This window comes from Staurois parvus, unplaced genomic scaffold, assembly GCF_062004578.1.
Source record: "Staurois parvus isolate SC_StPar_1 unplaced genomic scaffold, SC_StPar_1.0 ptg000048l, whole genome shotgun sequence".
Lineage (NCBI taxonomy): Eukaryota > Metazoa > Chordata > Amphibia > Anura > Ranidae > Staurois > Staurois parvus.
In genome coordinates, this window is record NW_028317844.1 from 324,135 (window position 1) to 468,313 (window position 144,179).

General features: G+C 43.8%; 1 protein-coding gene and 2 long non-coding RNA genes across 5 annotated transcripts; 1 reads left to right on the forward strand and 2 right to left on the reverse strand.

The window, feature by feature from the left end:
- Positions 1-25,176: 25,176 nt before the first annotated feature.
- Positions 25,177-32,680, forward strand: LOC149470278 (uncharacterized). Its single transcript, XR_016309176.1, has 2 exons — positions 25,177-25,366; positions 32,028-32,680. It is a non-coding gene; the product is annotated as an uncharacterized LOC149470278 (long non-coding RNA).
- A 7,321-nt stretch (positions 32,681-40,001) lies between these two features.
- LOC149470279 (tubulin epsilon chain-like) lies at positions 40,002-80,953 on the reverse strand. Of its 3 annotated transcripts, none has more exons than XM_089664468.1 (11): positions 80,833-80,953; positions 72,852-72,925; positions 70,725-70,777; positions 64,749-64,806; positions 58,044-58,165; positions 55,643-55,830; positions 52,685-52,854; positions 48,574-48,714; positions 44,924-45,064; positions 42,162-42,336; positions 40,002-42,033 (listed from the first exon to the last, which is right to left on the reverse strand). In XM_089664468.1, exons 2-11 carry the CDS (start codon positions 72,866-72,868, stop codon positions 41,875-41,877), a joined length of 1,224 nt encoding a protein of 407 aa, XP_089520594.1. In that variant the 5' UTR covers positions 72,869-72,925; positions 80,833-80,953; the 3' UTR covers positions 40,002-41,874. The 3 variants fall into 3 exon arrangements, with proteins under 3 accessions (XP_089520594.1, XP_089520596.1, XP_089520595.1); XM_089664470.1 differs by lacking the exon at positions 80,833-80,953 and adding an exon at positions 60,076-60,191 and having other exon boundaries at positions 72,852-72,878; XM_089664469.1 differs by lacking the exon at positions 80,833-80,953 and having other exon boundaries at positions 72,852-73,055.
- Positions 80,954-88,184: 7,231 nt separating this feature from the next.
- LOC149470280 (uncharacterized) lies at positions 88,185-109,490 on the reverse strand. Its single transcript, XR_016308852.1, has 3 exons — positions 109,338-109,490; positions 94,538-94,826; positions 88,185-88,691 (listed from the first exon to the last, which is right to left on the reverse strand). It is a non-coding gene; the product is annotated as an uncharacterized LOC149470280 (long non-coding RNA).
- Positions 109,491-144,179: the final 34,689 nt, after the last annotated feature.

Below are 144,179 nucleotides of genomic sequence, written 5' to 3' on the forward strand. Positions count from 1 at the left end.
AGGGCGCCTCTGATTGCATATAAACGCAGGTGATGATGACGAATATTTTTTATTATTAATATTCTAGTGTAAATCCCACCCTGCTATCTGGTCTGTGTGCGCAGTCACAACTGTGATGAAGGGGAGGAAGATAAGACCCCTCTATTACGAAGGAAGGATAGTTGGGGCAACCAGGGGCAGAGAGGGCTGGTTTTTTTTCTCTCACGTGACATAATCTGTGTGTCAATGTGTCAGAAAAGAGGCAGTATTGTGTGTTGTTTCCAGACATCGCCTCTCACCCATACCTGACCACTGACACCTACCTACCCCCAACCACTGATACCCCAGACTGACACCCATCACCCCAAACCACTGACACCTACCTACCCCCAACCACTGATACCCCAGACTGACACCCATCACCCCCAACCACTGACACCCCAGACTGACACCTACCTATCCCCAACCACTGATACCCCAGACTGACACCCATCCCCCCAACCACTGACACCTACCTACACCCAACCACTGATACCCCAGACTGACACCCATCACCCCCAACCACTGACACCCCAGACAGAAACCCATCTACACCCAACCACTGACACCCCAGTCTGACACCTAAATACTCCCAACCACTGACACCTACCCCCAACGTCTGACTCCCACCTACCCCCCACCACTGATACCCCAGACTTACACCCATCACCCCCAACCTACCACCCCAGGACAAACAGCAATAAACACTATACAAAGGAGCGTTCACTAGGTAACTGGTGTCGCTCGCGCTCTCCTCCTCCTGCCTGGGATTTACCTTTACACTCTTCACAATGCCTCTATGTGCGATGGGAGGGCGCCTCTGATTGCATATAAACGCAGGTGATGATGACGAATATTTTTTATTATTAATATTCTAGTGTAAATCCCACCCTGCTATCTGGTCTGTGTGCGCAGTCACAACTGTGATGAAGGGGAGGAAGATAAGACCCCTCTATTACGAAGGAAGGATAGTTGGGGCAACCAGGGGCAGAGAGGGCTGGTTTTTTTTCTCTCACGTGACATAATCTGTGTGTCAATGTGTCAGAAAAGAGGCAGTATTGTGTGTTGTTTCCAGACATCGCCTCTCACCCATACCCGACCACTGACACCTACCTACCCCCAACCATTGACACCCCAGACTGACACCCATCACCCCCAACCACTGACACCCCAGACTGACACCTACCTACCCCCAACCACTGATACCCCAGACTGACACCCATCACCCCCAACCACTGACACCTACCTACCCCCAACCACTGATACCCCAGACTGACACCCATCACCCCCAACCACTGACACCCCAGACAGAAACCCATCTACAACTAACCACTGACACCCCAGTCTGACACCTAAATACTCCCAACCACTGACACCTACCCCCAACATCTGACTCCCACCTACCCCCCACCACTGATACCCCAGACTTACACCCATCACCCCCAACCTACCACCCCAGGACAAACAGCAATAAACACTATACAAAGGAGCGTTCACTAGGTAACTGGTGTCGCTCGCGCTCTCCTCCTCCTGCCTGGGATTTACCTTTACACTCTTCACAATGCCTCTATGTGCGATGGGAGGGCGCCTCTGATTGCATATAAACGCAGGTGATGATGACGAATATTTTTTATTATTAATATTCTAGTGTAAATCCCACCCTGCTATCTGGTCTGTGTGCGCAGTCACAACTGTGATGAAGGGGAGGAAGATAAGACCCCTCTATTACGAAGGAAGGATAGTTGGGGCAACCAGGGGCAGAGAGGGCTGGTTTTTTTTCTCTCACGTGACATAATCTGTGTGTCAATGTGTCAGAAAAGAGGCAGTATTGTGTGTTGTTTCCAGACATCGCCTCTCACCCATACCCGACCACTGACACCTACCTATCCCCAACCATTGACACCCCAGACTGACACCCATCACCCCCAACCACTGACACCCCAGACTGACACCTACCTATCCCTAACCACTGATACCCCAGACTGACACCCATCACCCCCAACCACTGACACCTACCTACCCCCAACCACTGATACCCCAGACTTACACCCATCACCCCCAACCACTGACACCCCAGACAGAAACCCATCTACACCCAACCACAGACACCCTAGTCTGACACCTAAATACTCCCAACCACTGACACCTACCCCCAATGTCTGACTCCCACCTACCCCCCACCACTGATACCCCAGACTTACACCCATCACCCCCAACCTACCACCCCAGGACAAAGAGCAATAAACACTATACAAAGGAGCGTTCACTAGGTAACTGGTGTCGCTCGCGCTCTCCTCCTCCTGCCTGGGATTTACCTTTACACTCTTCACAATGCCTCTATGTGCGATGGGAGGGCGCCTCTGATTGCATATAAACGCAGGTGATGATGACGAATATTTTTTATTATTAATATTCTAGTGTAAATCCCACCCTGCTATCTGGTCTGTGTGCGCAGTCACAACTGTGATGAAGGGGAGGAAGATAAGACCCCTCTATTACGAAGGAAGGATAGTTGGGGCAACCAGGGGCAGAGAGGGCTGGTTTTTTTTCTCTCACGTGACATAATCTGTGTGTCAATGTGTCAGAAAAGAGGCAGTATTGTGTGTTGTTTCCAGACATCGCCTCTCACCCATACCCGACCACTGACACCTACCTATCCCCAACCATTGACACCCCAGACTGACACCCATCACCCCCAACCACTGACACCCCAGATTGACACCTACCTATCCCCAACCACTGATACCCCAGACTGACACCCATCCCCCCAACCACTGACACCTACCTACACCCAACCACTGATACCCCATACTGACACCCATCACCCCCAACCACTGACACCCCAGACAGAAACCCATCTACACCCAACCACTGACACCCCAGTCTGACACCTAAATACTCCCAACCACTGACTTCTACCCCCAACATCTGACTCCCACCTACCCACAACCACTGACACGCCAGACTGAAACCCATCTACACCCAAACCACTGACTTTCCAAACTGACACCCACCTACCCCAAACCACTGAAACCCCAGCCTAACACCCAAATACTCCCAACCACTGACACCTACCCCCAACGTCTGACTCCCACCTACCACCCACCACTGATACCCCAGACTACCACCCATCACCCCCAACCTACCACCCCAGGACAAAGAGCAATAAACACTATACAAAGGAGCGTTCACTAGGTAACTGGTGTCGCTCGCGCTCTCCTCCTCCTGCCTGGGATTTACCTTTACACTCTTCACAATGCCTCTATGTGCGATGGGAGGGCGCCTCTGATTGCATATAAACGCAGGTGATGATGACGAATATTTTTTATTAATATTCTAGTGTAAATCCCACCCTGCTATCTGGTCTGTGTGCGCAGTCACAACTGTGATGAAGGGGAGGAAGATAAGACCCCTCTATTACGAAGGAAGGATAGTTGGGGCAACCAGGGGCAGAGAGGGCTGGTTTTTTTTCTCTCACGTGACATAATCTGTGTGTCAATGTGTCAGAAAAGAGGCAGTATTGTGTGTTGTTTCCAGCCATCGCCTCTCACCCATACCCGACCACTGACACCTACCTACCCCCAACCACTGACACCCCAGACTGACACCCATCACCCCCAACCACTGACACCCCAGACTGACACCTACCTACCCCCAACCACTGATACCCCAGACTGACACCCATCACCCCCAACCACTGACACCCCAGACTGACACCTACCTACCCCCAACCACTGATACCCCAGACTGACACCCATCACCCCCAACCACTGACACCTACCTACCCCCAACCACTGATACCCCAGACTGACACCCATCACCCCCAACCACTGACACCCCAGACTGACACCTACCTACCCCCAACCACTGATACCCCAGACTGACACCCATCACCCCCAACCACTGACACCTACCTACCCCCAACCACTGATACCCCAGACTGACACCCATCACCCCCAACCACTGACACCTACCTACCCCCAACCACTGATACCCCAGACTGACACCCATCACCCCCAACCACTGACACCCCAGACAGAAACCCATCTACACCCAACCACTGACACCCCAGTCTGACACCTAAATACTCCCAACCACTGACACCTACCCCCAACGTCTGACTCCCACCTACCCCTCACCACTGATACCCCAGACTTACACCCATCACCTCCAACCTACCACCCCAGGACAAACAGCAATAAACACTATACAAAGGAGCGTTCACTAGGTAACTGGTGTCGCTCGCGCTCTCCTCCTCCTGCCTGGGATTTACCTTTACACTCTTCACAATGCCTCTATGTGCGATGGGAGGGCGCCTCTGATTGCATATAAACGCAGGTGATGATGACGAATATTTTTTATTATTAATATTCTAGTGTAAATCCCACCCTGCTATCTGGTCTGTGTGCGCAGTCACAACTGTGATGAAGGGGAGGAAGATAAGACCCCTCTATTACGAAGGAAGGATAGTTGGGGCAACCAGGTGCAGAGAGGGCTGGTTTTTTTTCTCTCACGTGACATAATCTGTGTGTCAATGTGTCAGAAAAGAGGCAGTATTGTGTGTTGTTTCCAGACATCGCCTCTCACCCATACCCGACCACTGACACCTACCTACCCCCAACCATTGACACCCCAGACTGACACCCATCACCCCCAACCACTGACACCCCAGACTGACACCTACCTATCCCTAACCACTGATACCCCAGACTGACACCCATCACCCCCAACCACTGACACCTACCTACACCCAACCACTGATACCCCAGACTGACACCCATCACCCCCAACCACTGACACCCCAGACAGAAACCCATCTACACCCAACCACTGACACCCCAGTCTGACACCTAAATACTCCCAACCACTGACATCTACCCCCAACATCTTACTCCCACCTACCCCCAACCACTGACACCCCAGACTGAAACCCATCTACACCCCAACCACTGACACTCCAAACTGACACCCACCTACCCCAAACCACTGAAACCCCAGCCTAACACCCAAATACTCCCAACCACTGACACCTACCCCCAACGTCTGACTCCCACCTACCACCCACCACTGATACCCCAGACTAACACCCATCACCCCCAACCTACCACCCCAGGACAAACAGCAATAAACACTATACAAAGGAGCGTTCACTAGGTAACTGGTGTCGCTCGCGCTCTCCTCCTCCTGCCTGGGATTTACCTTTACACTCTTCACAATGCCTCTATGTGCGATGGGAGGGCGCCTCTGATTGCATATAAACGCAGGTGATGATGACGAATATTTTTTATTAATATTCTAGTGTAAATCCCACCCTGCTATCTGGTCTGTGTGCGCAGTCACAACTGTGATGAAGGGGAGGAAGATAAGACCCCTCTATTACGAAGGAAGGATAGTTGGGGCAACCAGGGGCAGAGAGGGCTGGTTTTTTTTCTCTCACGTGACATAATCTGTGTGTCAATGTGTCAGAAAAGAGGCAGTATTGTGTGTTGTTTCCAGACATCGCCTCTCACCCATACCCGACCACTGACACCTACCTATCCCCAACCATTGACACCCCAGACTGACACCCATCACCCCCAACCACTGACACCCCAGATTGACACCTACCTATCCCCAACCACTGATACCCCAGACTGACACCCATCCCCCCAACCACTGACACCTACCTACACCCAACCACTGATACCCCATACTGACACCCATCACCCCCAACCACTGACACCCCAGACAGAAACCCATCTACACCCAACCACTGACACCCCAGTCTGACACCTAAATACTCCCAACCACTGACTTCTACCCCCAACATCTGACTCCCACCTACCCACAACCACTGACACGCCAGACTGAAACCCATCTACACCCAAACCACTGACTTTCCAAACTGACACCCACCTACCCCAAACCACTGAAACCCCAGCCTAACACCCAAATACTCCCAACCACTGACACCTACCCCCAACGTCTGACTCCCACCTACCACCCACCACTGATACCCCAGACTACCACCCATCACCCCCAACCTACCACCCCAGGACAAAGAGCAATAAACACTATACAAAGGAGCGTTCACTAGGTAACTGGTGTCGCTCGCGCTCTCCTCCTCCTGCCTGGGATTTACCTTTACACTCTTCACAATGCCTCTATGTGCGATGGGAGGGCGCCTCTGATTGCATATAAACGCAGGTGATGATGACGAATATTTTTTATTAATATTCTAGTGTAAATCCCACCCTGCTATCTGGTCTGTGTGCGCAGTCACAACTGTGATGAAGGGGAGGAAGATAAGACCCCTCTATTACGAAGGAAGGATAGTTGGGGCAACCAGGGGCAGAGAGGGCTGGTTTTTTTTCTCTCACGTGACATAATCTGTGTGTCAATGTGTCAGAAAAGAGGCAGTATTGTGTGTTGTTTCCAGCCATCGCCTCTCACCCATACCCGACCACTGACACCTACCTACCCCCAACCACTGACACCCCAGACTGACACCCATCACACCCAACCACTGACACCCCAGACTGACACCTACCTATCCCTAACCACTGATACCCCAGACTGACACCCATCACCCCCAACCACTGACACCTACCTACACCCAACCACTGATACCCCAGACTGACACCCATCACCCCCAACCACTGACACCTACCCCCAACGTCTGACTCCCACCTACCACCCACCACTGATACCCCAGACTACCACCCATCACCCCCAACCTACCACCCCAGGACAAAGAGCAATAAACACTATACAAAGGAGCGTTCACTAGGTAACTGGTGTCGCTCGCGCTCTCCTCCTCCTGCCTGGGATTTACCTTTACACTCTTCACAATGCCTCTATGTGCGATGGGAGGGCGCCTCTGATTGCATATAAACGCAGGTGATGATGACGAATATTTTTTATTAATATTCTAGTGTAAATCCCACCCTGCTATCTGGTCTGTGTGCGCAGTCACAACTGTGATGAAGGGGAGGAAGATAAGACCCCTCTATTACGAAGGAAGGATAGTTGGGGCAACCAGGGGCAGAGAGGGCTGGTTTTTTTTCTCTCACGTGACATAATCTGTGTGTCAATGTGTCAGAAAAGAGGCAGTATTGTGTGTTGTTTCCAGCCATCGCCTCTCACCCATACCCGACCACTGACACCTACCTACCCCCAACCATTGACACCCCAGACTGACACCCATCACCCCCAACCACTGACACCCCAGACTGACACCTACCTATCCCTAACCACTGATACCCCAGACTGACACCCATCACCCCCAACCACTGACACCTACCTACACCCAACCACTGATACCCCAGACTGACACCCATCACCCCCAACCACTGACACCCCAGACAGAAACCCATCTACACCCAACCACTGACACCCCAGTCTGACACCTAAATACTCCCAACCACTGACATCTACCCCCAACATCTTACTCCCACCTACCCCCAACCACTGACACCCCAGACTGAAACCCATCTACACCCCAACCACTGACACTCCAAACTGACACCCACCTACCCCAAACCACTGAAACCCCAGCCTAACACCCAAATACTCCCAACCACTGACACCTACCCCCAACGTCTGACTCCCACCTACCACCCACCACTGATACCCCAGACTAACACCCATCACCCCCAACCTACCACCCCAGGACAAACAGCAATAAACACTATACAAAGGAGCGTTCACTAGGTAACTGGTGTCGCTCGCGCTCTCCTCCTCCTGCCTGGGATTTACCTTTACACTCTTCACAATGCCTCTATGTGCGATGGGAGGGCGCCTCTGATTGCATATAAACGCAGGTGATGATGACGAATATTTTTTATTAATATTCTAGTGTAAATCCCACCCTGCTATCTGGTCTGTGTGCGCAGTCACAACTGTGATGAAGGGGAGGAAGATAAGACCCCTCTATTACGAAGGAAGGATAGTTGGGGCAACCAGGGGCAGAGAGGGCTGGTTTTTTTTCTCTCACGTGACATAATCTGTGTGTCAATGTGTCAGAAAAGAGGCAGTATTGTGTGTTGTTTCCAGCCATCGCCTCTCACCCATACCCGACCTGTGACACCTACCTATCCCCAACCATTGACACCCCAGACTGACACCTACCCCCAACCACTAATACCCAAGACTGACACCTACCTACCCCCAACCACTGATACCCCAGACTGAAACCCATCACCCCCAACCACTGACACCTACCTACCCCCAACCACTGATACCCCAGACTGACACCCATCACCCCCAATCACTGACACCTACCTACCCCCAACCACTGATACCCCAGACTTACACCCATCACCCCCAACCACTGACACCCCAGACAGAAACCCATCTACACCCAACCACAGACACCCCAGTCTGACACCTAAATACTCCCAACCACTGACATCTACCCCCAACATCTGACTCCCACCTACCCCCAACCACTGACACCCCAGACTGACACCTACCTACCCCCAACCACTGATACCCCAGACTGACACCCATCACCCCCAACCACTGACACCTACCTACCCCCAACCACTGATACCCCAGACTGACACCCTTCACCCCCAACCACTGACACCCCAGACAGAAACCCATCTACACCCAACCACTGACACCCCAGTCTGACACCTAAATACTCCCAACCACTGACACCTACCCCCAACATCTGACTCCCACCTACCCCCCACCACTGATACCCCAGACTTACACCCATCACCCCCAACCTACCACCCCAGGACAAAGAGCAATAAACACTATACAAAGGAGCGTTCACTAGGTAACTGGTGTCGCTCGCGCTCTCCTCCTCCTGCCTGGGATTTACCTTTACACTCTTCACAATGCCTCTATGTGCGATGGGAGGGCGCCTCTGATTGCATATAAACGCAGGTGATGATGACGAATATTTTTTATTATTAATATTCTAGTGTAAATCCCACCCTGCTATCTGGTCTGTGTGCGCAGTCACAACTGTGATGAACGGGAGGAAGATAAGACCCCTCTATTACGAAGGAAGGATAGTTGGGGCAACCAGGGGCAGAGAGGGCTGGTTTTTTTTCTCTCACGTGACATAATCTGTGTGTCAATGTGTCAGAAAAGAGGCAGTATTGTGTGTTGTTTCCAGACATCGCCTCTCACCCATACCCGACCACTGACACCTACCTACCCCCAACCATTGACACCCCAGACTGACACCCATCACCCCCAACCACTGACACCCCAGACTGACACCTACCTATCCCCAACCACTGATACCCCAGACTGACACCCATCACCCCCAACCACTGACACCTACCTACCCCCAACCACTGATACCCCAGACTGACACCCATCACCCCAAACCACTGACACCCCAGACAGAAACCCATCTACACCCAACCACTGACACCCCAGTCTGACACCTAAATACTCCCAACCACTGACATCTACCCCCAACATCTGACTCCCACCTACCCCCAACCACTGACACCCCAGACTGAAATCCATCTACACCCAAACCTCTGACACTCCAAACTGACACCCACCTACCCCAAACCACTGAAACCCCAGCCTAACACCCAAATACTCCCAACCACTGACACCTACCCCCAACGTCTGACTCCCACCTACCACCCACCACTGATACCCCAGACTAACACCCATCACCCCCAACCTACCACCCCAGGACAAACAGCAATAAACACTATACAAAGGAGCGTTCACTAGGTAACTGGTGTCGCTCGCGCTCTCCTCCTCCTGCCTGGGATTTACACTCTTCACAATGCCTCTATGTGCGATGGGAGGGCGCCTCTGATTGCATATAAACGCAGGTGATGATGACGAATATTTTTTATTATTAATATTCTAGTGTAAATCCCACCCTGCTATCTGGTCTGTGTGCGCAGTCACAACTGTGATGAAGGGGAGGAAGACAAGACCCCTCTATTACGAAGGAAGGATAGTTGGGGCAACCAGGGGCAGAGAGGGCTGGTTTTTTTCTCTCACGTGACATAATCTGTGTGTCAATGTGTCAGAAAAGAGGCAGTATTGTGTGTTGTTTCCAGCCATCGCCTCTCACCCATACCCGAACACTGACACCTACCTACGCCCAACCACTGACACCCCAGACTGACACCCATCACCCCCAACCACTGACACCCCAGACTGACACCTACCTATCCCCAACCACTGATACCCCAGACTGACACCCATCACCCCCAACCACTGACACCTACCTACCCCCAACCACTGATACCCCAGACTGACACCCATCACCCCCAACCACTGACACCCCAGACAGAAACCCATCTACACCCAACCACTGACACCCCAGTCTGACACCTAAATACTCCCAACCACTGACATCTACCCCCAACATCTGACTCCCACCTACCCCCAACCACTGACACCCCAGACTGAAACCCATCTACACCCAAACCACTGACACTCCAAACTGACACCCACCTACCCCAAACCACTGAAACCCCAGCCTAACACCCAAATACTCCCAACCACTGACACCTACCCCCAACGTCTGACTCCCACCTACCACCCACCACTGATACCCCAGACTAACACCCATCACCCCCAACCTACCACCGCAGGACAAAGAGCAATAAACACTATACAAAGGAGCGTTCACTAGGTAACTGGTGTCGCTCGCGCTCTCCTCCTCCTGCCTGGGATTTACCTTTACACTCTTCACAATGCCTCTATGTGCGATGGGAGGGCGCCTCTGATTGCATATAAACGCAGGTGATGATGACGAATATTTTTTAATAATATTCTAGTGTAAATCCCACCCTGCTATCTGGTCTGTGTGCGCAGTCACAACTGTGATGAAGGGGAGGAAGATAAGACCCCTCTATTACGAAGGAAGGATAGTTGGGGCAACCAGGGGCAGAGAGGGCTGGTTTTTTTTCTCTCACGTGACATAATCTGTGTGTCAATGTGTCAGAAAAGAGGCAGTATTGTGTGTTGTTTCCAGACATCGCCTCTCACCCATACCTGACCACTGACACCTACCTACCCCCAACCACTGATACCCCAGACTGACACCCATCACCCCAAACCACTGACACCTACCTACCCCCAACCACTGATACCCCAGACTGACACCCATCACCCCCAACCACTGACACCCCAGACTGACACCTACCTATCCCCAACCACTGATACCCCAGACTGACACCCATCCCCCCAACCACTGACACCTACCTACACCCAACCACTGATACCCCAGACTGACACCCATCACCCCCAACCACTGACACCCCAGACAGAAACCCATCTACACCCAACCACTGACACCCCAGTCTGACACCTAAATACTCCCAACCACTGACACCTACCCCCAACGTCTGACTCCCACCTACCCCCCACCACTGATACCCCAGACTTACACCCATCACCCCCAACCTACCACCCCAGGACAAACAGCAATAAACACTATACAAAGGAGCGTTCACTAGGTAACTGGTGTCGCTCGCGCTCTCCTCCTCCTGCCTGGGATTTACCTTTACACTCTTCACAATGCCTCTTTGTGCGATGGGAGGGCGCCTCTGATTGCATATAAACGCAGGTGATGATGACGAATATTTTTTATTATTAATATTCTAGTGTAAATCCCACTCTGCTATCTGGTCTGTGTGCGCAGTCACAACTGTGATGAAGGGGAGGAAGATAAGACCCCTCTATTACGAAGGAAGGATAGTTGGGGCAACCAGGGGCAGAGAGGGCTGGTTTTTTTTCTCTCACGTGACATAATCTGTGTGTCAATGTGTCAGAAAAGAGGCAGTATTGTGTGTTGTTTCCAGCCATCGCCTCTCACCCATGCCCGACCACTGACACCTACCTACCCCCAACCACTGACACCCCAGACTGACACCCATCACCCCCAACCACTGACACCCCAGACTGACACCTACCTATCCCTAACCACTGATACCCCAGACTGACACCCATCACCCCCAACCACTGACACCTACCTACACCCAACCACTGATACCCCAGACTGACACCCATCACCCCCAACCACTGACACCCCAGACAGAAACCCATCTACACCCAACCACTGACACCCCAGTCTGACACCTAAATACTCCCAACCACTGACACCTACCCCCAACGTCTGACTCCCACCTACCCCCCACCACTGATACCCCAGACTTACACCCATCACCCCCAACCTACCACCCCAGGACAAAGAGCAATAAACACTATACAAAGGAGCGTTCACTAGGTAACTGGTGTCGCTCGCGCTCTCCTCCTCCTGCCTGGGATTTACCTTTACACTCTTCACAATGCCTCTATGTGCGATGGGAGGGCGCCTCTGATTGCATATAAACGCAGGTGATAATGACGAATATTTTTTATTATTAATATTCTAGTGTAAATCCCACCCTGCTATCTGGTCTGTGTGCGCAGTCACAACTGTGATGAAGGGGAGGAAGATAAGACCCCTCTGTTACGAAGGAAGGATAGTTGGGGCAACCAGGGGCAGAGAGGGCTGGTTTTTTTTCTCTCACGTGACATAATCTGTGTGTCAATGTGTCAGAAAAGAGGCAGTATTGTGTGTTGTTTCCAGCCATCGCCTCTCACCCATACCCGACCACTGACACCTACCTACCCCCAACCACTGACACCCCAGACTGACACCCATCACCCCCAACCACTGACACCCCAGACTGACACCTACCTATCCCTAACCACTGATACCCCAGACTGACACCCATCACCCCCAACCACTGACACCCCAGACAGAAACCCATCTACACCCAACCACTGACACCCCAGTCTGACACCTAAATACTCCCAACCACTGACATCTACCCCCAACATCTGACTCCCACCTACCCCCAACCACTGACACCCCAGACTGAAACCCATCTACACCCAAACCACTGACACTCCAAACTGACACCCACCTACCCCAAACCACTGAAACCCCAGCCTAACACCCAAATACTCCCAACCACTGACACCTACCCCCAACGTCTGACTCCCACCTACCACCCACCACTGATACCCCAGACTAACACCCATCACCCCCAACCTACCACCCCAGGACAAACAGCAATAAACACTATACAAAGGAGCGTTCACTAGGTAACTGGTGTCGCTCGCGCTCTCCTCCTCCTGCCTGGGATTTACCTTTACACTCTTCACAATGCCTCTATGTGCGATGGGAGGGCGCCTCTGATTGCATATAAACGCAGGTGATGATGACGAATATTTTTTATTATTAATATTCTAGTGTAAATCCCACCCTGCTATCTGGTCTGTGTGCGCAGTCACAACTGTGATGAAGGGGAGGAAGATAAGACCCCTCTATTACGAAGGAAGGATAGTTGGGGCAACCAGGGGCAGAGAGGGCTGGTTTTTTTTTCTCTCACGTGACATAATCTGTGTGTCAATGTGTCAGAAAAGAGGCAGTATTGTGTGTTGTTTCCAGCCATCGCCTCTCACCCATACCCGACCACTGACACCTACCTATCCCCAACCATTGACACCCCAGACTGACACCCATCACCCCCAACCACTGACACCCCAGACTGACACCTACCTACCCCCAACCACTGATACCCCAGACTGACACCCATCACCCCCAACCACTGACACCTACCTACCCCCAACCACTGATACCCCAGACTGACACCCATCACCCCCAACCACTGACACCCCAGACAGAAACCCATCTACACCCAACCACTGACACCCCAGTCTGACACCTAAATACTCCCAACCACTGACACCTACCCCCAACGTCTGACTCCCAACTACCCCCCACCACTGATACCCCAGACTTACACCCATCACCCCCAACCTACCACCCCAGGACAAAGAGCAATAAACACTATACAAAGGAGCGTTCACTAGGTAACTGGTGTCGCTCGCGCTCTCCTCCTCCTGCCTGGGATTTACCTTTACACTCTTCACAATGCCTCTATGTGCGATGGGAGGGCGCCTCTGATTGCATATAAACGCAGGTGATGATGACGAATATTTTTTATTATTAATATTCTAGTGTAAATCCCACCCTGCTATCTGCTCTGTGTGCGCAGTCACAACTGTGATGAAGGGGAGGAAGATAAGACCCCTCTATTACGAAGGAAGGATAGTTGGGGCAACCAGGGGCAGAGAGGGCTGGTTTTTTTTCTCTCACGTGACATAATCTGTGTGTCAATGTGTCAGAAAAGAGGCAGTATTGTGTGTTGTTTCCAGCCATCGCCTCTCACCCATACCCGACCACTGACACCTACCTACCCCCAACCACTGATACCCCAGACTGACACCCATCACCCCCAACCACTGACACCCCAGACTGACACCTACCCCCAACCACTAATACCCAAGACTGACACCCATCACCCCCAACCACTAATACCCAAGACTGACACCCATCACCCCCAACCACTGACACCCCAGAGTGACACGCAAATACTCCCCACCACTGACACCTACCCCCAACGTCTGACTCCCACCTACCCCCCACCACTGATACCCCAGACTGACACCCATCACCCCAAACCACGGACACCAACCTACCACCCCAGGACAAAGAGCAATAAACACTTTACAAAGGAGCGTTCACGAGGTAACTGGTGTCGCTCGCGCTCTCCTCCTCCTGCCTGGGATTTACTCTCTTCACAATGCCTCTATGTGCGATGGGAGGGCGCCTCTGATTGCATATAAACGCAGGTGATGATGACGATGATTTTTATTATTAATATTCTAGTGTAAATCCCACCCTGCTATCTGGTCTGTGTGCGCAGTCACAACTGTGATGAAGGGGAGGAAGATAAGACCCCTCTATTACGAAGGAAGGATAGTTGGGGCAACCAGGGGCAGAGAGGGCTGGTTTTTTTTCTCTCACGTGACATAATCTGTGTGTCAATGTGTCAGAAAAGAGGCAGTATTGTGTGTTGTTTCCAGACATCGCCTCTCACCCATACCCGACCACTGACACCTACCTACCCCCAACCACTGACACCCCAGACTGACACCCATCACCCCCAACCACTGACACCCCAGACTGACACCTACCTACCCCAAACCACTGATACCACAGACTGACACCCATCACCCCCAACCACTGACACCTACCTACCCCCAACCACTGATACCCCAGACTGACACCCATCACCCCCAACCACTGACACCCCAGACAGAAACCCATCTACACCCAACCACTGACACCCCAGTCTGACACCTAAATACTACCAACCACTGACATCTACCCCCAACATCTGACTCCCACCTACCCCCAACCACTGACACCCCAGACTGAAACCCATCTACACCCAAACCACTGACTCTCCAAACTGACACCCACCTACCCCAAACCACTGAAACCCCAGCCTAACACCCAAATACTCCCAACCACTGACACCTACCCCCAACGTCTGACTCCCACCTACCCCCCACCACTGATACCCCAGACTAACACCCATCACCCCCAACCTACCACCCCAGGACAAACAGCAATAAACACTATACAAAGGAGCGTTCACTAGGTAACTGGTGTCGCTCGCGCTCTCCTCCTCCTGCCTGGGATTTACACTCTTCACAATGCCTCTATGTGCGATGGGAGGGCGCCTCTGATTGCATATAAACGCAGGTGATGATGACGATGATTTTTATTATTAATATTCTAGTGTAAATCCCACCCTGCTATCTGGTCTGTGTGCGCAGTCACAACTGTGATGAAGGGGAGGAAGATAAGACCCCTCTATTACGAAGGAAGGATAGTTGGGGCAACCAGGGGCAGAGAGGGCTGGTTTTTTTTCTCTCACGTGACATAATCTGTGTGTCAATGTGTCAGAAAAGAGGCAGTATTGTGTGTTGTTTCCAGCCATCGCCTCTCACCCATACCCGACCACTGACACCTACCTACCCCCAACCACTGACACCCCAGACTGACACCCATCACCCCCAACCACTGACACCCCAGACTGACACCTACCCCCAACCACTAATACCCAAGACTGACACCCATCACCCCCAACCACTAATACCCAAGACTGACACCCATCACCCCCAACCACTGACACCCCAGAGTGACACGCAAATACTCCCCACCACTGACACCTACCCCCAACGTCTGACTCCCACCTACCCCCCACCACTGATACCCCAGACTGACACCCATCACCCCAAACCACTGACACCAACCTACCACCCCAGGACAAAGAGCAATAAACACTTTACAAAGGAGCGTTCACTAGGTAACTGGTGTCGCTCGCGCTCTCCTCCTCCTGCCTGGGATTTACAATCTTCACAATGCCTCTATGTGCGATGGGAGGGCGCCTCTGATTGCATATAAACGCAGGTGATGATGACGAATATTTTTTATTATTAATATTCTAGTGTAAATCCCACCCTGCTATCTGGTCTGTGTGCGCAGTCACAACTGTGATGAAGGGGAGGAAGATAAGACCCCTCTATTACGAAGGACAGATAGTTGGGGCAACCAGGGGAAGAGAGGGCTGGTTTTTTTTCTCTCACGTGACATAATCTGTGTGTCAATGTGTCAGAAAAGAGGCAGAATTGTGTGTTGTTTCCAGACATCGCCTCTCACCCATACCCGACCACTGACACCTACCTACCCCCAACCACTGACACCCCAGACTGACACCTACCTACCCTCAACCACTGATACCCCAGACTGACACCCATCACCCCCAACCACTGACACCCCAGACTGACACCTACCTATCCCCAACCATTGACACCCCAGACTGACACCTACCCCCAACCACTAATACCCCAGACTGACACCCATCACCCCCGACCACTGACACCTACCTACCCCCAACCACTGACACCCCAGACTGACACCCATCACCCCCAACCACTGACACCCCAGACTGACACCTACCTACCCCCAACCACTGATACCCCAGACTGACACCCATCACCCCCAACCACTGACACCTACCTACCCCCAACCACTGATACCCCAGACTGACACCCATCACCCCCAACCACTGACACCCCAGACAGAAACCCATCTACACCCAACCACTGACACCCCAGTCTGACACCTAAATACTCCCAACCACTGACATCTACCCCCAACATCTGACTCCCACCTACCCCCAACCACTGACACCCCAGACTGAAACCCATCTACACCCAAACCACTGACACTCCAAACTGACACCCACCTACCCCAAACCACTGAAACCCCAGCCTAACACCCAAATACTCCCAACCACTGACACCTACCCCCAACGTCTGACTCCCACCTACCACCCACCACTGATACCCCAGACTTACACCCATCACCCCCAACCTACCACCCCAGGACAAACAGCAATAAACACTATACAAAGGAGCGTTCACTTGGTAACTGGTGTCGCTCGCGCTCTCCTCCTCCTGCCTGGGATTTACCTTTACACTCTTCACAATGCCTCTATGTGCGATGGGAGGGCGCCTCTGATTGCATATAAACGCAGGTGATGATGACGAATATTTTTTATTATTAATATTCTAGTGTAAATCCCACCCTGCTATCTGGTCTGTGTGCGCAGTCACAACTGTGATGAAGGGGAGGAAGATAAGACCCCTCTATTACGAAGGAAGGATAGTTGGGGCAACCAGGGACAGAGAGGGCTGGTTTTTTTTCTCTCACGTGACATAATCTGTGTGTCAATGTGTCAGAAAAGAGGCAGTATTGTGTGTTGTTTCCAGACATCGCCTCTCACCCATACCCGACCACTGACACCTACCTATCCCCAACCATTGACACCCCAGACTGACACCCATCACCCCCAACCACTGACACCCCAGACTGATACCTACCTATCCCCAACCACTGATACCCCAGACTGACTCCCATCACCCCCAACCACTGACACCTACCTACCCCCAACCACTGACACCCCAGACTGACACCTACCCCCAACCACTAATACCCAAGACTGACACCCATCACCCCTAATCACTAATACCCAAGACTGACACCCATCACCCCCAACCACTGACACCCCAGACTGACACGCAAATACTCCTCACCACTGACCCCCAACGTCTGACTCCCACCTACCCCCCACTACTGATACCCCAGACTTACACCCATCACCCCCAACCTACCACCCCAGGACAAACAGCAATAAACACTTTACAAAGGAGCGTTCACTAGGTAACTGGTGTCGCTCGCGCTCTCCTCCTCCTGCCTGGGATTTACCTTTACACTCTTCACAATGCCTCTATGTGCGATGGGAGGGCGCCTCTGATTGCATATAAACGCAGGTGATGATGACGAATATTTTTTATTATTAATATTCTAGTGTAAATCCCACCCTGCTATCTGGTCTGTGTGCGCAGTCACAACTGTGATGAAGGGGAGGAAGATAAGACCCCTGTGTGTCAGAAAAGAGGCAGTATTGTGTGTTGTTTCCAGACATCGCCTCTCACCCATACCCGACCACTGACACCTACCTATCCCCAACCATTGACACCCCAGACTGACACCCATCACCCCCAACCACTGACACCCCAGACTGATACCTACCTATCCCCAACCACTGATACCCCAGACTGACTCCCATCACCCCCAACCACTGACACCTACCTACCCCCAACCACTGACACCCCAGACTGACACCCATCACCTCCAACCACTGACACCTACCTACACCCAACCACTGATACCCCAGACTGACACCCATCACCCCCAACCACTGACACCTACCTACCCCCAACCACTGACACCCCAGACAGAAACCCATCTACACCCAACCACTGACACCCCAGTCTGACACCTAAATACTCCCAACCACTGACATCTACCCCCAACATCTGACTCCCACCTACCCCCAACCACTGACACCCCAGACTGAAACCCATCTACACCCAAACCACTGACACTCCAAACTGACACCCACCTACCCCAAACCACTGAAACCCCAGCCTAACACCCAAATACTCCCAACCACTGACACCTACCCCCAACGTCTGACTCCCACCTACCCCCCACCACTGATACCCCAGACTTACACCCATTTCCCCCAACCTACCACCCCAGGACAAACAGCAATAAACACTATACAAAGGAGCGTTCACTAGGTAACTGGTGTTGCTCGCGCTCTCCTCCTCCTGCCTGGGATTTACACTCTTCACAATGCCTCTATGTGCGATGGGAGGGCGCCTCTGATTGCATATAAACGCAGGTGATGATGACGAATATTTTTTATTATTAATATTCTAGTGTACATCCCTCCCTGCTATCTGGTCTGTGTGCGCAGTCACAACTGTGATGAAGGGGAGGAAGATAAGACCCCTCTATTACGAAGGAAGGATAGTTGGGGCAACCAGGGGCAGAGAGGGCTGGTTTTTTTTCTCTCACGTGACATAATCTGTGTGTCAATGTGTCAGAAAAGAGGCAGTATTGTGTGTTGTTTCCAGCCATCGCCTCTCACCCATACCCGACCACTGACACCTACCTACCCCCAACCATTGACACCCCAGACTGACACCCATCACCCCCAACCACTGACACCGCAGACTGACACCTACCGTCCCCAAACCACTGATACCCCAGACTGACACCCATCACCCCCAACCACTGACACCCCAGACTAAAACCCATCTACACCCAAACCACTGACACTCCAAACTGACACCCACCTACCCCAAACCACTGAAACCCCAGCCTAACACCCAAATACTCCCAACCACTGACACCTACCCCCAACGTCTGACTCCCACCTACCCCCCACCACTGATACCCCAGACTTACACCCATTTCCCCCAACCTACCACCCCAGGACAAACAGCAATAAACACTATACAAAGGAGCGTTCACTAGGTAACTGGTGTCGCTCGCGCTCTCCTCCTCCTGCCTGGGATTTACCTTTACACTCTTCACAATGCCTCTATGTGCGATGGGAGGGCGCCTCTGATTGCATATAAACGCAGGTGATGATGACGAATATTTTTTATTAATAATATTCTAGTGTAAATCCCACCCTGCTATCTGGTCTGTGTGCGCAGTCACAACTGTGATGAAGGGGAGGAAGATAAGACCCCTCTATTACGAAGGAAGGATAGTTGGGGCAACCAGGGGCAGAGAGGGCTGGTTTTTTTTCTCTCACGTGACATAATCTGTGTGTCAATGTGTCAGAAAAGAGGCAGTATTGTGTGTTGTTTCCAGCCATCGCCTCTCACCTATACCTGGCCACTGACACCTACCTACCCCCAACCATTGACACCCCAGACTGACACCTACCCCCAACCACTAATACCCAAGGCTGACACCCATCACCCCCAACCACTGACACCCCAGACTGACACGCAAATACTCCCCACCACTGACACCTACCCCCAACGCCTGACTCCCACCTACCCCCCACCACTGATACCCCAGACTGACACCCATCACCCCAAACCACTGACACCAACCTACCACCCCAGGACAAAGAGCAATAAACACTTTACAAAGGAGCGTTCACTAGGTAACTGGTGTCGCTCGCGCTCTCCTCCTCCTGCCTGGGATTTACCTTTACACTCTTCACAATGCCTCTATGTGCGATGGGAGGGCGCCTCTGATTGCATATAAACGCAGGTGATGATGACGAATATTTTTTATTATTAATATTCTAGTGTAAATCCCACCCTGCTATCTGGTCTGTGTGCGCAGTCACAACTGTGATGAAGGGGAGGAACAATAGAAGAACACAGTCTGATGAACATAATACTACACAAACATTAGATGTTGCTATGGTTTAATTGTACATAACATGTAAATATTCACAGTGCAGGGAGGAAAAAGTATGTGAACCTTTGGACTTAATAACTGGTTGACCCTCCTTTGGCAGCAATAACCTCAACCAAACGTTTCCTGTAGTTGCAGATCAGACCTGCACAATGATCTGGAGTCATTTTGGACCACTCCTCTTCACAAAACTGTTTCAATGTAGCAATATTCTTGGGATGTCTGGTGTAAATCGCTCTCTTATGGTCATGCCACAGCATTTCAATCAGGTTGAGGTCAGGACTCTGACTGGGCCACTCCAGAAGGCGTATTCTGTGCTGTTGCAGCCATTGTTTTGTTGAATTACTTGTATGCTTTGGGTCATTGTCCTGTTGCATCACCCATCCTCTGCGGAGCTTCAGTTGGCGGACAGATGGTCGTACGTTTTCCTGCAAAATGTCTTGATAAACTCTGGAATTCATTTTCCCATCAATGACAACAATCCGTCCAGGCCCTGAGGCAGCAAAGCAGCCCCAAACCATGATGCTCCCTCCGCCATGTTTTACAGTGGGGATGAGGTTTTGATGTTGGTGTGCTGGGCCTTTTTTTTCTCCACACATAGTGTTGTGTGTTCTTCCCAAACAACTCAATCTTGGTTTCATCTGTCCACAGTATATTTTGCCAGTAGTGCTGTGGAACATCCAGGTGCTCTTTTGCAAACTTCAAACGTGCTGCAATATTCTTTTTTGGACAGCAATGGCTTCCTCTGTGGTGTCCTCCCATGTACTCCATTCTTGTTTAATGTTTTCCTTATTGTAGATGTGTCAACAAAAATGTTAGCATGTGCCAGAGATTTCTGTAGGTCTTTAGCTGACACTCTGGGATTCTTCTTTACCTCATGCAGCATTCTGCGCTGTGCTCTTGCAGTCATTTTTACAGGACGACCGCGCCTAGGGAGAGTAGCAACAGTGCTAATCTTTCTCCATTTGTAGACAGTCTGTCTTACCGTGGACACATGAACATCAAGGCTTTTGGAGATACTTTTGTAACCCTTTCCAGCTTCATGCAAGTCAACAATTCTTGATCGTAGGTCTTCTGAGAGCTCCTTTTCTGCAAGGCATGGTTCACATCAGACAGTGCTTCTTAAAACCAGTAAACCCAAAACAGGTGTGTGTTTTTTAAGAGCAGGACAGCTGTCAGCAACACATCCAATATTATCACACTGATTGGAGTCAAGGTTGGCTCACTCCTGGCTCCAATTAGCTCTGGGAGAAGTCATTAAGCTAGGGCCTCACATACTTTTTCCTCCCTGCACTGTGAATGTTTACATGTTATGTGCAATTAGACCATGGCAACGTCTAATGTTTGTGTAGTATTATGTTCAGCAGACTGTGTTCTTCTATTGTTGTGACTTAGATGACGTTCAGAGCACATTTTATGCCCAGTTCATGCAAAACTCCACATAATCCCAAGGGGTTCACATACTTTTTCTTACAACTGTAAGTAAGCAGTAACTGAAGATGGCTATAGATGGACTCATCAACAGCCACCAGTGCTGAGACATCTTCATTTTGTTTTCTACTTTGGAACTTACTGCATAGTACCTTGCTGCTCAGTTGATGCAGTAGTACACACAGGGGTTTATTTACTAAAGCTGCATCACTCAGAATCTTTGCACTTCTGCATGGAAACCAATCAGCTTCCAGGTTTTATTGCTAAAGCTTAATTGAACGAGCCGTGGTTAGACGCTGATTGGCTACCATGTACAGGTGCACAAGATTCTGAGTGAACCAGCTTTAGTAAATCTCCCCCTCGTTGTAAAGTACTTCTTCTCAGTTGAATACATTGTAAAATGGTGTATGCAATAATGTGTGCTTCCAAATGGTAGAAAAACTAATTTTTGTCCCCTGCAGTAACATTCCATGGTCTAATTCTAGTCAGATTGCTGCATCAGGGTATCACACTGGGAGCAGAATTAAAATGTTGATGGCCAATCTGGCAATTAACCTCTGCAGAGTCAAATCCATGTTATTAACAGAATACCTGGTAATAAGAAACCAAGAAACTTGATAGAAACCAACGGGCCAGAACAAATGATCTGTGACCTAAATAGAAGATTACCAAGGTCCTAGCTGGCAACCAACATCAATTCAAATATCTTTGGTCTCAAGAGAGACAGCAGATATAACAGAAGGTATCCTTACTTTCAGCACAAAACCTAAAAGCAGGGAACTCAGTCTCTGCTTATGGGTCTGTGGTCAGTCATGAAAATCTTTTTGCCCTCTTTTAGTCGTGTGTACATCCAGACCTGATGGTGTATTGAACGGATATAGCCATCATTTTACAGAACCAATATAACCAATATGCATAAAACTGTTTCTGGCTTCTTGGCCCTCATAGGTGTAAGATATGGCTTTACTGGCTCTATAGTGTCATCACATTATCCCTTTACAACGTACATACAACTGAACAACAGCCCCTCTCACATTCAGTCACACTTTTGCTCAATGGCCAACTTGATCAGACACCAGTTAACCTTAGAGTATGTGTCTGGGGTACCTGGAGGAAACCAAAATTTTCCATTCAAATAGCATCCTTGGTCACAATTGAACTTGATACATCAGTGCTACCCACTGATTTACCTTGCTAATTTAAAAATGGACAACCTTGAAAACTGGTTAAAGTGGTAGCATACCACCACCAAAATAAAAAAGGACCCCAGCATGTTTAGGTCATGTACCAGTATGCGCCGCATACCAGTACATTATGACAGACTTACCTGGACACGGAGCCCTCCAGCTCAGCACTGTCATGGCTCCCGGGCAGGTTTGGGAACTCCGGCTTTATGAATGGCTGGGGCGCTGATGACATCATTCCAGCGTGTCTGTTCAGAGTGCATGTGCTGCTGAGGTCACCGGCTGCATGCTGTGTGAATATTTCCTAAACAGTGCAAGTTTAGGAGATATTTACTATTTCAGCAGCTGTCTTATTATAAGCTTACCTGTAGGTACAAATTATAAAAGTGGACGTTACTTTCACTTTAAGACAGGTATGGCTGTATACAAGCTCCACTCAAGCTTATTAGTCATATCCATCTCTTTAGCACACTCCTACCCTAGGTCTACCTGTCTATATAGCTCATTCATAAAATTTACCTCTCCTTTGCAATCCATAGAAAACTGGACATACTGAGCCATATATTTCTTAAATTGGTTAGCATGAGACCTAGAAATATTGCTAGGAGTTCCACATTCACTCTGTATGCAGGTGTGTATTTACCACAAGGCATTTGCATAGGGCGGCATTTTTCAGGGGGGCAGCAGAAGGGACACACACGGCATGGGAACCTGGTGGGTTCTGAGACATGCTGTGGGTTTCATGACGGTGTATGCACAGCTCGTCTCGTTCCTGGGGATGTCTGGAGCTGTGAAGGGAGTGTCTTTCTTTGTCGCTCACCATGGGGTATGGTGGCTGGTGTATGGGGGGCAGTGGTAGTGGAAGGCTCGGGTGAAGGGCAGGGGTGTTCTTGCTCAATGTCAGGCTCTTTCTGTGGGGGGGGTGGCACCAATTGTTGTGTTGCCTAGGGCAGCACAAAACCTAAATACACCACTGTCTGTATGGACTCTGACCTAGCTTCCCTAAGGCATTAAAAAGAAATTTCTTCATACATATGACTTTGGCCTTTTATAAACGTACATACTTAAACCTAGTCTGGTTTACCTCCCAAAATAAGCCTTGTATACCCTGAAAAGACTTGCAGCCCAGGAAGAGATGACAGTAGCTGGAGAGGGTTTAACTGTGGAGATGAGAATCTTGCACATTTTAGTACAGGTTTAAATGCAGTATTTCTCATATAGATAAAAGTGTACATATGATTGGAAAGCTTCCTACTTTAGCTGATGGTCATGGCAGTGCTTATGGAACGCACAATATATGCTGGGATAAAATATCAAGCAAGAATGTGCAATTCTCCAGGATTTTATACAGAATTACATTTCTGGTCAATTATTTGTGTATAGTATTTAAAATAAAAATGTCATGAGACAAATATGGTTGCTGTCCTTATGACACTGCTAGTTTCCTGGCTGCCATGCTAATTCTCTGGCTTTAAAACACCGTAAAGAGGCTATATATTGTTATTAAGAACATAGTTTCATACAAAGATCTTCTCTCTATTTGTTAGGTATTTGGGTTCTTGGTAGATGCCACTAGGTTGAATTACACACCAGCCTGTTGGCCCTTTTTGGAACTTAGTCCAAGAGTTCCAAAGTCTTCCACTTTTGCTCTAAACACCACAGTGAAATCAGAAATAAGTAGAAGTCGCCCCACTAAATCTTGAAAGAGAAACACCCAGGAATGCGGGGGAAGCTCTCACCTGGAGTGAACAGTATTATAAGCAGTGGGTGACCCAGCACACTGCTGTCCACCCTTAAGCTGAAATGTCAGTTTGTTGGATAACTCACTTTAAATTTACTATGCTTCGTTCTAGTATACAAAATTCTACCACTTGTTTGGAAAAAGAAGTGCCTTGTCCAGGCAACTCAATGGAGTCCATGTTCTAAAACATGTGGCATGGGGATCTCAGTCAGAGTTACCAATGAAAACAGCAAATGTGAAATGACAAAAGAAAGCAGACTATGCTACCTACGACCATGTAATACTACTCTGCTCAGTGCAATAAAGGTAAGCACATATGAAATTCCTTTTTAGGTTGTCAAGTTGAATGTTTTAAATATATAAATGCATTTTAAATTAAAACAGTTGTGGAAATTTACAAGTTATACCACAATAAATCCAAGAGCTCAAATTGTGGCCATGTAATTAACTTTTTTGCTATGCACCACTTGGCTGCTAAGTACTCTTCTCAGTAGGACTCAAACCTATATGGAATTTGTGCGGATGCTACATCAATAGAATATCATATAGGTTGCCAGAATGACATTGCTAATGAATATAAATTGGCTTACTGAAGCCCCACCATCTTCTATTCCAATATCTTGTCAGCTAAGGAGGTAACCTAATAAATGAAAAAGCTTAGCTCTTTCTGCCTCTGCAGGTAGATGTATTCACACAGGCAGTGTTCAGGTTAAACTGAAATATCCAATCTGTTTAGTTGTTATTGGAATGGCCAGGAATATACAGTTGTGTTCAAATTAATAGCAGTGTGTTGAAAAAAGTGAATAAAGCTCAAAATCCTTATAATAGCTTTTATTTCCATACACACAAATGCATTGGGAACATTACACATTCTATTCCAAATCAAAACATGAAGAAAAATATATCAAATTTGTGTTGTTCCTCTAAAAAATTGAAGAAAAGTGAATATTAGACTGTTCAAAAAATAGCAGTGTTTGTATTCTTCTTTACAAACTCAAACATTCACTTTATAAACTGAAAAATGTTTGAAGATTTTGCTTTCCTTTGAATCACTTAATGAATATTTAGTTGTATAAGCACTGTTTCTGAGAACTGCTGTACATCCGTGTTGCATGGAGTCAACCAACTTCTGGCACCTGTGAACAGGTATTCCAGCCCAGGATGATTGGACTACATTCCACAGTTCTTCTCTATTTCTTGGTTTTGCCTCAGAAACTGCATTTTTGATGTCACCCCACAAGTTTTCTATTGGATTAAGATCCGGGGATTGGGCTGGCCACTCCATAACGTCAATCTTGTTGGTCTGGAACCAAGATGTTGCACGTTTACTGGTGTGTTTGGGGTCGTTGTCTTGTTGGAACACCCATTTCAAGGGCATTTCCTCTTCAGCATAAGGCAGCATGACCTCTTCAAGTATTCTGATGTATTCAAACTGATCCATGATCCCTGGTATGCGATAAATAGGCCCAACACCATAGTAGGAGAAACATCCCCATATCATGATGCTTGTGCAACCATGCTTCACTGTCTTCACAGTGTACTGTGGCTTGAATTCAGTGTTTGGGGGTCGTCTGACAAACTGTCTCCGGCCCCTAGACCCAAAAAGAACAATCTTACTTTTATCAGTCCACAAAATGTTGCGCCATTTCTCTATAGGCCAGTCAATGTGCTCTTTGGCAAATTGTAACCTCTTCAGCACATGTCTTTTCTTCAACAGTGGTACTTTGCGGGTGCTTCTTGCAGATAGCGTGGCTTCACATAGGCGTCTTCTAATTGTAACAGTACTCACAGGTAACTTTACACCTTCTTTGATCTTCCTGGAGCTGATTGTTGGCGGAGTCCTTGCCATTTTGGCTATTCTTCTATCCATTCGAATGGTAGTTTTTCCCTTTCTTCCACGTCTTTCAGGTATTGGTTGCCATTTTAAAGCATTTGCGATCATTTTATCTGAGCAGCCTATCATTTTCTGCACTTCTTTATGTTTTCCCCTCTCCAATCAACTTTTTAATCAAGGTGCGCTGTTCTTCTGAACAATGTCTGGAACGACCCATTTTCCTCAGAATTTCAGAGAGAAATGCACTGTAACCAGCATGTACTACATTTGCTGCCTTCCTTCCTTAAATAAGGGCAATAATTGCCACCTGTTTTTCAAAAAATGAATGACCTCACTAGTAGAACTCCACACTGCTATTATTTTGAACATGCCCCTTTCAATTAGTGATTCAATTACACAGAATCAGCAGCATGCATGTCATGACTGGTGGGTCTGTTGGATTTCTATTACTCTACTACACCTGCTAGTAAATTATTTGCCATGTAGAAATATCATTTCTACCAAAAACAGTGATTGATCAGGTTAGTGATGTCTGACTGCTATTATTTTGAACACAACTGTATATGCTATGCAGCCCCATAGAACACAAGAACACTGGCACTGGAAAGGAGTATTAAAGCATGTATAGTCCTAAATAGAACAAAAATCTAATACATTGCAGTTTTACATTCCTTATATGTATTTGTTTTCTTTCTAGTTATTTTCCATTTAATTTCACCTGGTGATCCTGAGAGTAATACACTTTCTGTACAAAGGTGAAAACTCACTGTAATGTAACTATGTAAGAGCAGCATTGTCACCCTGTGACAAGATTTGTCTTGGAACTACAGGACAATTATATCTCCATAATATAGGGGGTTGTTCTATAGTCCACAGAGAGCGAAAACTGAAATCAGGAAGTAATCTGCTCACTGGATTTCTCGCAGGATCAACAGGTATCAAACAGATCTAACAAATAGTTTTCAATGGTATATTTAACAGACCAAAAAAGGAGCAAATTACAGAAGTTATTGTTAGGGTTTACATATTATTATACAGGATTTATAGAGCGCCAACACTTTGCGCAGTGCTTTACAACATGAGGGCAGACAGTACAGTCACAATTCAATACAGGAGGAATCAAAGGGTCGTACTCGTTAGAGCTTATAATTCAGGATTTAAGACAAGCCTAATGCTTGGTACCCATGGTCCAAATATCAGCCACTATTGGCTGGTTCAACAGAAACCGGCCGACATTCGGCCCATGTGTACAGGAGCCTGTCCAGCTGCTGTAGAATGGGCATGCCAGAAAAACATCTGCTGATCTACATCTGATCAATGCTGGCAGCCAATTGCTGCGAGCGCTGACTGGTGTGTTTTGGTGGAGAGGAGGTGCCCCTGTCAAAACACAATAGCTCAGTGGGGAGATTGCTGTACTAACATCACATAGTTAGTACAGGGACCTCCTTGCGAGCTCCTCTTAGTGTGTATCGGGCAGAAAAATAAAAAATGGTTTTACCAAAGCGATCTCTGAGAAAGGGTGAATGCTGTGGGGTTAGGAAGCGGGGAGAAAATTAAATTATTGTATTTTAATTTAAACAAGATAAAAGTAAATAGATTGTACACATTCCATACGATGAATGATCTTCAAGTGCTTTCTACTCCATAATGGTTTTTTTCTTGTTGAAAAGTCTGCTTTAATATATTCACAGAGGTGTTAAAGGACAGTCTGGTTGATTTGCACAAATGCATCTGTGGCTGACAATTGTATATCAAAACAGACATGTTAGGGTTTATTTAGTAAAGGCAAAAATACTGTGCACTTTGCAAGTGTAGTTGCTCCATAGGTTAGTTGAAGTAAAGCTTCACTTTACAAAGAATACCTAATCACATGCAAATAAAAAAAAACAAAAAAAAAAACAGCATTTTTACTTGCATATGATTGGATGATGGAAGCAAACAGCTTCCCCTTGAAGAGTGCAACTACACTTGGAAAGTGTACAGTGTATCTGCCTTTAGTAAATCAACTATGTTACAGTATGTCTATTAGGAAAGTACCTAGTTGTTTATCTTACTGAAAACATAAGAGATTCCAGTTCTTGAATAAGTTTTACATAGACGTAAGAATTTACTGATGTGTACAGTATACTCAGGATCTTGTTAAAAAGATCCTGAGTAAAATGTTCCATAAAGACCTCGTGTAAATGTATATAAGCGTAAAGTTTTCTTTATTTCCAGTATTGCAAACATAAAATTTTCTATTTTTGCTTTACGACTCCATATTCATCACTCTATTCCTGATCTGTCTGCAGCTGTGTGTATGGTTCTATAGATACAATATATAGATATACATACACACACACACTGCTCCAAAAAATTAAAGGAACACTTTTTAATCAGAGCATAGCATCAAGTCAATTAAATTCCTGGGCTATTGATCTGGTCAGTCAAGTAGCAGAGGGGGTTGTTAATCAGTTTCAGCTGCTTTAGTGGTAATGAAATTAACAACAGGTGTACTAGATGGGCAACAATGACACGACCCCCAAAACAGGAATGGTTTTACAGGTGGAAGCACTTAAATGTTTTTCCCTACTCATCTTTTTTGACTGTGTTTCACTAGGTTAGCATTTGGCTAGGGTCAGTGTCACTACTGGTAGCATGAGGCAATACCTGGACCCTACAGCAGTTACACAGGCAGTCCAACTCCTCCAGGATGGCACATCAATGTGTCCCCCAGTACATTCTCAAGAGCATGGAGGAGATTCCAGGAGACAGGGAGTTACTCTAGGAGAGCTGGACAGGGTCATAGAAGGTCCTTAACCCATCGGCAGGACTGGTATCTGCTCCGTTGTGCAAGGAGGAACAGGATGAGCACTGCCAGAGCCCTAAAAACGATCTCCAGCAGGCCACTTGTGTGAATGTCTTTGACCAAACAATCAGGAACAGACTTTATTAGGGTGCCTCAGGGCCCGACGTCCTCTAGTGGGCCCTGTGCTCACTGCCTGTCACCATAGAGCTCGATTGGCATTTGCCATTGAACACCAGAATTGGCAGGTCCACCACTGGCGACCTGTGCTTTTTCACAGATGAGAGCAAGTTCACCCTGAGCACATGACAGACGGGAAAGAGACTGGAGAAGCCGAGGAGAACGTTATGCTGCCTGGAACATGCAAACTCCAGGCAGGTGGTACCTTGGTTGGGATTGGAACCAACAACCCCAGTACCAGCAGGCGGAAGTGCTGTTTTGGTGGTGGTGGGTCAGCGATGGTCTGGGGAGGCACATCCATGCAGGCACGCACAGACCTCTACAGGCTAGACAATAGCATTCTGACTGCCATTAGGTATCAGGATGAAATCCTTGGACCCACTATCAGACCCTACGCTGATGCAGTGGGTCCTGGGTTCCTCCTGGTGTACGACAGTGCCCGGCCTCATGTGGTAAGAGTATGCAGGCAGTTCCAGGAGGATGAAGGAATTGATACCATTGAATGGCCCCCACATTTGCGTGACCTAAATCCAATAGAAAACCTCTTGGATATCATGTTTCGGTCCACCACCAGGTTGCACCTCAGACTGTCCAGGAGCTCAGTGATGCCCTGGTCCAGATCTGGGAGGAAATGCCCCAGGACACCATCTTTCATCTCATTAGGAGCATGCTGCAACATTGTCAGGCATGCATACAAGCACATAAACTACTGAGTACCATCTGAAGTTGCTAAAATTTCAACAAAATGGACTAGCCTGCTACATCATTTTTTCACTTTGCATTTCGGGGAGTCTTTGAATTCAGTCCGCAGTAGGTTGATTATTTTCATCAAACGATGGGGCATCCTTTTGTTTCTAACATTACCCAGTCCATATCAGTATAGATATCCAGCATGATATTTTTCCCCATTGAGATCTGATGTGTTTTCAAAGTATTCCTTTAATTTTTGTTGAGCATTATATAACAATGCATCTATATCCACATCCGTTAAAAAAAAAAAACCAACACGCAGAAGAGGCCTTACACAGTGCTATACAATGAAAAATAACTCTACACAGAAACAAGCATATACATAAGGAGGAGAAATAGACCCAACAATTATATGTATGCAAAACACAATAGGGGAGACAATTGGTTACATAGTAATTAATAAAGTAGAGAGAAAATTTCAGTTTTCAAGATGTGGGTTTAAAAAAAAAAAAATCTTGTTGCTATGCATGGAATGTTATGCGTGAAGAGGACATTAGTAGTACAATGGAGGAGCAGAGAAAGTGTGCTTTAGGAAGCATATGTGAAGATCAGAAATATGGGCCGGGGAGGCGTTGTGAAGTGTAGAAGGCAAAGGATAGTAAATTATATTCCTGGGAGGAATAGAAAAGTCTTATGCAGACCTAATGATTGATAATAGAGTTTAGGGTATTGTTAGTGGACTAGGAGGAGGACATTGCAGTTGTCAAGGCAAGAGGTTATGAGAGTGTGGACAAGAACTTTGTTGGTCTCTTGAGGAAGGTGCAGCCATGCTGCAGATGTTACAGAAGTGATAGTGAAATATGAACCAAGGGCAACACCAAGACAGCAATGAAGAAGACCTTGAAAGAATGGTACAGCAAATAAGAAGACAACAAAAGTGTCTTAAATGGCAAGTAATCAAAACTGTAAAATACAGAGGAAAGTTTAAAGTGATTGTAAAGGCTCGATTAAAAAAAATAAATAAATAAATACATGTCACACTTCCCTGCTCTCTGCAATGGTTTTGCACAATGCAGCCCTGATCCTTCTCTTCCCAGGTCCCCCATTAGTGCTCCTGGGAATTGCCCCTCACCCAGTGCCCCCATAGCAAGCCGATTTCCATGGGGGCACTCATGTGGGCTTGATCTCAAGCAGACTCTATGTGTGCCCTGACAGTGTGGCTCGGCGGTGCCCCCCCCCACCTCCTCGCTGGCTGTGACTGACAGCAGTGGGAGTCAACGAGGAAGGAAAAAGCTGAGAAAGAGATTGGGCTCAGGTAAGCATAAAGGGGGCTGGGGAGTAGCTGCATGCAGAGGGTTTTTTACTTTAATGCACAGAATTAAGGTAAACAATAAAAAACATCTGCCTTAAGAATCACTTTTAGAAGCAGGTATAAATATAAATAATGGGTATGCTTTGTGTGTTGTATTATTTTTTAGATTCCAAAAGGAAAAACATGTCAGCCTACATTTCAAGAACCTCAACCAGTGAAATTGATGTTATCGGAGTGTTCAACAGGAAGGAGTTATAGACCCACTTATTGTGGTGTGTGCACAGATCGGAGATGCTGCATCCCCAACAAGTCTAAAATGATAACAGTCCAATTCCACTGTCAAAATGAAGGCTCCTTCAGTTGGAAAATGATGTGGATCACATCTTGTGTTTGTCAGAAGACCTGTATTAACCCAGGAGACATATTTGCTCATCTTAAAATTTTGTGAGTAGTAGTTTAGCAGATTGGTTACAAAATGGTCACACTTTACACTGAAGCCATAATCTAGAAATGATCAGGAAATATATAATAAACTATGCACCCAAATCACTTTCAGAAACAAATGCTAAAACACACAAGATATTATAGTAGGAAATCACCTGCAAGATTCTTATTAGAAGGTACAATAATTTATATAGAAAATAGGGGCATTAGTGACAAGAATTCTAGGGAAAGTTTACATTTAAAACAAAGTTTTAATTCCCATAAGAATATACTATTCATAGTATTTACACTCTTTCTTGCCTCAACAAACCCAATTTGAATAATAAAAGGTTTTATTCACTCAAAATTATTTTGATAAAAAAATTACAAAATTAATTTTCTATGGAATTTGTGTTTAGTTTTATTTAGAATTGCCCAGAAACCTGCTATGCATGGGACCTGTATATGCATAGTACATATCTCAACCCACTACTATCCTAGATAATAGATAATCCTCATTTTAAATGTGTGACTATGAAACATACGCATGTGGCTGAGACTTTATAAGCACGTTAGATAAATACAGTAATGTATATACCAGATCTTAAAATCAAAAGAATTCTTTATTAAATAAAAATGTATATGTATGTAAATACAAATCGTAAATACAAATCATGCATGACAGATCTTTAAAACTGCAGCCTGGCCTCTCAACCCTATTTTTAAAACAATTGCCAAGGACCGAATGTGGGGTATGCACAAAGACTTAACACAGTCCTAAAATAAACTTCAAATCATACACGTGGCTGCGACTTTATACGCACCTGCGTACAAGCAACCTGCATACAAAATCCTAAAATCATAAGATTTAAAATATACAGCAAATATAGCACAGCTAATCAAGCAAGGTTTTTATAGCCCTTGTAAATATAGCTTGTGAAAGAATATACCATGATCCTTGATGCCTCTAGAGGCGCTGACAGACTGAATGAAAATTTTGGGAAAAACTACATAAGGGTTGATTTACTAAAACTACATGGTGCAAAATCTGGTGCAGCCCTGCATAGAAACCAAACAGCTTCCAGGCCTTAAATTGAACAAGCTGAAGTTAGACATTGATTGGCTACCATGCACAGCTGTACCACTCTCCAGTTTTAGAAAATCAACCCCATAGAATCCAATTGTTGCAGAACCTTGTGACAGCAGTAGTGGTGTTAGGTAGGCTTCTGTGGGGGTTAGGTGAAGGCATCGCTCTATAAATTTTAACACTCATGGCTCATGGTCCCCTTGGTCTTTGTATCATATAATATACCATATGCACCGCTAAGGAAGACAACTGTTTGAAATGTGGCAATTATCCCTGAATAATGTATTTGTAAAGCAACCTATATTGAGAATTAATGAGACATATGGGAAAAAAAATAGTGATATATTCTTTCCCAAGCTATTTTTACAAGGATTATAAAATCTTTGCTTGATTAGCCATGATACACTATATTGCCAAAACTATTGGGACGCCTGCCTTTACACGCACATGCACTTTAATGGCATCCCAGTCTTAGTCCGTAGGGTTCAATATTGAGTTGTACCACCCTTTGCAGCTATAACAGCTTCAACTCTTCTGGGAAGGCTGTCCACAAGGTTTAGAAGCATGTCTATGGGAATGTTTGACCATCCTTCCAGAATCGCATTTGTGAGGTCAGGCACTGATGTCGGACGAGAAGGCTTGGCTTGCAGTCTCCACTCTAATTCATCCGAAAGGTGTTCTATCGGGTTGAGATAAGGACTCTGGGCAGGCCAGTCAAGTTCTTCTACCCCAAACTCACTCATCCATGTCTTTGTGAACCTTGCTTTGTGCACTGGTGCAGTCATGTTGGAACAGGAAGGGGCCATCCCCAAACTGTTCCCACAAAGTTGGGAGCATGAAATTGTCCAGAATGTCTTGGTATGCTGACACCTTAAGAGTTCCCTTTACTGGAACTAAGGGGCCAAGCCCAACCTCTTTAAAACAACCCCACACCATAATCCCTCCTTCACCAAACTTTACATTTGGTACAATGCCGTCATGCAAGTACCGTTCCACTGGCAACCCAAACATGTCCATAAGATTGCCAGACAGAGAAGCGGGATTCATCACTCCAGAGACCACATCTCCACTGCTCTAGAGTCCAGTGGCGGTGTGCTTTACACCACTGCATCCGATGCTTTGCATTGCACTTGGTGATGTAAGGCTTGGATGCAGCTGCTCAGCCATGGACACCCATTCTATGAAGCTCTCTACGCACTGTTGTTGTGCTAATTTGAAGGTCACACAAAGTTTGGAGGTTTTTAGCTATTGACTGTGCAAACAGTTGGCAACTTCTGCACACTGTGCTCTTCAGCATGCACAGACCCTGCTTTGTCATTTCACGTGGCCTACCACTTGGTGGCTGCATTACTGTTGTTCCCAGTTGCTTCCACTTTGTTGTAATACCACTAACAGTTGACTGTGGAATATCTAGTAGCAAGGAAATTTCATGGATGGACTTATTGCACAGGTGGCAACCTATCATGGTACCATGGTTGAATTCACTGAGCTCTTGAGAGTGACCCATTCATTCACAAATGTTTGTAGAAGCAGTCTGCATGCCTAGGTGCTTGATTTTATACACCTGTGCCTATGGAGGTGATTGGAACACCCAAACCCATGATTTAGAAGGGTGTCCCAATACTTTTGGCCATATAGTGTGTGTGAATATATATACACATACATACACTATAGATTCTTCTGATTTTAAGATTTTGTATGCACGTTTCTGTATTTATCTAAGTTTGCAATGAAGTCCCAGCCACATGTGTATGCTTTGAAGTCAAAGTTACTGCAATCAGTCCTTGGCAATCATTTTAAAAAACAAAAGGTTTGTGAGGCCAGGCTGCATGTTTAAAAAGGACTGTCTAACACTATTTGTATTTAAATTTATAACAAGTTTTGATTATAATTATATGTATAAAAATGAAAACATTATAAGCATCTTACACTTTCTGAAAAACGTATCCTCCTAACTGCTGAAAACCTGGGGAAATTAATATTTTTCTTAAGCTGGGTAGACACTATAACAATATACAGTTGTGACCAAAATTATTCAACCCCCACTGAAATTGAGTGTTTTGGCCAGTTTGACATTGCTTTTGATCATTCAGTCATCTTGCTTACATTTACATTAAAGAGGCACTTGTAGGTCAGACAAATATAACATAACAGTTATAATGAAATAACCACAAATGTCTTTTCTGTGCTCACAGCATTATCAGTTTTATTCAACCCCCAAGTGACATTCAATCTTAGTACTTAGTACAGCATCCTTTTACAGTTATAACAGCTTTTAAACGTGAAGCATAGCTTGACACAAGTGTCTTGCAGCGATCTACGGGTATCTTCGCCCATTCTTCATGGGCAAAGGCCTCCAGTTCAGTCACATTCTTAGGCTTGCGCACTGCAACTGCTTTCTTTAAGTCCCACCAGAGGTTCTCAATCGGATTTAAGTCTGGTGACTGCGATGGCCACTCCAAAATGTTCCAGCCTTTCCTCTGCAACCATGCTCTAGTGGACTTGGAGGTATGCTTGGGATCATTGTCCTGTTGAAAGGTCCAACGTCTCCCAAGCCTCAGGTGTGTGACGGACTGCATCACGTTTCCATCCAATATCTCCTGGTACTGAAGAGAATTCATGGTACCTTGCACACGCTGAAGCTTCCCTGTACCTGCAGAAGCAAAACAGCCCCAAAGCATGATTGACCCTCCACCATGCTTCACAGTAGGCAAGGTGTTCTTTTCATCATAGGCCTTGTTCTTCCTCCTCCAAACATAGCGTTGATCCATGGGCCCAAACAGTTCTAATTTTGTTTCATCAGTCCACAGAACACTATCCCACAACTTTTGTGGTTTGTCCACATGGCTTTTGGCATACTGCAGTCGACTCTTCTTATTCTTTGGAGACAGCAAGGGGGTACGCCTGGGAGTTCTGGCACGGAGGCCTTCATTACGCAGTGTGCGTCTTATTGTCTGGGCTGAAACTTCTGTACCCACATCTGACAAATCTTTTCTCAGTTCCTCAGCAGTCACACGGGGACTTCTCTCCACTCTACGCTTCAGGTAGCGCACAGCAGTCGAAGTCAGCATCTTCTTTCTGCCACGACCAGGTAGCGTTTCAACAGTGCCCTTTGCCTTGAATTTGCGAATGATGCTTCCTAAGGTGTCTCTTGGTATGTTTAACATCTTTGCAATCTTCTTATAGCCATTGCCCTTCCTGTGAAGAGAAATCACCTCTTCTCTTGTCTTCCTGGACCATTCTCTTGCCTTCACCATGTTTGTAACCACACCAGTAAATGTCTAGAAGGAGCTGAGTATCACAGTCATTTTAAAGCTGCCTAATTGGTGCTTATTATGCTTGATTGCTGCTCGGTGACATCCACAGGTGTTTTCAATACCTGATGGAAAGCACCTGTATGAACCTCTGTTCTTCAGAGTGGTAGTCTTTAAGGGGTTGAATAATTGTGGCAATGAAGAAACCACATAAGAACCATTTACTACTGTATTACATAAACAATTGATGTCATTTTAGTTGCATTTGGGTAGTTACAACGTCCTTGTAGGATTTGATTCTGAATACAATTCCAAATGTACACTATAGTCCCTAAACCCCTTTACAGCATTGGGGGTTGAATAATTTTGGTCACAACTGTAGAAGGAAAAATTCAGTACGACGAACGATCGTTCGATTTTCATATAGTGTGTATACAACTTTCGACGTCCAATTCAGACTTTCCAAACGAAAATTTCTGAAGGGACAAACTAGTGATTTTCATTTAATGTGTACGGTGTTCGTACAAGAAAAATAGGATACGAATGACTGCGTATGATCAGAAACAATAGACAACATTAATCTACGCTACATTTCTACGTCAAAACAATGAAAAAGCCTTTGTCGTTTGAGAATTTTCATACAATTAGTACCATCCTCGGGTTCGACTTGCTGTGAATCGTTGACACGATTTTCTTATAGTGTGTACACAGCTTAACTGTAGTACAATGTTAATCCTGTGCATTGGATACTTTTAGGCTGTACAGTTAATTTGAAATGTAGTTGAGAGCAGTGGGTGCAGACACAAGATTTTAAAAGTACTCTACTGGAATTACCCTCCTCTTTCATGGAAAGGAAAGTAGTTGAAACTGCTATTTAGTTATCTATTTATGTTCTCATGCTGCTTTTTAGTTATTTTTAAAAAATATCAACAATGTCAATTTGGATTCACATATGGCACCCACTGTTGATAAATACTAGTTTAATACGGTCACCATTCAGATATGAATACACTACTAAGTTCAAGAGCATGCTGGAGTACAGCATCGTGTCATATTCATGTGACAGCTGGTAGAGTCAATACATGTAGAAATGAATGATCCACTGGGAAGCAAGCAGAGCTTCTCTGCAGTTTCCCGGCAGCTTCTGGCAGTTTGCTTGATTAACTCAGTAGGAGTAAAATGCTTTTAATGGCCAAGTTTTGACTTTCCTCATGTCTGACATGCATTGTGTGTGCAATATATAAATCATATATATTTAATATTATATGACAAATAGTCTTCTTCAATTATTAAATAGGTTTATAGTTGAAGTTAAAGCAGAATTCCAATTAAACTCTAACTACTTTTAAAAATGCTTCCTCTCCCCTCCCAACACCTATTCTGACTACCCTGTATAAGAAGAGATCTGCATACTTACCTATTTTCAGGCCACTTCCATCAGGTCAAATTATATTCTGTGTCGACCAGCAGCAGAATGGGGATGGAGAAAACGCTCGACAATGGTTAGTATTGCCTGAGCAGCGACATCCCATTGGCTCATCCATTGTCGGCGCTCCCTCCCCTGCCACTGGCACAACCTGACAAAGAAGAGTAGATCACATCACTGGAGCGGCCTGAAAATAGGTAATTAAACAGATCTTTTTTACACAGGTTAGTCAGAATGTCCATGTTTAATTAGTCTTATAGATTCACATATTGCATTGTTATCTTGGATGTCGCTCCATTTCCTCAAATTGAACCTTTCCAAAACTGAGCTCCTAATTTTCCCCCCAGCCTGTGCCCCCCACCCCACCCTCTCCATCACGACCAACAATGCCACCATCACTCCCACCCCGCAAGCCAAAGTCCTAGGTGCCACTCTTGACTCAAACCTGTCCTTCCAACCCCATGTCCAATCGTTGGCAAACTCATGCAGACTCCACCTCCGCAACATCTCCAAAATACGTTCGTACCTAACCCCAGACACTACTAAACAGCTCGTTCACTCCCTTATTATCTCACGACTCGACTACTGCAACTCCCTCCTCATCACAGACTATCCCGGCTTCAGTCTATCCTGAACTCAGCGGCCAGACTCATCCACCTTACCAACCGTTCCTCTTCTGCCACCCCCCTCTGTCATTCCCTCTACTGCCTTCCGATTGCCCAATGCATTAAATTCAAACTACTAACACTGACATACAAAGCCATTCATAACGCTGCCCCAAACTACCTCACCGACCCGATACCCAAATACCACCCTACCCGTAATCTTCGCTCCTCACAAGACCTCCTACTTTCTAGCTCCCTGGTCTCCACCTCCCACGCCCAACTGCAGGACTTCCCCCATCCTCTGGAACTCTCTACCCCAATCCATCAGACTGTCACCTTCCCTCCTCACCTTCAGGCGCACCCTGAAAACCCACCTCTTCAGGGAAGCCTACCCCACCCTCACCTAATTGCTGATCTACACTCCTCTTACTACTCCATCCCCCACAGCCACTTCCTCCTGTACCACTATCCCCTCCCTCCTAGATTGTAAGCTCGAAAGAGTAAGTCCCTCGAACCCATCATGTTTTGTCTTGTTACTGTATTGTCTCATGTACTGTCCCCCACTATAATGTACAGCGCTGAGCAAACCTTTTGGCGCTATATAATGTATAATAATAATCTTTGAGTGGGAGGTGCAGCATTATATTTTTTTCTTTTTTATAGTTGTGTTGGTTGTGGGAACATAATTACATTGCTAGCAGCCAATACCTTTTAGCATATTTTACATGGTGCACAATATATATTTTATAAATTGTTAGAGGCGTGGGATACATTCACTTTACTTTTAAGAGTAGTTAGGGTGTGACCAGAATTCTACTTCAAAGGCTATAGCTTAGCTTAGCTAGAAAACACCTAATGAAATATGGGAGCTACCAATGTTGGCCTGCTTCTGAAAAGGCTAGCTATTTAGTTCTGACTGGTTTTAAAGTCATGGACCAAGGGCAAGCATGTTGCAAATAAAGAAGAACAGTCAGAATTCATTATTTTTTACCTGATACAGGACAGTAAATCAAAAGAATGAGAGCAAAAACATCACCATGACACCCAGGCCTAGTATTCCCAGGAGATGTCAGCTCCCATATTTGTTCTGGTAGTTCTTCTTAAAATACAAATTGATTAAACATATTTATTGTGTTAGTATATAATTTGTGAATTTGTTACTTATGTTCCTAAAGGTTACCATGGATTTTTAAGAAATAATCAATTGTAATAAACAAACAATATCCACGTATATAAAATTTATATTAAACAGCAAATAACTCTCTTTATGACCTCAAAATACCCCTTTAACAGGTCTAATTGCATTAATAAGAATATACAAAAGAGAAGACTCCTTAAAAATCAGTATATTCAATTATGTGAATTTATCAATAAAAATAAAGCTATTACATATTGTTTATAAATACAATCTTATTTGACAAAATTTAAATATAGTATTTTTTTTTTAAAACAGGTTTCAAAAATATATATATACAAATTGCATACAGAAAATGTACTTTTGTTTGTCATTAAATCTCACAAAGAGAATCCAGTTTGTACATGTGAAACTATTCAAAATGATCAGTACCTTTCACAATAGTGTGTTAAAAAATAATTGTAATTTAACTCAGTTGCAATATTAAGACATGATGTATTGTAAACTGAACCACCCAGCTCTCCTTAACTGATGGGTCTGACTGTGGGCAGCAAGCCAGATATCGATATACCTCTGTATTTTTCAAGCTTTGTGATGCTTCCTGTTGACCCCAAACCCTGTATGCAGCATTCCTGGAGTGGTAAACCATTACAATAATTGTTCTACTTTAAGCGTTGCTTGGCCCTGCATCTGACATCCGTGTACATACAAGTGTTCAGTAACATTCTACACTGAAAGTCCAGTATTTTATAGAAGCACCACCTGAAACATTCTGAACACCGCTTCCTTGCATGGGTAACTGTGAATACCCTACCGATACTTATCTTCCTGAAAAAATTAAATAAAACAAGCAACTATCTGAAACCCAACATATCTAAACCAAGATTAAAGAACGGAGACACAGTGGGGGGTTATTTACCAAAACTGCAGAGTGCAATATCTGGTGCAGCTCTCTATAGAAACCAATCGGCTTGCAGATTTTAATGCCAAAGCTTAATTTTACAAGCTGAAGTTAAAAGCTGATTGGCTATCATGCACAGCTGCACCAGATTCCGGAGTGCATCAGTTTTAGGCCCTATGCATACTAGCATTTTTTTTAAGCTCCTAGAAGCTGTTATTTGCATTTTTCTTTCTGCTCCTAGAAGCTAAATAGTGGTATCCTATGTGTCCATGCACACTACTTTAGGCTATGAGCATTTTTTGAGCTTCAGGATCTAGAAGCAGAAACAAAATTGCTTGTGTAGCGTTTTTCCAGCAGAAAAAAATGCTAAATGCTCATAAACGCTGCTAAATGCTACTAAAACACAGCTTTTTTTCTCCCTTCACCATGTACTGTAAGAACACTAATAAAACGCTAACACTCTGAAACGCTACTAAGAACCGCTATTATCAGCGGTGTTTATGCAGCATTTTTTCCAGCGTTTTTTGAGCTTACAAAAACCGCTAGTACGCATGGAGCCCTAGTAATTCTCCCCCACAGTTCGTACCTGCCGGTATGGCTGAATCCTATGGAAAAATGCATGTGTCCAACACAAAGCCTTTAAAGAATTAGGGCTCCGACACATGAGCAGTTGAAACAAATTCTGGTGTATTTCTCCCAGGAAGCTCAGGTGCCGTGTATAGCTGCCTATAGACATGAATAGCTGTGCTCCCCTATACTCAGGTATGCGCCAGTACTTACATAAACACATGTAAAGGGTATAGGCACATTCAAAGAATAGAAAAAACAAACAAAAAAAGTTATAGACAGTTCACCGAAGTGCAAAAATAATCTCTCATTGTAGATGAAGTCCAATAGGCTGAATCTCCTTAAAACTATATTGCTGAGATTTATGTACCTCTCAGCTTCCGTTACTGGAGGCTCTCCTCTTTTTAAAAGAGGAGGAGTCATGCATGTTCCAATCTTCCTTACTGGAATTTGTCAAGTTAATAAAGGCAATCTCCTCATTTACATCCCTCAACTTTTACAGAGCATGCATGTTAATGCATCTGTATCAGATTACTCTGGTACATATGTATAAGACTTTCAATTGCAGAATTAAAAAAAAAAGAAATTGCAAAACGTAAGGATAGAAAATAAATGTCAAACTGCTATGTTAAGTCGAGGAGGGTTTGGCATATATAACCCTTTGGTGGCATCCAGTTGGTTGTACTCTTCTATTAATGAGGATAATGATGTTAGAGCCTCTGAAAAACAGCTCTGCTCCATGCCGTCAACTTGTAGGTAATGGTGAAGATGAGCCTGCAAAAATGAAAAGTTTATCAGAAATTAACCCTGTAAAAAACGTGTTTATATACGCCTAGCATACACTGCAGAAAAAAAAAAAACTTTAAAAAACAAACACACACTATATGGATTGTTAAATGTACCTTCTTTCTGTACAGCCTAATAAACCTCTCTCTGAGGTCTATAAATGCTGGTTTCACACATGTGTTATTGGCTAGTGCCAACAATGAATGGGAATGGCCAACTGGTGGGACAGAACACATCCCAGTTTTCCACCCTTCTTGGTTCCAAGAGACGAACTGTAGTGAGGGTTTCAGCCTGAATTAAAAAAAAAAAAAAAATTATATCTATATATCTATATACATACATACATAAACACACACACAACTTTCATGCATTTTTTGTTTTTTTAATAGATGGCATCTAAAGTCGTCAATCACAACAGACTTTTCCATCTGGACCAAAAATCATTGAAATCTACTAAAAGACTGCCAAAAATGTTATACTAGGTTTAAACAACTATTTTAAAGCGTAGTAGACACCTGTGTGCTTTCATGTGCATTTTGCAGCACAAAAAAATGAATGTGTCATGAAAATACATTGATTCCAATGAGGCTATTCACATCTGCATGCTCTGTTGTAACAAATGAAGCATGTCTGATATGATATGCATTTACCTGCAGTTTCTATCCTGTTGAGAGTCTATGGAAGTGCATGAAAACTCATAAAAATGCATGAAAAAATACATGCAAAATGCACTAAAAGAAAAATACATGACAGTAGGAGCAGAGACATGTGAATGGGGCCTAGAGAAAATGAAAAAAATGTGTTAAATGTGAAGGAATTCAACATGTTTGGGCTTTATACAAATAACTGAACTCTAGGGTAATGTTAATTTAAAAGGGAACACAAAACAGGGCATCTGAATCCATTGCATTGGCAATTCGAACTGAGCATATAATGAAAAAAATGATAAGTAGAGTCTACCTTCAGGAAAACCTGCAACAATGAATGGATCCACAGATATGGGGAGTTGTGTTTATATGTAAATCTCTACTCTTCCAGTATAAGTTGACCTTGCTCCTTACTGGACATACAAATGGACCAACAAGCAGTCCTTTTGCACCTTTTCCAGTCACATGCAGATCCTACAAAATCCAGAGCCCCTCTTAGTGATCTCTACTTTCTGGATATCTACTACATCCTTCTGACTATGAGCCAGCAGGGGTCAAATGATCTATCAGCAGGCCTGGACATTGCTGCTTGGGTATACTAGGTGTACACAATAGCTCTAAAAACATTTCTATTTGCATAGCCACTTCATAGTGGCGGTGGAGTCACTGGAACTGCCAACAGTTGTAAAAAAAGGTGCAAGCGGTCAGCTTATGCTGTTACTTACAAGCTGAAGCTCTTGGTAACTATTCCCACAGACTTATTCCAGATATTTGGGTTTGGGTTGCCAACCACTCATTTTCACAGAGGAGAGGGTTTGTTAGAAAACAAAAACAAAAAAAAAAAACCCATTTGCTGCCATCCAATTATGTCCTTTTCACCTGGTCAAGAAAGGAGCCTGCACAGCTGAAATAATGTCAGGAGGCTCAATCTCATAGATCTTTGTCTCTACCCCTCCAACCAAACTGCTTGCTCTGCCAGCACCGCTAAAAGGATTTTAGGAGGCTTCTTATATCCATTCTCAGCCCATTTCTCTGCCCAGGAAAAACATTTGCAGGCAGTAAATTCTAGCAAGCATGTATGTGTCCCTTGTGCTTTGCAAAATTGTGCAAGTATGTTGTGCTACATTCTATATTGTGTGTTCTTTGTCATGGACTCTGGCAATGTAAGTAATCCCCATTTTATTCTTAATAAATATGTGTAACAGGGACTTAAGATAATGAGATAAGCAGTGATTTCTGGCATTGAAAGTTGCACAGGACTTCATGATAACCATCCTGTGTGATGCATTGTTTATGACGTCTACACTCATAGTTTGTTTCAATTTACAGTTCATACCACTCTTTGCAATAGTATTTTGAGGAATGTGACAGCTGAGCCAGGGTGTGCTTTGGTTATAAGAACAATACTGGCATCAGTCAAACAGCAAACAGATCAAACTTAAGATCCGGGAGTGATTTCCCAGAGTAGTCATACTGCATTTTTACACGGCCCTTAGAAAAATACTTGTGCTTTGTTCACTTAGTGCAAACTAACGGGTTTGATGTAATCCTCATCCAGCATACATGTGCATTTTTTTCACTCGTGCCGCTGCCAGCCTTCCAGTCCATAACCTGTGTAAAGTACAACTCCAGTGCCATGTAGCTCACACAGGATTGTACTTTCACTCCCAGTGACTAAACGGGATGGTTGGGTAGTGAAAAGAAGGCAAGAATGTCTTTTTGCTGTAATGAAACGTGCTGATCATGGGTGTAATACTTTGCAGGCTCCTGTTACAAAAAAAAAAAAAAAATGCACATTTTTAAACATGCAAAAAGTGTGCATTTATTATTTTATAGTAGAGGGTGAATGTAGCCTTTAAATCGGAACTTCACTCCTCGGATTGATTTCATATTCATACCTCTGTGGCCTTTTGGTTTGATGTAGCCGTCTTATTTGTACATGTGGCTTCAACTTTACTCCTAAAATTTCGTCTGCCCCTTTAGAATGCAAAAACAAGTCAGGGCTGAACGAATGAAAAAAACTCTACAGCTGTCAGCTTTTTTTTAGCTTTAAAAATTGTGAAAGCTGGATGTATATGTTGCTTGGATTCTCCAAAATGCTTGTTGACTCCTACATAAGTCTGACGCACAACACAATGCAAATTCTAGCACAAAATGTCTATGTGATTAGGGTCCTTGTGGGGTTTACACCAGAGAACTTTTTATTTTCGGAGGTGTTAGTTTACACCAACCTTTCAATATTCCTGCGAACATCAGAAATATGAACGTTTCCTCTCACCATCAAAGCACAGGCAAGGTAAAGATTATGCTTCGGGTCAGCTCGAATTAACTGATGATCTTTGTTAAAGGCATCAGAGAACATTTGGTCCAACCTGTGCAAAAACATGTAATAACAGTAAATGCAGTGTTTTGCTATATTCTCAAAATGGCAGCAAAATACTGTAATGTATAAACATTCATTTAACTTGTTCTGTTATATGTGCCCTCTGGAAATGTTCCCAATGTTTAGAGCAATTGTTCAGTGCAGTCTTTTCCTGTTTTATGCATAAGGACTCTTATGGCATATCAATTTGCCAGTAGGGAGCCTGGTTAAAAGAAACTTGTCATGAGAAAATCACAGAGGCTGTTGTTGCTGACCACTTTCTTTTTGAAAAAACAAGTTGCCCAGTTGTTGTGCTGATGAAACATATAGAGATAAGAAATTCTGGCATTTTTCCTAAATTCCTTTTTAGTAAGTTTGTTCCTGGTCAGTGACTCAAATTTTTGATGCCAGACAGTCATTCAATTGTCTGTAATGTTTTTACAACAGCAACCACTATAGGCCTCTAATGACAGGGTCACTTTAAAAAGCTTAAATCTCACTAAGGAAGATCGTAAGCTGGCCAAACATGATCCACTTTCTTTCATTCAACCAGACGGTTTAACAAAAGAAAATGAATCAATTCTTCCATCCATACACATGAAATTGCATTCTTACAGCCGGGAGGCTTCCAGGCTGCCAGAATATACTCATCAGCACCACCTGCTGAAGCATGCGGCATTGATCAAGCAAACATTTTCCAATAGGCTGGTTGTACAGAAGTTAGTCGAGAGATCGACTTCTGTACAAACAGCTTGCACATGGATTAAAATTTGGACAGTCCCTGCTGAAATGGATGAATTTCAATCCATCTATGGCCAGCTGAAGCATATACTGTTCAGTAAGAAGGGTAGTACCTAATTTTCAATTTACCTTCGTAACAATGCTTGGAAAGGAAGCACACTAAACAAAATATCACACTCATATAATTTTGATTGTGTGTGACAAACAGGCCAGACTCCTAAAGGAAACTCAATAAACACCAAAGTGACCAAAATATGAAAAGCCCAAAAAAGACACATACAGTAAACTCAATAAATTCAGACTCCCTACTATGTAAACCTGTTCTATAAAAAACAAAACTTTCTTTTCATGAAAAATTTTCAGGCAAATCTTAGCGTTTTTTTCCCCCATAGTCTTAAATAGAAAACACCTGAACAGTAGAAATAAGTGTTTTTTCAAGCATTTCTTCAGGCGGTTTCAGCTCAAACAGCAACTATTTCTATTAGCCACAGCAAAAACACCTATAATATTTGCATATCTGCTAAAAAAAAAAAAAAACGCTCAAAAACGCTGTAAAATAACACTTGAAGAAAATGCCTGAAAAAAGCTCAGCTCAGTGTGAATGTATTTTGTATTATAAGTGCACATTGTATTCTGTAAATTGTCCTGTTTAAAAGGACACTAAAATTATGATTCCGGTACAAAGCATTGAAAAGTTATTTTTAAAAAAAAAAACGCAAAATTTTAAATAAATGTATTTAATTTCTAAAGTGAAACATGTAAATATATATGTTAAAAGGTGTAAAAATATTAACGAACAAAGCAAACAAAAAAAGTTTTAATTACTAAAAGTTTATAAAATGGAAATGAACAAAAAAAAAAAAAATCAGAAGGAAAATAGTTAAATGGAGAAGGAGAATAAGGAGTTAATTATGGCTGATTAGAGTATATTAAGGGTTAATAAGGGTTAAACAGAGGACCATTTAAAGTAAAAGAAACACACACACACACTGATAAATGCAACAGGAAAAAACTTTGCAACGTTTTATTTTACCTTTAAAAGTCTAATTTCCAGATCGAGCTGTCACAGCTGCCATCTAGGGATTGCAAGAGAGCTGTGACGTGACAGAGGGAGCTACACTGCATCCAGAAAGTATTGACAGCGCTTAACTTTTGCCACATTTTGTTTCAGCCTTATTCAAAATGGATTAACGTAAATTACAAACTACAAACAATACCCCATGATAGCGTGAAAGAAGTTCATTTTGAAATCTTTGCAATTTATTAAAAATAAAAATACATAAGTAGTTGCAGTCTTTGCTCAATACTTTGTTGAATCACCTTTGCACCAATTACAGCCTCAAGCCATTTTGAGTATGATGCTACAAGCTTGGCACACCTATTTTTGGGCAATTTCTCCCATTCTTCTTTTCAGTACCTCTCAAGTTCCATCAGGTTGGATGGGGAGCATCGGGTGCACAGCTGGTTTCAGATTTCTCCAGAGATGTTCAATCGGGTTGAAGTCTGGGCTCTAGATGGACCACTCCAGGACATTCATAGAGTTGGGCTGTGTGTTTGGGGTCATTGTCCTGGTGAAAGATGAATCGTCGCCCCCATCTAAGGTCCAGAGCGCTCTGGAACAGGTTTTCATCAAGGATGTCTCTGTATATTGCTGCATTCATCTTTCCTTCAATCCTGACTAGTCTCCCAGTTCCTGCTGCTGAAAAACATCCCCATAGCATGATGCTGCCACCACCATGCTTCACTGTAGGGATGGTATTGGCCAGGTGGTGAGCGGTGCCTGGTTTCCTCTAGACATGACACTTGGAATTCAGGCCAAAGAGTTCAATCTTTGTTTCATCAGACCAGAGCGTTTTGTTTCTCATGGTCTGAGAGTCCCTCAGGTGCCTTTTGGCAAATTCCAGACGGGCTGCCATTTGCCTTTTACTGAGGAGTGGCTTCCGTCTGGCCACTCTACCATACAGGCCTGATTGGTGGAGTGCTGCAGAGATGGTTGTTCTTCTGGAAGGTTCTCTCTCCACAGAGAAATGCTGGCGCTCTTTCAAAGTGACCATTGGGCTTAGTTACTTCCTTGGCTAAGGCCCTTCTCCTTCGATCGCTCATTTTGGCCGGATGGCCCGCTCTAGGAAGATTCCTGGTGGTTCCAAACTTCTTCCATTTATGGATGATGGAGGCAACTGTGCTCCTTGGGACCTTCAATGCTGCAGACATTTTTCTGTACCCTTCCCCAGATCTGTGCCTTGCTACAATCCTGTCTCGGAGTTCTACAGACAGACAATTCCTTGGACTGCATAGCTTGGTTTGTGCTCTGACATGCACTGTTAACTGTGGGACCTTATATAGACAGGTTTATGCCTTTCCTAATCATGCCCAATCAACTGAATGTCCCACAGGTGGACTCCAAGCAACTTGTGGAAACAGCTCAAGGATGATCAGTGGGAACAGGATGCACCAGAGCTCAATTTTGAGTGTCATGGCAAAGGCTGTGAACACTTATGTACATGTGGTTTTTTTTATTTTTAATAAATTTCAAAGATTTCAAAATTAACTTCTTTCACGTTGTCATTATGAGGTATTGTTTGTAGAATGTTGAGGAAAAAAATTAATTTAATCAATTTTGGAATAAGGCTGTAACATAAAATTGGCAAAAGTTAAGCGCTGTGAATACTTTCTGGATGCACTATATAAAGATCTTAGAACAACTGCTATACACGGTTATACAGCACAACAAGAGGAATGGCACAGGTCAATGTACAGCCTTAGCCTCAGAGCCCTCACCTTTGTGTAGGTATATTCACATCAGCAAGTGTATAAAGAGGAGTTACGCTGGAGGTCAAATAATGCAAATGAGGGAATGGGACCAAGTTCATGGTGATCTCATTCAAATCCATATTAAGCTGCCCTTCAAATCTTGCAGAGCTGGGAGGAAAACAAACACATTAAATGTAATCTTCCGTCTCCTGCACAGCTTCTTATTCAGCTACTTTTTAGAATTTGTCATGCAAATATAAAAGCAAATATAAATGTGTTTCAGTAACAAAAGAACAAATGGCAAACTTTCAAGAGGTTATGGCTCCTTCATCTGGCAGGATAACAGTGCTAAAGTACAACTCAACTAAAACATTTTTGTTTGAATAGAATTGGGAATGGCTAGGCTCTCCTGCAGCTTTTCATTGTGGTATCTATCTACCCTCTGGGGAAATTTACTCATTTTCTGCTCCAGAGATGACAGAAGAAGATTTACTAAAACAAAAAGAAATTGTATTTATTGTTTCCCCATAGTGACCAGAATAAACCATTCCGTTTATATTTTTTCCCCATAGTGACCAGTTAGGTTTTTTTAATTTTACCTTTATGTAAACATCTGTTTGGTGCTAATAGCAGAAACCTCGTTTTTTCTTCTTCAGTTGAATCAGTCCAAAGTAAGAGGAAATCCTACCCGTCATTGGGATAATCTCATTGTAACTGTCCTATGTGCGCAGAGACTTGTTTGTTAGGAACGCATATTGGGTTTCAAAAGCCACAGCTAGTAAACAGTGTGTAGAAGTGTTTTTCTTAAAAGAAAAATGTGTTACATGAAAAATACTGGGGTTGCCATTACTAACTTCATGCTAAAAGTAGACCTTTGTTAGTCACTTGTGGCTACAATACTTTAAGTCATTGACCGAGCGCAAGCATGCAGCAAGTAAAGACAGAGTGAGGTCAGAACATCTAATTTGCATATTTTATCTGAGTTAAACTGGCCATGCAGATTTTGTCTGGTTCAGCAGAGACCACTTGAATTTTGATCCATGTACAGTAGGGTCAGGTTGGATTGACTTGTGGACAACTAGCCCGTTTGAAAAATTTCTAATGACCAACTCCACCAGTGCTGATCAATATATTCTGACTGGTGAGAAAGTCTCCCCATTGTCAGAATACATTAGCGCAGCAGGAGGGATTCCCCTATTCACCTTGATTAAGTGGATGGGGAAAATCAAATCAATTTTCTTTTATTCAACCATGTATAGCCAGCCTCAGTCACTTAAGGCCGGTCCACACTATAGAAACGCAGTCCAGATGCATTTTGATGTGTTTCGGTTAATCTTTTTCCCTTCTCAATTTAAATAGCGACATGTGTGTTCCAGTGCATTGTACCATGTTCCAGTACAGTTTTGTGCAGGAAAAATGCTGAAGTGCAGGAAGTACTTATGTGAACTATAACACTGACAACCATATAACCTACTTTCTGTGCATTTTGGATGCAGGGAAAAAAAGCACACTGAAAACGCATGTAGTGTAAACTGGCTCTTAGAAAGTACTGGAGAAAAAGGGTCAGCATTTGAGCTATGGAACTGGAATCAGAAATACATTAGCAAATGCATTGTTGGAGTTTACAAATCATGACCACTTATGGCTCGTAGCTTAAATCAGGAGACAATACAGCAGAGAGGGTATTCATAGCATACAGATTAACAAACAGGTGAGGTGTCCAAAAGCAAGATACTACCAATTATACGCATTTCTAAAACTACATTAGTTACTATGCAAAAGGTGTTTAAATATCTTTCCTATTGGAGTATGTCTAGTGAATAGTAATATTCTCCTAATTAAAAGGAAAAAAAACAACTAATTGTCTCCATGGTGTAACTTATTTTTGACATTCCAAAGTTTATCATGACCTTGAGTTGCCTCAAAGATATGGCCTTTCATGAAACCATCTATACAATTTATAAGCTCACAAAATCACAATCTTTAAAAGAAAGATATTTGAAGAGAGAAACATGGGGACTGCCATTGCTAAGCCCTTCAGAAATGCATGTTGCTTGTCATTCATGTTGACTCTTGCGTCAATACTTTGAATCACTGACTCTGAACAGCGGCACAGGTAAGGACTCCTGAGTTGCTTGATCTGCATACTTAATCTGGGTCAGTGACTTGGCAAACTGTTAAAACACAGGCAAAGGCTCACTTTATGCAATCTATTAGCTGTTCACAGTTCAAAGTAAAAAATTAATTACAAATATTTCATACTCAATGTGGACAAATTAATTAGGAATTTTGCATAAATATTTTTCTTCCTATCCTGATTTTTCTTATGTGTATGTTGTATAGATAATTTTAAATGGAGAAGGGGATCCAGAGTATTGAAAATAAACTGTGTGGATGATTTTCAGTCGTCATTTAAAGATTGCAGTTTACAGTCCTTAGACGTGGTGGCTTCATTTGTTTTGTTTTTTTGTTTTTTTTTTAGGATTTTACTCCTGTATTTTCACTTATGTATTGTGCCAATGGAGAGATAGCACTGTCACCCTAGAATAAAACTACAGAACACCTTTCCCTCTCCTCATCTTCCTAGCTGAGGGGGGGTGGCATTCAGTAGTCCGCAGAGCTGAATTGGACAGGGATGATAACATGATTTAACCACTTACCTACCGGGCACTTTTACCCCCTTCATGCCCAGGCCAATTTTCAGCTTTTAGTGCTGTCGCACTTTGAAGGGCAATTGCGCGGTCATGCAACACTGCACCCATATGAAAATTTTATAATTTTTTTCACACAAATAGAGCTTTCTTTTGGTGGTATTTAATCGCCACTGTGTGTTTTATTTTTTGCACTATAAACAAAAAAAAGAGCAAAAAAAAAATTGAAAAAAAAAATTATTTTTTTGTTTCTATTATAAAATTTAGCAAACAGGTAATTTTTCTCCTTCATTGATGTGCGTTGATGAGACTGAACTGATACGCAGCACTGATGAGGTGGCACAGATAAACAGCACTGATGGGCTGTACTGATGGGCATTGGTGAGGAGGCACGGAGGATGCTGCACCGATATGCAGCAATGATGGGCACTGATAGGCACTGCTGGGTGCAACTGCTCGGCACTGATGATCAGTGCTGATCTGCTCTGTGACAGTTGCCAGTTATCGGCAGTACTTTCCTTGTGACAGCGTGAGGAAAGTGCAGCTGATAACCGGCAACTGTATTTACATTGTGATCTGCTGTGTCAATCAGCTGTGTCTTCATGAGCTCCTGAACAGTCTGAGGTGCAACCTGGCGGGGATGGATGGACCGAAACATGATATCCCAAAGGTGTTCTATTGAATGAAGGTCAGGCGAGCGTGGGGGCCATTCAGTGGTATCAATTTCATAATCCTCCAGGAACTGCCTACTTACTCTCGCCACATGAGGCCGAGCATTTTTGTGCACCAGGAGGAGCCCAGGACCCAATTCACCAGTGTAGGGTCTGGCAATGGGTCCAAGGATTTCATCCTGATACCTAATGGCAGTCAGGGTGCCATTGTCTAGCCTGTAGAGGTCTGTGCGTTCCTCCATGGATATGCCTCCCCAGACCAGGCCTCCACAGCTTCTCCACACCTTTTCATGTCTGTCACATGTGCTCAGGGTGAACCTGCTTTCAACTGTGAAAAGCACAGGGCGCCAGTGGCAGATCTGCCAATTCTGGTGTTCAATGGCAAATGCCATTCGAGCTTTATGGTGCCAGGCAGTGAGCACAGGGCCCACTAGAGAACGTTGGTCCCTTAGGCCACCCTCATGACCCTATCCAGCTCTCAGAGTAATTGCCTGTCTCCTGGAATCTTCTCCATGCTCTTGAGACTGTGCTGGGAGACACAGCAAACCTTCTGGCAATGGCACATATTGATGTGCCATCCTGGAGGAGTTGGACTGCCTGTGCAACCTCTGTAGGATCCAGGTATCGCCTCGTGCTACCAGTAATGACACTTGACACTAAAAAATATTCCTTCAATTTTTTTTGAGCAGTGTATAAAAGACCAAAGGGAATAGAGAAGTTTTTTGTTAAATACTGCATACAACACATGAGAAGTACTTGGATCTTTGCTTACACCCAGTAACAGAAAACCATTTAAATCAAAATTAAGGTGCTTACCTTGTGAGATTTAAAAGCAGGTTTGCTACAATGTTGTTCATGGCATCAAATGGTTTCTCACTTTCTTTTACACCACCTTTATTGGAAATTAGAAGACTATTTTGCTTTACACTTCCAAGTTTTCCAGAGTTTGTCATCTGGACAATTTTGTTCACAATGTCAGCTAATGACTTAACAGAAACAAATAACATATTAATACAAAGACATAATACAAACTAAAGGAACAGAGAATAGTATATAGTATACTCCATGCTTTGTTGGTCTCCATAACATTCTGTTAATGAGAGGAAATGTGCTCCTAACCTGTTTGGCTGACAACATAGTGCCTTTTCTGCAATAAAATCCCACAAAGTGTTGGCAGCCCTGCTCAGTTCTCCCCTGCTGGACTACAAAACCACCCTTCTCATTTCCATAACATATGACAGAGGAGTCCTGTAATCCACAAAAAAAGATCTGGCAGGGCTGATAACACTTGATTGGAATTTCAGCGTGCCTCAGAAAGCTAGTACCTCACTAGATTTATGGCAGATTAATAGGTACTTTTCTTGAACTGTTAAAGAAACAAAAAACACGGAAAATGTGCAAGGATTGAAGAGATGCACTGCTTATGCAGTACTGTGCTAAAGTTTTAGACAGTTTTGAAAAAATGCTGTAAATTAAGAATGCTTTCAGAAATAGATGTGTTAATGGTTTATTTTTATCAATTAACAAAATGGAAAAGTAAATGCACAGAAGAGGAATCCAAATCAATATTTGGCGTGACCACCCTTTGCTCTTTGTTCTTCTTTACACTGAAGATAGCTCTTAATTACATTGGCTGTATGTTTGGGGTCATTGTCCTGATGCAGAATAAAACTGGGGCCAATCACACACCTCCCTGATGGTATTGCATGATGGAAAAGTATCTGCCAGTCAGAACTGAGGACACCATTGATCCTGACCAAAAGCCCCACACTTGCAAGGAACCTCCAACATGCTTCACTGTTGCCTGCTGACACTCATTATTGTACCACTCTCCAATGAACAAACTGCCTTCTGCTACAGTTAAATAGTATGACCCATCAGGCGAGAGCACCTGCTGCCATATGTTTGCACTCATCCTACGTTCTGGTGCATAGTTGAGTCACATAGCCTTGTTTCTACATCAGAGGTAAGGCTTTTTGGGTGCAACTGACACTGATGGCCAAACTTCCACAGACAGTAGACAAGTTCACCTGGGTCCCACTAGTTTCACCCAGTTCTGTGCTGATGGCACTGTTGGACATATTCCAATGTTGAAGGGAAGTAAGTATGATGTTTCCTGGGCCGACCACTGCGTCTACAATCCTCAGTGTTGCCTGTTTCTTTGTACTCCTTCAAACAGCTTTTTGAGTTGAATGGATGCTGGTTTTTCAATTGGAGTTACAAAAAATAAGTAGAATATATATATATTTTTTTTTTAAAGCATTCTTATTTTACAGCACTTTTGTACACCTGCCTATAACTTTTGCACAGTATTGTATATATTATTATTATACAGGATGTATATAGCGGCAACAGTTTGCGCAGCACTTTACAAAATGAAGGCAGACATTACAGTTACAATACAATTTGGTACAAAAGGAATAAGAGGGACCTGCTCGTCAGAGCTTACAATCTAAGAAGATGGTTCAAGTGACACAAAAAGGTAATAGCTGTGGGAAAGGAGTGGAGAAAGTAAAAACACAATGCATTAGATGTAGGATAGGCTTCTTTAAAGAGAAGGGTTTCCAGGAATCGTCTAAAGGTAGATAGATTAGGAGATAGACAGATTGGGGTAGGGAGTTCCAAAGGATGTGAGAAGCTTGGGAGAAGTCAGGAGCAGGAGGTCTTGGGAGGACCGAAGAGAGCGGTTTAATTGGTACTTTGAGACCAGGTCAGTGATGTAGCTGGGGGCCAAGTTGTGGGTGGTTTTGTAGGCTGTTGAATTTTATTTGTTGGGTGAGTGGAAGCCAGTGGAGGGATTGGCAGAGGGGGTTGGCAGACACTGAGTGGTTGGCAAGGTGGATGAGTCTGGCAGCAGCTGAGGCACCCCACTTGTCTCCACCACCACCTTATCTCAGTAATCGGCAGCAGAGAGGACAGAACTCCTCTGCCAGATCCTGCACTCCTCCATGCAGATGCGGAGAGGCCTGTCTCTGCCCCCCCACCTTGTGTAAGCAGTCAGCAGCAGAGAGGAAGACAGAACTCCTCCTACAGATCCTGTGCCTCTCTGTGCAGCTGCAGCACCCTTTTGTCTCTGCCTACCTTGGTTTCAGCATACAGCAGACTCTGGCAGCCCTCTTCTGGTCCTCTTCCAAACCTTGCACATTCTGCTTCCCAGCTCTGCCCCCAGCTTCTTCACAGCAGCAGCACAAGGTAAGGGAGGTGAACTGCAATGTGAGGGAGAGTGGGTGACTCCGACTTCTGATAATGGGAAGGCTCTTGACATCTGATGTAAGGAGGGGGGTACTTTGGACATCTGCCTATAATTAATGAGAATAATACAATTCTATTCACATGAAACTTTACTGGAGACTGCTCAGACAGAATACCATGGCAGAACCAAGTTCTGTCTGAGCAATCTCCCATAAAGTTTCTTGTGGATGATACCAGCGATGTGTGACCCTCCTTTTCAGACTTACATCATCTACTACAGACGTATTACATTTGCTTGACCAAACTGTCAAACCATCAAATGGCTGGTGTCATAACTGATCATATATGCAGCATGATGGCAGTTGAAGACCAAACAGAGGATTAGATGGCAGCTTCCTTAGCTGCAAACTATAGGAGGGTTTAGTTCCGCTTTAATATGATAAAGAGTAGATAGATTTGTAGTCTTACAGATACAACTGGCCAGTGTTTCACTATATATACACACAGTATATGTTTATTTAAAACACACACAACATGCAGTGACGGCTGAAAGAAACATGACTGTAATGTAAAGGTTCTTACTTGGTTTTCAATGGGAAGCACACAGTCTGCATGTTCAGTAAGCTCCTTCATGGCTAAAACACTGTTGTAGGGTGATGTGATTACATCATCTTCAGCTGATGGGTAGACAGAGGTGACAAACCTGTACACTTCAGGGAATTCATCCTCAAGCACATTCAATACATATGTACCTAAACCAGATCCTGTACCTGAGGGTGACAAAAGAACTGAATTAGCAATATGCGCATTCTTTGGTAGTCTACTGTTATAGCTTTAAAGAGTAACACTCTTATAATACCATATATATATTTTCTCTTTCTTAAATTGCTGCTACTTTAAAGCCCATTTCACGCGGGCGATCTGATTAGGTCTGCCTGTCAATTTTTCAGGTGGACCTGATGGGTAGGTCTACATATTCCTATGGACAGCCAGGAGTAAACAGACTTGTGTTAGTTTACATCCTCCTACCTCTGGACCGATGCAGCCCACACAAAAAAAATCTGTCCATGTCCGCTCTGCATAAACTGAGTGGACATGGATGTGTCATCTGCCTGCTCTGCTCCGATCAGAAGGAGATACAGTGGAGCAAAAAAGTATTTAGTCAGCCACCAATTGTGCAAGTTCTCCCACTTAAAAAGGTGAGAAAGGCCTGTAATTGGCATCATAGGTAGACCTCAACTATGAGAGACAAAATGAGAAAAAAAATCCAGACAATCACATTGGCTGATTTGGAAAGAATTTATTTGCAAATTATGGTGGAAAATAAGTATTTGGTCACCTACAAACAAGCAAGATTTCTGGCTCTCACAGACCTGTACCTTCTTCTTTAAGAGGCTCCTCTGTCCTGCACTCATTACCTGTATCAATGGCACCTGTTTGAACTTGTTATCAGTATAAAAGACACCTGTCCACAACCTCAAACAGTCACACTCCAAACTCCACTATGGTGAAGACAAAAGAGCTGTCGAAGGACACCAGAAACAAAATTGTAGACCTGCACCAGGCTGGGAAGACTGAATCTGCAATAGGCAAGCAGCTTGGTGTGAACAAATCAACTGTGGTAGCAATAATTAGAAAATGGAAGACATACAAGACCACTGATAATCTCCCTCGATCTGGGGCTCCACGCAAGATCTCACCCCGTGGGGTCAAAAATCCCAGGACCACATGGGGGGGACCTAGTGAATGACCTGCAGAGAGCTGGGACCAACGTAACAAAGACTACCATCAGTAACACACTACGTCGCCAGGGACTCAGATCCTGCAGTGCCAGACGTGTCCCCCTGCTTAAGCCAGTACATGTCCGGGTCCGTCTGAAGTTTGCTAGAGAGCATTTGGATGATCCAGAAGAGGATTGGGAGAATGTCATATGGTCAGATGAAACCAAAATAGAACTGTTTGGTAGAAACACAACTCGTCGTGTTTGGAGGAGAGAGAATGCTGAGTTGCATCCAAAGAACACCATACCTACTGTGAAGCATGGGGGTGGCAACATCATGCTTTGGGGCTGTTTCTCCGCAAAGGGACCAGGACGACTGATCCATGTACAGGAGAGAATGAATGCGGCCATGTATCGTGAGATTTTGAGTGCAAACCTCCTTCCATCAGCAAGGGCATTGAAGATGAAACGTGGCTGGGTCTTCCAACATGACAATGATCCCAAACATACCGCCCGGGCAACAAAGGAGTGGCTTCGTAAGAAGCATTTCAAGGTCCTGGAGTGGCCTAGCCAGTCTCCAGATCTCAACCCCATAGAAAACCTTTGGAGGGAGTTGAAAGTCCGTGTTGCCCAGCGATAGCCCCAAAACATCACTGCTCTAGAGGAGATCTGCATGGAGGAATGGGCCAACATACCAGCAACAGTGTGTGCCAACCTTGTGAAGACTTACAGGAAACGTTTGACCTCTGTCATTGCCAACAAAGGATATATAACAAAGTATTGAGATGAACTTTTCATATTGACCAAATACTTATTTTCCACCATAATTTGCAAATAAATTCTTTCCAAATCAGCCAATGTGATTGTCTGGATTTTTTTTCTCATTTTGTCTCTCATAGTTGAGGTCTACCTATGATGCCAATTACAGGCCTCTCTCATCTTTTTAAGTGGGAGAACTTGCACAATTGGTGGCTGACTAATTACTTTTTTGCCCCACTGTATGTGAGTGGATCCCTTGCTGATCAGAGCAGAATCCACCCCATGTAAAAGGGTCCTAAAGCAGACATCCACAAACAGATATGGCATTTGAACAGCAATGGGCACGTTGGAATTTTTAATTCAAACTTCTATTTATGTAAAAATGACCAAGTTAATCCTTTTTATGCCTATGAGCTAGCTTGGCACATACTGAATAATGAATATGCTTTTCAAGCCTGCTGGTGCATGATCAGGTTTCATGTCCACTATTAATGTTCATCTTACCTCCTCCCATTGAATGAATCACAAAGAAACACTGCAGACAATCACACTGCTCTGCTGTCCTCCTCAAATTCTCTACGATCTGCTCCCGGTACTGAGAGCCATACAGCTTGTGACCAACTGCCCTACACATACAAATGAATAGGTACATATCTTCAGGAATCATTGTAATCATTATAAACATTTTAATTCAGAAATGGTAATGACTGTTTTCAACAAAATTTGCTGTAACTAAATATTTTTTAAACCCTGCTGCATAGTTCACACCACACATTATCTTTAAGTGGTTCTAAGGTCTAACAGGTTTTTCTTTACCTTAGTGCTCGTTCACACCAAAGTACAGAGATGCCAGTTTTTCTGCATGTGTTCTGCAAGGGCACAATGAAATCAATTGTTCTCTATGTGTCCTGTTCACACCTCAACACTAGTATCATTTTTTTCTGTGCAGGAATCAGCAACATGTATAAAACTCATTGAAGCGCACATGAAAACTGACGTAAACTGATGTCTCTGCAAGTGAAATCTGCATGGCAGTTTCAATTTGTTTTTTAATTTTTTTAAGTGCCCTGCTAACTGTTCCCCCCACCCTCATCCGTGAATACATTCTTGATTCCTGTCACCAGTCCAGCAAGCCAAAATGTCCTATCAAACTCCTGTGTAGAGAGGGGATTGATAGGGAATTTATACTCTACATGCCACAGCTGAAATGTGGAGATAGGTGGGAGGAGGATGTGGGTCCCTTTGAAGAAGAACAATGGCACCAAGCACTTGAACTTACTCCTAGGGTATCATGATATCCCTCTCAACAGTTGACACAACTATTTATTTTACACAGGGTTCATTATACCCCATAGTGCTTGCACACATGGTACACGCGTTGTATGGTACATAATAGGTCACTGATCCATATGTTGTGGCGATGTCCTAAAGTACATCGTTATTGGACCATAATTTTCAGTATACTAACCAGCATATGTTCTACACAGGTCCCTATAGACCCTAAGAGTACTATATTGGGTATTATCCAGGAGGAGGTGTTACCCTCGGATTATAATATGTTATGTATCAGAACCCTGTACCTTGCTCGCCAACTTATTTTGCAAAAGTGGTTACCGCCTAATCCTCCAGCACAAACACAATGGAAAGAAGCAGTGAGTTCCACAATAAAAAATGGGAAGAATTTACATACAAGCATAGAGGCTGCCCTAAAAATTCCATAAAATCCGGGACCGCTGGCTATCCTCTAACGACCCCTCCCTTTCCTCCACTGACTCCAGAGAACTTATTAGAATGTACTATATAACATTTGTGATTTATGCTCTTTATGTGTCATTTCGGTGTCTAATGTTAACATACCTGCTCACACAAGCTGTGTTTCCAATGGAAATTGCAGACCGAAATTGTGTTACTCCTACAAGATGGTATTTGTGTTGTGAAAATGGAAGCCACTTGTTTACTCTCTTTCTATTGTTTTTCTTTTTACTACTACTCTCCGATACTGAGGTATCTGTCTCTTTTGTTTTTATTGTTACTCTATTTTTTTTTTCGTTATTATAGAAAAAGTTGTTCAATAAAAAAAAAAAAAATCCTGTGCAGAGAGGGCAGGGAGTGTGGCTTATTGGCGCTGTGTGTCTATGAACGCACAAAGTCCAACTTCAGAGTGCGCCCACAGCTTGCTATGCTGGCACCCGCTGACAGAAGGAACAGAGGCATGCCAAGAAGACGTAAAAGACCACTTTGTGCATTACGGTAAAATAGATTTATTTTAAATTAAAAAAAAGGTATTATTGTAATAACTAGATTTAAAAGACATAAAATATTACTTCTTGAAATTACTTTGATGTGTTAAAGGTTATATGAGATATATATGTAGCACATGCACCTGTGACAGTTGGCTCTGAAGATAGTCAAATACTAAAGCTCTGCTGAAAAAGTTACCGTAAACAATGCTCAATTAAAAATGACAGCCAGCTGTGGCTCCCAGACCTCGGTTTATGTACCAATACTCTACAGATATGTAGTATTAGGGTCTTACCAATTATTTCCTGATCCTGACACATCAGTAATGAGCTGCTTGCTATCAAAAAGGTCTCAAAGAGGCCCTTGTAATATCTCGTTTACAGCACCTTCTTCCATATCTATCAAGACAGCCTAATGAAAAACAAAAACACATTTAGCATGATTTTGATCACTGTACTTACAGGCACTAGGCAAATAAATATATTGGTCTTTCTCATGAGTGTTTGTGAGGGACTTTTAATGTTGTGATGCTTTCATTATGTACTTGATTCCAGGAATGTGGGGAAAAAAAAAAATCTAAACATTAAAGTATTCCCTATGCAATAATAAGCCTAATACTAAGGCTTTGTAAAAAGCAATGAAAGTGCCGTAACCCACATTAGTAATATTCCACCAATCATAGGTGGATCTGCACACTTCTGGTACCGGTCCTGCTATTACTGTTCTCCAAAGTGTGAATGTGGTGGGGGTGCTAAGAATCATTTAGCTAAGGTTCTTTCTGCTTCCAACATAAAGCCAAATATTTACCAAGTACTCTGTTTTGATGCCCAATTGCAAAGAACTACAGGATCCCACATCTGTGTGAATGCATACTAAACTAATTTTCCCACAAGCTCTAATGGTAGCTTGCTCCTTCCACTTTCCATTCCACAATTTGCAGCCAATAAGAGAACATGGGAAGTGGGCAGGGACTGGTTACTACAAAACCATGTCATTGTTGCTTTTAACATAAGAGTGCCACCCAGAATTTAAGAGATCCTGTGATGACTGCAGTTTTAATCAGCAGTCAGTTCACTCCCTTTCACCACACCACAGGTCTGTTTTCAAACTTGATTCTATCTCAAGCACAAAATTAAAACAATAAAATATCCCACAACCTGTTAAAAAATTAATAAAAAAAAAAACCCAAAAAACGTTCGCTGTAATACTCCATCGCTGTCACCAACAGATCCACTGCTCTGTGATCCGGTGTTCTTATGTGTTGAATGATGCCCATCATCATTCATTTTACTTCCTGAGAGCCAAGGGTGTCAAGGACTCACCGCCTGGGGGCATGTCATCCAACAACACTAGGTGCACAGGAGAAAGCTGCAGAGAGCAGCACCATGTTGCTTCTTTAACCTGCCTGCCTCAATAAATAAGCCTACATCTGTGTAGCCTATTATGCATATTTTGTTACTCATCAGTAGTGTGAACAGCAAAGTTATTAGCAGATTAATCAGTTAAAAAGTACAAATTTACACTGGAAAGTAGCATAAAAAATATTTAGCTCACTGTTGGACTTTTTCTGATGTTGCATGACAGAGGAAGGTACTAGACTACGTATCTGGCGGTCCTAGCCCTTGGTCATGCCCCTCTGAACAAAGATCTTCACAATATATGAGCAAGTGAGCAGCCTTTCCATCTTGGGGACACCAGATATTGTCCTCCATCCCATGCTCCCAGGATTAATTTCAAATGCCATCAAGGGTCTCCTTTGCATTTTTCTTATAGCAGCTAGAATGGTAATACCCAGACACTGGAGAACTAACAACCCTCTTACTATCCAGGAATGGGTTCCTGAACGTATCCATTCACACTACAAGAAGGAGCGGACAGCTCAACTCCAAGACAAATTTGCCCCATTTCAAAACGTACAGAGAAGCAGAAAGTGCATCTAAGAGCATATTCCAGACTAAATTGGAATAGGAGTTAAAACACTGGAAGCTCACCTCTTTCAGTAGCAAAGATAACACAAGGAGTGTAACTTTTTTTTTTTCTTCAGATCAGTATCACGAGTGGAAATAGTTTGAGAAAGCTTCCTTCCTCTAGGACAGTGGTTCTCAACCTGGGGGTCGCGACCCCTTTGGGGGTCGAACGACCCTTTCACAGGGGTCCCCTAAGACCATCAGAAAACACATATTTCCGATGTGTAAAGAGCAGCTACTGTGTAGAAAGCAGCTGCTGTGTTGAAAGCAGCAGTATTGGAAATAAAACGACACTCATGAATTATAATTACTGGGTAAATAATTTTATGGTTGGGGGTCACCACAACATGAGGAACTGTAATAAAGGGTCACGGCATTAGGAAGGTTGAGAACCACTGCTCTAGGAGACAATTCGTATGTAGCCAAGATACACTCTGTGTATTATTTAGGCCATTAAAAGAGACAAGCTTCCCGCTTTTTACCTTTATTTCATCTGATACTGGAGGATATTATCAGAGGTGCTTTCTATTCCTCTCTTCTAGCTGGATTTCTCTCCTACCTGTGGTGGTTTGGATATTCAGAAACCTTGGAGGATCCTTGCAGCAATTGACAATTACCTTACCTGAAGGGCTATCTTGCTGGTCCCCTTCACAAGGGATTTTTTTTTTTTGTAGATGCCATTTCAAAAACACAAGTGTAACGGCGTAGACCCAGAGACTGACGCAGTCCTCCATTTTGTTAAGAACCTCCATCTTGGCAAAGGGGTTAACCATCCTGACAAACATATTTTCCCCCCTCCCTTTCTGAGAGTCCCAGTGACATTTGGCCAGTGTGTATGTGTGTCACAGAGGGGTCATAGGAGCTATAAAGCCCCCCAAGGGAGCCAGGGCTTCCCTGTCCAAAGAACCTGCAAATTGTAACACCTCGTAAGAGATAAGGCAAGCTTTCCCAGGAGTTGAAAGATTCCAACCTAATAAACCTAATTCAGCGTATGTGACAGAATCAGATAACCTTTGTTAAAATCCATTTTTCCCATATGTCTCATATCTTGGAATATGAGAGACTTGCATAAAAACCAGACATATCGTCAGATTGGCCACGAGAAGGCAAACAGTTTGGTAGGTCACTTGCCTTGTCTCAAATACACAGGAAAGCAGAAAAATAGATCTCGTAAACTGTTCAGTATAGAATTACATATTTCATCTCTAATCAATCCTCAGACGTGTCTGCATAATAATCTACCCGCGGGTGGAATGTCACTTGTGCAGATGGAAAGTTATGGGCCAAAATATGAGTTAAGGGAGATTTTGGCTCTAGTTGAGGTATCCGCTGTGGGAACTCGCTTCCAGTGGTAGAGCTTTTCCTTTCAAAAGCACACAGCAACTCACTTCTTTAAGGGCCTTTTTGCCCAATTTTAAAAATAAAGTTCCATAACATGCTTCCCACGCAGGGGTATCCACCGTCAAGCAAAAACAACAAAAATTCAGCCTCCTGGCTTGTACGCAGTTTGATGTCTCCTGCAGACTGTTCCCAAATTATGGCTCTCGCACACAGCTGGCCACTAGCACACAGCTAGTCTCCTTGGTGGAGCCCTCCTGACTCCTGTCTTCCAGGTGGAGCCCTCCTGAATCCATCTGCCAAGGTGGAGCCCAGAACCCTGGTCCTGACTCTATGAAAAGGCCTGCACACACCTGTGCAATCAGTCTCCTGGCTATTCCCAAAACCTGGTCCCAGGATTGGAGATTTCATCCCTCCCAAATAGCTTTGAAATCTCCAGGCTCCAGGTCCCAAAATGGACCTTACAAACAAATGAGGAAAGTGAAAAGCAACTTTCCTCTGTATCAAACACTTACCCCGGAGCCCCTCAACCTGCCTTGTTGAGAATCCTGGGTGACAGATCGGCACACTATCACACCGCCCACACCTACACGCCCTAAACGGGGTATTGGTCCTTGACTTCAAAGACACCCCCTGCTGGGGAACTACAAATTATGATGTCAGGCCTAAGAAAAGAAGAAGTTGAAGACGTCTCCCATTTTAACATCAGTACCACCTGGGGAGACCCGTGCCCTTTCGCTCTGAAACTTGGATCTGCTAACCCAGGACTTTGGCAAATACCTTAACCCTTTCACCTCTCTCTGATATCTCTTTGCTGTTAGTCTCTGCATATTATATATATACCTATCTTAGTTACCTCTTTTCTGTAAATATTTTTATTGCACCCGTTTGACCTTTTAGTAATAAATCTTTCCTTCTGAAAGTCTTGAACTGTTTCTATAGCGCTTTATTGCAATTTACGAATTCCTGCCTCTAAAGAGAATGCTACTGTGGTCGTTTAACCCTCTGTATAACCATGTTATACAGACGATTACCTCAACCATTATAGTGTTATTGCTGAGATTGCCGATTTTCCTCTCTGTACAAAAAGGAGGTGGTGGCAGTGTGAAGGGTTAATTGCGTAATTAACCTGACCGAGTAACAATCGCTCAGGCTGCCGGTACATTGATTGTGGTCCAATTAGCTGGAAAATCCTTCTGCAGGGTGCAGCTGGGTGTGACATTGTTACCCACGTGACATCGCGGTTTTAGATCGGCTAGTCCTTCGGTCACGAGTTTGGTGAGAAGGTCTGGGGTCTGATGCCGTGATCGTGACAACAGGTGCTTATGACTTTTTAAAATTATATAGCTAGAGCTGAAGTGCATCTGAGATTTCAGAAAGTAGTTTAATTACAGTAGTTTAAAACATGCAACATATTTAACAAGGTATATCCCCACCAGGCAATGAATAAGAGTATGAGTAAAGTGCTAAATTAATTCATAGCATAATTGGGTTGTACATGACTTAGAAATATTTATAATAAAAGTCTCCATTACATTCTTTGATAACCATAGTCATACTTTGTGTGATCAGCAGGACAGAAGCTACATTATTGTGCAGTCATAACAGCACCGGTACTTTTAGAGATGTTCATTCAAGATGCAATCAGTATCATTTTTCTTACCCGTGCTTTAAGTGAGCAAATCTTCCCTCTCTGAACATCTGGTTTGACAGCTTCAGCTCTTGAAAACAAAGACAATTTTCTTTTTAAACAATATTTAAACAGCTCTCCTATTCACCACAAACTGACTGGGACACTGGTAAGCATTTTACCATGTCTAAATACTAAAACATTGTTTTACAATGCACTTATGACTAAAGAGTATTTTCACACATGACTTTTCCTCAAACTGTAAAAGTCCTTCAAGACAACAGGCTTGCATCCTCTCATCACAAACTTTTTAAAGCATACTGAACACCCCAAAAAATGTAAGACATTGCCAGCTCTTAGATGTAGTAGCTGTTTTCTTTCTTTGCTGGCTTTTTTAACCTGGTAATTCTGTGAACATACTTCTTGACCTTTCATGTATACACTCATTTCTTCACTGTATCTAGGTTGCAATATGGGGTAGATTTCTGCCCTTCATATCCATTACATAGTGGATCAATGGGATTAATAGTTTACACAATAGAAATACGATTCTTAACTTTCTGTTAAACTTACAGAAAGTGACAAGGACACTGCATTTCAAATATTTTCTGTAATTGATAAAAATGTTCTTAGCCTGAAAAGTGAAGTAAGCTACAATGTACCTAATTTTTGTTGGCTTCTCAGTTTCAATAATATTTTAATAAGTAAACACAAGAAAATAAAAATCATAAATATATATTTTTTTCCCCCAAATGTACAAAAGTATGCATCTGAATTTAACCCCTATATGCCAACATAACATAAATATGCGGCACCACTACAATGGGCTTTTTGCCATGGGGCCACATATTTCCATATCTCCCTTTTCCTGGGAGCTCGCCACACAACGCGCTCCCAGTATGGACACCAGGGTCTTACCGAGAGCTAACGATCGGGACCCAGAACTCCCAATTCAGGGTCACCTGATCACTGCGATAGCCTCTGATTGGCTATAAGAGAGATCAGTCACTGTGAAGCCTGCCTCCGTGTTTTCTTGCTCTGAATGGAGGAGAGAGATACATTGTATCTTTCTCTCTTCTTGCAGAGAGAGAGAGAAAAAAAAAAACCTAGATCAAGGTTTAATTTAGGTCAGTGTCTGAGTCAGGTAAGAGTCAAAGTCAAGTTCAGTATACCTTGGGTAGGATTTTTTTTTTTTAAAGTGCCAGTGTGTTTTAGGTAGGACAAAAAAAAGAAAAATGCTCACTTATGTTTCTGGGCTGTACTATGGGTACAAACAACAATTAACAAAACACATGTGGTATCGCTGCGATCGTCATAAGCAGAATTAATTTTGGGTTGTTTTTTGGTGGTAGGTGCTGGTATTAACAAGAAACATATTGCTAAATTAAATAAAATATATATGTTTTTACTATTTTGGGCCAGGTTTCCTTTGATAATAAAAAAAAAAAAAAAAATCAGGCGATATCCATAACCATTTACCACCAAATAAAAGCTCAGTTTGCTCTGAAAAAAAAACAAAACAAAAAAACAAGGTAAAATTCTCCTGGATGAACAAAGTAGTTGTGAGGATATGTACAGTTTTACTAACACATGTCAAAGTAAAAAAAATTGTGCTTAGGCATAAAGATTTGTTTTAACCTTCAGCGTGAAGGGGTTAAGTAAAAAAGTTAGGCACAAAAGTAACAATATAAGACAAGGGCAATATAAAAACAGGTCACTATGCAGCAAGAACTTCCAAGTATTAGTCAATTCCATTAACCAATCTGACATAAAAGGTAAACAAACCCACAAAAATATAGCAATAGCAAAATTACAAACCAACCGAGGGTTAGGGAGGTTTACACCACCAAGTCATTATTTTATAGTAGGGAAGTACACCTTTTTAGAGTAATCAACTGTAGAATCGGGATTCCAGCTTAAAGTGATACTAAAACCTTGTATTTGTTTTTCTACCTAAAATAAAAAAAAAGAGGTTTATGCTTTCCTGCTTTGTGCAAAGATATTGCACAGAGGGACCCTTTACCTTATATTTTGAGGTCTCCCACTGGTGCTGTCCACTCCTCTCCTGAGTGTGCCCCCATAGCAAGCCGTATCCTATGGGGGCTCATATGCGGGTACATTTCCCAGGCTGGGCTGTGTGCATCAACAGACACACAAAGCACAGCTTGGCCCAGCCTCACCTCCCTCCTTACTGGATTTGACTGACAGCAGCAGGAGCCAATGGCTCCCACTGCTATCAGTCTGTCCACTGAGAACAGGGAGAAAGACCAGTGCTGCTGCAGATGCGGTTGCAATGCTTTACAGACTCTTCAGAAATAAAACAAAAAAAAAAACACAACAGGAAATGCACGTTTTTATCTGCCAATAAATGTGCATTTATTATTTTTTTTAAAAAGGTGAACTTATCCTTTAATACCTTTACATACACTGCTACAAATATTAAGAGTCTTTTAACAATGTAAATAACCTTTTTACACGTTAGAGACATGAGAAAGCTATGGAAGCTGCCACTGCTGACCTCCTTCTGAAAATTCTATTTCCCTGGCTGCTATATAGATTCTCTGGCTGCAATAATTTGAGTCACTGACCTGGAAAAATTATGCAGATCCACAAAGCTGAGGAAAAGTCAGAAGTCTATATCTGCATGCTTGTTCCCAGTCAGTGATTTAATGTACACAAGGAAAAAAAAAAGATCAGGATACAGTGACTGAACTAGTAGCCACTTCTGATGCTAGCCATTAGTGCTGTGGCAGTAGTATAGATGACAACGGTCCTGTCAGAATGAAGACCAATCAGCATGGTTACTGATTAGTATGCTAGACAATCACAGCGATCACATGGCATTGCTTGCAAGCAAGCTTGGCAGGCCAGCAGTTGCATTATATATACCGTATTTTTCGCTCCATAAGACGCACCTGACCATAAGACGCACCTAGGTTTTAGAGGCAGAAAACTGGGGAAAAAAATATTCTGAACCAATGGACTGCAGACATAGTACAGAAAATGACCAGAGACTGAAGACACAGTACAGGGGATGACCAGAGACTGCGGACACAGTACAGGGGATGACCAGAGACTGCGGACACAGTACAGGGGATGACCAGAGACTGCGGACACAGTACAGGGGATGACCAGAGACTGCGGACACAGTACAGGGGATGACCAGAGACTGCGGACACAGTACAGGGGATGACCAGAGACTGCGGACACAGTACAGGGGATGACCAGAGACTGCGGACACAGTACAGGGGATGACCAGAGACTGCGGACACAGTACAGGGGATGACCAGAGACTGCGGACACAGTACAGGGGATGACCAGAGACTGCGGACACAGTACAGGGGATGACCAGAGACTGCGGACACAGTACAGGGGATGACCAGAGACTGCGGACACAGTACAGGGGATGACCAGAGACTGCGGACACAGTACAGGAGATGACCAGAGACTGCGGACACAGTACAGGGGATGACCAGAGACTGCGGACACAGTACAGGAAATGACCAGAGTCTGCGGACACAGTACAGGGGATGACCAGAGACTGCGGACACAGTACAGGAGATGACCAGAGACTGCGGACACAGTACAGGAAATGACCAGAGACTGCGGACACAGTACAGGAAATGACCAGAGACTGCGGACACAGTACAGGAGATGACCAGAGACTGCGGACACAGTACAGGGGATGACCAGAGACTGCGGACACAGTACAGGAGATGACCAGAGACTGCGGACACAGTACAGGAAATGACCAGAGACTGCGGACACAGTACAGGAGATGACCAGAGACTGCGGACAGTACAGGAGATGACCAGAGACTGCGGACAGTACAGGAGATGACCAGAGACTGCGGACACAGTACAGGGGATGACCAGAGACTGCGGACACAGTACAGGGGATGACCAGAGACTGCGGACACAGTACAGGGGATGACCAGAGACTGCGGACACAGTACAGGGGATGACCAGAGACTGCGGACACAGTACAGGGGATGACCAGAGACTGCGGACACAGTACAGGGGATGACCAGAGACTGCGGACACAGTACAGGGGATGACCAGAGACTGCGGACACAGTACAGGGGATGACCAGAGACTGCGGACACAGTACAGGGGATGACCAGAGACTGCGGACACAGTACAGGGGATGACCAGAGACTGCGGACACAGTACAGGGGATGACCAGAGACTGCGGACACAGTACAGGGGATGACCAGAGACTGCGGACACAGTACAGGGGATGACCAGAGACTGCGGACACAGTACAGGGGATGACCAGAGACTGCGGACAAAGTACAGGGGATGACCAGAGACTGCGGACACAGTACAGGGGATGACCAGAGACTGCGGACACAGTACAGAGGATGACCAGAGACTGCGGACATACTACATCATATAAAGTCCCAACAGGGCCCCTCCACCCAGAATATCAAATGATCTGACACAATACACCAAGGAAAAGGACTACAACTCCCAGCATCTGTCATTTTAACTTACAGAAGGCAGGGGGCGCACTGAGCTCCGAGGACAGGCCACACCAGCAGATAGGACCGGACTGTAGAGCAGGGAGCACATTATGGACACATGCCAGGAAAGGGGAGGCGCTGTAAGGACAGGCCACACCCGCAGACCGGACTGCAGAGCTGGGAGCTCAGTACATAGACATGCCAGGAGCGGGGACGAGCTCCGAGGACAAGCCACGCCTGCAGGGCGGACCGGACTGCAGAGCAAGCTGGCTGGGTTCGGCGAGGGGACTGCCTGCTATGAAGAGCTGCGGGGTCAGCCCGCTGAGAGAGGGCAAGGTGAACTTTGGTGACAGCCTGCAGTGGGAGGGGACAGGCTGCACTGGGATGGGACAGCCGCTGGCACTAACACGGCGGCGGTGACAGGTGGAGGACTGGTCAGTATTCGCTCCATAAGACGCAGAGACATTTTCCCCCATATTTTTTGGGGAAAAAAGTGCGTCTTATGGAGCGAAAAATACGGTATATATATATATATATATATTTCAAATGTAAATTGCATTTTTCCACATGTATCAGATTATAAAATACAAATAAAAATCTCAGCGGGGTATTTAGTTCATAAAAGTGTGCTACACTATGTCCTTCCACAACACTGTAAACATTTTTAGGTATTCAAATTAATCATTGAGGTATATTTATAAGGCAGTAAATATGACATTCACCAATAATGCACTGCAGATGAATCTTCCTGATGTTTGTGTTTTATATTACAGTAATTGATTTACCTGCAGTGAATATCACATTTACGGCTTTAAAATTATGCCCCACAAAGTTATTGCCAAGTTACCACTGCATACTGATACCACTAAATTTGTCCCATGTATCTAGGTTTCATTGACGCCAGAAAGGCAGTATGACCAGCTAACATTGTCAGAAAGAGAGGTCAAAATGGCAGTCATTGTGTTTCTTTCATGACATATTTAATGGCCAGGGAGATATCAGTAAAGAGGTCTTGGTAAGAGCAGTCCTACAACCTGGTGCAAGCTATAGGACTACTAAAAGCCTATTCACACGCATGTGAATTGCAACACATGAGGTAACCCACACACAAAGATGTGAATGGCCCTATATAGTTCCCCTTAAACATATACTAAACCGTATTGCATTCATGTAAACCAGCCACATAGGAGAGAATGGAATTTCTATTTCAAATGCATTTTTATTCATGTGTTTTACTGCATGAAAATGGTCAGGTTTGAATAGGCACTGATACTGGCCACATGCAACAAATCAAACTGTATAAACCACCCAAGCATGATGTTAGCGGGCCAATGAACACCTGGAACCACTACAATCATCCTCTAAATTAATTTACCAACATGACAGACTGTCCTGACCGATACAAAGCTTTCTGAGATTAATTTAAGTCAAGGGATCCATAGCACTGACATCCAGTTCTTCAGATTATGCACAATAGTTTTTCAGGGCTGTGCAAGCAGCAGATTTAAAGTTTCTTATTTTTCTGCATGAACAATAACCCTTACCTTGTATCAACATTTCTAAAAAAGCTGCACAGAGCTTCATCGTAAATTCCTTTCTGGAAAAAGAAATGGTTTGCATCTGGTTATATATTTTTAAAACACTAAAAAGATGCAAGAACAGCTCTACAGTATTCATTTGCCTATGGCGTGAACCTAACCACAAATGTAACGGTCTAGGCTTCAAATGATTCCTCTGGAGCTCTTTAAATTAGAACTATGGCTTCCCATATATATTAGGCTGCATCTGTGGTTACCAATTTACCTTATCTCCCCTACATAGTCTCACAATACTGGCTGACCCTACCAGTGTAGTTCATCTAATGCAGCTTCCTGTGATGGGGGGACAACACTGCTGCACTGCTACCAAATTCAAAGCAGCATTGTCACTCATGCAAGCTGTGTCTGCTTGTACTACAGTAGGATCAGAAGATGTTGAGGGGGCGCAGCTATTAACTAGTCCTGACCAGTGCTTTCTGGATTGATAGAAGCCACTGTGCTGCTGTACCTCCACCACAATGTAAGATGCCATGTCTGGGAAGAGAGTGTGTAAGGCACAAATGAAGGAGGATTTGGCTCACTCAAGGGAGAGATATGAACGGTTTGCTTTTTAAACTTTTTAAGACTCTTGCATCACATAGCAACTGGATTTGAAACCTGGATTCACATGTTACAATGTGATTGGACAATGTCTGTACATCCTCCTTTAGATCCACCAACAACTGTATAACGCAAGTGCCTGCCTAAACAATTCATTTATTTTGTATCCAGTCAGGGTGGCTGTGGTTGCTGGGAAGGAGATTGTACAATCAAATTGTAATGTATGGTGCAAGCTTTAAAGACTAGACCTAGGTTGTCCACAGATTCTTGACTTGGCATTTGAAAGATAAATGACAGGAGGTAAACCAGGTTTTCAGCCTCTTGATTGCCCACAAGGAGTGACGTGATCCTACACATGTACACAGAAGTCAGTCAATCATGTGCAACAGCACAGGAGGCTGTGAGCAAGCAGGCAAGTGTCTTATTGCAAAAGAGACATACCACGTGTCTTCTGCAATAAAGAGCTGCCTCCTCCCGATTTTTTAAATGCTAAGGTTAGTTCCACTATAATTAAGGCTTTGGTTAAAATGCATTAGCACTTTGCTGAGTTTGATAGAATGCACCAGCTTCCTCGTCTTTTATTGACTAAAGCATTGTGATGGATCATAGTCGGACTCCAGCTCATCAAATTGTATGCTTTGGAGGTGTGCAGGAGCCTGGGCTGTTGAGGTCAACATCCCTGGAGTGAATACTGGCATGAGAGTTACCCTTGTGACACTTTTACATTTTTAAGCTATCACAGGCTCACTTTAACGTCTTAACCTCAGCATGTATTCACAGCATTGACCATGAGCAGAAACATACTTTAAAGGATAAGTTCATCTTTGGTAACATGTTACACCCGTATTTAGGGTGTACCATGTTACCAAGATTACCTGCCTGCACCTGCCCTGATACCCCATTGTGACAGTGGGCAGGGGACCTTCTCCCCGCACCCGCTGTTACAATTCAAGACAGCACAGTAATGCATGGCTGCACCCACACGGCAGCATCATTCATTCAGTTTCCTGTGAATTAATGAACTACAAGGGTGCTGGCGAGCTCTCTTGTAGCTCATTGATTCCTCCTGGACTGACTGCCTGTATAGGAGGTACAGCAGACAGTTGACAGAGTCTGCAGGATCCTGACATTGCACCTGTGCTCTGCTGATTGTGGGTGCAATGATTTATAGGCTGCAGAGTATACAAAAATAATAAATGCACATTTTTTTTACCTGCAAAAAGATGTGTATTTATTATTATTTTTATTTATTTTTTTTTTTCAAAAGGTAAACAGCATTTAAGCCAAACAGCTCAGCATAAGCAGCCACATGAACACTTGGTGAAGTATTTACTTTGCTTTGGACTAAGTTGAAGATGAGCTGTCATTAATGTTGTCCCTGCAGACCTGCTTCTCCAGAACGCCTTCTCTGATTTGGTACCACTCAGGACTATTTTGAAGTGCAAGTCACCAAAGGAGCTTTAAACATAAAGTACGTGCCACCTTGGATTTAACAAAAAAAAAAAAAAAAATCTGAAAAGGAAGTTGTTTTACCTTGTTGACGGAAGCATGTTCTCTCAATGCAAGGTCCCAGAACCTGCACCCAATCTGATTTCCACACTGCCCAACTACACGAGAAAATAAGAGCAATACAAATCTTAAAACATTGTCAGAATTGATCTGTTGCTTAGGCTATAATTTTGTAAGACAGAATGTTCCCACGTTCAAAGCAGTTTCCAATTTATTGTCTTCATATTTCAGTCTGAGAAGAAGCTACATTTTTACAAGTATTATTTTGGATTATAGGAAGATACCCACTTAGGGAATATCTAAAATCCACACAGATGGGGAGATTTGCTAAAACTGGTGCAACTGTACATAGTAACCAATCAGCTTCCAGGTTTTATTGTCAAAGCTTAATTGAACAAGCTGAAGTTAAAAGTTGATTGATTATGCACAGCTGCACCAGTTTATCTCTGGGTTTACAAACTAGCCTGCAGGCTGTGGGCTGGTTGCGGGTGTAGGAATTGTACGTGTTCCCGCACCTGCAATGGAATCGTGCTGCTCAGACCGCAGAACGTTTTTTAAAAAGGTACATGCATCTTTTTAATGCAGGAGATGCAAGCACAGCAGCCCATTGAAATGAATGGGCTACCGTGCCCAAGCAAATACAGACAGCACGGTCCGCACTAGTGTGAACCAGGCCTTCGCAAATCTCCCCCACAGAATTGGAACTCAAAGATCTTTTAGCAACTGCACTCTTCTTACCATTTACTAATGACGATAACTAAAAGTATGTCCGTAAGTTCAGCATGTTCATTCAATGCATGGTCTGATTATGAAAGTGGCACAAACATGGAGTCTTTACAGCAATCTCTCTGTGACTCAGGGTAACATGTGGCTGAATAGCATAGCCCCTAAAAGACTCTACAACAACAGAGAGTTGAGAAACTGAGAAGCTGATCTTTCAAGAGTACATAATAAACTAGAAAAGCTACAATTTCTGGGGAAATTGTGTGAAGTGTTCTTGCCTCCACCAGTAGTCTACAACTCACACTCTAGCTTTTGTCACTCTGCTGCCTGCTCACACACCTGGCGTATGGCAACTCACTCTACAAGGGCAGAGAAGAGCGGTTAAAAACAAACTGCTCCAACTTGCTCACTTCACTGGTGGTTGCTATCTTCAAATGGTTGTAGTTTAAAAACTATAAATTCTACAGCGAAGAGCTTTATATTGTGAGAATCACAAGACCCAGACCTACATTTTGCATAGTATGTCTCTGAAATGTTAAAAATAAAAGGCACAGTCACATTTTAGATATTGCCCTTCAAATTTGAGGTGGCTAGAGTGGAGTTTCAATGAATGTCAATGGGCGGCGTGAGTTGCAAACAAATGGTCATATTGTGAAAACTATCAGGGCTATGGCTTAGCCCTGGACATTTTATAGTGGCAGCAGGGATAGCTGAACGTTTTGATATAAGATTTGTGTAGGTGGGCTTGAAAATGAGGGAGTGATGGCAGTTTAGAAATCATGTCCTGATTTTTCGGCTCACACTCTAGCTTTTGTCAGCTCTCACTCTAGTTTTGAACATTCTGCCATTCGTTCCTATGGGACCAATTTCACCACAAAAACGCCAATATTTCGTGAACCATGCAGTGAAACGTTCCACAAAGTAATAGCACACCAATCGGGAACAATCCGCACGTTTCTGTATATTACTGTCTATGTAGTGTAAAAACTGTGGGAGGAGTTAGGGTGGTAAATTTGGCTATAATAATAAGAATATATATGTGAGATAACAGTAAGTGGTCTTGCCATGCAAGAACACTTCACAATACTAAGCCTTTACAGACAATAGCATACTAGTTTACCAAAATATATTTACCTTACTAAGGGCTGGCTCGTGGTGCGGGAAAGCCGTGTTTCATGCATATTTTCAGGCTTGAGTTCAAAACTCATTGCAGTTGCGATCAGCAGCGGGCGTCAAGTTAATTACACCCCAAACATAGTGCGTTGCCTGTACCGGATCGCGTTGCAGCAAGTTTGCGAAAGTAGTGCATGAATTTGGTGTGGTAAAGTGTGATTTCAGCTAAAATGAATGAACTCAAATCGCTCCACACTGAACTGCATGAGAAAGGCAGAAAAAAAATCCAGAAAAGCATGATCCAATTTGCTCCTGCAGGGCACAAAATTCCTTCTTGATCCCCCGAGAGGCATTTGGATATTCTCTGGATTAACTTTACCTATAAAATGTTAGTATCCAGTTATATTCTGTGTATCTTGTACGAGCAAGCAGATATACTGACAGATCTGCAGGAGACCTGCATGGCACCTGAGATCTGCTGATTGCTTGTGCAATGCTTTCCAGACTCCTGCAAACAAAAAATAATAAATGCACATTTTTTACCTGGAAAACAACGTACATTTATTATATGTTTATCAAAACTTATCCTTTAACCAGTTAAACTCCGCCCTATAGCAGTTTTACTGTCTCTTGATACATTGCACACAAAACTGCAGGGTTAGCAAGATCAGGCCTTATTTCTGCTAGCACTAACCGGTAAATATTTTTTGTAGCGATTCAAGCAGTTCCTGACAGCCAGATGCTCTTTTTTCCCCATGAGTCGCACTACGTATCTATACATTTAGTGGCCAAAATGTCCAATGAAAGGTACACTAGTGAAGAGGCCTACAAGATTCTGAGCATGTCAGAGGAAAGTGAAGGGGAAACCTCACTAAACAGAATCAGGCTCAGAATATGAACCTGTAGAGAGCAGTGGCACCCTGACAGATAGCTCAGACGGTGGAGTAGAGTTCCTTGCTAAGGTCAGGCGTACCCAACCCTGTTCCTAGGTTGATGAGGTGTTACAATTGCATGATGATTCTCAGAGCGCCACTACTAGTGCTACTCTATCTTTTGGTAAAAAAAGGCGAGCACCAGCGGTCTAGTACATCCTGGTCTTATACATACCAGCACTGCAGTATCATTTGATGATGTGGTGAGTCCCATAAGTGAAGTACAAGCTGGTGCAGTGGCTAGCACAAGTAGTGTCCCGCAACTACCAAGAATTTGAATACAGGCCCATAGAGTCCTTCCGGATGTGCTTGCAAATCCTGATTGGCAGCCCACAAATTCTGCAGCACCCGCACTTCCCCCATTCACTGCCCAACCTGGAATTCAGGTGGAAACAGCAAATTTAAATATTCCCCTTGATTTTTTGGAGCTGTTTTTCACGGAAGATCTTTATGGATTCATTGTGTATCAAAGAAATTTATACACACACACACAACAATTTATCACCGCCAACCCAAATTCAAAGCTTGCCAGACCAGTTGCATGAAAACCTATTACGGCTTTCGAATTTAAAGTTTTTTGGTCCCAACTCTCAACATGGGCATTACTAAAACAAATTAATTGTGATTGTATAGGTCCACAAACCTGATTCATCATATGCCCATGTTCTCTGCTGCCATGGCCAGGCATAGATATGAGAATATAATGCAATTTATGCATTTCAATGACATTACACTGTCGTTCTTGGGGTGACCCTGAAAAGGACCGGCTCCACAAAATTCAGCTCCTAGTAAATCACCTTAACCAGAAATTTGCAGATATGTATACTCCCCAGCAAAACATCTGCGTTGAGGAGTCCCTCATTAATTTTTCTGGCCGCCTTGCATTCAAACACTTTCTCCCCAGCAAGCGTGCCAGATATGCGGTCAAAATGTATAAGATCTGTGAGAGGGCAACAGACTATATATGAAATTTTCAGATTTAAGAGGGAAAAGATAGTCACATGGAGCCCCCTGGATGCCCAGTGTATATGGGGAGCAGTGACAAGATATTTTAGGACTTGGTGTCACTCTTTTTCCATATGGGGTACCACTTATACGTGGACAACTTTTTTTACATGCCACTATTTAGACATTTGTACAAATCTTGGAATTGGTAGATGTGGCACCGTGTGACCTAATCGCCGGGGCTTCCCCCAACAGCTTGTAAATGCCTGTCTTAGAAAGGGGGAAAAAGCCTGCTTGAAAAACAATGAATTGCTTGCAATGAAGTAAAAGGACAAAGAGGATGTTTTTGTGCAGTCTTTAATTCACGTAGACAGGACCATCCAAATTTCCATGGCAGCTGGTGTTGTTGAGAAGCCCCTCTGTGTCCACAACTATAAACTTAACATGGGAGAGGTGGACTTTAATGACCAGATGATGAAGCCATACTTAGTTTCCCAAAAAGCCAGATGCTGGTAAAAAAAAGTGTGTTTATTTATTTCAATTCGCTCTATAAAACTGTTTTGTGATTAACAAAGCAACTGGATGTAGTGGATCCTTCCAAAAATTCCAGCAAGCGATCATCATGGCCCTTTTGTATCCAGAAGATGCTGTGGCATGTGAGTTATCGCCGCAAATATCAGATCAAGGGCAGCAATTCTAGCACTAGACCTCCTGTAAAGCGTCGCCTATGGATATTAAAAATGTTTGCAGTTTTTCGCCGTTGCACGGGGCGTGTGCAGTTTTAAAGCATGTCAGGTTTGGTATCTATTTACTCAGCATACCATCATCTTTTATATTTTAACAAACAATTGGCCAATATATTATGTTTTTGTACCTTAAAATAAAAAAAAAGTGCATTTTTTTTAAAAAAATGGCTTTTGAAAAATCGCCGCAAAAGTACTATGTGACATAAAAAATTGCAACACTCACCATGTTATTCTCTATGGCATCTGTTGTAAAAAAACATAATGTTTAGGGGTTCGAAGTTCGTTTCTAGCAAAAAATACAGATATTTTAATGTGAACAAAAAGTGTCAGAAAAGGCTTGGCCTTCAAGTGGTTAGAAGAGTGAGTGATGTGTGGCATAAGCTTCTAATGCTGGGCATGTTGAGTCAATAGAAGAAGAATTTATTTTTTTTTTTATTTATTTAGTTTTTGGAAAATGGCAAAAAATGTATTTATTTATTTTTTACACAAAGTTGTCACTTAGATGATATATTGCCCACACATGCCATGGGTATATGTGGAATTACTCCCCAAAATACATTCTGCTACTTCTCCCGAGTATAGGGGTACCACATGTGAGATACTATTTGGCAGTCTAGACGCATACAGGACCCCAAACTCCAATAAGCACCTTCAGGTTTTTAACCGCCTCCCGCCTGCCATATAAAGTAAAGACAGGCGCAAGGCGGTTCTCTCGTTCTGGGAGGACGTCATATGATGTCCTCCCACTCTAACCGCGCATGCGCGGATCAAGGGTCACGCAGTGCGGCGATCGGTGGCGCGCTGTGTCCCTAGGACACAGCGGATTACTGATCAACGGAAAGAACCGAAGATGTCGGCTCGGTTATGTGAACAGCTGTGTCCAATCACAGCTGATCGCATGTAAATTGGGAAACGCCGGTTATTGGTATTTCTCGCCTCACGAGCTGTCACGCTGACAGCTTGAGAGGAGAGGACAGCTGGTAATCAGCATCCCTCAGAGGGGACATGTACACTGATCATCAGAGCACGAATGATCAGTGTGCCCTGATGATCAGTGTAGCCCCAGCAGTGCCACCTATCAGTGTCCATCAATGCCAGCTGTCAGTGCTCATCAATACCACCTGCCAGTGCCCATGAGTGCCTCATCAATGCCACATATCAGTGCCTACCAGTGCACATCAAAGCCACATATCAGTGCCCGTCAGTGCCGCCAGTGTCATATATGAGCGTTGCCTTTCAGTGCCCAGGGATGCCTGTCAATGCCCATCAGTGCCACCTACCAATGCCTCCTAATCACTGCAGCCTATCAGTGTCCATCACTGCAGCCTCATTAGCGCACATCAGTGAAGGAGAGAAACCTCTTATTTACAAAATTTTATATAACAAAAACAAAGAAAAAACTTTTTTTTCTAAATTTTGTTGTTTTTGGTTTGTTTAGCAAAAAATAAAAAACCCAGAGGTGATTAAATACCACCGAAAGAAAGCTCTGTCTCAAAAAAATTATAAAAATTTCATATGGGTACACTGTTGCATGACCGCGCAATTGTCATTCAAAGTTTGACAGCGCTGAAAATTGGCTTGGGCAGGAAGGGGGTTTAAGTGCCCTGTAGGCTAGCGGTTAAAGGGCTTTATTTCCTCATTACACTTCCTGACTACCTATCACAGTTTTGGAGGCCCCCCAAATACCAGGATAGTACAAACACCCCCCAAATGACCCCTTTTTGGAAAGTAGACACCCCAAGGAACTTGATAAGATGTATGAAAAGCATTTTACAGATCTTGTTTGTTGCAACAAATTTTTGGAAAATGAAGAAAGAAAACAAAGCTACAACTTTCACATAAACCAATTAATTTACACCTATTAGGATTTTTTTTAGCAAAGACAACACAATACATTTTGGCCTAAATTTATAACGAAATTTTATTTTTATACTTTTTTTACTGGACATGTTTAATAGCAAAAAGTCAAAAATATTGTTTTTCTCAAAACTGTCAGTCTTTTTTTATTTATAGTGCAAAAAAGAAAAAACAGACAGGCGATCAAATACCACCGAAAGAAAGCTCTATTTGTGGGGAAAAAAGGACATAAATTTCATTTGGGTGCATCGTTGCATGACCGTGCAACTGTCAAAGTAACGCAGCGCCGTAACGCAAAATATGGCCTGGTCAGGAAGGACAAGTGGTTAACTACTTGCCAACTGCAGATACCCGAATGTTGGCTACACTGCGGCCGGCAAGTTCTGGGAGGGTGTCATATGACGTCCTCCCAGAACGCGCTCTCCTGCGCGCCCCCGGGGGTGGGCACCTGGTGATCTCCGTGATCGCTCTGTCCTACGGACACACTGATCAACTGATCACAACTGATCACGTGATGTGGTAAAAGGCCAATCACAGCGGCCTTTTACCACGTGGTCAGCCGTGTCCAATGACACAGAGCGTGAGGAAAGTACTTGCCGAGAACCGGCAGTTGTCAGAGCAGGGATTGGCACTGATGATCAGTGCCCTGATAATCGGTGCCCAGCAGTGCCACCCACCAGTTCCGCCATCTGTGCCCAGCAGTGCACCCACCTGTTGATAGCAATGCACCCACCTGTGCCACCCAGCAGTGCCACACACCTGTACCCAGAAATGCCACCTACCTGTGCCCAGCAGTGCCACCCACCTGTGCCCACCTACCTGTGCCCAACAGTGCAGCCCAGCAGTGCTGCCAGTCAGTGCCACCAGTCAGTGCCCAGCAGTTGTGCCAGTCAGTGCCCAGCAATTGCACCAGTCAATGCCTAGCAGTTGCGCCAGTCAGTGCCCAGCATTGATTCCAGTCAGTGCCACCTATCAGTGCCACCTCATTAGTGCTACCTATCAGTGCCACCTATTAGTGCCCATCAGTGCTGCCTCATCAACGCACATCAGTGAAGGAGAAAAATTACCTGTCTGAAAAATTTTATAATAGAAACAAAGAAACTTTTTTTTTTCAAATTTTTTGCACTTTTTTTGTTTATAGCACAAAAAGTAAAGTGCCCAGCGGCGATTAAATACCACCTAAAGAAAGCTCTATTTGTGAGAAAAAAAATGATAACATTTTCATATGGGTACAATGTTGCATGACCGCGCAATTGTCAAAGTGCAACAGCGCTGAAAGCTGAAATTTGGCCTGGTAAAGAAGGGGGTATAAGTGCCCGGTAGGCAGGTGGTTAAGCAATGATTGATGTGTGCCTCTCAGATAAGTTACCTCTGACAACAACTATGTTCTCTTTAGCTGCAATGGCGGGATTCTTCCCAATGACTACAAATATGAGGAACATTCTTCCCCTGACCCTCTCACTCGTGTCCCTGACACATGAAGGGTTTTTTAATGGCTCCTCAATGTAGAAAAAAGCCTGAGAAAGGTTGCAGCAAATATCAGGTCCATCCCCACTTACAGAACTCCTCCATAGCACGGACGTGCCACTTATCAAGTTAGAAGAGGGAGCAAACTTTTAGAATGGCACCAGCAGAAAAGAAAAAGTAAAGCAGCCATGCATCACCTCCAGTATCTCCATTATTCCTCACCTTGTACAACTATAGACTGTGTCATCTCTCCCGCACTGACAGCACCGCTTACCGCTCACAATACCTGCCTGCAAGAGGAACTTTTCTTTCTGTTCTTGTACACGGCGGGAGCATTTCACATCAGCACCCGTCTCCAGCGTGAGTTGTTATGCTTGGCGCTCCCTGGCGGCATAGCAACGATGTCAACGCTGGAAGATCGCTCTGTTCCACGGAGACGCCATTTTAGTGGAGTCCTGGCAAAACGCTACAGGCTCTTCTTACTACAAATGGCAGGAAGGAGGCGGAGACGGGGAGGGGCTTCACTATCTCATCTTTTGCCGGGAAGTTTACCATTTAATTAGATAGATGATCCCACAAGAACTAGAGCACAGCAGTTTCCTCAATAGGATTTATTTTTTGGAGGAGGTTTGATTAGATAGTTTGGGGATCTCACTGACTGCCCCTCTTTAGCTCCAGTATTCTTTGCTCTAGCTCAGTGGTCTCCAAACTGTGGCCCAGGGGCCAGATATGGCCCTTTGCTTGCCTTTATCTAGCCCTTGGAGTCCTATGCCTCTCAATGACACCATGAATGGGGCACAACTCCTGTTTCTGACACCAATGGGGCACTACACCTCCCACTGACACCAACGATGGGGCATTATTTCTCCCACTGACACCAATGATGGGACACTGTTCTTTCACAAACACTGGCACCAACAATGGGGCACTATTCTGCCACTGACACCAACGATGGGGCATTATTCCTCCCACTGACACCAATGATGGAACACTATTCCTCCCACTGACACCAACGATGGGGCATTATTCCTCCCACTGACACCAATGATGGGGCATTATTCCTCCCACTGACACCAATGATGGGACACTGTTCTTTCACAAACACTGGCACCAACGATGGGGCACTATTCTGCCACTGACACCAATGATGGGACACTATTTCTCCCAATGACACCAACGATGGGGCACTATTCCTCCCACTGACACCAATGATGGGACACTGTTCTTTCACAAACACTGGCACCAACTATGGGGCACTATTCTGCCACTGACACCAATGATGGGACACTATTTCTCCCACTGACACCAACGATGGGGCACTATTCCTCCCACTGACACCAATGATGGGACACTGTTCTTCCACAAACACTGGCACCAATGATGGGGCACTATTCCTCCCACTGACACCAACGATGGGCCGTTATTCCTCCAACTGACACCAATGATGGAACACTATTCCTCCCATTGACACCAACGATGGGGCATTTTTCCTCCCACTGACACCAACGATGGGACACTATTACTCCCACTAACAAACAAGAGATCCCTGTGCTCAAATCCCAACAGCTAGTGCATGCATTTATCCATCAGGTGCTAAAGGGGTGTAACCACATATTAACACTAGAAATTCTGAGGACCCTCTGCACACTGGTATATACCCTTCCAAGCAGACTATGCAATAAATGGGGATATTTAGTTCACACATATTGCAATACATGCTTAAGCTGGCCAACTGCATCAAAGTAATCCCTCTATGGCCAGTCCTACTCTGCCCTGCCTACGCAAATGCTACTGTGGACACAATGCTAGCATAGGGGAAAAGACACAATGGGGAGAGCTACAAGGTTCAGGTCTGGCTACTGACCCAACAATACAACAAACGAGATCCCTGTGCTCAAATCCCAACACTTATTTATTGCATAGTCTGCTTGAAAGGGTATATACCAGTGTGCAGAGGGTCCTTCAGAATTTCTACTATTATTCCCACTGACACCAATGGTGGGACACTGTTCTTCCACAAACACTGATAACGCATTATTCCTCCCACTGACACCAACGATGGGGCATTATTCCTCCCACTGACACCAAGGGTGGGACACTGTTCTTCCACAAACACTGACACCAACGATGGGGCATTATTCCTCCCTCTGACACCAATGATGGGACACTATTACTCCCGCTGACACCAATGGTGGTTCCATACCTCTGAAGATGTGCGTGCACACGTAACGCGTAAGGAGGAGCCTGGACGTCGAGACGCTACGACGCCGGAGCCACGTGGAGTCCCGGCGGCCATCATTCAGAGTGTCAGGGTTAGTTTGTCTTGCTGACACATCTTGATGATACCTGCCTACTTTGAATTGGATGCTACTTTTACTTTAATAAAGCTGCTTTTTATAATCTACTACACTATGGGTGTCCTTCCCTAAACTCCCTTGAGGAGCTTTTTGCTTGCAGAACCCTGATCTTGGAATCCTACACCTAACTGGGAAGAGGAGGATCTGTTGCTGCATCCAAAGAGGAGGGATCCATTTTTCCTGTAACCGGACCAGCTTTATTCTCTTCTGGATTGAGGATCCATGAGCTCTAGATGCACACTGCGTTTATGTGTCTTTGTTCTGGTGAGTGCGTTTTTCAGCCGTTTCCACACGGATCACCAACTTTGAATCCTCACTTGTCACTGGACACGTTCTATTGACTAAGACTTTAAGTGGACTCATATCTGTTTTACTATCACTACTCATAGCGCTGCACTATTTTTATGTTATTCTATTTTAAGTATATATCGGTTGCTTAGAGTGCTTAGCCGCTTTCAGGACTAGCGCTCACTGTTTTTTTCCCTATTAGAACAAAAGAACTACTGCTAATAAGCTATAAGGCTCCATGTACACTGCAGCTGATAAACTCACATTCAGGAGCTTTTCTTTGTTTTTTTCAGCAGCCCTGAACTCTCCCTAATGTTTTCCTATGTGTCCATGTACACATAGTCGTTTACAGTCGTTTACAGTCAGTTGAGTTTACAGTCATTTTTTTTAACACACCAAACGTTCAGGAGTAGATTTTATAAGCGTTTCAAACGCCAAACGCTTGTAAACGCGGCTAAGCACATTTATAAGCAATTGAGTTTAGCAGCGTTTTTTAACTGTTCCATATCCAAATGCTGTCCAAAACCTTTTTTCATAATCAGAAATGCATGCAAAGCGTTTTCCATGTATTCAAATGGACCTAGCACACCAGCGCAGTCAGTTCCAGGTTTTGTGTGAAGGAAAAAATGGTAGAACGTGCTGCATTATACTCATGATGGGATCCATAGTGAATACAACCAGAAAAGACAGGTCATCTCAACACATACTGCTCTCTCTGCTCCTGCTCTCTCTATTTCTCTCAAAATGTCTGAAATAGTTAATGTTTTACTGTTTTTCAGTGCATTCTGGGAATTTTGGAAGGTCTCCTGAGGTTATCTTAAAAAAACGCTTCTAAACGCAAATACGTATGCAAACGTGGCTAAACAGAATTAATAACTCTCGGCCCACAGGCCGTTCTAAAAACCAATGAGAATACTTCATTTTGGGCTGGTGTACACTTGCAGTCAGGGGCGGTAAAAATAAGAGGTTGAGACATAGTTTTACTGTGATCCTGCCACCTGCCGTAAAATAACCCACGGCCCGATGAACTTGTACGATGCTTCATAACTACAGCAAAAATTATAGGTCTATGCTAGCAGTAGTACCGCCAAATGCAACCCATTCAAATGAATGTAGCGGAGCCGCAACCACAAGCCAAATACTAGTCTTGTGGTTGCAGTACAGAATTCCCAAAACCTTGTTCAAGTGTCAAAAAAAAAACAACATGTAGGAGGTGGCAGTATCGCCTTCTAAATGCCTGGCAGCAGCTCCTGCACTGCTCCCTAATCGCATTTCTGAGTCCAAAGCAAGTTAAAATGAGTCCTTTCAGTTTTGTACTGCAGTGCGATTGCAAGCTGTTTAATTACTATGGGCATCAAGAAATGTTTTGTTAGCTCACTGTTTATAGATGAATCTCCTTAGTGATCAGTTATTGTTTCACTGATGATAATTACAACAAAAATTCCACCAATACTAGTGCACATATTGTTTTGCTGAAAATGTGCCTAAACAAAGCCATGCCTTTATTATATGAATGACAGTAATCTGTCATTGACACACAATGTGCTAAATTATTGGTTTTAAAAAAGCCTACAGTGCAATTTCTACTTTTAATGCAAGTGATCCGACAAAACAGATTCGGAATAGCTTGTGAGTCATCTTCAAATATAACAAGCATAGTATACATGAAAACTATTATTAACACTTAAGAATAATCTGTAAAAACAAGCGAGCGCTTATACAGAAATAAAGCTGCTAAACACCAAAAGGTACCATATAAAACCTCCAAATAAATAGTAAAAGCAGGGTGCAGTGCTATAAAACAATAAATAACGATACTTAAATAATAGAATCAAGTGACTGAATGGTGCAAAAACCGTGTCAATGGTAAATGCATGCATACATCATAAAAACACATGAAACCAGCTCATATAAATTGAAATAAAGTGCAGCATAAAGTGATAATCTTGTCACTGTTTAGTGACCAATCAAGTGCAAAGTGCAGGACTAGGAAATCAAACAATAGTCCACAATGAAAAGTGCACAGGAGATCCAGATGATCTTCAAAGTCCAGTGGTCTAGTCTGGTGCTATGGTGATAAGAATGATGAGATTGTGCACTCACCAGATACGCAATCCAAATGCGCATTAAGAAATATCAATTCCAGAATACTGGGGATCCCTCAATGGTCTGGTCTTGGTCAGGTGCCCCACACTGCCTGGTATCCACTGCCATATGTGATGCAGCCGCTCTGTGGGTATTAGTAGCTCACAAGGAGCTCCAAAAGAGGAGGTAGTGTGATATCTTCTAAACAGACGATGTTTATTCAAGTGAAGTACAAACAATGAGTATAGGCAAACAAAAAACACTGACCATCTGAAGATGGCCGCCGGGGCTCTCTTGGCGCCGCGGCGTGACGTCACAACTCCATAGCTCCCCGTTATTTGTTTTTTAGCACTATACCCTGCTTTTACTATTATTAACACTTACATTACACAGTGACAGCTACTGATTAAGGTCAATGATCTAGATATTATACACAAGATTTATCTCATATATTTGGATCACAAATGCTAAAAGCAGATTTAGTCAACCTTCAGCAGTTTATTCATTCAAAAATAATTTTTTGCTTCTCATACACAGAATAGACTATGAATCCTGATAAGGAAAAGTGCTGCCAAATAATGCTTTAAAGAAAACAATGATTCCTACCTTTATTGGAACATCTAATACAATTACAAGGCTTTAAAGGAAACCTGTATGGAAGAAAGTATATAGGTTGCCACTACTGACCTCATGTTCTCTAAAAATACTAGTTACCTGAATGTCATGCTAATGCTGGCATAGATGAGCTGAAATTCAACCGGTTCATCAGGGACCAGCCAAATGTCGTTCCATCTGCAGTCATCCCTATTTAACAGAAATTGATTGTTAGATCAACTTCTGTCTAACGGGAATGTTGGAAAACTTTTGTAGATCAATGGCTCTGGCTACTGGCCATCTAGGGCCAGCTTAAAGCTCCAATAATTTCCAACGTGCGTTCCAAACGACAGAAGTGACATCGCCAGAAGTTGCGTCATAAAACCTCAATGCGTTTCGACCAATAGATTGTCTTCAGGAAGTGCAAAATCCGCCATTTTGAAGATGGTAATTATACCCTTCAGTTACCAATCATTTGCTCAATCATAGTACAGCTGTGGCACTCATAGTTTTAACAATAACTGCAACATTGCTGAATAAAGTCAGCGCCCAATGGAATATGGTTAAGCCATTATATTGATGCTAATTACACATATTCAAAATCTATTTGAAAAGTTGGCACATAGTGGTGTTCTTAAGGGGGAAGGTTCCCTAATGCATGTCTATACACAGAAATAGGGTCAACGCATTTATAAAACGGCAGAATCAGTGGATAAATGAAAAAAAATTATCCCTGCAGTATGATTGAGCAATTGATTTGTGACTGAAGGGTATTAATACCATCTTCAAAATGGTGGATTTTGCACTTCCTAAAGACGATCTATTGGCCGAAACGCATCAAGGTTTGATGACGCAACTTCCGCCGACATCACTTCCGCCATTTGGAACGCACACTAGAACGCGGCGACCATTTTAACTTACATTCATATACAACAAGGCTGAATACACCTAGTGCCAGGAAAGTACTTTTTTTGTGAGTGGCATTTTTATTGTTTGACCCCATTATTAAAGCTCTTACGGTTTTACACTATGGGTTGTCTGATTTTGTTTTATTTTATGCTCATAATATGAATTACTGCCTGTGGAGGAGAGGAGCTTCTATTATTGATGCAGCCCTAGTGGAGGGTCACCGGTTACCACGGTTAAGAGTGTGAAGGAATACCGGCCAACGATATCATATTGCATACTGGGATAGTCCCAAAAGCGCATTTGACTAACCTAGAGATAGATGGTCATGGGATGATGGTGAATTTACATCCATGTGGGGCATCAGTGTGAGCACAGTGAAGCACTTGTTACCTCAGTACGGAGGTTCACCGTTAAGGATACAGCACTACTGCACTTAAATTCACATGTTGGGACTGAATACCAATATTTTATATGTTTTTGTCCATTGTTATCACTATAATTTGTATATATGGTTACTTAGTTGATTGTATGACCTTAAGCGCGGTCTATATGAAATATATATGAAAATAAGGTCTTCACTTGTTGAATGCTTGTTTTGTATATTGGAAGCCACAGACAGTTAAGCAACTAGAATTTTCATAAGATCAGCCTACAAATATCTTTCAGTGTTTGTTTCCTTTGAACAACTCAAAGCTGATATTTCCTCCATTAATCCCAGATGCTTTGTAAATACTTAACATGCTGTCAAATTTGTTACTGTATCTGCAACTCCTACACACAAAGACCAAAAAATGTCCAACCCACAAAAACCCAACAAACCATTAATCACTAGATAAATAAAAAAAGACCTCTATGTATGTTTCTTACATACTGCGAATGTCTGGCTCAATATCACTCAACAAACTTACATAGTCAGTGCTACAAACTATAATAAAATAATATTGTGGACTGAAACAGAATTTATTTTAAAGCTGTTGCAAACCTCAGACGTGAAATATGAACAAAGCATATCCCTCTATAGTGTGTACTTTTCTCAATCCAAACCAGTGTCGTTCCTGTCTGCTGCTTTGTTCCTCTATCACTTCTGACAAGTTTTTCTGACTCGGGGGACAAAAATCCCCTGCGCTCAAGAGTGGTGCACTGGCAATAGATGGATCACAGGTCCTTAGCAATTCCAATACTGAAACAGGCTTTGCTGCCCCCTAAGGGTTGGGGGAGAACTCAGAAGATGCACTGTAAAACAAGGAAGAGAGGGCACATCAGCCTTGTGCATTACCTGAGTGGTAGTTTTATTGATTTAATAAAATAGATGTATACTCACCAACAACTTCAATGGCAAAAGCATATCAGGGTCCAAAGCAACCTAGTCACCAAGACCAGTCCCAAACGCAAGAGGACCCTCCAAATAAGGGACGCATTTCAAGGGGGCAATCCACCACTCTGAAGAAGAGTTAATGCAGAAGGCTAGTGCACCCTCTCTACCTTGTTTTACACTGCACTGGGTGTATGATAGGGTTTACAACCACTTTAAGTCAACAGGTTGGCACACTTGTATAGGAGGCCTTACAGTGAACTAAAGAAACTTGATAGATAATGCTGTATACCTGGTATAAGTTTGTTTTCTGTCATAGCTGCATTCTTCTCTAAAGCACAGTTTGATAAATCAGCCTTTTTTTTTAGTGACATCTGTAGACTCTGTGCATTGGCTTCCATCTTGTTTGGAATGAAGCAGTGGAGAGCATCCAATTGTGTCACTTATACAAAGACAGGTGTAAAAGGGACTTGGCTGAAAAGACTGTCCATTCTGATAAAGCACACCGTTGAGTTCACATCCAACAGCATATATATCTGTAAGTTCAAGGATAGAAGATATCAGGTATATTTATACTATGTGCTAATCAATACACGTCTTTGTTATAAGTTTGAATGTTCCATAGATCATATTTTTCCAAAAAAGGACACCATACTAAGCCATAAATTCACCTACTGTTGTATTACTGGCCATCAACATACTATGTTTAGCAAACGTTCACTTACAATCCTTCTACCTTGTACCTCATGGATATGATGCATTTTGTTACTGTCCCAAGTACTTATTATGATCGATAAACATACATTTATAAAAAAAAAGTGATAAGGCGTCCCCATGCCTTATACATGCACATGCCGTATATGACCAATTCCCCTCTTAATTATGGCATGCTGAAAATATTTTAACAACAAAAAAAAATTCAGGTCTCGGTGTGCTCAGGAGCTTAAAAGGGTAAGTAAACGTTCAGTAACAGTTGTTAGCTTTTTGCCCCCATCCCATTGAATTTTGACTGTGGAAGTCCACCACAATGTTTACATCTTTTCTGGTGGCTTCTTCATTCTGATGTCTGCACATGTACAGTAGAGGTCCATAAACTTCTATGGGCTGGGAGACAAACAGGCTTTGGTCTATATCTTGGTTCCATACAAGTCTATGGGGTTCAGTTGCTCATATGTGGACATCAGGATGAAGAAGCTGGGCCAATAGAATGTTAGCACTGTGGCAGGCCTAGTCATTCTAGACTCAGTAATTTAGCATGATTAGTCATTTAGCATGAGAGTTTTTGAGAAATGGTCACATGGAATAGTTTATGAAAAAGTAAAATGCTGAAGAAATGTTATTGACAAAAATTGCTGTGTAAAGTGTGAGATATATACAGTTGTGTTCAAAATAATAACAGTGTGTTGAAAAAAGTGAATAAAGCTCAAAATCCTAATAGCATTTATTTCCATACACACAAATGCATTGGGAACACTACACATTCTATTCCAAATCAAAACAAGAAGAAAAATATATCAAATTTGTGTTGTTCCTCTAAAAAAAATTGAAGAAAAGTGAATATTAGACTGTTCAAAAAAATAGCAGTGTTTGTATTCTTCTTTACAAACTCAAACATTCACTATATAAACTGAAAAATGTTTGAAGATTTTGCTTTCCTTTGAATCACTTAATGAATATTTAGTTGTATAAGCACTGTTTCTGAGAACTGCTGTACATCTGTGTTGCATGGAGTCAACCAACTTCTGGTACCTGTGAACAGGTATTCCAGCCCAGGACGATTGGACTACATTCCACAGTTCTTCTCTATTTCTTGGTTTTGCCTCAGAAACTGCATTTTTGATGTCACCCTACAAGTTTTCTATTGGATTAAGATCCGAGGATTGGGTTGGCCACTCCATAACGTCAATCTTGTTGGTCTGGAACCAAGATGTTGCACGTTTACTGGTGTGTTTGGGGTCATTGTCTTGTTGGAACACCCATTTCAAGGGCATTTCCTCTTCAGCATAAGGCAGCATGACCTCTTCAAGTATTCTGATGTATTCAAACTGATCCATGATCCCTGGTATGCGATAAATAGGCCCAACACCGTAGTATGAGAAACATCCCCATATCATGATGCTTGCGCAACCATGCTTCACTGTCTTCACAGTGTACTGTGGCTTGAATTCAGTGTTTGGGGGTCGTCTGACAAACTGTCTCCGACCACTAGACCCAAAAAGAACAATCTTACTTTCATCAGTCCACAAAATGTTGCGCCATTTCTCTTTAGGCCAGTCAATGTGCTCTTTGGCAAATAATAACCTCTTTAGTACATGTCTTATTTTCAACAGTGGGACTTTGCGGGGGCTTCTTGCAGATAGCTTGGCTTCACATAGGCGTCTTCTAATTGTAACAGTACTCACAGGTAACTTTAAACCTTCTTTGATCTTCCTGGAGCTGATTTTTGGCTGAGTCCTTGCCGTTTTGGCTATTCTTCTATCCATTCGAATGGTAGTTTTTCCCTTTCTTCCACGTCTTTCAGGTTTTGGTTGCCATTTTAAAGCATTTGCGATCACTTTAGCTGAGCAGCCTATCATTTTATGCACTTCTTTATATGTTTTCCCCTCTCCAATCAACTTTTTAATCAAGGTACGCTGTTCTTCTGAACAATGTCTGGAACAACCCATTTTCCTCAGAATTTCAGAGAGAAATGCACTGTAACCAGCATGTACAACATTTGCTGCCTTCCTTCCTTCAATAAGGGCAATAATTGCCACCTGTTTTTCAAAGAATGAATGACCTCACTAATAGAACTCCACACTGCTATTATTTTGAACATGCCCCTTTCAATTAGTGATTCAATTACACAGAATCAGGAGCATGCATGTCATGACTGTTGGGTCTGTTGGATTTCTATTACTCTATTACATTTGCTAGTAAATTACTTGCCATGTAAAAATATCATTTCTATTAAAAACAGTGATTGATCAGGTTAGTGATGTCTGACCGCTATTATTTTGAACACAACTGTATATACACAGCATATATACACACTATATTGCCCAAAGTATTGGATTCAGATGTTCCAATCACCTCCATGGGCACAGGTGTATAAAATCAAGCATCTAGGTATACAGACTGCTTCTACAAACATTTGTGAAAGAATAGGTTGCTCTCACAAGCTCAGTGAATTCAAGCGTGGCACTGCCACCTGTGGAAAAAGTCCATCCGTGAAATTTCCTTGCTACTAAATATTTCACGGTCAACTGTTTGGTATTATAACAAAGTGGAAGCAACTGGGAACAGCAGCAACTCAGCCATGTCGTGGTGGGCAACGTGACATGACAGAGTGGGAACAGCGCACAGAAGTCGCCAACTGTCTGCAGAGTCAATAGCTCCAAACTTAATTTGGCCTTCAGATTAGCACAACAGTGCATAGAGAGCTTCATGGAATGGGCTTCCATGGCCGAGCAGCTGCATCCAAGCCATCACCAAGTGCAATGCAAAGCGTCGGATGCAGTGGTGTAAAGCACGCCACCACTGGACTCTAGAGCAGTGGAGATGTGTTCTCTGGAGTGAAGAATCATGCCTTTCTGTCTGGCAATCCGATAGAAGTGTCTGAGTTTGGTGGTTACAAGGAGAACGGTACTTGCCTGACTGCATTGTGCCAAGTGTAAAGTTTGGTGAAAGGGGAGGGGGGGGGAATTATGGTGTGGGATTGTTTTTCAGGGCTTGGGCTTGGCCCCTTAGTTCCAATGAAGGCATCAGCATACCAAGAAATTTTGGACAATTTCATACTCCCATCTTTGTGGGAACAGTTTGGGGATGGTCCTTTCCTGTTCCAACATGACTGCTCACTAGTGCACAAAGCAAGGTCTATAAAGACATGGATGATCAAAATTGGGGGGGGGGGGGTTTGAAGCTGTTATAGCTGCAAAGGGTGTGCAAACTCAGTATTGAACCCTACGGACTAATACTGAGATGCCATTAAAGTTCATGAGCATGTATGAGCAGGCGTCCAAATACTTCTGTCAATATAGTGTGTGTGTATATATATATATATATATATATATATATATATATATATATATATATACACATATACATACATATATATATATACATACATACACACACACACATATACATATATACACACATACAGTTGCAAGAAAAAGTATGTGAACCCCTTGGGATTACGTGGAGTTTTGCATGAATTGGGCATAAAATGTGCTCTGAACGTCATCCAAGTCACAACAATAGAAGAACACAGTCTGCTGAACATAATACTACACAATCATTGGATGTTGCCATGGTTTACTTGCACATAACATGTAAACATTCACAGTGCAGGGAGGAAAAAGTATGTGAACCTTTGGACTTAATAACTGGTTGACCCTCCTCTGGCAGCAATAACCTCAACCAAACAATTCCTGTAGTTGCAGATCAGACCTGCACAACGATCTGGAGTAATTTTGGAGCACTCCTCTTCACAAAATTGTTTCAGTGTAGCAATATTCTTGGGATGTCTGGTGTGAATCGCTCTCTTAAGGTCATGCCACAGCATTTCAATCAGGTTGAGGTCAGGACTCTGACTGGGCCACTCCAGAAGGCGTATTCTGTGCTGTTGCAGCCATTGTTTTGTTGAATTACTTGTATGCTTTGGTTCATTGTCCTGTTGCATCACCCATCCTCTGCGGAGCTTCAGTTGGCGGACAGATGGTTGTACGTTTTCCTGCAAAATGTCTTGATAAACTCTGGAATTCATTTTCCCATCACTGACAACAATCCGTCCAGGCCCTGAGGCAGCAAAGCAGCCCCAAACTATGATGCTCCCTCCGCCATGTTTTACAGCGGGGATGAGGTTTTGATGTTGGTGTGCTGTGCCTTTTTTTCTCCACACATAGTGTTGTGTGTTCTTCCCAAACAACTCAATCTTGGTTTCATCTGTCCACAGTATATTTTGCCAGTAGTGCTGTGGAACATCCAGGTGCTCTTTTGCAAACTTCAAACGTGCTGCAATATTCTTTATGGACAGCAATGGCTTCCTCCGTGGTGTCCTCCCATGTACTCCATTCTTGTTTAATGTTTTCCTTTTTGTAGATGTGTCAAGAAAAATGTTAGCATGTGCCAGAGATTTCTGTAGGTCTTTAGCTGACACTCGGGGATTCTTCCTTACCTCATGCAGCATTGTGCGCTGTGCTTTTGCAGTCATTTTTACAGGACGACCACGCCTAGGGAGAGTAGCAACAGTGCTAAACTTTCTCCATTTGTAGACAGTCTGTCTTACCGTGGACACATGAACATCAAGGGTTTTGGAGATACTTTTGTAACCCTTTCCAGCTTCATGCAAGTCAACAATTCTTGATCGTTGGTCTTCTGAGAGCTCTTTTCTGCGAGGCATGGTTCACATCAGACAGTGCTTCTTGAAACCAGTAAACCCAAAACAGGTGTGTGCTTTTTAAGGGCAGGACAGCTGTCAGCAACACATCCAATATCATCACACTGATTGGAGTCAAGGTTGGCTCACTCCTGGCTCCAATTAGCTCTGGGAGAAGTCATTAAGCTAGGACCTCACATACTTTTTCCTCCCTGCACTGTGAATGTTTACATGTTATGTGCAATTAAACCATGGCAACATCTAATGTTTGTGTAGTATTATGTTCAGCAGACTGTGTTCTTCTATTGTTGTGACTTAGATGACGTTCAGAGCACATTTTATGCCCAATTCATGCAAAACTCCACGTAATCCCAAGGGGTTCACATACTTTTTCTTGCAACTGTATATACACACACACACACAAAATGAATGCCTGCATTATGATTATAAAGATAAGATCATTCCACTGTTCACAGCATCATATTGCAAAATACAGCTGTCTCTGTATCATTCTGTTTGAAAGCCCAGAGCTTTAGATGCGTAAGTGATGCATGTGATGATCACAATCTCCTTGCTTCCAAGCCACATGATCTTGGTTGTCTGAATTCTGGCAAGACTTTAGAACCTCATCTGTATGCAGACTCAGGCCCCACAAATATGAGTGCTTAGAATTGCACTGCTTCTCAGGAAAACACAAAGGACTATCTGTAATACAGCAGCACTTGCAAATCGGTGTGGATAATATTTGAAGATGCTCTAAAATGTATATTTCATTGTGTTTTTTTAACTTTCTTGACAAACATAAAGCAGTAAATCAAATGCATAAGTAAAATTCATAGCATGGTAGTCACTGAACAATAATATTAAGTTCACCTTTACAAATCACCAAATGATGAAAGAACAGTTATCAAACCCCCAATACAGCCAACAATAAGAAAGCAAACTTACATTTACAAATCACCAAATGATGAAAGAACAGTTATCAAACCCCCAATACAGCCAACAATAAGAAAGCAAACTTACATTTACAAATCCCGACTTCAAACTTTGGGGCATCAGCTGAGTAGTCACAGTACAGACCTCTGTGGTGATCGCACACCTCTGCTTCATTGCAACTTTCCCCCAGTTGTTTAGCACAGATCCTACAGCATCCACAACCATCCCTCACCAGGCTTGTTCCCATGGGGCATGAACGTTTATTGGAGCATTTGCATGGCCAGTGACAAAACTCCTTTCGTTGGATGTTCTCTGAGTCTGTTGCTTTGTCCTTCGCCATCAAAGAGTTTACTTGCTCTTCTGCCCTGCAAAGAAACTATAGCAATGTGCACTTTATAAGTATGCCATCACTTTAGCAGAATATTTTCTTAGGTTGCAAGCCACGTGACCCTTTTCACTGATGCTAATAATGTAACATTAAAACATGAAAATGAACCCCCTTTCACTGCCGGAGCCTTACTTTTTAATTTTATGTGCTAGGAAGTATTAGAACTTGTTTGTTTTGGGTTTTTTTTACTCCTAAGTCCAGTGTGTCTGAAAATAGTTTTACCAGACAAGAAGTGAGGAAAAATCTGCACAGGGAGACAAACAACAATAAAAATCTGACAGAGGTTCTAGCCCTCTTCTATTCTACTAAAGAAAATGTTGGTATTTCTGTCTGTGTTGCTGTGTGGAGTAACCCTCATTTCCTGTCTAGTCAAACATTATCAGCAGGAAAAAGAAGTGAAGGTAAATCTTTCTAATGGAGACCTGGATAATTCTAACCATTCTCTGCTCAATCCAAAACTAAAAAAAAAAAGTTTGACTGTGCATACACTGTAAGAAAAATGACACATGACTCCAACTACAAATATGAAGAAAAAATGAAGCCCATTAAATGATGATAAAACAACAAAACCACCTATTGTTGTGTAGCACCCCTTACCCCTAGGTAGTAATGGAGGTAGCTCAGTGCACTAGCATTTCACCTCACTTCTCGACTCTTCATGGGGTGGAAGAAATTGGGTGTGAGTAACTTGAAGAAAGTTTACAGAGTTTATTAAATACCCAGTAAATTAAGGGAGAGAGGGGTTTCGGGACAGGACGCCCAAAAAGAACAAAGATAAAGACTCTGGATCTCCATCCACAGTCCAAACAAAAGAAGGCCCTTTAAGCCGGACTGTCACTCTGTATTCTCCGACTGTAAAGCAGCTGTAATGGAGCACCCATATCCCTAGAATGGGCCCCCAGAACTTTCTGCAATGTCTACAGCTTCTAGCCAGCACACCCAGGCATCGTTCAACTGACTAAGTTTTACCCTGGCACCCTGTTCCAGGCTTACACATTCCTACGCTTCCTCCCCCGGATATACCTTGCAGCAGGACACCAGGAAGCTTGAGGCTCCAGGCCTGGGAGACTATCTTGCACTGCACACCCTCACCAGGCAGCAGGCCTGGGAAGGAAAGGAAAGAGAGCAACAAAAACACACCTTGCAGGCCTGGAAGAGAAAAGCTCACACACATGCTTTGTATATTCTTATCCAGCACTGGCAATAAGCCTCCTAGTGGCTGGCTGTTGGGACATACACTACTCAAAAAAATGAAAGGAACCCTTTTTAATCATAGCATTACGTCATTTAAACTCCTAGGATATTGATCTGGTCAGTTAAGTAGCAGAGGGGGTTGTTAATCAGTTTCAGCTGCTTTTGGTGTTAATGAAATTAACAACAGGTGTACTAGAGGGACAACAATGAGAAGATCCCAAAAAAAAACTGGAATGGTTTTACAGTTGGAGGCCACTGACAATTTTTTCCCTAGTCATCTTTTCTGACTGTTTTTCACTAGGTTTGCATTTGGCTGGGGTCAGTGTCACTACTGGTAGCATGAGGAGATACCTGGACCCTACAGAGGTTGCACAGACAGTTCAACTCCTCCAGGATGGCAAATCAATACGTGCCATTGTCAGAAAGTTTGCTGTCTCTCCCAGCACAGTCTCAAGAGAATGGAGGAGATTCCAGGAGACAGGCAGTTATTCTAAGAGAGCTGGACAGGGTCATAGAAGGTCCTTAACCCATCAGCAGGACTGGTATCTGCTCCTTTTGTGCAAGGAGGAACAGGATGAGCACTGCCAGAGCCCTACAAAATGACCTCCAGCAGGCCACTGGTGTGAATGTCTCTGACCAAACAATCAGAAACAGACTTCACAAGGGTGGCCTGAGGGCCCGATATCCTCTAGTGGGCCCTGTGCCCATTGCCCGGCATCATAGAGCATTTGCCAATGAACACCAGAATTGACAGGTCTGCCACTGGCATCCTGTGCTTTTCACAGATGAGAGCAGGTTCACCCTGAGCACATGTGACAGACGTGAAAGGGTCCATTGAGGGACTCAAAGACCTCTACAGGCTAGACAATGGCACCCTGACTGCCATAAGGTATCTGGATGAAATCCTTGGACCCACTGTCAGACCCTATGCCAATGCAGTGGGTCTTGGTTTCCTCCTGGTGCATGACATTGCCCGGCCTGATGTGGTAAGAGTATGCAGGCAGTTCCTGGAGGATGAAGGAATTGATACCATTGAATGGCCCCCACGCTCGCCTGACCTAAATCCAATAGAACACCTTAGGGATATCATGTTTCGGTCCACCACCAGGTTGCACCTCAGACTTTCCAGGAGCTCAGTGATGCTCTGGTCCAGATCTGGGAGGAAATATCGTTGTCTCATTAGGAGCATGCCCCAATGTTGTCAGGCATGCATACAAGCATGTGGGGGTCATACAAACTACTGAGTACCTTTTTGAATTGCTGCAATGAAATTTCAGCAAGATGGACTAGCCTGCTGCATCATTTTTTCACTTTGATTTTCGGGGTGTCTTTGAATTCAGTCCTCTGTAGGTTGATAATGTTAATTTCCATCAAACGATGGGGCATCCTTACATTCCCAACACATTACTCAGTCCATATGAGTATAGATATCCAGCATGATATTTTTCCCCATTGAGATCTGATGTGTTTTCAAAGTATTCCTTTAATTTTTTTGAGCAGTGTATATATTCATCACTCAAATTGTTGTATTGTATCAACATTTTGCCAGGGACACTCCCCAACAGCAAGCAGAAGCAAACCATAACACTGAGCTTAGTGAAAACCTGAGAAAATCAAAACTGTCAATCCGTGCTCAGGCTGGCTATGGCCTAGCAGCACTATATTTAGTCTATGGAACTACTACCTAGGGCAGGGTATCTACAGTTGCAATGTTTAGCTTTGATCCAATGCTTTCCCCACAGTATTTTTTTTGCCACTAGATCCCTTATGACTAAACATAATTCAACCCACCTCATCTGAGCCCAGGTCATCCTGGACCCGCTACTCGTCAGCATATGAACTGATTGGCTTCACATGCTTCTTCCTTCCACACTTCACCTCTATTGTATGGCTGAAACTAGGTCAAAATCACGTACTTCCATATAAAATATGCATTTAACCACATGCCGCCCAGCCACTGTATAAATACGGTGGCAGGGCAGCACGGCTGGGCAAAACCACGTTTTAAAACGTGTGTTTTGTAAACAGGTAAGGGGCGCGCGCGAGGCACGCCGCTACCCTAACTGTCCCGCCGATCACAGCCGCAGATGTCAGTCGCCGGGTCACAGCCGGTCGTTACCAGCTATGTCCCGCGATCATCGCTGACAGAGAGCACAGCTGCAGTAGCTGTGCTTTATGTCAGTTCCCTGACAGCTCCAGGACAAGCTGATCGGGACAGAAGAGTTTCTCTCTCCCGATCAGCGGTGTCCCGTGCAGTACACATCCCCACCCCCTAGTAAAACACTCCCCTCACACAGTTAACCCTTTGCCTGAAAAATAAACTTAACCCCTTCCTCCCCAGTGCCATTAGTACAGTGTCAGTGTTTTTTTTTTTTGCATTGATCACTGTATTGGTGTCACTGTGGATGTCAGTGACCCCAAGTCAGTACCCCCCAATGTCAGAATGTCCGCGCAGTCCCGCCATAAGTCGCTGATTGCCGCCATTATTAGTATAAAAAAAAAAACTAAACATCCTAGTATCTTTCCCGCCATTTGTAAACGCTATAACTTTCATGTAAACCAATTAATTTACACGTATTGGGTTTTTTTTTTTAGCAAAGACATGTCGCAGAATGCATTTTGGCAGAAATTTATGACTAAATTTGATTTTTAAATTTTTTTTTACTGGACATGTTTTATAGCAAAAAGTCCAAAATATTGTTTTTTTCCTCAAAATTGTCAGCCTTTTTTTTATAGCGCAAAAAATAAAAACCGCACAGGTGATCAAATACCACCGAAAGAAAGCTCAATTTGTGGGGGAAAAAAAAGGATGATAAATTTCATTTATGTACCGTATTGCATGACCGCACAATTGTCCGTTAAACTAGCTCAGCGCTGTATAGCAAAAAAATGGCGTAAATTCCATTATCTATACCATAGTTTGTAGACGCTATAACTTTCACACAAAGCAATCAATATACACTTATTGGGATTTTTTTACCAAAAACATGTAGCAGAATACATTTTGGCCTAAATTTATAACCAACTTTGAGTTTACTATATATTTTTTATAGCTGAAAGTAAAAAATATTGTTTTTCTGCAAAATTTTGGGCCTTATTTTGTTTATAGCGTGAAAAATAAAAAGCGCACAGGTGATCAAATACCACTGAAAGAAAGCTCTATTTCTGTGAAAAAAGGACGTAAATTTCGTTTGGGTGCAGCATTGCATGACCACGTAATTATCAGTTGAATTACTGCAGCGCCGAGTTGCAAAAAGAGGCCTGGTCATTAAGGGGGGTAAATCCTCAGGAGGGCAAGTGGTTAATTATGTATTAATGGTGTCTCTTATATCCTCTTGGAGTACCGTCTTAAAGAAAACCAAACAGATGGATCGACTGATATTTACAAGTATCCACTAATCAGCTTGATCAAGGTCCACTCTTACCCTAGGTTCACATATGTGTGGGTGGTGCCGCTGCAGATCCGAACAAGAATCCATGCAGCCGCACCACCCGCACAGAGAATTGCGGACCCGCAGGCGGGTGCCATTAGTACTAATGGCACGCCGCCCGCACTAGAAAACACAACTGTACTGGGAACCAAAGTTCCCGTGCGGGCTGCATTTTCTAAAGAAGTGCAGGGACTTCTTCCCTGTGTGTCACGGGCATGGGAGTCCATTCAAAAGAATGGGCTCTCGTGCCCATGCAAAACGTGGCAAGCACAGCCGCAGAGATGAGAATTGGGGGGTTAATCCTAATATAATTGGGTCAAGATCCTGAGTAAAGTTAAATGATAGTGAAGCACAACCCGCCCTTTTTAGACTAACATGGGGTACACATGATAGTTTTTTTATCTTAACCCAATGGGCTCACCCGTTGTACTATCTAAGCGATATTAGTGTGGCAAAATCCCCCCCCCCCCCACCAGAACACACTGATCGGCGCTCACAGCCTTTTTTTTTGCAAGCACTGATAGATATGCTGGAAAACCAGCATCCTGTTTGATAAAAGCCGATGGTTAGACTGGCTTCTGTTGGACAGGCTGTTGTACACAATGGCTGAATGTCAGCCGGTTTCTGTTGAACCGGCCGATCTTTGGCCCGTGTGTACCAGTCATAAGGTGTACTGTGTCTTTTATAGGGGGAGTATAGTTAAATTCCTCTGAGCACCCAACATGTCTTTACTATTAACCCCTTCCTCCCCAGCGCCATTAGTACAGTGTCAGTGCTTTTTATTTGTACGGATTACTGTATTGGTGTCACTGGGGATGTCAGTGACACCAAGTCAGTTTCCCCCAGTGTCAGAATGTCCACCGCAACCCCGCTATAAGTCGCTGATTGCCGCCATTACTAGTAAAAAAAAAAATTCCAGTATCTATACCGCCATTTGTAAACGCTGTAACTTTCAAGTAAACTAATTAATTTACACGTATTGGAATTTTTTTTCAGCAAAGACATGTCACAGAATACATTTTGGCCTAAATTTATGATGAAATTAGATTTTTTACATTTTTTTACTGAACATGTTTAATAGCAAAAAGATATAGTTTTTTTCTCAAAATGTTCATTTTTTTTGTTTATAGTGCTGAAAATAAAAACCGCGTAGGCAATCAACTACCACCAAAAGAAAGCTCTATTTGTGAGGAAAAAAGAACGTAAATTTAATTTGGGTGCAGTGTTGCATGACCACGCAATAGTCAGTTAAAGTAACACAGCGCCGTATGGCAAAATATGGCCTTGTCAGGAAGGGGTTAATATCAACTACCATAGACATAAGCACACAATCACAAACTGTTTTCTAGTTAATAAGCACATCATGATAATATTTCCATTGGTACAACAAGATAGAAATATTCATTCTGCCATAATTGTCCAACTTTGTACAGGCATGTCCAGTTTATACTGATTATTTGCTTGCATTGTTTATGTTTATGATTTGTTTTTCTTCTTTGTCCCTCTTCTTCTCCTCCCCCCCCCCCCCCCCCCCCAGGGGTTTCCCTCCTCCGGATGACCAGTTGACTCAGTATGATCCTTAGCATTGGAATGCCATGTGTGTTGTATTTCTACTGCTTGCCATAAGTTTGCCTGTTCTTATATACCTTGCTTTGTTATACTTTTGTGCAATTTCAATAAACCAACTGTTAAAAAAAGAAATATTCATTCTGAGATAAATGTCAAAGCTATGTCCAGGTGCATTTGCAATAATATTTTGTGAACACAACTGGACACAATTTCAACATCTATTTCGGAATCTTTGTCTCTCTGCCACTGCCATGCAGTGCTTATGGTTACATTATACGAGATACTGAAGCTAATGATGGTCAAATGGATACAAAAAGTATATATATATATATATATATATATATATATATATATGTATTTTTCAATGTAAATCAAAGAAATACAGAGTGGTATTGTTGTAGGAAATGTATCCAAGAAAATAAATGTATTACTAGGCAAATATAAATTAAACAAAATAAATTCTTATTGTTGCAGTGGTTGCAGATGGCTGGTACGTGTAAATTAAAATGTCAAGTCATTGTGTAACAAATCTGCAGTATATAATAACGCATACCAGATGTGACAGTAACTTGTCTGAACCACTGTTGATACCACTGAGGAAGCAGAGCTAGACTCTTGTACTTTGCCACTTCAGATTTGCTTTAATTTAGGACAAAAACAATTGAGTAATGTTAATGATACATCTTTAATTTGCATTAACCCTTTGAGCACCAAGGGACGTATTTGTCCCATGTTTTTAATTGCGTGTATCATCTGATTAAGAACTTAAAACTCTTCTTTTTTTTTTTGGTTTGAGTCAAAATATTAGTTCTTATCAACAACAAATGGATCTAGCTTTTTGCCAATTATTTCATGAAATGGCTTAGTTACAGCAACTGAAGTGTACGAACTTTAAAAACAAAACAATTGATTCTTTTGGCGTTCCAAAATCTTACGATCCTCAAAGGGTTAACAGGCTAGGTACACACTAATGTGGTGTGGTACATCGCATGTGATTCACACAGGAACTGCACCACATTCCTCTGCAAATCACATGCGATTTGTGTACATTTTGTATGGCTCAAATCGCACCGCACCAGAAAGGTGCAGGACCCATGCAGGGGCGGACTGACCATTTGGAAACTCGGGCACTGCCCGAGGGCCCAGGGTCAGTAGGGGGCCCCATGAGATGCCCCTGGTACCTTTTTCATAGGCTTTTTTGAGTTTGGGCAAGGACACAGGGGCCCCATGATCCCCTATTGCCCGGGGGCCCCATGAGTTGTCAGTCCGCCCCTGGTCGCATGGGTAGTCACACCTATGCAATTCGATTCTGCACATCACACCACATTTTGCATATACATCCGCATCGGTTCGCATGAACAGGGTCCAATTCGGTGCATAATTTGCACAGAAAACGCTGAAATTCCTCACCGCATCAGTGTGAACCCAGGTTCAAACTTGAACACTGCTTGGACCTTGAAGAAAGGGGTAAACCCTGAAAGAGATGTTAGGGCAAATAAAAAAATTCACAGACAATACTTAATTGTTTCTGTTGCAAGTGCACTAATATGGCTATAATCATCTTTAACCTAGGAAGAAATAAAATATGTGTCATGTGATTTAATGTTTAGAGACACTACTGTCTATGGCAGAGAAATGATCATTTTAAAATCTATGCCGATAAAATAATGACAATAAATTGGTGCTAATTGCCTAAAAATCAGCTGAATAGAAACCGTGAATATATGATGAATCGTAAGTAAATCTTGGATAGTTCTACACAGTGTAAGTCAAAAATATACACAAAATCCTCCTGCGCTTAAGGAAGTGGCCTAAACAATAGCAGCCAACACTTTAAACTGATACCTCGACAGTGTAAAATAAATTTCTTAAAAGTAGCGCAGCGCTTAACCTAAATAAACCTCAAAATCAAAAAATGACAAACACACTGAATAAACATAAATATATATATAAAAGTGCATCAAGTGCCCAAACAAAAGTGACCAATGGCCACCCTCATGCCCTTTTAACAGTGAGCTATAATAATGAAATATATAAGTGAAATGTATTAACAAAATATGTGAAATCACTCATATAAATAAACAGCCTATAATATATCAAATGACCCCTATATACAGGGGATATAAAGAATGTGACAGATGTGACCACACAACAAATCACAATAATTGTCCATAAATAAGTGCTTCAAACAACACAAAAAACATGCAGCGTGAAGATAGTGATGGTATCGGTGAAAGTGTCAGCAAACTTTTATCCTCAGTGGCTAGATTGCCTCCTCACCTCCTTTAGGCGACCCGATGGGCCATTTCACTTTCAGGATCACACCTGGATCCTATTCCAATCCTGGCAGGTAATTATTTGACCTGTAGTTCCTCTCCCAAGTATTCAGATACTCCAGGCCTCTCAGGAAGGGATGTGTCTGTCAAAAACGTTTCTCACCAATACAGCATGGAGAATTCCGATTCCATTTAGCATGAAATACGTCTTGCTGCAGTCCTGTTCCTGATCCCTAATCATGTGTTTGTCTGATGAGCACAGACAAACACATGACTAGGGACAGGGGTGGACTGACCATTTAGAAACTCGGGCACTGCCCGGGGTCAGTAGGGGGCCCCATGAGATGCCAGTGGTACTTTTTTCATAGACTTTATTGAGTTTGGGCAAGGACACAGGGGCCCCATGATCCCCTATTGCCGGGGGCCCCATGAGTTGTCAGTCCGCCCCTGATTAGAGATCAGGAACAGGACTGCAGCAAGAAGTATTTCAGTGTCCTTTCTGAAGTCTTTCACTACCTATACCCTTGAAAATGCTAAATGGAATAGGAATTCTCCATGCTGTATTGGTGAGAAACGTTTTTGACAGACACATCCCTTCCTGAGAGGCCTGGAGTATCTGACTGAATACTTGGGAGAGGAACTACAGGTCAAATAATTACCTGCCAGGATTGGAGTAGGATCCAGGTGTGATCCTGAAAGTGAAATGGCCCATTGAGTCGCCTAAAGGAGGTGAGGAGGCAATCTAGCCACTGAGGATAAAAGTGTGCTGACACTTTCACCGATACCATCACTATCTTCACGCTGCATGATTTTTGTGTTGTTTGAAGCACTTATTTATGGACAATTTTATATTTGTTTTGAGTTTTTTAAGTGATTTGTTGTGTGGTCACATCTGTCACATTCTTTATATCCCCTGTATATAGGGGTCATTTTGATATATTATAGGTTGTTTATTTATATGAGTGATTTCACATATTTCGTTAATACATTTCACTTATATATTTCATTATTATAGCTCACTGTTAATAGACCACGAGGGTGACCATTAGTCACTTTTGTTTGGGCACTTGATGCACTTTTATATATATATTTGTTTATTCAGTATGTTTGTCATTTTTTGATTTTGAGGTTTATTTAGGTTAAGCGCTGCGCTACTTTTAAGAAATTATTCTACACACTGTAACCTTTACAAACAGGCCAATGCCAAATCTTTCACCATTACCCATATGACAGCACATTTTCAATTTTATACACAACCAAAGATTTAAGGGATTAGCTCAACAGGAAATACTTTACTATCAAAAGCATGTACAGATTTGAGTGCCAGAGTTAAAGTGATCCTTTTATTTAGAAAGTAAAGCAGGGAGCTGGAATGCTCACAAGAGCAAAGGAGAGGACTGCGGCAGGCAAGCACAAGCTTAACCACTTCATGACCACATGTAGCATCAGCGTGTCTGACAGTAAGCTGCTCATAACACCAATAGAAGAGCAAACACTGGCAGGTCCTAATCTGCTTGGGCTCAAAACAGCTTTTCAGTAACAGGCTCCAAGTTCCAGGGATGTATGACACACAACCTTTTCTGATATCAGGATTTCAATATTTGGACTGATTATATTGCTGGTTCCATTAGTTTGGGGCAATTGTGTCAATGCAGATCATAAGTAATCCAGTTTAGGCTTTAGCCCTAATTTTTTTAATTAATTATATTATTTTGTATTGCTTTGAGACATTTACTAACATTTTTTGGATGAGGTGCCTTAAGATCTGTAACCTTTTAGTATCATTGTTTCCACCAAGAATCTAAGAAAAATGTATTAAACTAGACAGTAAAGATTTATCTTCCCCAGCCCATGCAGTGATACTGCTATTACTGTAGTTTCTCAAGATGATCTAATACTTCTAATATAGAACACATGTAAGCAAACAGAGGGGGACATGTAATTATGTACAAAGTGGATAATCCGTTCCATGAACAGCAAACTCTGCACTCTCAACAGTTTTTATCCTGAAAGTGACGCTAAGCCAAGCCATAGATTATTCAATTTTCCTTCCTTCCACCAAGGGTTGAAGGAAAGAAAATTGCTTGGTTCCCCCATCAACGCAGCCAGTGTTGATCGGGGAATCCCTCCCACAGTGCTATTATGGTCCGTCGTCGGGGAGCCTTCAGAACACAATGATCACTGCTGGCAGCTATAGCAGCTAGCAATGATCTCATGCAAAAAATATGACAGGCTGGTTATACGGAAATCAATTGATGGATTAACCTCAGTACAACCAGCCTGCCCATAGATGGATCAAATCTTGGCTGAACCAGCTGAGATTTGATCCATATATGGTTGGCCTAAGGCTGCATTCAGACCTGAGCAGAGTAATTTTCAGAAGTCTTTATATGAGAGTTTTACAAGTGTATACAAGCGTTGTACATGTGTGTTCAAGTTTCAGGTATTTTTATTTTAGCCAATGGAAAGTACTAGGGGGAGGAAATAAGGAGTGGATAGCTGCTGTTTGGCTGGTAAATGAGCGAAAAAACACTAGAAAAAAACACGTTACTCGTTTTTCAGGTGGCGAGTTGCTGTTTGGCCTGAAAGGGAGTGACAAAATGCTCATAAAACGCCCATGTTGTATGTTTTTCCTTTGTTGTAAGGTGTTTCCTTTAAAGCCAGTGGGGCCAAAAACACTCCAATCTGCCTAAAAGAATCTCATGTACTTTCTTGAGGTAACAAAATGATCAGCTGTGAACAGAGGCCATTGAAATTAATGGATTTGTGGTTGTTAAGAGTCCTGGAGCTTTAAGTTTCGAGCTACAAAACTCTCAAGTGTGAATGGGGCCTTACGTTTGTGGATATAAATGGGATCATTATCCTAAAAGACACTGTAGCGTGATAATTCTATGCAATTCATAAAGGTAAAAGCATTGAGTATATGAATTTTTATTTTGCACACCTTTATTTATATTTGTCTCAATGTCTACATGCTAAGGTGTTCAATACAATGATATGAAAGAGGTTGGGACAAGCAATACACTGCCAGCGGTGCCTACAACAGTCACTTTTTATCCTAAAAGTTGAAATTTTCTATTTATAAATAGCCAGATCTTCATGTAGATATGGAGAAAATAAAAACAAAACTGCATGCAAAATAAAAAAAAATGGAATTTATATAAAACCATAATAAAATTAGATGAGTAAAATGAGTATTACTCATATACAGAATATAATAGTTTTTTGCCATGGTGGTCCATTAATGACTGTAAATGTGTGTGCCCGTTATCATGCTACTCAGTTTGATTCTAAATTAAATCCTCCAGATTTTCTTTTCTATTTTCCCCATGAACATTTATGGCAAATCCAAAAATAAGCTAGTATTTCTACATTATACTTACAAATTATTTTAATAATGGTTATTATACATGATTTATAGAGCACCAACAGTTTGCACAGCTCTTCTCAAAATAAAGGGAGACAGAATAGTAAAGGCCCATATACACGATAAGAACATTTACGAAAATTTCAGTGCAAGGAACGATCAGTCAGTTAACTGTCCTTTAGTGTAGTGCTTTCGACAGCCAATTCTAACTATTCAGGTGAAAAACAACAAAGGTGCAAGCTCGAAAATTTTTAGCGTAAGTGAATACAACGTTCGATTTTTATCCAATGTGTACAGTAATCGTATGGAAGTAACTGAATGGAGAAAAAAAAATGCACATGTGGTCAGGAGCAGGTAACAACTCTTCTACGCTGGTAAGCAGTTATGTTTGCCTACATTTGCCTTTGTCAGTCAAGAATGTTTGTACAAGTTGAAGGATAAGTTCACCTTGGGGAACATGTTACATGTTCCACCCGTTTTTAGGGTGGACCATGTGACATGCTCCTAATGCTGCAGCTCCGGCCTGCTGCTTCCCCCTCCCTATGACAGAAGTACGAAGAGAAGTTCCCCGTACTAGTTGTCACTGTTTAAAAACAGCATGGCCATGCAGGGCTCTGTCCACACGGCCACATCATTCGTTCACTGTTTTCTGTGAATGAATGAACTACAAGTCCCAACAGCCTTAGCGGCTGTCAGCTTGTAGCACTCAATGAACTACCACGGCACTCCACATGCATTGATTCTTCCTGTCAGTATATCTATTTGCCCGTACATCCCGTACAGGCAAGTAGATACTGTATACTGACAGGTCTGCAGGAGACCAGTATGGCACTAGCAATGATCACTGGTGTGATGCTTTCCAGGATCCTGCAACCAAGAATGATAAATGTGCATTTACTTACAGAAAGATTACTTGCAGAAAATGTGCATTTATTATTTTTGGTCGAAAGGCGAACTTATCCTTGACCCTAGGTTCACACCTATCCATTTCTGCATTGAGGTTTGTGGTGCATTTTGCATTTTTGTACATGCGTTTTTGATGCATTTTTTTATTCTTGTTGCAACGCATCAAAAACGTGGAAAAACCACAACAAAAACACACTACATGCTTTTCTGCAGCATTTCCATTGAAGTCTATAGAACAAAAAAAATGCCCTGACCTTTTCCAAAACACGCACCTGGTGAAAATGTGGAGATGTGAACCTGTCCCATAGGAAATCATGTTAAATGGACTGTAGTGCATTTCTGCAAAACTGAAAACGCTTAGGTGTGAACCTAAGGTAAACACCATTGTCAGTACATCACGATACACACCTTTGTGGAAAATTGGATGATCGTTCATCCAATTTTCTCATAGTGTGTACTAGGCAGGGGCGGACTGACAACTAATGGGGCCCCCGGGCAGTAGGGGATCATGGGGCCCCTGTGTCCTTGCCCAAACTCAAAAAAGCCTATGGAAAAGGTACCAGGGGCATCTCATGGGGCCCCCTACTGACCCCGGGCCCTCGGGCAGTGCCTGAGTTTCCAAATGGTCAGTCCCCCCCTGGTACTAGGCATTAAATACAAATCCATAAAAGAAGGTTAGGAGGGCCCTGTTTGTGAGAGTTTACAGTCTAAATGATTCCATATTGTTAAAAGGTGTCAAACAATATCAAGAACACAATAAAATACAATATTATAATTTATACACATGTATTAAAATATCATTTTAAAGGAAATAAGGGCTCATGTCAGTAGGTGTTGTTTTTCTGTGCTTGACATGCATTTGGAACACGTCAAACACAGGTCATCAAAATTCCATTGATTTTAAGGGAGCACTACTCATGACAGTGCAGAGGCTGGGTTTGACCTGCTGTGCGTTGCACAGTGTTCCTTGCAGTTGGATGCAGTATGTCCTAATGAAGTGTGTCTGCACTGTAGGCAAAGTAGGTCATAGGCAGCCTTTACTTGCCAAACGCTGCATTTTAAATTGGATTGGGATGCAGCTGCAGGGGAATAGAAAATACCACATGACAACACCCTTTGACTTGAGCACTAACAATAATTGAGTGTCTTCTGACATTTGCAGTGCATGCCAAATGGGATAAAAATTTGAAGTTATAAACTATTAAATAGTGTTGGAACCTGAGGGTTTAACTTGCCTAACTGACACTCCAATGACTTCCCTCACCCCCACCTAAAACAAAGTCCAACACATGGGATGACTCTTAGCATACAGGCTTGAGAAGTCTATGCAGTAAACTGATGTCGTGTCACTGTTTGCCATGTCTTCATGCTGGGTCACATGAAAAATAATAATTTTAATGTATAGAGACTTGCAAATAAAGTCTAGTTTAAAATGGGTTTCCCTAACACCATAACTAATTTAGAGAATGAAGCTGAGTTTGGTTGTATTTGATGGTTAAGTAGTGACAATGTTTTGTGAATTAGTTAGATTGGTTCAGAAACTGCTGTTAGATTCTTGAGAGCGAGCTCCCACCTCGAACTATGTGATCTGGGCAAGTCTGCAAGCCTGAAATGCAGCTTTAACATCATAGCTTCAGAGCAGCAGCTTATGTTTGCTCCTACCATAGGCCTCTCCATTTTTTTTTTTTCGGCAGCATAAACTCTGTAAAGTTAAACACATAGCTAAAGAAAAATATATGAATGCAGCACAACTTACCTGATGATAGTAAGTAGTGAAGAGAGTCAAAAAGAGCCACTGCATGTTTATGATGCCTGAAATCTAACTGAGAGATAGAAAGTAAGCGGAGCTGGATATGAGAAAGCACACAAAGCTCCCTTCTGTCCTCTGTGCTAGTCTTACCTTTCTCTATGCACACATACACTCACATACACAACCATCTGCGTCATGTACCCACAGGCTCAGGAGGCTTCACACTCAGCTCTTTACCTTATTCTGTTTTTCTGCTTTGCTGTGCCATGTGTGCCCAAAGGATAGGAATTAAATCAACAAATAAATAAGCAGGCTATGGCAATATCAGCTAGAGTGCCTTAGAAGACTCAGGAGATATTTGTGGTCTCTCTTGTAAAGCATTTAATTCAATGTTAACTTGATTGTATGAACTGACTTCTCATTATTGGCTGAATAGCTAAGCATTTAAAGCTTGTATTGTAAACTGATCGATGTAAAATGCTCAACTAATACAATTGTTTTAAAAGATGATTGATTAAAATGATTAAACTAATAAAAGCAAAACAATATTTGAAGTATTTCCCTTCAATGGAAGATCAGCTAATTTGCATACCAGAACTTGTCAGTTATCAAATATTTTGTCTGTGTCCACCCTTTCCTTTCCCTGCATCACAGTGATTGACAGCACAGTTTTCATGGAGCTGTGAAACTCCCCTCCTAAATCATATTGTCTATCTGTGTCATATTTGCTTCTTTGATGATACTGTAAAGGTCCCATAAAACCATGTTGTCACGTACCTTGGTGGAGGCCAAAGTGGTGACAGGGCTTCCCATGCGACTTTAGTCCAAACACACCTAAATGTGGGACTAGACGTGTGAGGCTCAGGTTAGTACTGGTGCTGGGACCTGGACAGCAGGTAGCGATCAGTAGAGATGGTCTGTAGGGATGATGGTTGATGCAGATAAGGGTCCACCTAACAATCAGCAGTGGTACACAGTCCATGTACTGATTGTGTGGAATGCCAGACAGGGCCTGGAAGGCAGATCTGGTAACCAGGCTCTGAAGGAGCAGGCAGCTGGAACCACGGTCATACAAGTTCAGACGACTGGAGAAGAGGATGTATTCAACAGTCAGACCAGGGTCATACACAGATGAGCAGAGGTAGAAAGAACAGTGTCTGGAGACAAGCTGGATCAAGCATAGGAGATCAAGCAGGAGCAAGGTCAAGCAGAAAGCCAAGCTCACGATCATCAGAGAGTAAGGGAAATCCATTAACAGATCAAGTCGGTAATAGAAAATCAGGCAGCAGGGTAACCAGGAAGCACAGGAACAAGGATCACAGAGAGCTAAGAATATTCAGCAATCAGCACGTTAGGACTTCCTTTAAATAGGTAGCTTGGTGCCATTCTGGGAACTGAAAGTACGTGGACGTGCGCCAATGTGCAGGTCCATGCCATTCATGTGCCGACATGTCTACAATCACCTAAGGGCCTCACTGACTACAACCTCCTCGATCCACTACAGTCTGGCTTCCGTCCCCTACACTCCACCAAAATCGCCGTACTCAAAATCACTAATGACCTGCTAACCGCCAAAGCTAATGGCCACTACTCAGTCCTTTTACTACTTGACCTCTCCGCGGCCTTCGACACAGTTGACCACCCCCTCCTCCTTAATAAACTACACTCCATCGGCATCAGAGACTCCGCACTCTCCTGGCTCTCCTCCTACCTATCCCAACGCTCCTTCAGCATTACCTATAATGCTACCACCTCCCCCTCCCTCCCCCTCTCTGTTGGGGTCCCCCAAGGCTCTGTCCTCAGGCCCCTTTTCTTCTCTATCTACACCTCCTCCCTCGGCAAACTGATACACTCCCACGGCTTCAACTATCACCTCTACGCTGATGACACGTAAATTTACCTCTCCACCCCTCACCTCACCCCTTCAGTCTCCGCCCGTATCACCCACCTGCTGAACGACATATTAGACTGGATGTCGCTCCATTTCCTCAAACTGAACCTTTCCAAAACCGAGCTCCTAATCTTCCCCCCAGTCCGCGCCCCCCCCCTTTCCATCATGACCAACAACGCCACCATCAGTCAAGCCAAAATCCTAGGTGTCACTCTAGACTCAAACCTGTCCTTCCAACCCCATGTCCATTCGTTGGCAAACTCATGCAGACTCCACCTCCTCAACATCTTCAGAATACGTACGTTCCTAACCCCAGACACTACTAAACTACTCGTTCACTGCCTCATTATTTCACGTTTGGACTACTGCAACTCCCTTCTCACCAGCCTTCTTCATCACAGACTATCCCCACTTCAGTCTATCCTGAACTCAGCGGCCAGACTCATCCACCTTACCAACCACTCCTCTTCTGCCACCCCCTCTGTCATTCTTTAAAGGAAATTTCAAATCCATTCAGGAAAGAAAAACTTTTGAACTAAGAATTCTATTTGACACAAGAGCTAACGGCCTGAATTTGGACATGGGATTCCTCAATCATTATCCAACAGTTTTATGACTATCAGCTCAAGCATGACTGCCTCTGCTAGTGTTGTCTCCCCCCTCCCCCAGAATTTGCTTTTGCTGTGTCTTATCTCTGTTTTTTGTTTTTTGTTTTTGTTCTTTCCCATCTCTTCTAACATTCTGCTAAATCTTTGTTTCAGTACTGCTTAGACCTGAAGAAGGGGACATTCCCCGAAAGCTTGTCCTCAATATTGTACTTTAGTGCAAGTAAAAAAAGTATCACGGACAGTACTCAATTGTTCCTGTCGCAAATGCACTAATACGGCTACAATCACCTCAAGCATGTTATAGACATAAACCCTTCAGAAAGTAATTGTTAAGTGGATTGTCAACAATAAAGGTAACAATTTACTCACAGCAGAATTGTTCAACAATACAATGAGATTAGTAGGACTGTGGTTCATTCTATTTACCATTAGTGAATGCTCTTGACCTAAATGCACTTGGTGGATAGAGAACGACACTGTGAACATCAATAAAACAATCTGTTCAACCAATATGCTTGATACAGTGCCTTGAAAAAGTATTCATACCCCTTGAAATTTTCCACATTTTGTCATGTTACAACTAAAAACGCAACTGTATTTTATTGGGATTTTATGTGATAGACCAACACAAAGTGGCACATAATTGTGAAGTGGAAGGAAAATGATAAATGGTTTTCAAAATTTTTTTACAAATAAATATCTGAAAAGTGCAGCGTACATTTCTATTCAGCCCCCTTTGCTCTGATGCCCCTAACTAAAATCTAATGGAACCAATTGCCTTTAGAAGTCATGTAATTAGTAAATAGAGCCCTCCTGTGTGCAATTTAATCTCAGTATAAATATAGCTGTTCTGTGAAGCTCTAAGAGGTTTGTTAGAGTACATTAGTGAACAAACAGTATCATGAAGACCAAGGAACACACCAGACAAGTCAGGGATGAAAGAAAGCCATAAGAAGTCCTGTTTGCAGTTTGCGAGAAGCCATGTGGGGGACACAGCAAACATATGGAAGATGGTGCTCTGGTCAGATGAGACCAAAATTTAACTTTTTGGCCTAAAATCAAAACGCTATGTGTGGCAGAAAACTAACACTGCACATTACCCTGAACACACCATTCCTACCGTGAAACATGGTGGTTGCAGCATCATGTTGTGGGGATGCTTTTCTTCAGCGGGAACAGGGAAGCTGGTTAGAATTGATGGGAAGATGGATGGAGCCAAATACAGGGCGGATACTGGGGTGGAGGTTCGCCTTCCAGCAGGACAACAACCCTAAACATACAGCCAGAGCTACAATGGAATTGTTTAGAGTAAAGCATATTCATGTGTTAGAATGGTCCACTCAAAGTCCAGACCTAAATCCAATTGAGAATCTGTGGCAGGACTTGAAAATTGCTGTTCACAGATGCTTTCATCTAATCTGATAGAGCTTGAACTATTTTGCAAAGAAGATTGGGCAAAAATGTCCCTCTCTAGATGTGCAAAGCTGGTAGAGACCCAAAAAGACTTGGAGCTGTAATTGTAGCGAAAGGTGGTTCTACAAACTATTGACTCGGGGACTAAATACAAATGCATGCCACACTTTTCACATTTATTTGTAAAAAATATTGAAAACCATTTATTATTTTCCTTCCACTTCACATTTATGTGCTACTTTGTGTTGGTCTATCACATAAAATCCCAATAAAATATATTTACGTTTTTGGTTGTAACATGACAAACTGTGGAAAATTTCAGAGGGTATGAATACTTTTTCAAGGCACTGTAAGTCTTGTTGGCAAAGAGCATACTTTATATGTGTGCATGTGTGTGCCACAAGCCTCAGGTACTCCTCTGTTCCTGCCACCTGATGTCCAGTGGTGACCTGTGAAACCATGTCCAACAGTGATTCACAAGTTGTCAGGTCAGTATACAGCCTGCAGCACAGCCTGTGTCCCACCAAGACCAAATCACATAACTTGTCACAGTCTCTTAGCAAACAAGTGCTACTAGCTTGCTTAACCCATCCAGGGCAGCAGGCTAGTAGTAGCAGAACTTGTTTGGTAAAAGACTGTGGCCTGCTGCTCTGGATTAAGCACTTCAATATCGGACACTTTCACCCCATTTCTGCGCAATCCAATTTTCAGCTTTCAGCGCTGTCGCACTGTGAATGACAATTGCTCGGTCATGCAAAACTGTACCCAAATGAGATTTGTATCATTTTTTTCCCACAAATAGAGCTTTCTTTTGGTGGTATTTAATCCCTACTGGGTTTTTTATTTTTTGCTAAACAAATTAAAAAAAACTGAAAATGTAGAAAAAAAAATGTTTTTCTTTGTTTCTGTTATAACATTTTGCAAATAAGTAATTTTTCTTGTTCACGGATTTGCACTGATAGGCTGCAAAGATGGGTACTGGCGAGGCTGTACTGATGGGCACTGATAGGTATCACTGATTGGAACTGATGGTACTGCAGTGATCATCAGGGCACTGATTATCAGTGCTCTGATTATCAGTGTAAATGTGTCTAATTAGACTTGCCGGTTTCCGGCTCTCCTTTCTTCACTCTGAGTAAAGGAATGCCGATAACCAGCAAGTTTGATGTGCACTGATGAAGCTACACTGATGGGCACTAGTGGGGCTGCACTGATGGGCACCGGTGGGACGGCACTGATGGGTACTGATAGACGGCACTGATGAGGCATTTGTGAGGCTGCACTACTGGGTATTGATGGGGCTGCACTGTTGGGCTCTGATGAGGCTGCAGTGATAGGTGGCACTGATTGGAAGTGGTTAAGCAAGCTAGCAGAATAAGCACTGTTTGATAAGAAGAGACTGTGGTCTGCTGTCCTAGATTAAGCAAGCTAGTAGTCTACTATCTTGTTTAAGACAGGGCAGAAGACCACAGTGCTGCTACTACTAGTTTGCTTAGCAAAGGGCACAGTGACAGTCTCTTCTCTTGCTGAATCCAAGGCAGGGCACCAGGCGTCTGTATGTCACACCGTGTCGGCTTGAGTCCCACCATTCCAGGCAGCTGACACAACCAGACAGACTCCAGGAGGTTCCAGTCCTCAGCAGCGTGGCCACTCTTCACAGCCTCACCCTCCACCCTTATGATTTATCCAGAAGAGACCAAGGCACAACAAGCTGAAAAGGCATGTCACTCCTCCTGGCACTTCCAGATCTATAGGCTAAGAATTGGCAAATAGGCGGCCACCACCGCCCCTGTGTGTCAAAATGAAAAAAAATGGAAAAAAAAGGCAGCCTGCTAATAAATATCCCACTGCTTCTGGGACCCAAAAATGCACATTACATTTGGCATGTTTCTTTGCTCTATGTGGGTAAAGTATGACAGGGCACAGTGGGCCCCCTGCCCTTGTGGGCCCGTGTGCATTGCACACTCTGCACACATGGATGATACACCACTGGGCTGGATGCATTCAGTTCCCTGAAGGCTGGATGTAGCAAATGCAATGTGGGCCACACTGTTCCTGCCTAGATGTAGGCAAATGAAAGGCAGACCACACTGTCACTGTGGCACAATTGATGGTTAGTGTCCAGCTTTACACCAGGTCAGCCTGCTGTGTCAAAGGCTAGAATTTTGTATTGCAGTAATGGGGCTCATTGGTCACCAGTGCAGTCAATAACTCATAATTTAGCATCAAACATGCTTTGCCAGCCCTGGGGGTTGAACATACTGTCCCCCTGCTAGCTCTCCCATTTTGCTCTCTCTCTTTTTCCTGTGGATCTCCCTGGTGCCTAGTGGGTCTCTTTTTGCTGCACAACTATCCCCAGCTTTCAGTCCCTGGTCACTGTTATCCCCTCAGTGCCAGACTGCACCTTCTTCTTGGCTTTTGTACTCGGAGATTCCCTGCCACCATCACATTGACTCTCCACTTCCTGTGGGTGTGGTGGGTGGGGCCAAAGTCTGAGGCCACAGATCTGGGAGCTGGTCAGTTAATGGAGAAGGGAATGTAATGGGGCACTACTCGAATGGGGCTTCCATCCAGAGCTACACATAGTACTGCCTTCTAAAAACAGGAAATACTAAACAGAAAGAGAAAAACAGAAAATACTTACATGTCATTACTTTCATCATGAATTCAAAAATGGTGTTTAACTCATTAGTTTATATTTGACTTCTTTTCATTAAACAACATATTTCTCAGAACAAAGACTTTCTCATCAGCCCTGATTCCACTTTGCAATCTATTACTTCTAGCACAACCATACATTAAGATAAATACAAACTGATTCTTCTACAATAATATTTTGGGATTGGGAGATTATACCAGAATACCTGAAGGAAAATAGAAATAACATGAAAACTCTGTAGACATGTAAGAACTCTGAAGTAAAACCTTGTCAAGATTTCCCTTTAGGATTTCAAGTCTGAAGGGCTTCTTTAGGCTAGGTTCACACTTGTGCAGCCATGCAGGCTGCGATTTGCATGAGAGCCCATTCATTTGACATGCTGGAAAGAAGTTCCTGCACTATTTTTTAAAACACAGCCTGCATGGGAACCGAAGTTCCAAGTACAGTTGCGATTTCCAGTTATTGTTGTGGAGCCAAAAGCAGCTGCCCCATACATGCCAACAGTACTGCTTTACACTCCCTTGTCCCTGGAAGTCTTTGTCCAGGCTGTGTCCGATATCTCACTGTGAAGTGCTGTCACTTATGCTGCCCAGCTCTGTCCTATTGCCATGTAACCATGTCACTATTCACATGTAAATAACGGCAGCATTCATATGTAAATAGTGACAGCAATGTGGCATTCATATGTAAATAGCGACAGCAATGTGGCATTCATATGTAAATAGCAGCAGCATTTATAGTTATACTATGCCTCAGGAGGCTCCAGCCACCAACAACTTTGCAGTACAAATGTACTGGCGTTGATGTAAAATCCTCTATTACATTGGATGTCAATGTAAATTCTTCATTACATTGGTGGTCAGTGCAAATTCACCATTACATTGGTGGTCAGTGCAAATTGCCCATTACATTGGTGGTCAGTGCAAATTCCTCATTACATTGGTGGTCAGTGCAAATTTACCATTACATTGGTGGTCAGTGCAAATTCCCCATTACATTGGTGGCTAGTGTACAAATGTACTGGTCATTGATGTAAAATCCTCTATGACATTGGATGTCAGTGTAAATTCTTCATTACAGTAGTGGTCAGTGCAAACTCCCCTTTACATTGGTCATCAGTTTTAACCCCCCCTTACATTGCTTCTAGGACTTCTAGTTAGGACTACAGAAAATACATGGGTGCTGTGAAGTGGCTCTGTAGCTTACACATGTATTTGCAAATGTGTGCAAACAAAACCCCTGTTTTTATGTGAACTGATAAACAAGACAATTTGGCTGGTTGCAGGCTGTTTGGTAAGTTAACCTGGGAATTTTACTTTGTTGTTGTTTGACATGCATCGCCCTTCCATGTGCTCATTCTGCAAAGGCCAGTTATTCAGTAGATTGGGGCAGTTGCCGTTTGTTTGTACCTCAGGGGGCAGCAGCTCCATAAGCTTCGGAACCCTCACTGATGAGGAAAGAACATTCTCTCCAGGGTTCCAGACTAGTTATCACCTTCCAAGACACCTGGACACTCCTCTCCAGAGATTGGCTAGGGCATGATAAATATTCAGGTTGGTCATTAGCCTCTCCCAGCCCCATATTCTGGAAACTTCTTCCAGAAACAGGGGGAAACAGTCAAACTCTCAGCTTGTGAAACCCTGAACAGACCAGAGCAAACAATAACTGCTCCCTTGACTAAAGAAGTAGGCAAAAACTTAATTTGCTTAGCATCCTACACTGGGAGGGTGCTACATGTAGTTCACCTTTACCAGAAAGCTGCCTATATACTGTGTGTGTGTGTGTGTATATATATATATATATATATATATATATACATATTGTGGGAACTCGCATCAAAATGGTAGAGTTTTTTAAAGCACACAGCAACTCGCTTCTTGTTATTTAAAGGCCTTTTAGCCCAATTTTATTCAAAAAAGAAAGTTCAATAACATGCTTCACACGCAGGGGTATCCACCATCAAACAAATGCAAGGAATATTCACACAGAATACACAGATTTACATCTGTCTCCTGCAGACTCTTTCCAAAATATGGATTTTTTTTGCACACAGCTAACCACTAGCACACAGCTACTCTGACTTCCACCTCTCCTAGGTGAAGCCCACCTGACTCCAAGGGAGTGACCTCCTGTTTGCCAGGGTGGAGCCCTCCTGACTCCTGTCTGCCGGGGTGGAGCCCAGAATCATGGTTTGGGCCCCTACAAAAAGGCCAGCACACACCTGCGCAATAATGTGCTGGCTGCTCTCAAAACTTGGACCCAGGATTTGGAGATTTCATCCCTTCCAAATCTCTTAGAAATCTCCAGGCCACAGGTCCCATAACAGGCTTTACAAACCAAAGAGGAAACCGATAAACCAGTTTCCTCTGCATTACGAGAACTGCCTGGAGCCCCTCAACCTGTATAGTTGAGAATCCTGGGTCACCACTGTGATTTCCAATGTGGCAGGATACCGCACTGCCACAATATATATACACACACACAAACATTTTGCCTTGCATTTTTATTTTAAAATGAATAAAACTGTTACCAAACAATAGGCTATACAGACGAGGAGCGTCTGGAGATTAAAACAAACTGTAGGTTGACCAAAGTTGAATAATGCCCTTGCTATAGATGTAGGCAATTTATGTACCACATGAAGCCTGACTGGAGAACTTCTAGGACATTGCTAAGAGATGCCCAGCTGTTACTGTTCACCTTCACCATCATGGGAGTGAACTCTTTTTCTGCTTTAAACCTCTTCGTATATGCTTTCTCTCCCCTGATGCAGCAGCTCTGAGCTCAGCATTTAAGGGGTCACGCCTGTAACGACAAAGGTGAATAGTAACAGCTAGGTGTCTCTTAGAATCATCCCAGAGATTTTCCAGTCAGGCTTCATGAGGGATGTAAATGGGCTACACCTATAGCAGGGGCATTATTCAACTGTTGTCAAAGTTGTATAGTTTGTTTTTACCTACAGATGCTCCTTATCTGCATAGACTATTCTTTGGTAACAGTTTTATTCATTTTAAAATAGAAATACACACAAGTCTGACCACAGGAATACAGGCAGGCTATGCTCCTACTGTAAGTAGAATGCAAAGAAGAAAACTGACCACACTGGAATGGCTGTGCTTCCATGCCTAGCATGGTCAGTTTGAAATAGAAAGCAAGGGGACTGGCAGAATACACAGTATTTCACACAAAGTAAACAATGCAAATAGAAAAGGATACTTGTTCATACAAGCACATGGTACAGCAGGCACCTACCAGGAATATGAAATGTTGGGGTAACATACACTTTAAACAAACAGAGGTTTGTTAATTCAGTGAGGGTTGTATCATAAATATCTGCTGCTGGTAGAGTATAGAAAATATGCTGTCCTTTGCTCCCAGAAATTAAGGTATATATGAACCTTCACCTTGTAAAACAACCCATTCAGTTGAAAATTGAATTGAAAGGCAAAACATTTGTGTATAGATACAAAAAACATTATGAAAACCTTCTTTGCTGATTGCAAGTGCAGTGCTTTACAGGCTGCAGAGTAAAAAAAAAAATAATTTTACAAAAGGTGAGTCCTTTAGGCCTGGTTCATACTTTTGCGGGCCATGTGGGCCACATCTGCGCGGGCACGGTAGCCCATTCATCTGAATGGGCTGCCCTGCCTGCAGTTCCCACACCCGCAAACATGCTGCAGGCTGAGATACATGGGAGTGCCATTCAGAGTGGCAGACCCACTCTTCCCGTAAACGCAGCATGATTTGACAGTGGGTGGTTGCAGGTGCAGGAACAGATGCAATTCCCACTCCCACACAACCAGTCCACGCAGCGTGAAGCAGGGCTTAAGCCAGAATTTCTAATCCTCAGTTGCCTCTGATACTTCTGGCAACAATGGCATTCCTTTGCAGCATCAGCTGCTTGGTACTACTGTGACTCCTTATGAATGTGACAAACCTGTTATTCTTCTACCTATTAAGCAGAGCCACAGGTTACAGAGAGAATAAACTTGGGTGTCATGAGTCAAGCCAAACCACTACCACCTCATCAGGTTAGTGATCTCCTTCCTGACAGCAACAGAGTCTCATTCTGTCATAGCATTGGTTGTATACCTTTTCCTGGTTTAACCATGTAGCACCCTCATAGGTAGGTAGGGGGAGCTAGACTCCAATGGATAGATGGGGCTGAGCAGCAGCAGCCTAGGTGTAATAGCCCAAGTGGGGTCAAATTTTGGTCAGGGCTAAGAGGCTCTGCAGGCCAGCCCCTCTGGAATTTCCCCCTGCTATAGAGCTTTGGAGGAAGGTGTAGAGGCAGTGGGTGGATCTGAGGAGTGGCTGGCTTGTACTTTTGAGGGAACCTGGCCACTCCCCAACAGGAGGCTTGAAAGGGGCAAGGACAACCCTTAAAAGTAAGAGAGCCTGCTCAGTGGTAGGAGTGGGAGGAGGAGGAAGAGTGAGGCTGGGGTGCAGGAGCCTGGGAAGGATCCTAGGCAGAAAGGGGCTCCCCTCTAGAAGTGATGCTGGAGAGGAGGAAAGCTTTGGACTTCACTGGCCCCCTGAGAGAGGACCACCTGGCGGCAGGGAAGGAGCTGACCAGCCAAAAGGCCACCAACCCAACAGCAGCACAAGAGAAGGACTCAGTGAGTACACCTACACCCCCTGGGCCAGAGAGAGGAGAGAGCACTTGGGTGGGAAACCTAACTCGCTCTAAAGCTGAGAACATTGCCCTTCTGGTAGTTACTACTGTATCCTCTGTCCAGGGATTCCTCCATACAGCCGGACTGAGGAGCATCTGGGATTGGAGAGGTACATTGGGAGATGCGGCTAGCTCTCCAGGAGAGGATTTCTGTGTAAAGGCTTGTAATATAGTTCAGGAAGTTTGTTCTTAGGTGCCATTCCCTTGGGTATCCCATATACCCCTTAGCCTATCCCCTAATAAAACTTCAAAAACAAAGCTCAAGGACTGGTTTCTGTCTCCTGGTACAAGTCTGAATGGAAAATACGTATTGCCTAGCTGTGAAGGACTGTAGGGGAGACCCAAAAACTCAGCAACTCCTAAGGGGGTAGTGCTACAACCATCATTGCTACTCTATATTACACTACATCACCCAAATCTGACATGGCAGACTTTGCCAGATACATGGTATGCCGTCAATTTATAAGCAGTGGGCTCACAAGGTTCAACCTTGTGGAGGTCTACCTTAAGGCTGCCATTAGCACCCTGGGTATCCTACCTGGTGAAGAATGTGACATGTAATAAAGTGGTTAGGCCCACAATTTTCAGAGCATTTTATGAGACTAAGAGCTGTTCATTCTGGCAGCCCAGCCATACTGTAGGTCCCCACACAGCTTGGGAACAGCTAGATCTGAACTAACGCAGTCTAGAAGCTATAGAAGTTGCTCTGTACCTCAAAAGGTGAAAGCAGTAGCAAAGGAGAGCCTACTTAAACCCATGCACATATAAACATGTGAATATCATACCAGAAAATATACAAAACATCCATCATAAATAAAGTATAGTCCATCTATAAAGCCACGATTAAACACAAGATAAAAATGAAGATCTTCCTTCCCACAGGAGAGCAGCTCACTGTTAAAATCAACCCCCAATAGGTCTGAAATGGTTTGTTATAATTCAGGCCAGACTTTTGCCCTTATTAATGAATCCAGATCACAGGTGGATTCATCAAAATGGAAACCCCACATGCATGGAACAAGAGGCTAACAAGTATCGCTTATAAACATTTTATTAAAAATTAAAAGGTGCACTCATATAGGCAGAAATAGTGTCAGTGTGTCATAAATTTCACAGAAAGCTATGGGCTCACACTCCAGCACCACTAACCAGACAATCCCAAAGCTCAAACATGTCCAAAAGTGATGACATCACTGTTAACCCGCCCTACATTGAATGAGTCCCTCAGGGGCCCTCTCTGACTTCATGAGTTTCCCATCCAGGAGAATGCCAGCACCCAAGAACATAAGTTTCTTTTTAACATTTTTTGGAGGATGGGAGGGGGGCTTACATAACAACACATCAGTAAAATTTGGAGTGTCTGTGCTCTCCAAGTAATATATAAGGGTGAGCACTGAGCAAAACCAAGTAGAAAAGTGAAGTCAAAATTGTATGGCTGCTATATATATGAATCATGCAAATGTCATTCCAAAGATCTATTGTGCAGAAATATAAACTTGAGTAACAAAAAAGTGAAATAAGAGAATTATGCCTGTACCAGAAGGGCAAAACCAGTGTCCTCATAAGCATGCATTGGAACTATGTACACAGAAAGGTGCTCTTTTGCCTGGATGCCACCAGGAGACCGGGACAACTTACACCGCGTTCCAAATTATTATGCAAATTCTATTTAAGTGTCACAAAGATGAAATATTTTGTTTTTCAGTTTAACTCATGGATGGCATTGTGTGTCAGGGCTCTTTTTATCACTGAAAACAATCTCGGACACCTGTGATAATTAGATTGGCCGGTGAGCCCAATTTAAGGAAAAACTACTAAAGGAGGGCGTTCCACATTATTAAGCAGAGCACCATTTTCAAGCAATATGGGGAAGAAAAAGGATCTCTCTGCTGCCGAAAAGAGTGAAATAGTTCAATGCCTTGGAGGAGGTATGAAAACATTAGATATTTCACGAAAACTTAAGCATGATCTTCGCACTATTAAGAGATTTGTGGCTGATTCAGAGCACAGACGGGTTGGTGCAGATAAAGGCATATTGAGGAAGATTTCTGCCAGATCCATGCATCGGATCAAGAGAGCAGCTGCTAAAATACCATTACATAGCAGCAAACAGATATTTGAAGCTGCTGGTGCCTCTGGAATCCCACAGACATCAAGGTGTAGAGTCCTCCAGAGTCCTGCAACTGTGCATAAACCTTCTATTCGGCCACCACTAACCAATGCTCACAAGCAGAAATGGCTGCATCGGGCAGAACAATACATGAAGACTAATTTTCAAACAGTGCTATTCACTGATGAGTGCCGTGCAACTCTGGATAGTCCAGATGGATAGAGTAGTGGATGGTTGGTGGACAGCCACCCTGTTCCAACAAGGCTGCGACGTCAGCAAGGCAGTGGTGGAGTCATGTTTTGGGCCGGAATCATGAGAACAGAGCGGGTCAGCCCCTTTAGAGCCCCCAAAGGTGTAAAGATGACCTCTGCAAAGTATGTGGAGTTTATGACTGACCACTTTCTTCCCTGGTACAGAAGGAAGAACTATGCTTTCCATAATAAAATCATCTTCATGCATGACAATGCACTATCTCATGCTGCAAAGAATACCTCTGCATCAATGGCTGTTATGGGGATAAAAGGAGAGAAAGTCATGGTGTGGCCTCCATCCTCCCCTGACCTCAATCCTATTGAGAACCTTTGGAGCATCCTCAAGCAAAAGATCTATGAGGGTGGGAGGCAGTTTACATCCAAACAGCAGCTCTGGGAGGCTATTCTGCCATCTTGCAAACAAATTCAAGCAGAAACTGTCCAAAAACTCACAAGTTCAATGGATGCAAGACTTGTGAAGCTGCTATCAAATAAGGGGCCCTATGTTAAAATGTAACGTGACCTGTTAAAATATTTAAAAAGTTAAAATGCTGTTAAAAGTTTGATTGAAATAGCTTTTGATTTCAGTAAATATGCTGCAAACACAACAAATGACAATTTTCAGTTCTTTACAACCTATAAAGTGTTTTAAAACTTACTGTGCGTAATAATTTGGAACAGTGCATTGTAAGTTTTTTATGTTTAAAAAAAATCCTGTTATCATTAGGAGGTTTGTTCAATAAAATGTGAATTGTACTCTTAATAGTTGATAACATGAGAATTATGCTGACTGTTATTTACATCAATTATTTAGGTAAATGAGAAAAATATCATTTGCATAATAATTTGGAACACGGTGTAGAAAAGACTGGAAACAAATAAAACTGCTCCCACCTAACAACTGTATTTCCACTTTATCTGCTCATCCCCCACAGTTATTACCTTTTTGTATCTCTTGATCCTCCCTCTTAGGTTGTAAGCTCCAACGAGCAGGGTCCTCTGATTTCTCCTGTAATAAATTATATTGTAATTGTACTGTCTGCCCATATAGTTTCTGAAAAAATAAATACGATTCAATTAAATCATGACAAGTGAGAGAACAGAAAACAATCAAACAGACAAAAGTTTTTCTGTCCTTGTTACTTACTCGGTCATCCATATTGTTTCAATAATCCACCCCAGAGACTGTTTCAGGCAAATTAATTGGAAACACTATCTGTTCCTACTCACTGCAGGGACTTAGGTGAATATTCACCTTGCTTTACAGTCTCTGGGCTCAGGATGGTATCTTGCAGCCCTGAAGGAGGCACTGCAAGAAAGATTTTGTTACCAGAAGCAGCCACCTTCAGGTAATAGGATACACACCATTACACTTAACTAATGTATACGGTGCTATATCTAAAAAATATGGTAAACATCAGCTTTAATTAGTTAATTTCCTTTGTGTGTTAATTGTCTGTGTTTAATCACTTGAGAAGAGAACAAGTTACGTAGCTAGGCTTGTGGAAAAATTAAACAATTACCAAATATTAATTTAAAAAAATGATGTAGCATTATGCAACTGAACGGGTGAAAACAATGTTTGGACAAATTAAGTAGATGTAATTTTGTTATTTGTTATGATTGAAAAGCAATTTTTCTTTTGAAGATGGAATGCATGTATTAGAACATTTTGCACCAGCTGGGTGGAGAGGTGCTGTAAGGAACACTCGTGTGGCTCACAATGGCTGAAGAAATTTTGGTAAATGTTCTAGTAGTAGGTTTAGCAGCAGCTGGTGCTGCTATGGTTGTGTTTTTGCCTCATGTACATATTTGGATACCATGCGGGATATCCGTTTCTGGCACAGATACCGGCTGCACAGAGATCCTACTGTACAGCCTCATAGAGGACATTTCAGCCCAATCACTGCATGCAGCCAGGCAGTTCCTGGGATGATGATGTTGCCAGTGACCCTTTATAGTTTGAGACTCAGATCCACTCAAACTACCTCTAGAATAGTATGTGGACTAAGTCAACCAACAGTATCAGGGGTGTTTTTGCAGGTCATTTATGCTATTATTGACCTTATGTCCAATTACATCCATATTCCACTGACAGATCATGAGCAGATGGATGTCAAGATGGTCAAATTGTCATCAGCTGCACACATATACTTTTCCAGGCACCTGGCAGAGGAAAGTCCACTTCAGAAACCGCAAGAATGCCACACCCTCAATTAGTATGTGATGCCTGCATTAAGGTTTCCCAGGCTCATGGCATCATTCATACATCCTTTGCCACATGGTTGTATGTGAAGAAGAGTTCTATGTGAAGAATTTGAAGAGGGCTTGTTGGTAAAGTTCTCTTGTTCCCTCTCTCTCTACATACACTATATTGTCAAAAGTATTGGTATGCCCCTCCAAATCATTGAATTCAGGTGTTACCATCACCTCAATGGGCACAGGTGTATAAAATCAAGCACCTAGGCATACAGACTGCTTCTACAAACATTTGTGAAAGAATGGGATGCTCTCAGGAGCTCAGTGAATTCAAGCGTGGTACCGTGATAGGTTACCACCTGTGCAGAAGTCCATCCGTGACATTTCCTTGCTACTAAATATTCCACGCTCAACTGTTAGTGGTATTATAACAAAGTGGAAGCAACTGGGAACAACAGCAACTCAGCCACCAAGTGGTAGGCCACGTAAAATGACAGATCTGGGTCAGCACATGCTGAAACGCACAGTGCGCAGAGGTAGCCAACTGTCTGCAGAGTCAATAGCTAAAGACCTCCAAATTCAGGTGGCCTTCAGATTAGCACAACATCAGTGCATAGAGAGCTTCATTGAATGGGTTTCCATGGCCGAGCAGCTGCATCCAAGCCTTGTCATCACCAAGTGCAATGCAAAGCTTCGGATGCAGTGGTGTAAAGCACACCGCCACTGGACTCTAGAGCAGTGGAGATGTGTTCTCTGGAGTGAGCAATCACACTTTTCTGTTTGGCAATCCAATGGACGTGTCTGGGTTTTGCAGTTGCCAGGAGAATGGTACTTGCCTGACAGCATTGTTCCAAGTGTAAAGTTTGGTGGAGAGGGGATTATGGTGTGGGGTTGTTTTTTAGGGTCAGGCTTGGCCCTTTAGTTCCAATGAAGGGAACTCTAAAGCGTCAACATACTAAGACATTTTGGACAATTTCATGCTCCCAACTTTGTGGAAAGAGTTTGGGGATGGCCCCTTCCTGTTCCAACATGGCTGCACACCAGTGCACAAAGCAAGGTCCATAAAGACATGGATGAGCAAGTTTGGGGGGGAAAAACTTGGCTGGCCTGCACAGAGTCCTGACTTCAACCCAGTAGAATGCCTTTGAGATGTACTAGAGAGGAGAATCTAGTCCGACATCAGTGCCTGACCTCACAAATGCGCTTCTGGCAGAATGGTCAAACATTTCCATAGACACACTCCTGTGGACAGCCTTCCCAGAAGATTTGAAGCTGTTATAGCTGCAAAGGATGGGCCAACTCAATATTGAACCCTATGGAATAAGAGTGGCATGCCATTAAAGTTCATGTGTGCGTAAAAGCAGGCGTCCCAATACTTTTGGCAATATAGTGTATATACATACTGTAGATTATATGTACTGTTTTGTAATTGCATTTCTATTTTTATAATTTATACTTATGGTCCCTTTTAGATTGGATAACCTCTTAGTGTGTTGAAGTCATGGCATGTACTCTGCAAAGCCTGTTAGCACAGTGTAGAAGCTATCTTCACAGATCAGCTGTCTATTTAGGATTTGGCATTGCTTCTGGTTCCTGGAGGAAGCCACCTTGTTATCCTCTGCAAGATCTATTTCCATAAAGTGGACAACTTGAGGGTGCAAATGGCATTAAGTATTATTTTCATAAACACACTACCATGTTAGAGGTAATTTGAAACTGAAGCAGCAACCTCCCCATCCCTTTTCTTCAATGTGAGTGGTGCATAACAGTTTCTGTGTTAGTCCAGAGTCTTCTATGGATATTGAAATTTCTCATATATATATATATGTGGAAAAAAACGTGCCTGGTCAGCATCAAGAGCCAGTTAGATTTTTTTTTTTTTTTTTTTTGCTTTTTATGTCTAACTGTAAACTCAAATTTATTTAAAAGCTTGTTTTATTTTATGTTGCTATAGGTGTTCCTACGTTTTATCTTTCCTTGCCATTCTTACTTGCTAACCACATTTAAGATAATGTGCTCGAAACCCCAAATTTAAGCTCGGCAAACCCAAGCTTAGTGCACTTTGAGGTTTTCTGACCTGAATTTTTCAAGTTTACAGTTCATCAAACTTATTAGGGGCCTCATTGTGGTCTATAATAGGTTAAGTTTATTTAATTTTGAATTTCAAGGACAATTGCAAACTATTGTAAAATTTATTTAAAAGCTTGTTTTATTTTATGTCGCTATAGGTGTTCCTACGTTTTATGTTTCCTTGCAATTCTTACTTGCTAAGGAATGGGGATGAACCCCATTTGGGATAATCAGCCTGAACCCAAAATTTAAGCTTGGCAAACCCAAGCTTAGTGCACTTTGAGGTTTGCTGACCTGAATTTGTCAAGTTTGCAGTCCATCAAACTTATCAGGAGCCTCATTGAGGTCTCTAGTAGGTGAATTTTATTTAATTTTGAATTTTAAGGACAATTGCAAACTATTAGGGCATAATAAGCCAGGTACTGCCAAGGGGCTCATGTACATCTACATGCCAAACAAATATTTAACAAATCAGGGAGAGGGCATTTTCAGGCAGCTTCAAGGTAAACAATTGAAATAACACAAATCCTATAAATAACATGCTTAAGAGATGCTACAAAATGCACATGCTGTTATGAAACAGTACAACATAGTCATTTTAAAGTCACATTAAAAAAGAAAAAATGGAGAAAGAATTGCATGTAGATCCCCTTACAATTCATATATATTTGCATTTGTCTGGATTTCAGTTGTAATATAGTCAAGCTGTTCTTTCAAAATCCGTACACACCTACAGTAAGCAATTGTACACATGGCAATATATATTAAAAGGTAAAGCTACACCACAGGTTATACATGTACTTTTCCTATTCTTGAATTTTCAGCCAAACCAAAAATATGGCTGGCCAAAGTTTTGCTGTGCCCTTGCTGTTTATTGGTTCTCTGGGCAAACTCCTAAATCCTTCCAACTTAAGAACTGACCTCATTTTATTTTAACATTATGTTGCTGTATATAATATAATAATAGGTATATAAATTAAAAATAATGAGCATGAAAGTGATTTGCTGGTCAACTAAATAATAGTTTAAAGGCTTTCATACTTAGCAGTAAAATTCTTGTTTTATATAACATATTGTAAAGTGTTGTGCAAACTGTTGGCGCTATATAAATCCTGTATTATAATAATAATATACTGTTTTCCATTATCCACTCTTTTTTCTAGTCATGTTTGGGCTTACTTGTCCAACTAAAATAAGATTAAAGGCCCGATCACACTTAAGTGATCCCTTGTGGTGCATTAATGCGTGTTAACATGTGCTGCATTAGGGCACCCCTTTCATTATGAATGAGCTGCCAACACGCCACAATAGATAAAAAACACACATGACTCTTTTTTAAGCAGCACTGTGCACCACAACGCATAGTAAGTACATTGTGGCATGTTGAAGTGTGTCATGCCTTGCACTCTACTGTACAGTGTGTAGTGAGTTGGAGTGAATTACACCACAATGCACATACAGCAGTTGCATTTCCATGCATTATGGCAACACACATTGATTCACACATTGGCACAACATAAAAAGTGTAAATGGACCCTCAAGGAAAATAGACATCATCTGAAACTAAAGAATTTCTAGTGTCACTTGAGATCTGACAGGCATTTGTATAACCTTTCTAAAAGTTCCTAGTTTGCACAAAGCTTAAAGAGGAAGGTTGTATATGAATATGCTTTGAAACTACCCTCTAACAGAAAGATGTACACAGGGACCCAACAGTTGCATTTACCGTATTTTCCGGCGTATAAGACGACCCCCTACTTTTCCTGTTAAAATATAGGGTTTGAGCTATACTCGCCGTATAAGACTACCCCTCTTCCAACGCACACCAAATAAAAAAACATCAGATTTGATTTCAATATGGTATGCTATTTCAGTATGGTATTCCAATGATGGGGTGCTATTCCTCCCACTGACACCAATGATGAGGCACTACTCCTCCCACTGACACCAATGATGGGGCACTATTTCATCCACTGACACCAATGATGGGGCACTATTCCTCCCACTGACACCAACGATGGGGCACTATTCCTCCCACTGATACCAATGATGAGGCACTACTCCTCCCACTGACACCAAGGATGGGGCACTATTTCATCCACTGACACCAATGATGGGGCACTATTCCTCCCACTGACACAGATGGGGAACTATTCCTCCCACTGATACCAATGATGGGACACTATTCCTCCCACTGACACCAATGATGGGGCACTATTTCATCCACTGACACCAATGATGGGGCACTATTCCTCCCACTGACACCAATGATGGGGCACTATTCCTCCCACTGACACCAATGATGGGGCACTATTTCATCCACTGACACCAATGATGGGGCACTATTTCATCCACTGACACCAATGATGGGGCACTACTCCTCCCACTGACACCAACGATGGGGCACTATTCCTCCCACTGATACCAATGATGGGACACTATTCCTCCCACTGACACCAATGATGGGGCACTATTTCATCCACTGACACCAATGATGGGGCACTATTCCTCCCACTGACACCAATGATGGGGCACTATTCCTCCCACTGACACCAATGATGGGGCACTATTCCTCCCACTGATACCAATGATGGGACACTATTCCTCTCACTGACACCAATGATGGGGCACTATTCCTCACACAGATACCAATGATGGGGCACTATTCCTCACACAGATACCAATGATGGGACACTATTTCTCCCACTGACACCAATGATGGTGCCCCATCATTAGTGTCAGTGTGTGAGGAATAGTGCCCCATCATTGGTATCAGTGGGAGGAATAGTGCCCCATCATTGGTATCAGTGGGAGGAATAGTGCTCCATCATTAGTCAGTGGGAGGAATAGTGCCCCATCATTAGTCAGTGGGAGGAATAGTGCCCCATCATTGGTGTCAGTGGGAAGAATCGTGCCCCATCATTGGTGTCAGTGGGAGGAATTGCGCCCCATCATTGGTATCAGTGGGGAGAATAGTGCCCCATCATTGGTGTCAGTGGGGAGAATAATGCCCCATCATTGGTGTCAGTGGGGAGGAGGAATAGTGCCCCATCATTGGTGTCAGTGGGGAGGAGAAGTAGTGCCCCATCATTGGTGTCAGTGGGAGGAATAGTGCCCCATCGTTGGTATCAGTGGGGAGAACAGTGCCTCATCGTTGGTGTCAGTGGGGGAGGAACAGTGCCTCATTGTTGTTGTCAGTGGGGGAGGAACAGTGCCTCATTGTTGTTGTCAGTGGGGGAGGAACAGTGCCTCATTGTTGGTGTCAGTGGAGGAGGAATAGTGCCTCATCGTTGATGTCAGTGGGAAGAATAGTGCCCCATCATTGGTAACAGTGGGAGGAATAGTGCCCCATCGTTGGTGTCAGTGGGAGGAATTGCGCCCCATCATTGGTATCAGTGGGGAGAATAGTGCCCCATCATTGGTGTCAGTGGGAGGAATAGTGCCCCATCATTGGTATCAGTGGGAGGAATAGTGCCCCATCGTTGGTGTCAGTGGGAGGAATTGCGCCCCATCATTGGTATCAGTGGGGAGAATAGTGCCCCATCATTGGTGTCAGTGGGGAGAATAGTGCCCCATCATTGGTGTCAGTGGGAGGAATAGTGCCCCATCATTGGTATCAGTTGGAGGAATAGTGCCCCATCGTTGGTGTCAGTGGGAGGAATTGCGCCCCATCATTGGTATCAGTGGGGAGAATAGTGCCCCATCATTGGTGTCAGTGGGGAGAATAATGCCCCATCATTGGTGTCAGTGTGGAGGAGGAATAGTGCCCCATCGTTGGTGTCAGTGGGGAGGAGAAGTAGTGCCCCATCATTGGTGTCAGTGGGAGGAATAGTGCCCCATCATTGGTGTCAGTGGGGGAGGAATAGTGCCCCATCGTTGGTATCAGTGGGGAGAACAGTGCCTCATCGTTGGTGTCAGTGGGGGAGGAACAGTGCCTCATTGTTGTTGTCAGTGGGGGAGGAACAGTGCCTCATTGTTGGTGTCAGTGGAGGAGGAATAGTGCCTCATCGTTGATGTCAGTGTGGAGGAGGAATAGTGCCCCATCGTTAGTGACAGTTGGGGAGAGGAGCGGCTGCTCCTTATTCCAGTTCGGCCGCTCGATTTTCACTGGGCCGCTCGGCTCCGCCTCCTCGCCGGTGATTGGTCGCCTGTGTGCTGGCGCCCAATCACCGGTGAGGAGGCGGAGCCGAGCGGGCGCGTGACCATAGAGCGGCCGAACTGAAAGAAGGAGCAGTCGCGCTTCTTGGACCGGAGCGTCGTGGGACCGGAGCCAGGTAAGGTACAGCAACCCCTTTGCCCACCCCTGTATTTAGTGTCTGCTGGAGGAGGAGGGGGGGCGGCGCCGCGCCGCCCCTCGAAAAAGTGCCGCCCTGACACTCGCACCGGCGTATAAACCGACTTTTCAGAAGATTTTCAGGGGTTGAAAAGTCGTTTTATACGCCGGAAAATACGGTACATGGTATTAATTGGAATTATGACCCCCATACCTGTATATGTATATAGACTGTATTTTTCTATGATATTCTTTGAATCATGAACATAATAACTGCAGTAGGATCTAATGATAGCCATGTTGATGGGAGAGGCAGTAGAAGGCTGACTTTGTCATGGTGCTGCTTTGCCATTACTGTCCAATCAGCAATCAGGGAGTGTGCTCAGACCCTATTTAGTGCTGTGGCTGTAGTAGGACTTTCAGACCTTATTATTTTGACTGGCAGGAGACCCTAGATCCCAGAACTGGCTACAGAAAATGACACATTTTTCAGTGTATATTTATATTTTGAATATTGGTGGGTTTTGTATTGCTCTGTTATGTTAATTCTCCAATATATGTTTTCATTTTCATCAAAAGCACTACAAATAGCCAGAGACACTTTTTGTATAACTATTGATCTCAGCAGTCAAGTGATTCTGATTCTACAACATAAATCAATTATGAACCTTTTACTGGGATAAATGCCAAAATATTCATGAACTGCTTGGTGTTATGCTTTCTATCTGAAATGTCAAGACGAAAATATAAAATGTGCCACTTAGGGTCATTACAATGCGTTATGATTAAAAGTAAAAATACAACCAAAATAAATACACTCTGGTTATTATAATAAACGTGTTCTTGTTAGGTTGTTAGCTTTCTGAAAGCTTGTCCCAGCCTGGGATTAAGAAAGTGTAAATGTGTACCATGATATGCTTGAAGTTCCTCTTTTATGCTGGACAACATTTTTTGAAATAGATAGAAGGGAAAAGTAAATACAATGCGCATGGCAACAAACCCCAAGGATCTGGGCGGGAGAGATCAGAAAAGAATATTCCATATGGAAGGCAATGGTTTATTGGGAACAGGATATAGAAGAGGTAGAATAGTGGGGGGAGCTGGGCTCAAACTAGACGGGAGAAAAATCACCTAAGTCAATATAAAAAGTGTAGTGGCCAGGGGCGAACTGACCATTTGGAAACCCGGGCACTTCCCGAGGGCCCGAGGTCAGTAGGGGGCACCATGAGATGCCCCTGGTACCTTTTTCATAGCCTTTTTTGAGTTTGGGCAAGGACACAGGGGCCCCATGATCCCCTTTTTCCCGGGGGCCCCATGAGTTGTCAGTCCGCCCCTCATAGTGGCATCAAATTATTACTCAAAAATGAGTAATAATAATGTATTAAACGTTAATACAAAATTAGAAGATATGTTTACAAATGCAAGAAGCCTGGCAAATAAAATGGATAAACTAACACTTCTGTTATTGGAGGAGCAATTTGACTTTGGAATGCTCACACAAATGGGCTGCAGATATTGAGGGGTACACTTTATTTCAGAGGAATAGAACTGGTAGAAGAGGTGGAGGGTATGTATGTACATGAGGAGTGATCTGAAAGTGAGTTTGAGAGATTATATCACTAAGAACTGCAATGGTGCAGAATCATGAAGGCTGGAGATCCATAAGAGTTCAACAAATATTAAATTACTTGTGGAAGTATGTTATAGCCCCCCTTACATAGGATGGAGAAGAGTTTCAGCTCCTTTCACAGGTAGAAATGGCTGGGAAGCCATACAATGTTATCATTATGGATAATCTGAACTATCCTGATATTGATAGGGCAAATGGAACTGTACAGTCAATAAAGGCATGTCATTTCTTAAACATATTGCAGGACAATTTAATTGAACAGATGGTGACAGCCCCAGCAAGGAAAGATGCTTTGCTGGATCTGTTCATTTCAAACAACATGGAGTTCATTACAAATGTGCACATTAAGCTGGCCATACATGGATAAAAAAAAAAGAACGAAAGTTCATACAAAAATTTAAACGTTCTTTTGATCTAACATTCGGTGGGCCCAGCCATCGTATCAGATATTTTCCTGTGAATTTCAACATTTTACTGATTGTTTTCAACATTAAACATAATTTTTTCCAATTGACTAAAAATGCTACCCTACTGCTCATGAGCATATCGCTCCCATTTTTTAAAATCACTCAATCAAAAAAAAATTAAAACATGTTCATTCATTAATTTTCAATATTGGAATGGAAGTTGACTTTGCAGTAAGCACAGTAAACATATGAAATACAAAAGATTTACGTATGGCCAGCTTTAGAGGCAACCTGGATAATAGCGATTATGGTATAATCATACTTGGTATACGTTACAGGAAAGACAAGCATGTTGGTATGACAAGAACTCCACATTTCAAAACAGCTAACTATGTACAATAAGCTGAGACCCTAAATTCTAATGTAAAAAAGAAAACAAATATATAAAAAAAAGGCCATAAAAATACAAAATAGGAGGGACACCCTCAGCATTCCAGATTTACAAGGAATGCAATGAAAGATGCAAAGGAGCAATCAGGGTGGCTAAATAGAACACGAGAAACACATTTCTACCGCAATTAAAGAAATCATTAAACATTTTTCAAATATAGTAATAGTAAAAACACCTACCCCCAATGTCTGACTCCAACCTACCCCCCACCACTGATACCCCAGACTGACACCCATCACCCCAAACCACTGACACCAACCTACCACCCCAGGACAAAGAGCAATAAACACTTTACAAAGGAGCGTTCACTAGGTAACTGGTGTCGCTCGCGCTCTCCTCCTCCTGCCTGGGATTTACACTCTTCACAATGCCTCTATGTGCGATGGGAGGGCGCCTCTGATTGCATATAAACGCAGGTGATGATGACGAATATTTTTTATTATTAATATTCTAGTGTAAATCCCACCCTGCTATCTGGTCTGTGTGCGCAGTCACAACTGTGATGAAGGGGAGGAAGATAAGACCCCTCTATTACGAAGGAAGGATAGTTGGGGCAACCAGGGGCAGAGAGGGCTGGTTTTTTTTCTCTCACGTGACATAATCTGTGTGTCAATGTGTCAGAAAAGAGGCAGTATTGTGTGTTGTTTCCAGACATCGCCTCTCACCCATACCCGACCTGTGACACCTACCTACCCCCAACCACTGACACCCCAGACTGACACCCATCACCCCCAACCACTGACACCCCAGACTGACACCTACCTATCCCCAACCACTGATACCCCAGACTGACACCCATCACCCCCAACCACTGACACCTACCTACCCCAAACCACTGATACCCCAGACTGACACCCATCACCCCCAACCACTGACACCCCAGACAGAAACCCATCTACACCCAACCACTGACACCCCAGTCTGACACCTAAATACTCCCAACCACTGACATCTACCCCCAACATCTGACTCCCACCTACCCCCAACCACTGACACCCCGGACTGAAATCCATCTACACCCAAACCACTGACACTCCAAACTGACACCCACCTACCCCAAACCACTGAAACCCCAGCCTAACACCCAAATACTCCCAACCACTGACACCTACCCCCAACGTCTGACTCCCACCTACCACCCACCACTGATACCCCAGACTAACACCCATCACCCCCAACCTACCACCCCAGGACAAACAGCAATAAACACTATACAAAGGAGCGTTCACTAGGTAACTGGTGTCGCTCGCGCTCTCCTCCTCCTGCCTGGGATTTACCTTTACACTCTTCACAATGCCTCTATGTGCGATGGGAGGGCGCCTCTGATTGCATATAAACGCAGGTGATGATGACGAATATTTTTTATTAATATTCTAGTGTAAATCCCACCCTGCTATCTGGTCTGTTTGCGCAGTCACAACTGTGATGAAGGGGAGGAAGATAAGACCCCTCTATTACGAAGGAAGGATAGTTGGGGCAACCAGGGGCAGAGAGGGCTGGTTTTTTTTCTCTCACGTGACATAATCTGTGTGTCAATGTGTCAGAAAAGAGGCAGTATTGTGTGTTGTTTCCAGCCATCGCCTCTCACCCATACCTGACCATTGACACCTACCTATCCCCAACCACTGACACCCCAGACTGACACCCATCACCCCCAGCCACTGACACCCCAGACTGACACCTACCTACCCCCAACCACTGATACCCCAGACTGACACCCATCACCCCCAACCACTGACACCTACCTACCCCCAACCACTGATACCCCAGACTGACACCCATCACCCCCAACCACTGACACCCCAGACAGAAACCCATCTACACCTAACCACTGACACCCCAGTCTGACACCTAAATACTCCCAACCACTGACACCTACCCCCAACATCTGACTCCCACCTACCCCCCACCACTGATACCCCAGACTTACACCCATCACCCCCAACCTACCACCCCAGGACAAACAGCAATAAACACTATACAAAGGAGCGTTCACTAGGTAACTGGTGTCGCTCGCGCTCTCCTCCTCCTGCCTGGGATTTACCTTTACACTCTTCACAATGCCTCTATGTGCGATGGGAGGGCGCCTCTGATTGCATATAAACGCAGGTGATGATGACGAATATTTTTTATTATTAATATTCTAGTGTAAATCCCACCCTGCTATCTGGTCTGTGTGCGCAGTCACAACTGTGATGAAGGGGAGGAAGATAAGACCCCTCTATTACGAAGGAAGGATAGTTGGGGCAACCAGGGGCAGAGAGGGCTGGTTTTTTTTCTCTCACGTGACATAATCTGTGTGTCAATGTGTCAGAAAAGAGGCAGTATTGTGTGTTGTTTCCAGCCATCGCCTCTCACCCATACCCGACCACTGACACCTACCTACCCCCAACCACTGACACCCCAGACTGACACCCATCACCCCCAACCACTGACACCCCAGACTGACACCTACCTATCCCCAACCACTGATACCCCAGACTGACACCCATCACCCCCAACCACTGACACCTACCTACCCCCAACCACTGATACCCCAGACTGACACCCATCACCCCCAACCACTGACACCCCAGACAGAAACCCATCTACACCCAACCACTGATACCCCAGTCTGACACCTAAATACTCCCAACCACTGACATCTACCCCCAACATCTGACTCCCACCTACCCCCAACCACTGACACCCCAGACTGAAACCCATCTACACCCAAACCACTGACACTCCAAACTGACACCCACCTACCCCAAACCACTGAAACCCCAGCCTAACACCCAAATACTCCCAACCACTGACACCTACCCCCAACGTCTGACTCCCACCTACCACCCACCACTGATACCCCAGACTAACACCCATCACCCCCAACCTACCACCCCAGGACAAACAGCAATAAACACTATACAAAGGAGCGTTCACTAGGTAACTGGTGTCGCTCGCGCTCTCCTCCTCCTGCCTGGGATTTACACTCTTCACAATGCCTCTATGTGCGATGGGAGGGCGCCTCTGATTGCATATAAACGCAGGTGATGATGACGAATATTTTTTATTATTAATATTCTAGTGTAAATCCCACCCTGCTATCTGGTCTGTGTGCGCAGTCACAACTGTGATGAAGGGGAGGAAGATAAGACCCCTCTATTACGAAGGAAGGATAGTTGGGGCAACCAGGGGCAGAGAGGGCTGGTTTTTTTTCTCTCACGTGACATAATCTGTGTGTCAATGTGTCAGAAAAGAGGCAGTATTGTGTGTTGTTTCCAGACATCGCCTCTCACCCATACCCGACCTGTGACACCTACCTATCCCCAACCATTGACACCCCAGACTGACACCTACCCCCAACCACTAATACCCAAGACTGACACCTACCTACCCCAAACCACTGATACCCCAGACTGACACCCATCACCCCCAACCACTGACACCTACCTACCCCCAACCACTGATACCCCAGACTTACACCCATCACCCCCAACCACTGACACCCCAGACAGAAACCCATCTACACCCAACCACAGACACCCCAGTCTGACACCTAAATACTCCCAACCACTGACACCTACCCCCAACGTCTGACTCCCACCTACCCCCCACCACTGATACCCCAGACTTACACCCATCACCCCCAACCTACCACCCCAGGACAAAGAGCAATAAACACTATACAAAGGAGCGTTCACTAGGTAACTGGTGTCGCTCGCGCTCTCCTCCTCCTGCCTGGGATTTACCTTTACACTCTTCACAATGCCTCTATGTGCGATGGGAGGGCGCCTCTGATTGCATATAAACGCAGGTGATGATGACGAATATTTTTTATTATTAATATTCTAGTGTAAATCCCACCCTGCTATCTGGTCTGTGTGCGCAGTCACAACTGTGATGAAGGGGAGGAAGATAAGACCCCTCTATTACGAAGGAAGGATAGTTGGGGCAACCAGGGGCAGAGAGGGCTGGTTTTTTTTCTCTCACGTGACATAATCTGTGTGTCAATGTGTCAGAAAAGAGGCAGTATTGTGTGTTGTTTCCAGCCATCGCCTCTCACCCATACCTGACCACTGACACCTACCTATCCCCAACCATTGACACCCCAGACTGACACCCATCACCCCCAACCACTGACACCCCAGACTGACACCTACCTATCCCCAACCACTGATACCCCAGACTGACACCCATCCCCCCAACCACTGACACCTACCTACACCCAACCACTGATACCCCATACTGACACCCATCACCCCCAACCACTGACACCCCAGACAGAAACCCATCTACACCCAACCACTGACACCCCAGTCTGACACCTAAATACTCCCAACCACTGACTTCTACCCCCAACATTTGACTCCCACCTACCCACAACCACTGACACCCCAGACTGAAACCCATCTACACCCAAACCACTGACTTTCCAAACTGACACCCACCTACCCCAAACCACTGAAACCCCAGCCTAACACCCAAATACTCCCAACCACTGACACCTACCCCCAACGTCTGACTCCCACCTACCACCCACCACTGATACCCCAGACTTACACCCATCACCCCCAACCTACCACCCCAGGACAAACAGCAATAAACACTATACAAAGGAGCGTTCACTAGGTAACTGGTGTCGCTCGCGCTCTCCTCCTCCTGCCTGGGATTTACCTTTACACTCTTCACAATGCCTCTATGTGCGATGGGAGGGCGCCTCTGATTGCATATAAACGCAGGTGATGATGACGAATATTTTTTATTATTAATATTCTAGTGTAAATCCCACCCTGCTATCTGGTCTGTGTGCGCAGTCACAACTGTGATGAAGGGGAGGAAGATAAGACCCCTCTATTACGAAGGAAGGATAGTTGGGGCAACCAGGGGCAGAGAGGGCTGGTTTTTTTTCTCTCACGTGACATAATCTGTGTGTCAATGTGTCAGAAAAGAGGCAGTATTGTGTGTTGTTCCAGACATCGCCTCTCACCCATACCCGACCTGTGACACCTACCTATCCCCAACCATTGACACCCCAGACTGACACCTACCCCCATCCACTAATACCCAAGACTGACACCTACCTACCCCAAACCACTGATACCCCAGACTGACACCCATCACCCCCAACCACTGACACCTACCTACCCCCAACCACTGATACCCCAGACTTACACCCATCACCCCCAACCACTGACACCCCAGACAGAAACCCATCTACACCCAACCACAGACACCCCAGTCTGACACCTAAATACTCCCAACCACTGACACCTACCCCCAACGTCTGACTCCCACCTACCCCCCACCACTGATACCCCAGACTTACACCCATCACCCCCAACCTACCACCCCAGGACAAAGAGCAATAAACACTATACAAAGGAGCGTTCACTAGGTAACTGGTGTCGCTCGCGCTCTCCTCCTCCTGCCTGGGATTTACCTTTACACTCTTCACAATGCCTCTATGTGCGATGGGAGGGCGCCTCTGATTGCATATAAACGCAGGTGATGATGACGAATATTTTTTATTATTAATATTCTAGTGTAAATCCCACCCTGCTATCTGGTCTGTGTGCGCAGTCACAACTGTGATGAAGGGGAGGAAGATAAGACCCCTCTATTACGAAGGAAGGATAGTTGGGGCAACCAGGGGCAGAGAGGGCTGGTTTTTTTTCTCTCACGTGACATAATCTGTGTGTCAATGTGTGAGAAAAGAGGCAGTATTGTGTGTTGTTTCCAGACATCGCCTCTCACCCATACCCGACCACTGACACCTACCTATCCCCAACCATTGACACCCCAGACTGACACCCATCACCCCCAACCACTGACACCCCAGACTGACACCTACCTATCCCTAACCACTGATACCCCAGACTGACACCCATCACCCCCAACCACTGACACCTACCTACCCCCAACCACTGATACCCCAGACTTACACCCATCACCCCCAACCACTGACACCCCAGACAGAAACCCATCTACACCCAACCACAGACACCCTAGTCTGACACCTAAATACTCCCAACCACTGACACCTACCCCCAATGTCTGACTCCCACCTACCCCCCACCACTGATACCCCAGACTTACACCCATCACCCCCAACCTACCACCCCAGGACAAAGAGCAATAAACACTATACAAAGGAGCGTTCACTAGGTAACTGGTGTCGCTCGCGCTCTCCTCCTCCTGCCTGGGATTTACCTTTACACTCTTCACAATGCCTCTATGTGCGATGGGAGGGCGCCTCTGATTGCATATAAACGCAGGTGATGATGACGAATATTTTTTATTATTAATATTCTAGTGTAAATCCCACCCTGCTATCTGGTCTGTGTGCGCAGTCACAACTGTGATGAAGGGGAGGAAGATAAGACCCCTCTATTACGAAGGAAGGATAGTTGGGGCAACCAGGGGCAGAGAGGGCTGGTTTTTTTTCTCTCACGTGACATAATCTGTGTGTCAATGTGTCAGAAAAGAGGCAGTATTGTGTGTTGTTTCCAGACATCGCCTCTCACCCATACCCGACCACTGACACCTACCTACCCCCAACCACTGACACCCCAGACTGACACCCATCACACCCAACCACTGACACCCCAGACTGACACCTACCTACCCCCAACCACTGATACCCCAGACTGACACCCATCACCCCCAACCACTGACACCTACCTACCCCCAACCACTGATACCCCAGACTGACACCCATCACCCCCAACCACTGACACCTACCTACCCCCAACCACTGATACCCCAGACTGACACCCATCACCCCCAACCACTGACACCCCAGACAGAAACCCATCTACACCCAACCACTGACACCCCAGTCTGACACCTAAATACTCCCAACCACTGACATCTACCCCCAACATCTGACTCCCACCTACCCCCAACCACTGACACCCCAGACTGAAACCCATCTACACCCAAACCACTGACACTCCAAACTGACACCCACCTACCCCAAACCACTGAAACCCCAGCCTAACACCCAAATACTCCCAACCACTGACACCTACCCCCAACGTCTGACTCCCACCTACCACCCACCACTGATACCCCAGACTAACACCCATCACCCCCAACCTACCACCCCTGGACAAAGAGCAATAAACACTATACAAAGGAGCGTTCACTAGGTAACTGGTGTCGCTCGCGCTCTCCTCCTCCTGCCTGGGATTTACACTCTTCACAATGCCTCTATGTGCGATGGGAGGGCGCCTCTGATTGCATATAAACGCAGGTGATGATGACGAATATTTTTTATTATTAATATTCTAGTGTAAATCCCACCCTGCTATCTGGTCTGTGTGCGCAGTCACAACTGTGATGAAGGGGAGGAAGATAAGACCCCTCTATTACGAAGGAAGGATAGTTGGGGCAACCAGGGGCAGAGAGGGCTGGTTTTTTTTCTCTCACGTGACATAATCTGTGTGTCAATGTGTCAGAAAAGAGGCAGTATTGTGTGTTGTTTCCAGCCATCGCCTCTCACCCATACCCGACCACTGACACCTACCTACCCCCAACCACTGACACCCCAGACTGACACCCATCACCCCAAACCACTGACACCCCAGACTGACACCTACCTATCCCCAACCACTGATACCCCAGACTGACACCCATCACCCCCAACCACTGACACCTACCTACCCCCAACCACTGATACCCCAGACTGACACCCATCCCCCCAACCACTGACACCTACCTACACCCAACCACTGATACCCCATACTGACACCCATCACCCCCAACCACTGACACCCCAGACAGAAACCCATCTACACCCAACCACTGACACCCCAGTCTGACACCTAAATACTCCCAACCACTGACATCTACCCCCAACATCTGACTCCCACCTACCCCCAACCACTGACACCCCAGACTGAAACCCATCTACACCCCAACCACTGACACTCCAAACTGACACCCACCTACCCCAAACCACTGAAACCCCAGCCTAACACCCAAATACTCCCAACCACTGACACCTACCCCCAACGTCTGACTCCCACCTACCACCCACCACTGATACCCCAGACTAACACCCATCACCCCCAATCTACCACCCCAGGACAAAGAGCAATAAACACTATACAAAGGAGCGTTCACTAGGTAACTGGTGTCGCTCGCGCTCTCCTCCTCCTGCCTGGGATTTACCTTTACACTCTTCACAATGCCTCTATGTGCGATGGGAGGGCGCCTCTGATTGCATATAAACGCAGGTGATGATGACGAATATTTTTTATTATTAATATTCTAGTGTAAATCCCACCCTGCTATCTGGTCTGTGTGCGCAGTCACAACTGTGATGAAGGGGAGGAAGATAAGACCCCTCTATTACGAAGGAAGGATAGTTGGGGCAACCAGGGGCAGAGAGGGCTGTTTTTTTTTCTCTCACGTGACATAATCTGTGTGTCAATGTGTCAGAAAAGAGGCAGTATTGTGTGTTGTTTCCAGCCATCGCCTCTCACCCATACCCGACCACTGACACCTACCTACCCCCAACCACTGACACCCCAGACTGACACCTACCTACCCCCAACCACTGATACCCCAGACTGACACCCATCACCCCCAACCACTGACACCTACCTACCCCCAACCACTTACACCCCAGACTGACACCCATCACCCCCAACCACTGACACCCCAGACTGACACCTACCTATCCCCAACCACTGATACCCCAGACTGACACCCATCACCCCCAACCACTGACACCTACCTACCCCCAACCACTGATACCCCAGACTGACACCCATCACCCCCAAACACTGACACCCCAGACAGAAACCCATCTACACCCAACCACTGACACCCCAGTCTGACACCTAAATACTCTCAACCACTGACACCTACCCCCAACGTCTGACTCCCACCTACCACCCACCACTGATACCCCAGACTAACACCCATCACCCCCAACCTACCACCCCAGGACAAACAGCAATAAACACTATACAAAGGAGCGTTCACTAGGTAACTGGTGTCGCTCGCGCTCTCCTCCTCCTGCCTGGGATTTACACTCTTCACAATGCCTCTATGTGCGATGGGAGGGCGCCTCTGATTGCATATAAACGCAGGTGATGATGACGAATATTTTTTATTATTAATATTCTAGTGTAAATCCCACCCTGCTATCTGGTCTGTGTGCGCAGTCACAACTGTGATGAAGGGGAGGAAGATAAGACCCCTCTATTACGAAGGAAGGATAGTTGGGGCAACCAGGGGCAGAGAGGGCTGGTTTTTTTTCTCTCACGTGACATAATCTGTGTGTCAATGTGTCAGAAAAGAGGCAGTATTGTGTGTTGTTTCCAGCCATCGCCTCTCACCCATACCCGACCACTGACACCTACCTACCCCCAACCACTGACACCCCAGACTGACACCCATCACCCCCAACCACTGACACCCCAGACTGACACCTACCTACCCTCAACCACTGATACCCCAGACTGACACCCATCACCCCCAACCACTGACACCTACCTACACCCAACCACTGATACCCCAGACTGACACCCATCACCCCCAACCACTGACACCCCAGACAGAAACCCATCTACACCCAACCACTGACACCCCAGTCTGACACCTAAATACTCCCAACCACTGACACCTACCCCCAACATCTGACTCCCACCTACCCCCCACCACTGATACCCCAGACTTACACCCATCACCCCCAACCTACCACCCCAGGACAAAGAGCAATAAACACTATACAAAGGAGCGTTCACTAGGTAACTGGTGTCGCTCGCGCTCTCCTCCTCCTGCCTGGGATTTACCTTTACACTCTTCACAATGCCTCTATGTGCGATGGGAGGGCGCCTCTGATTGCATATAAACGCAGGTGATGATGACGAATATTTTTTATTATTAATATTCTAGTGTAAATCCCACCCTGCTATCTGGTCTGTGTGCGCAGTCACAACTGTGATGAAGGGGAGGAAGATAAGACCCCTCTATTACGAAGGAAGGATAGTTGGGGCAACCAGGGGCAGAGAGGGCTGGTTTTTTTTCTCTCACGTGACATAATCTGTGTGTCAATGTGTCAGAAAAGAGGCAGTATTGTGTGTTGTTTCCAGCCATCGCCTCTCACCCATACCCGACCACTGACACCTACCTACCCCCAACCACTGACACCCCAGACTGACACCCATCACCCCCAACCACTGACACCCCAGACTGACACCTACCTATCCCCAACC

What these genes read in the sequence shown, in the direction of transcription:
- LOC149470279 (XM_089664468.1), bottom strand. An exon ending in TTTGCTCACTTAAAGCACGG is followed by an intron (nt 58,166 to 64,748) that starts GTAAGAAAAATG and finishes TTGTATGTGTAG; the next exon opens with GGCAGTTGGTCACAAGCTGT. An exon ending in GATTCATTCAATGGGAGGAG is followed by an intron (nt 55,831 to 58,043) that starts GTAAGATGAACA and finishes TGTCACCCTCAG; the next exon opens with GTACAGGATCTGGTTTAGGT.